This window comes from Trichomycterus rosablanca, chromosome 6, assembly GCF_030014385.1.
Source record: "Trichomycterus rosablanca isolate fTriRos1 chromosome 6, fTriRos1.hap1, whole genome shotgun sequence".
NCBI classification, from domain to species: domain Eukaryota; kingdom Metazoa; phylum Chordata; class Actinopteri; order Siluriformes; family Trichomycteridae; genus Trichomycterus; species Trichomycterus rosablanca.
The window spans coordinates 48,881,929-49,026,107 of NC_085993.1; the positions used below are offsets into that span (position 1 = coordinate 48,881,929).

At 40.9% G+C, this 144,179-nt stretch overlaps 5 protein-coding genes across 5 annotated transcripts; 3 read left to right on the forward strand and 2 right to left on the reverse strand.

The window, feature by feature from the left end:
- Nucleotides 1–8,844: 8,844 nt before the first annotated feature.
- Nucleotides 8,845–21,165, forward strand: mpl (MPL proto-oncogene, thrombopoietin receptor). The gene is made up of 12 exons (XM_062998165.1): nucleotides 8,845–8,926; nucleotides 9,210–9,330; nucleotides 11,777–11,955; nucleotides 12,385–12,539; nucleotides 12,625–12,775; nucleotides 14,316–14,421; nucleotides 16,690–16,853; nucleotides 17,464–17,606; nucleotides 19,001–19,160; nucleotides 19,247–19,328; nucleotides 19,447–19,534; nucleotides 20,743–21,165. The coding sequence occupies exons 1-12, from the start codon at nucleotides 8,845–8,847 to the stop codon at nucleotides 21,163–21,165; spliced, it is 1,854 nt and encodes a 617-aa protein (XP_062854235.1).
- A 5,042-nt stretch (nucleotides 21,166–26,207) lies between these two features.
- Nucleotides 26,208–50,067, reverse strand: orc1 (origin recognition complex, subunit 1). Its single transcript, XM_062997089.1, has 19 exons — nucleotides 50,026–50,067; nucleotides 44,412–44,518; nucleotides 44,139–44,266; nucleotides 43,844–44,016; nucleotides 41,652–42,030; nucleotides 40,289–40,535; nucleotides 38,418–38,546; nucleotides 38,115–38,177; nucleotides 36,576–36,677; nucleotides 36,240–36,474; nucleotides 35,494–35,600; nucleotides 33,286–33,387; nucleotides 33,011–33,182; nucleotides 32,809–32,916; nucleotides 31,649–31,798; nucleotides 28,724–28,843; nucleotides 27,696–27,862; nucleotides 27,504–27,591; nucleotides 26,208–26,934 (listed from the first exon to the last, which is right to left on the reverse strand). The coding sequence occupies exons 2-19, from the start codon at nucleotides 44,507–44,509 to the stop codon at nucleotides 26,740–26,742; spliced, it is 2,763 nt and encodes a 920-aa protein (XP_062853159.1). The 5' UTR covers nucleotides 44,510–44,518; nucleotides 50,026–50,067; the 3' UTR covers nucleotides 26,208–26,739.
- Nucleotides 50,068–51,285: 1,218 nt separating this feature from the next.
- Nucleotides 51,286–59,664, forward strand: prpf38a (pre-mRNA processing factor 38A). Its single transcript, XM_062997090.1, has 10 exons — nucleotides 51,286–51,474; nucleotides 53,571–53,730; nucleotides 54,412–54,533; nucleotides 54,661–54,746; nucleotides 55,884–55,994; nucleotides 56,084–56,181; nucleotides 57,707–57,733; nucleotides 57,823–57,950; nucleotides 58,217–58,265; nucleotides 59,370–59,664. Exons 1-10 carry the CDS (start codon nucleotides 51,345–51,347, stop codon nucleotides 59,410–59,412), a joined length of 954 nt encoding a protein of 317 aa, XP_062853160.1. The 5' UTR covers nucleotides 51,286–51,344; the 3' UTR covers nucleotides 59,413–59,664.
- Nucleotides 59,665–61,445: 1,781 nt separating this feature from the next.
- pomgnt1 (protein O-linked mannose N-acetylglucosaminyltransferase 1 (beta 1,2-)) lies at nucleotides 61,446–84,144 on the forward strand. The gene is made up of 22 exons (XM_062997091.1): nucleotides 61,446–61,570; nucleotides 65,017–65,160; nucleotides 66,170–66,272; nucleotides 67,035–67,150; nucleotides 67,287–67,352; nucleotides 67,819–67,932; nucleotides 68,024–68,141; nucleotides 69,100–69,198; nucleotides 70,096–70,223; nucleotides 71,739–71,809; nucleotides 71,906–71,981; nucleotides 74,145–74,228; nucleotides 74,324–74,365; nucleotides 74,818–74,876; nucleotides 75,051–75,123; nucleotides 76,653–76,781; nucleotides 76,911–77,036; nucleotides 78,501–78,565; nucleotides 78,661–78,705; nucleotides 81,390–81,525; nucleotides 82,972–83,081; nucleotides 83,164–84,144. Exons 2-22 carry the CDS (start codon nucleotides 65,041–65,043, stop codon nucleotides 83,243–83,245), a joined length of 1,962 nt encoding a protein of 653 aa, XP_062853161.1. The 5' UTR covers nucleotides 61,446–61,570; nucleotides 65,017–65,040; the 3' UTR covers nucleotides 83,246–84,144.
- Nucleotides 84,145–93,017: 8,873 nt separating this feature from the next.
- LOC134317353 (tetraspanin-1) lies at nucleotides 93,018–131,557 on the reverse strand. The gene is made up of 7 exons (XM_062998166.1): nucleotides 131,465–131,557; nucleotides 114,146–114,202; nucleotides 105,502–105,708; nucleotides 104,036–104,110; nucleotides 95,720–95,827; nucleotides 93,897–94,064; nucleotides 93,018–93,077 (listed from the first exon to the last, which is right to left on the reverse strand). The coding sequence occupies exons 1-7, from the start codon at nucleotides 131,555–131,557 to the stop codon at nucleotides 93,018–93,020; spliced, it is 768 nt and encodes a 255-aa protein (XP_062854236.1).
- Nucleotides 131,558–144,179: the final 12,622 nt, after the last annotated feature.

Below are 144,179 nucleotides of genomic sequence, written 5' to 3' on the forward strand. Positions count from 1 at the left end.
CCAGAGCTGGGATCTCGAATACATTGTACCGAGTCTCAGCTCTGCCTGCCGGCTGGGCCAGGAGATTAGGGTGTGTCTTTCCATACACAGGGCTGATCCGCATTAGCACTCGACTAGTGCAGGTTGCTGCCCACGTTTTGGAGGGGGCGTGAGTTAGCTTAGTTCTCCTCAAATTAGAGTGGGGATCAGCATTAGTGGAGAGGAAGCGTGACGCAATCAGGCAGTTGGAAGCGCTAAAAGTCGGGAGATAAAGGGGAGAAAATGCATAAACTAAATAAAAAATAAAAAAAAAAATTCAGTAGTAACCACACAGAGTCATAAATTATGCTAAGATATAAAGGATATAAAGGCATAAATATAAATCTGGGATATTTACAATTATGTTTTAGGTATCCCACATTATTTACATTGTTTGACTTGCTAATAATACTCTTTGTATCTTTGTTACACAACACATTACTTAAAGCTACCAAAAGCATCTGGCAAGTAGAGCTATGCGGTTCCTGAATCACCCGGGTTAATGATTCGAATCTTCGTACTGAATCAAGAATCACGAGTCCGAGGTCTCCATCAACCCGGATCCTATGAGTCCTCTGACTGGCTACTGCTAAGTACACAAGGTGATCAGTAGTAGTGGTATAAATTAGTAAATTTATGCATTTTCATGCAGTAAATCAATCGCAATCAAGATGTCAGTACAAGTGACTCAAGTGAACCGGATGACATTACTGATAACCCTTTTCCACCGACGCGGTTCCGGTTCCGTTCCGGGTCCCGAACTTGATTTTGAACCGGTTCCGCGTGTTTCCACCAAAAAAAAAAAGGTTTCAGACAGCGAACTTGCGTTCTAATCTGGCACCACAGAATACTCGGTTTTTCACCGTGAACCGTGACGTCATATGTGGGCGTGTCACAGTGTAGAGGTTTGAGAAACTGCAAAACCGCGTTTGCACTTTCATCTTTTAAAGTTCACCTGATTACATTTTGATCCAGTTTGCTGCTGATATTCGCTGATATTTTCAAAGCTGTGTGATATGACGTGGTAAAAGCAACCCGGACAATATGAACAACGCTTAACATGAAAAATAAAGCGTAACATGGCTTGTTGTACTAAAACAACGACCGATGAATTTGGGCAGTACAGAGCGCTTATAACCAGTAATAACAGAGAGAAGTTTAGTGTTTCTGTGTGGTACTTTTAGTACATTCAGCCACGTTACGCTTTATTTAGGTGAAGCTTTTTGCAGATTTAGAACCCCGAGCTGCATAAACACCACACGTGAAGTTAATATGCCTAAACACAGATACATGTGGAGCTTTTAGACTGGATTTGAGGGTTATTTCACACAGATGGATGTTCGTATCGTGGAACTTTAGTGATGTTTTATCGCTCAAGCCGAGCGCTGAGCATTGCCGAGGGTCGCGATGAAAGCAAAGCGCAAAACGCTTCTCACGTCAGTGAACTAAAGAAAACAACAACTGCGACAAACACGTCTACGTCTTCTTATCACCGATGGCTGATTGATGCTTTTTGTATAAAAACGAACATCTGTAACAGCAGCACAAATGCTCACAGATAATCTACACACTACACCATCATGTTACTACTCTTTACTTTTGTTGTGTAACGCCCACCGTTGATGACGCAGGCTCGGTTCCCAAAAACTGGTAGAAGAAAGAAACCAAGGTTCGAAGAAACCTGAACAGAACCGGTTCAAGAACCAGAGTTCTTTTGGTGCAAAAGCGCTATGAGTGACTCAGATTAACCCGAGTCCATAAAACGAACTGAATTTACCATCACTACTGGCAAGTACTAATGAATTACAATAAACCTGGCTATAAGCAAATTCTATAAAAAAAAGACTGATATAGCATTTAAAAAAATGCTAAGAGGCTAAGTTTGTCAACAGCAGGTCAGACAGGTAAAGCAAAATGTGTAAACATTTGTGAACATACAGTACTAGAATGAGTTCCCTTCAAATTTAGGAAACTAATTTACATGTATGATACTTTTTTTGTAAGCACCGTGATACTGTCTCACTGTCTGTCAGTAGACGACTTGAGGTTAGGCTATTTAGCAGCTGCAGCTTAGTGATCTGTCAGAGGATTTCCTTCTTTGGCAAGCCACAGTCACTGGACCTGTCAAGCTAAGGACACTCAGCTTCCTTCCAGCTCACACATTCACACCAGCGTTTGCTAACGCATCAACTGTTAGATTCATACAGTCGAGGTGTAAAGTCATCACTTTGTTTGCACGAGTGTTGTGTGCGTACTTTTCTTGTGTTTTTAGAGTGCATTAGAACAAACAGTTCTAATCTGAGGATTAATGATTGAAGTGGTCTTGTAAACATAGTCTGATAAACTGTAATATAATAATTATATAATTAAAACGGGAGAAACACCTCTCACAGTTGGCACATGTCTAACAAAGTCATTATACAACATACACCGACCAGGCACAACATTATGACCACTGACAGGTGAAGTAAATAACACTGATAATCACTTCATCACGGCACCTGTTAGTGGGGGGGATATATCAGGCAGCAAGTGAACATTTTATCCTCAAAGCTGATGTTAGAAGCAGGAAAAATGGGCGAGCGTGAGGATTTCAGCTTGAGCTTCAGTTTGACGAGGGCCAGATTGTGATGGCTAGACGACCGGGTCAGAGCATCTTCTAAACTGTGGGGTGTTCCCGGTCTGCAGTGGTCAGTATCTATCAAAAGTGGTCAAAGGAAGGAACAGTGGTAAACCAGCGACAGGGTCATGGGTGGCCAAGGCTCATTGATGCACTTTGTGGTCCGATCCAACAGACGAGCTACTGTAGCTCAAATTGCTTAAGAACAGAATACACAGTGCATCACGGTTGCAGGGCTGTTTTGGCAGCAAAAGGGGGACAAACACATTATTAGAAAGGTAGTCATAATGTTATGCCAGATCGGTGTACACGGCATGTTAAAAAGTAACATAACCAATGCTGACATAGATATACTGTAAGTGCACTGATATAGGGATTAAAATCCTCACTCAATAAAACCTCAAAGCAATTACACTATTGTAACTAAAAAAGTTAATTAATTAGAAGCTAAGCGACAAGCAAGAAACCCATAACATCAAGCTAATCACATTGAGATAATCGGACTTGGCATAACTGAATGAATCAGTAATTAAAATAGGTTGAAATACTTGTCGGCTCATTGATTAAAAAATTACAGTGAGTGATGATGCCACCTCGCTATTTAAAAAAGGTGATTAAAAGATCAACTTTACTATATACAGTTATGCTGCCAATTGACTACTAAGTAAACCATGTAGACATTTGGGACAACTAACCAAGATACAGACTGGCAAAGGGCGAAAATGACCAACAACTGTCCAGGATAACTGCCAACTCACTGTCAATTCATTTAAATGTCACACAACGACTGTAGGATGACCAACAAAACCAAAGAACAAACAGCAGCTGGGGTGCATTCACATGAGAAAAGGCAAGACCGCAAACCTCCGTGCAAAATGCCGCTTTGCTCAGCGCTTGGCTTGAACAGTGCGGTAAAACCAGTGACTTGCACAACCGTCAAATCCAGTCTGAAAGCTCCACATGTATCTGTGTTTATCTGGATTTTCCTCAGTGTTACACTTTTAAACTTGTGTTACAGCTTGAGGTTCTGAGAAATTGTGAGAATCAGCTTTTCTTAGAGTCTAAAACACTTATCGTAAAAAAAAAAAAAAAAGCTTAAGTGACTTAATGTAAACTTCTCTTAATTATTACTGCTTATAAGTCTCTCCACTAATGAAATACCTCGCTTGTTGTTTTAGTACAATAAGTCACGTTACGTTTTGTTCACGTTGAGCATTGTTCATACGGCCTGAGTCGCTTTTACTGCGTCATATCAAACAGTTTGTCTCATTAGAGGAGCTTTGAAAAGGTCAGCGGCAAACTGGGTCAAAGTTCAATCAGGTGAACTTTTAGCGCTGCGGCAAGCGCAAAAATCGAGAGCGCAGCGCGTCAAAAGTAAGCAGCAAAAGAGGTTTTGCTGCTTCTCGTGAATGCACCCTAAGTGGCAAGGCTGAAGCTAAAAGGCTAGAAAAAACCCTTAATCGCCAGGCTGAGGTTTGGAAAAGTCTACAAAGATTAGATGGTAGAGGACTGGAGTAAGCTCATCTTCTATTCTCTGATGAATGAAATCCACTTTTCAGCTTGGCCCAACATCTGATCCTCTGATGATTAAACAGTGAAGGATGCATCAATCAAGCCACAAATACACTGATCAGCCATAACAATAAAATCACCTCCTTGTTTCTACACTCACTGTCCATTTTATCAGCTCCACTTACCATATAGAAGCACTTTGTAGTTCTACAATTACAGACTGTAGTCCATCTGTTTCTCTGCATGCTTTGTTATCCCCCTTTCATGCTGTTCTTCCATTGTCAGGACCCCCACAAGACCACCACAGAGCAGGTATTATTTGGGTGGTGGATCATTCTCAGCACTGCAGTGACACTAACATGGTGGTTAGTGTTTTAAAATGCTGTGTCCACTCACTGTCCACTCTACCTAGTTTGTCCACCTCATCTATTGCTGCTGTTTGAGTTGGTCATCTTCTAGACCTTCATGTTATAAAGTAACATCACCAATGTTGACATAGATACAGGTGCTGGTCATAAAATTAGAATATCATGAAAAAGTTGATTTATTTCAGTAATTCCATTCAAAAAGTGAAACTTGTATATTATATTCATTCATTACACACAGACTGATATATTTCAAATGTTTATTTCTTTTAATGTTGATGATTATAACTGACAACTAATGAAAACCCCAAATTCAGTATCTCAGAAAATTAGAATATTGTGACAAGGTACATTATTGAAGACACCTGGTGCCACACGCTAATCAGCTAATTAACTCAAAACACCTGCAAACGCCTTTAAATGGTCTCTCAGTCTAGTTCTGTAGGCTACACAATCATGGGGAAGACTGCTGACTTGACAGTTGTCCAAAAGACGACCATTGACACCTTGCACAAGGAGGGCAAGACACAAAAGGTCATTGCTAAAGAGGCTGGCTGTTCACAGAGCTCTGTGTCCAAGCACATTAATAGAGAGGCAAAGGGAAGGAAAAGATGTGTAGAAAAAAGTGTACAAGCAATAGGGATAACCGCACCCTGGAGAGGATTGTGAAACAAAACCCATTCAAAAATTCGGGGGAGATTCACAAAGAGTGGACTGCAGCTGGAGTCAGTGCTTCAAGAACCACCACGCACAGACGTATGCAAGACATGGGTTTCAGCTGTCGCATTCCTTGTGCCAAGCCACTCTTGAACAAGAGACAGCGTCAGAAGCATCTCACCTGGGCTAAAGACAAAAAGGACTGCACTGCTGCTGAGTGGTCCAAAGTTATGTTCTCTGATGAAAGTAAATTTTGCATTACCTTTGGAAATCAAGGTCCCAGAGTCTGGAGGAAGAGAGGAGAGGCACAGAATCCACGTTGCTTGAGGTCCAGTGTAAAGTTTCCACAGTCAGTGATGGTTTGGAGAGCCATGTCATCTGCTGGTGTTGGTCCACTGTGTTTTCTGAGGTCCAAGGTCAACGCAGCCGTCTACAAGGAAGTTTTAGAGCACTTCATGCTTCCTGCTGCTGACCAACTTTATGGAGATGCAGATTTCATTTTCCAACAGGACTTGGCACCTGCACACAGTGCCAAAGCTACCAGTACCTGGTTTAAGGACCATGGTATCCCTGTTCTTAATTGGCCAGCAAACTCGCCTGACCTTAACCCCATAGAAAATCTATGGGGTATTGTGAAGAGGAAGATGCGATACGCCAGACCCAACAATTCAGAAGAGCTGAAGGCCACTATCAGAGCAACCTGGGCTCTCATAACACCTGAGCAGTGCCACAGACTGATGGACTCCATGCCACGCCGCATTGCTGCAGTAATCCAGGCAAAAGGAGCCCCAACTAAGTATTGAGTGCTGTACATGCTCATACTTTTCATGTTCATACTTTTTAGTTGGCCAACATTTCTAAAAATCCTTTTTTTGTATTGGTCTTAAGTAATATTCTAATTTTCTGAGATACTGAATTTGGGGGTTTCATTAGTTGTCAGTTATAATCATCAACATTAAAAGAAATAAACATTTGAAATATATCAGTCTGTGTGTAATGAATGAATATAATATACAAGTTTCACTTTTTGAATGGAATTACTGAAATGAATCAACTTTTTCATGATATTCTAGTTTTATGACCAGCACCTGTATACTGTAAGTGCACTGATATAGGGATTACAATCCTCACTCAATTAAACCTCAAAGCAATTACACTATTGTAACTAAAAAAGTTAATTAAGCTAAGCGACAAGCAAGAAACCCATAACATCAAGCTAATCACATTGAGATAATAGGACTTGGCATAACTTAATGACACAGTAATTAAAATAGGTTGAAATACTTGTCGGCTCATTGATTAAAAAATTACAATGACTGATGAATCCACTTTCCTATTTAACAAAGTGTTCAAAATATCAACTTTACTATATACAGTTATGCTGCCAACTGACTACTAAGTAAACCATGTAGACATTTGGGACAACTAACCAAGATACAGACTGGCAAAGGGCGAAAATGACCAACAACTGTCCAGGATAACTGCCAACTCACTGTCAATTCATTTAAATGTCACACAACGACTGTAGGATGACCAACAAAACCAAAGAACAAACAGCAGCTGGGGTGCATTCACATGAGAAACAGCAAGACTGTAAGCCTCCGTGCAAAATGCCGCTTTGCTCAGCGCTTGCTCAGCGCATGGTCATCAGGGACAGTGAGGTGTTTAAAAACTCCAGCAGCGCTGCTGTGTCTGATCCACTCATAGCAGCACAACACACACTAACACACCACCACCATGTCAGTGTCACTGCAGCGCTGAGAATGATCCAGCACCTAAATAATACCTGCTCTGTGGTGGTCCTGACCATTAAAGAACAGCATGAAATGGGGCTAACAAAGCATGCAAAGAGAATCAGATGGACTACAGTCAGTAATTGTAGAACTACAAAGTGCTTCTATATGGTAAGTGGAGCTGATGAAATGGACAGTGAGTGTAGGAACAAGGAGGTGGTTTTAATGTTATGGCTGATCAGTGTCAGTATGTTACTCTATAAGAAAACTTGACTCCTTCTGCTTCTGCTCTGCAAAGGGCAGTTGTAGCTCAGTGGTTAAGGTACTGGACTAGTAATGGAAAGGTCGCTGGTTCAAGGCCCTTAAGCCTTATTGCTTAGACAGTATACTGTCACAGTACTGTAAGTCGTTTTCGATAAAAAAATGATATTGTTCCCCAGCTCTAATGATTGTTCCATCAAAGTGTGGATGGAGTTCAATACCCACAAGACCCACTCATGGATAGCCCAGTATCCAGAATAAACTTTGCTTAAAACCATTTAAATGTGATTAAGAGGAAGATGGATGCTTTTAGCCATTAAACAAAGCCGAGCTGCTTGAATTTTTGCACCAGAAGTGGCATAATGTCACTTAATAGTTGTGTGAAAGACCGTTGGAGAGCACGCCACGAGCATAAAAGCTCTAATCCAAAACCAGGGTTATTCCACCAAATACTGATTTTTAATTGTTTTTTAAATAATGAATATGAGCTTTGCATTATTCAGGGTCTGAAAACTGTGTTTTTCTTATTTTAACCAGTTGTAATTGTATTTTTTTATAAATGCTCTTAATGTGTCACTGCCTTGGTGAAGCCTAGGATAACCAGCTGACCTTCTCTCCTTAAATAGCCCACATGACAAGATGGTGTCGGTTTCTCCTGTACAACATCAGGAAGATTCATCCATTTCTCTCCAGGGAAGCTACCCAGATTCTGGTCCAATCACTTGTAATCTCACGTTTGGACTACTGCAACTCCCTCCTGGCAGGAGCTCCTATGTCCACTATTAAACCCTTGCAGCTCATCCAAAATGCAGCTGCCCGTCTGGTTTTTAACCAACCCAAACACTGCCACATCACCCCACTGCTGCGTTCTCTTCACTGGCTTCCTGTAGCTGCACGCATTCAGTTTAAAACACTGACGCTCGCCTACAAAGCCAAAAATGGACCAGCCCCAAGCTACCTTCGAGGCCTAATCAAACCCCGCTCTGTACCACGCAACCTCCGAACCACTAGTCTCGCTCGACTTGAGCCTCCACCCAGGACTAAAGGAAGACAAGCATCAAGGCTCTTCTCTGTTCTATCACCCAAGTGGTGGAATGAACTTCCTCTGTCTGTCCGAACATCTGAGTCTCTTGCTGTTGTTAAAAAACGATTAAAAACCTTCATCACCTTTTTTACTAAACACTTAAGCTGACTTGTACCTATTTATTTCCCAAAAAAAAAAAAAAAGAAAAAGAAAAAAAAAAAAAAACACTTTGGTTCTAACAGGTTCAGCAGATTCATGTTTGACTGTTGTTTACTAAAACTTGAGAAATGAAATGTTTACTATGGAAGCACTTCTGTAAGTCGCTCTGGATAAGAGCGTCTGCTAAATGCAGAAAATGTAAATGTAAAATCTTAATGTCAATATTTGAACTATAATTTAACCTCTTTTAATGTGTTTCTGAATATTAGCTAAAAAAAAGAGGCCCACTATAACTGGCTGGTGAAATCCACCACACACGCACACACACACTCGCACACACACACACTTCCTACTGAAGGATTTACCCAACAGAACCTCCCACACTTCATATATCACTCAACACCCTGAGCAAAATCTCTCATTAGTTATTCAGCACAAATAGCAGCACAAACACATCCAGTTCTGAACAGTCATGAGTTAGTGACCACCTACAGCATGGATCTAAAACTCACCTGGGCATCCCTGCTCTTCTGTCTGATTACACAGATGAATTGTTTGTCTTACCTGACAAAACAAGGTAGGAAAAGTGAGAACGATGCTTTAATTGTTGCTATTATTAATCATTATCAATGATGCATATTATTAATAATGCATAATTATAATTGCATTTTTACTAAATGTGTTTATTGTATTGTTAGATTACTGTGAGATCACATCACATAATCCTGTAACAAGTATACCACCCAATCATAGCATCACTGTATTATCTAACATGCTCAGTTTACAGTCCAGCACAGTCCAGAATTGTAATTGTGATTTGTCTTGCTAATGCGTAATATGAAATTTTATTGCCGTTTCAGATCAAGCTTTGCTGTCTGATCAGCCGGATCCAAAATGTTTTACTACAGATTTAACAGACTTTACTTGCTTCTGGGAGTCACTTGGAGACAAATCATATGATTTCGTTTATACCATAGATAAGTAAGTAATGCATATCAAGACTTTGCTTCTTTATTGTATATGTGGCAAAATTGCCAGAGAAACACGGCAAACATGATCAAACTAATCAGTGTTGTGTCTACACATACTGTAAATATGTACTTGATTTAAAGTGAGATTTAAGATATTTTATATAGAGTACATTTATACCATTTTTATTTAAAGAAACATGCGATTGTTACTTAATATAATTTAAGCAACTTAGAGTTAAGGACCTTGCTTAGGAACCCAAAAGTTCCAACTTGGTAGTGGTGGGGTTTGAACCATCACCCCTCTGAGAACTAGACCAGCCATCGAGCTACCACTGCCATACTGGCATGATGTAAATGGTACTATATAACCATGACACAATAATGTATTGTATATTTTCCTAATTCCTAATTACTCTTAGCCTTGCACATTAAAACCACCTCCTTGTTTCTGCACTCACTGTCCATTTTATCAGCTCCACTTATAGAAGCATATAGAAGCACTTTGTAGTTCTACAATTACTGACTGTAGTCCATCTGTTTCTCTGCATGCTTTGTTAGCCCCATTTCATCATGTTCTTCAGTGGTCAGGACCCCCACAGAGCAGGTATTATTTAGGTGGTGGATCATTCTCAGCACTGCAGTGACACTGACATGGTGGTGGTGTGTTAGTGTGTATTGTGCTGGTATGAGTGGATCAGACACAGCAGCACTGATGGAGTTTTTAAACACCTCACTGTCCTTGCTGGACTGAGAATAGTCCACCAACCAAATATATCCAGCCAACAGCGCCCCGTGGGCAACGTCCTGTGACCACTGATGAAGGTCTAGAAGATGACCAACTCAAACAGCAGCAATAGATGAGCAATTGTCTCTGACTTTACATCTACAAGGTGGACCAACTAGGTAGGAGTGTCTAATAGAGTGGACAGTGAGTGGACATGGTATTTAAAAACTCCAGCAGTGCTGCTGTGTCTGATCCACTCATACTAACACACCACCACCACCATGTCAGTGTCACTGCAGTGCTGAGAATGATCCACCACCTAAATAATACCTGCTCTGTGGTGGTCCTGGGAGAGTCCTGACCATTGAAGAACAGCGTGAAAGCAGGTAAAAAAAAGTGCGTAGAGAAACAGATGGACTACAGTCAGTAATTGTAGAACTACAAAGTGCTGCTATATGGTAAGTGGAGCTGATAAACTGGACAGTGAGTGTAAAAACAAGCAGGTGGTTTTAATGTTATGGCTGATCAGTGTGTGTATATATATATATATATATATATATATATATATATATATATATATATATATTATTTTTAATTATGCATTTTCTCCCGACTTTGTGTCATGCTTCCTCTCCACTAATGCCGATCCCCATTCTGATCGAGGAGAACAAACTAACCCATGCCTCCTCCGACACGTGGGCAGCCACAGTATGCATTTTGTCACCTACACTTTGACGAGTGCTAATGCGGATCAGCACTGTGTACGGAGAAACACACCCTGACAGCACTCTTTTCCCGTCTCTGTGCAGGCACCATCAATCAGCCAGCAGAGGTCGTAGTTGCATTTGTTATTAAAGAGTCCCTATCCGGCTTAATATCCTACCCCTATATGAACAACAGGCCAATCGTTGTTCATGTGGTTGCTCAGCCCAGACGGCAGGCAGAGTTGAAACTCGATACGATGTATTCGAGATCCCAGATCTGGTGTTTTATCGCTGAGCCACCTGAGTGGCCTGGTAACTGATTTTTGACCTTTTCTCTTTTATCTACTTTGTCCTACTTGGTGAGGTTGTACGTTCTGCTTGGGGCATATCATCAATGACCCTATGGGGAAAGTGCATGGTCACCTAAGCTTTGTGATGTTTGCTGGGACAGTGTAGGCTTATGTGCCTGTGGGGCAACCATCATCCTTTTCTTTTGTTAGTGTGTGGTATAACTGGCTTCATATACTACAACCTTGCAGATGCTGGGGTTGTCCTGGAGCGTGAACTGCCATTTTATATCCTTATGATGCTTGGGAATCCACATTGTGCCACTGCTTGTCCATGAAACCTATATTAATGAAGCTCTTAATGAGCAGTTTTTGCATGATGTTGCTTCACGATACAATTCGCAACTTTGATGCAATAAAAAACTACACAATTATTCAACTTTTTTCATTCTTTGGCATTTTATCCTCTTTTAGGATAAATCTTGTCCACTACAAGCTCTTGTGCAACATTAGTTTCTGACCTTACAAATGCCCTTTTGGCTGAATAGGCACAAGTCCCACAGAAACACTCCAAATGTTGTTTTTCCTAGAAGAGTGGACGCTGTGATGGCACATGGGGGTTTAACACCATAATAATGCCCATGGTTTTGCAATAAAAAGTTCAAGTGTCCACTTACTTTCAGTCATATAGCATATGAAAATGCTGGTGGTGTTTTGATCAGATTTCTTTCTTTGTTACAGTGATGAGACCAGTTCTACATGTAATATAAGTCAGCAAGAAACAGAGGAGGGTGAAGTCCTCCACATCTGCTTCTTTCTGCCTGCTGATGTTTACATGTTTGTCCCCGTGGACATCAAAGTGAAGGACAAAGACACAAACACAACCATCTACAACAGCACTCTTCATGTGGAGGACCAGGGTAAGTGTACATAAATACTGTAAGTGTCAGGCAGGAAGTCAATAGTGTCAAGACTGTCCACAGTCAAGTGAGCTTACATTACCATAGGGTTGAAAGCTGCTGTGTGAAAAAGTTCCCCCTGTTCTTGCTTTTTTTCCTGTGCAATCAGCAACAGATTTCAATTGAGCTTTAAAGTGCCAAGTTTGGCCGCTCGGGTGGCGCAGCGGTAAAATACGCTAGCACACCAGAGCTGAGATTTCAAACACATCCTTTCGAATCTCAGCTCTGCCATCCGGCTGGGCTGGGCAGCTACATGAACAACGACTGGCTGTAATTCATACAGGGTCAAAAAATAATAATAATATATAAAATATCAGGAATAATCCTGATTAAAACTGATTATTTATAGTGTTTTGTCCAACATTTAAAAACAACCTTTTGTCTTTTTAGTGTTACCAAATCCTCCATCAAATGTATCTCTGCATCCTACTGGAGCTGCAGGAGAAATGCTGGTTAGGTGTCATGTAACAAATCCATTAAACACAAAGAAAATACTTTACGAGCTTCGATACTCCTCAAACGAATCACCAGACGAAGTGGTTCAGGTGAGTCAAAAACAAATCCCACTTGAAATTGCAGAAATATTTAATACTGTTTACTGACTGCACTGGTATTATTGCCTCTGTGTAGCTGTCAAGCTCCAAGTGTGAACATAAGCTGCCCTCCTTGGTGCCAGGACAGATGTGCACTTTACAAATGAGAATTAAACTTGGCCTGCATTCTGACGGACACTGGAGTGACTGGTCAGCTCCGGTTTCAGCCATGGTTGCTCAGTCAGCAGGTAAGAGAACTGGTGTAACACTGTAGGGGTCATATTCAGACTGGTGACTTAATTTGGCAACTAAAGTGATAAAGGTGTCAATAGATAAGTAATGAAAGTTACTTTTGCCCACATGTCCTATAAATAAATAACTATTCTATTTACACAACCAGCTACACTGATCAGCCATAACATTAAAACCAACTTCTACACACACTGTCCATTTTATCAGCTCCACTTACCATATAGAAGCACTGTGTAGTTCTACAATTACTGACTGTAGTCCAATTACTTCTCTACATACCCTTTTGACCTGCTTTCACACTGTTCTTCAATGGTCAGGACCCCCACAGAACCACCACAGAGTAGGTATTATTTAGGTGGTGGATCATTCTCAGCACTGCAGTGACACTGACATGGTGGTGGTGTGTTAGTGTGTGTTGTGCTGGTATGAGTGGATCAGACACAGCAGCACTGCTGGAGTTTTTAAATACCGTGTCCACTCACTGTCCACTCTATTAGACACTCCTACCTAGTTGGTCCACCTTGTAGATGTAAAGTCAGAAACGATCGCTCATCTATTGCTGCTGTTTGAGTCGGTCATCTTCAAGACCTTCATCGGTGGTTACAGGATGCTGCCCACGAGGCGCTGTTGGCTGGATATATTTGGTTGGTGGACTATTCTCAGTCCAGCAGTGACAGTGAGGTGTTTAAAAACCCCATCAGCATTGCTGTGTCTGACTCACTCTTACCAGCACAACACACACTAACACACCACCACCATGTCAGTGTCACTGCAGTGCTGAGAATAATCCACCACCTAAATAATACCTGCTCTGTGGTGGTCCTGAAAGCAGGCTTAAAAGAGTATGTAAAGAAATAGATGGGACTACAGTCTGTAATTGTAGAACTACAAAGTGCTTCTATATGGTAAGTGGAGCTGATAAAATGGACAGTGAGTGTAGAAACAAGGAGGTGGTTTTGATGTTATGCCTGATCGGTGTAGATGTGTTTTATCAGTATAAGTTTTCGTATATTTTATGAGTATATTTTATATTTTATATTACGGGTTCCATACACTGACAGTGGTGCTATTTTAATATTGCACATTGCTAGAGTGAATAATGGAGTAAACTACTGTAGTTCTGCTTAATTCTACCCATTATCCCTTTCATTCCTCCTTGATGAATTTTTGCACCCACCTCCTCTTTATTCCTTCCACAGCTATTTATGTACTTGTTTCTAAAAAAATAATAAATAAAAAGGAAGGGGTGGTCGGCTGCCTGATACAAAGAGCGAGCCATCCCTGAACCCCAGCCCAACATTCCTACCCCAGCACCCCCGCTTTCCTTAGTGTCTCATAATCACTTGTTTTCCAAATGCTTTCAGCTGGTTAAAGTGAGCTAAGTCCTTAATTTGTCCGCTTCTTTGGTTGGTTAGTTGTTACATTTTTTATGCATTTTTTATGCATGCAGTGGAGGAATGACAATAGGGTATTATTTTAAAAAAGTACAACCTTTTATAGGATCAGTTTAACACTACTCTTATGTTTATTTTGTAGATGATATTGAATTACAGTGCCACACATCAGATCTGCACCAAGTCCAGTGTCACTGGAAAGAAGGACTTTATGGAGAAACCAGCTTTTATTACAAACAAAAAAACAGGTAGCACGATATCTGTTCTTCATTTTTATGCATTCTCTATACACCCTGTCCATTCACATCTGTGGAAACCCCAGTTCAATTGTCAGTAGTGCAATCAACCCTGCCTGACAGGAGGGAAGTCTGCAAGGGTAGTCACCCACAGCAACTTCTGCTGTCTGTTCAAGGTGCACAAGCAGTAGAGGAATACAAAGGACTTGTTAGTCATTTACCTGTGGACCTGTCTATCTGCTTGCCTGTGGGCCTCCTCTGCTAGCAATTATATTGTGTAAACAGCACCAAAACACAGTGGGAATTTGTCCTGGTCAGGGTTGCAGTGGGACCGAATTATTGGGTGAAAGGCAGGAAACACCACGGACAAGTCACACACACTCATATACAGTGTATCACAAAAGTGAGTACACCCCTCACATTTCTGCAGATATTTAAGTATATCTTTTCATGGGACAACACTGACAAAATGACACTTTGACACAATGAAAAGTAGTCTGTGTGCAGCTTATATAACAGTGTAAATTATTTCTTCCCTCAAAATAACTCAATATACAGCCATTAATGTCTAAACCACCGGCAACAAAAGTGAGTACACCCCTTAGTGAAAGTTCCTGAAGTGTCAATATTTTGTGTGGCCACCATTATTTCCCAGAACTGCCTTAACTCTCCTGGGCATGGAGTTTACCAGAGCTTCACAGGTTGCCACTGGAATGCTTTTCCACTCCTCCATGACGACATCACGGAGCTGGCGGATATTCGAGACTTCGCGCTCCTCCACCTTCCGCTTGAGGATGCCCCAAAGATGTTCTATTGGGTTTAGGTCTGGAGACATGCTTGGCCAGTCCATCACCTTTACCCTCAGCCTCTTCAATAAAGCAGTGGTCGTCTTAGAGGTGTGTTTGGGGTCATTATCATGCTGGAACACTGCCCTGCGACCCAGTTTCCGGAGGGAGGGGATCATGCTCTGCTTCAGTATTTCACAGTACATATTGGAGTTCATGTGTCCCTCAATGAAATGTAACTCCCCAACACCTGCTGCACTCATGCAGCCCCAGACCATGGCATTCCCACCACCATGCTTGACTGTAGGCATGACACACTTATCTTTGTACTCCTCACCTGATTGCCGCCACACATGCTTGAGACCATCTGAACCAAACAAATTATTCTTGGTCTCATCAGACCATAGGACATGGTTCCAGTAATCCATGTCCTTTGTTGACATGTCTTCAGCAAACTGTTTGCGGGCTTTCTTGTGTAGAGACTTCAGAAGAGGCTTCCTTCTGGGGTGACAGCCATGCAGACCAATTTGATGTAGTGTGCGGCGTATGGTCTGAGCACTGACAGGCTGACCCCCCACCTTTTCAATCTCTGCAGCAATGCTGACAGCACTCCTGCGCCTAGCTTTCAAAGACAGCAGTTGGATGTGACGCTGAGCACGTGCACTCAGCTTCTTTGGACGACCAACGCGAGGTCTGTTCTGAGTGGACCCTGCACTTTTAAAACGCTGGATAATCTTGGCCACTGTGCTGCAGCTCATTTTCAGGGTGTTGGCAATCTTCTTGTAGCCTTGGCCATCTTCATGTAGCGCAACAATTCGTCTTTTAAGATCCTCAGAGAGTTCTTTGCCATGAGGTGCCATGTTGGAACTTTCAGTGACCAGTATGAGAGAGTGTGAGAGCTGTACTACTAAATTGAACACACCTGCTCCCTATGCACACCTGAGACCTAGTAACACTAACAAATCACATGACATTTTGGAGGGAAAATGATAAGCAGTGCTCAATTTGGACATTTAGGGGTGTAGTCTCTTAGGGGTGTACTCACTTTTGTTGCCGGTGGTTTAGACATTAATGGCTGTATATTGAGTTATTTTGAGGGAAGAATAAATTTACACTGTTATATAAGCTGCACACAGACTACTTTTCATTGTGTCAAAGTGTCATTTTGTCAGTGTTGTCCCATGAAAAGATATACTTAAATATCTGCAGAAATGTGAGGGGTGTACTCACTTTTGTGATACACTGTATGTACACACTTAAACTTAACCAGTGCACGCAAAGGAAACCCATGTGGACACAGGGAGAACATGCAAACTCCACACAGAAAGGACCTTGGTGACCCTAGCTGCCCAAACCCAGGTCTTTCATGCTATCAGGCAACAGTGCTCCCCACATTCCTGCTCATAGTAAAAACTGGATGCACCCATATTGGGACAACGTAAAAGAGGTCAAACAAAACAAATCCACTGGTTGAAAATAGTATCTTGTGTTTCAGAGATGATTGGGATAATTGGAAGATTTGTGGACAGAGAAGCACCTCTGGAATCCAGTGTGTCCTCTATGGGGAGGAGCAGACCATCTTTGAAGTTTATGTCACTGCACAGTCTGAGCACTATAACCGAACCTTTTACATGAACCCGTTCACGATGAACAAAAGCAGTAAGTTACCCAGCCACCCTGTCACACACCGTCAACTTTAATATGCTTCTCAGATTTGTATGCTTTATATACACTGACCAGCCATAACATTAAAACCACCTCCTTGTTTCTACACTCACTGTCCATTTTACATACATACTTTTTAAACCTGCTTTCACCCTGTTCTTCAATGGTCAGGACCCCCACAGGACCACCACAGAGCAGGTATTATTTAGGTGGTGGATCACCACCATGTCAGTGTCACTGCAGTGCTGAGAATGATCCACCACCTAAATAAGACCTGCTCTGTGGTGGTCCTGTGGGGGTCCTGACCATTGAAGAACAGCATGAAAGGGAGCTAACAAAGCATGCAGAGAAACAGATGGACTACAGTCAGTAATTGTAGAACTACAAAGTGCTTCTATATGGTAAGTGGTGCTAATAAAATGGACAGTGTGTGTAGAAACAAGGAGGTGGTTTTAATGTTATGGCTTATCGGTGTATGTTAACAAAAGAAATAAAGTTGACCAGACAATTATTTGCATTTTCCAAACTGTACATGCAATATTTTATGCATGTGTTTAGGGTAATACTCCTACTAATTTGTTTTATTATTTGTTCCTGTTATTAGTCAAGACAGACGCTCCACAAGGTCTAAAAGAGGAAATGGATGGAGGGAGGCTTTGTCTGAGCTGGATCTCTCCTCTCCAGCAAATATCCCAGCACTTGATGTATCAAGTCCGATATCAGCTCCAAGGAGAGACTGAGTGGAAGGTGATGAATTAGTATATGCATGGTTTTTTTTTTTTTTTTTTTTTTTGCAAAAGTAATGCAACCAAGGAACCCATTTAAAGATCGTTAATAGAAAAGAAGGGAAGTAAAGAAAATAAAATAAAAGGCTAGAATAGGAAAGAGCAGGACAGGGAGGAAAAAGTTACTTCAGGTCAGGTCAGGAAAGGAATAAATGGATAGTAGCACAGTAGAGTAAATAAAAAGGCAGTCAAAATGATGAATGCGAGGAAATGGAAAATAAATGTGTACATAAGACACAAAAAAGGAAATGAAAGAAAAGAACTCATCAGACCACAGCACGTGTCTCAACCTTGCATGATTCCATCTTAATATGAGCTTGAGCCCAGAAAAATGTGCTGCATTTCTGGATGTTGTTGACAGTGAAATATGGCTTTTGCTTTGCATAGTGTAAAGTCTTACGTGAACCTTTTGTTAATTAGCCAGAGCCATAATCTTAAGCAGGAAACACCCTGAACAGGTTGCCAGTCCATCACAGGGCAAACACACTCATACACATTCACACACACACATCTAAGGTCATCTACATTTTTTTTCTCTTTTTTTCAGAATTTTCCCCTCAAATTTCTTCCCTAATCTAGTCGTATCCAATTACCCTGATTGCATTAGGCTTCACCTCCATTGATACAACCCTCCACTGCTGACTGAGGAGCTTTGCAACCGACATACGCCCCCTCCGACACGTGTGCAGTAGCCGACTGCATCTTTTTACCTGCACAAGGCGAGTCTATATGCCGACCAGCCTTGTGCACGGAGAGCCACACCTGATCAGCATTATTCCCCAACTTTGCACAGGCAGCATCAATCAGCAAGCAGAGGTCGTAATTGCATCAGTTATGAGGAACCCTGGTCCGGCTTACCCACCCTGTGAACAACAGCCAATCGTTGTGGCCGCCCAGCCCAGCCGGATGGCAGAACTGAGATTCGATACAATGTATTCGAAATCCCGGCTCTGGTGCGCTAGCGTGTTTTATCGCTGCGCCACCTGAGCGGCCCTAAGCAATTTAGTATCTCCAGTTCACCTCACTTGCATGTCTTTGGACTGTGTGAGGAAACCGGCGCTCCCGGAGGAACCCCACACAGATACAGGAGAACATGCCCAATTCCACACAGAAAGAACCCGGACTGCCCCGCCTTAGAATCAAACTCCTGACCTTTTTAATTTGAGGTGACAGTGCTACTCACTGAGCCACTGCCCTAGGTATTAACATACAGTATATGGTATTTACAAAAATAATAAAGATTAAGTCCTAACTTTTTTGAATCTGGGGTTGTAGGATATTAAATGAGATGAAAAGACATGCAAGAAATATTATCTGAAAAAAAAAAACACTGTCTAAACAAAATCTTCCTGTCAGCTTTTTACAGTGGAAAGTCCGAAGACCAAGGCTTGCCTAGACGTGCAGGTGAGTGGACAATATGCCATCCAAGTAAAGGCGATGCCCAACGGATCGTTCTACAGCGGGCACTGGAGTGCTTGGTCTAAAGCTCTTATGGTACAGTTGCCCTCAAACACAGGTACTCATGCTTCCCCGTACACAATCCATTAAACGTGGTTATATGCATGTGATAAGATGCTCACCAGCATTTCTTCTTCCATACAGGGCTGCTGTTCATTGCAATTATTCCATTTTTCCTGCTCATCGGTTCCATCGCGCTCATCACCACCTTCCCAAGATACGTTGGGTGGGTTAAACTAAAGAACAGACTTATAAACTACAGTATATAAAATTAAGATGTTCCAAAGAAGCAGACAGACATTCACTGTTTGACTCATGTTGTGTTTTTAATCTGTGTTCATTAGTAAGCTAAAGCAGTTTCTGTGGCCACCAGTTCCAGACCTTAACGACATGCTGGAGAGCTTCCTGAAAGATATCAGTGGGCGAGACTGGGTAACGTCTTTGTATATTAAAATACTGCAATGGATAGTTTGATTCATTAGATTCACTCCTGGGTAAAAAGGGCCAAACCCAAAATGTATTTTAATGATTCTAACAGCAAATTGTTGGTCAGAAAATGATCAAGAACCTACATTTGCCGCTCAGGTGGCGCAGCGGTAAAAACACACGCTGTTCACCAGAGCTGAGATCTCGAATACATCGTATTGAATCTCGGCTCTGCCTGCCGGCTGAGGCTGAGCGGCCACACGAACAACGATTGGCCTGTTGTTCAGATAGGGGCGGGGTTAAGCCGGATGGGGACTCTCTCTCAGATTAGTGCGATTACGACCTCTGCTTGCTGGTTGGTGGCGCCTGCACGGAGATGGGAAGGGAGTGCGGTAGAGGGTGTGGCTCTCCGTACACAGCGCTGTACTGCACTGCACTCGTCAAGTGTAGGTGATAAGATGTTCCATTGCTGTGCACGTGTCGGAGGGGGCGTGGAGCAGCCTCGTCCTCCCCAATCAGGAGCAGGGACCAGCATTAGTGAGAGGATGATTGACGGGCAGAAATTGGATGCGCTAAAGTAGGAGAAAAGGGGAAGAAAAAAAACAAAAAAAAACATTTGCCTCAAAAATTTACTCAAAAATAAATGTATGTGCGCCCAGGTGGCACAGCAGGATATTCCACTAGCACACCAGTGCCGAGATTCTGAACTTCTCGGTTCGAAACTCGGCGTTTCCACCAGTCGGCTGGGTGCCATCTAGCGGGCATTATTGGCAGTGCCTGCAGTAGATACGTCTCTGCTAGAGCGGAATGATCAGACTATGTGAGTGGGGTCTTCAAACGCTGTGTAAGAACCCTAATTAGCAGATAGAGAGGCACTTGTGCAGAATGCATAGGTGAAAAAGGGTTCCACTAAGGGGAGCACGTGGGTCGGAGGAGGTGTGAGCAGCAATATACCCACCTCGACTGCAATTAGGAACCTCCAGCAGCAGAAGACAAATTGACTATGCTAAATTGGGAGAAAAAGGGGGGATAAGCATAAATAAAATAGAAAAAATAAAATAAAATAATAGAATAATAGAGTTTGCATATTCAGTTTGCATACTTGCATACAAAATGTTAAAAGTGAACTAAAGGTTCATGTTATATTAATAAAAAAAATTAATTACTTTTCATGTTATATTAATAAAAAAAATTAATAACTGTTATTATTTTAGGAGCCCAAGATCAGCAACAAGCTGTGTGATGATGACATACCAGCATCTGTGGTGGAGATAATGCCATCAAAGGAGTTCCAGATCATGAGCAAACCATCCAACTGCCCTTATTACCCAGTAGGATGTACCTTGGCTGATCTTGGTACTGGAGAACATTCTGCAGACAGGATGGAGATGAACCGGGAGTATGTGACTATAAAAATAAACAACGCCCTAATATACCCGACCGGGAACGACTACGTGTACACAGTGAACGACCAGCTCGAGGATCGACTGTGCTGTTGCTCTTCATGCTGCTCTGTCGCTTTACCAGCGTCCACCAACCTCCTGAACCAGTCGTATCTTCAGGCTGAGCTGGGAGGCATCCACACTCCGACCGGCTACACCAACCTGGAAAACACAGGAACGATTAAGGCCGAGTGAGGACGCAGGTTCAGGGTTGATTTAGTGGGCATGCTTATAGTAAAAGCATAGTAAAACTACGGTGGCCGAGAAGTGCAAAACAAATTAACATTTTAGAAAACAAAATCACAAAAAACAAAAACAAAATTACAAAAAAAACAAAATTACAAAAAACAAAAACAAATTTACAAGAGCTGAAACACTTTTACCAATGCCGAAACAAATTTACAAACGGCAGATCTGATGGAAAGGGTAGGTACAATACACAGGAAGTGCTTGTTGCTGTCAATCAAACTGTTTCTCAGGGGTGAAATGAACGGAGTTTGTGATGGTAACACTTAACAATAGTGATGTGCAGATGAAGCCTCATTAAATCATTTCCTGATTGTGCTGACAATACCTGGGGGGGGGGGGGGGGTCGTGGGGTGATTAGGGTTGCACCTATAAATAAATATAACGGGTCTTACACCGTCATGAGAACATTATCAAAATGTTTTATTAAGGGTGTTTAACATTTATTATTTTCATTCTTTATAATAATAAGTCAGAACCATATTTTAGGCAGAACAACACACTCTGCCCACTGCGCTACTCATACAGCGGTGTATTAAACAGGTTATGCTGATATATATAACAACTTAACACTTTCTAATTCCCACGGGAGCAGCAGTTTCCTTATGTTTCATACACATCACCCTGTCTCCCATTGATACAAATATGGAACAAAGCGTCCTGTATCAGTTCAATACGGAACGCGGCGTTTAGTCTCCAAATAAAGAACAATTCTGTATTTTACGGGACAGTTGGTAACTCTAGTTCGACTGTCTCTTATATAGTCAGTGAGATAAAACACAGCACCAAAGCTTTGAATCAGTCCCGCACATTCCTGCTGGTTTAATACAAGCTCCGATACACTGAGTCGAGTGTTACAAAAGGGAAACAAGCTTCAGAGCCACGGTATGAAATGTTCCGTCCCTAATAAACAATGTTTTGTCCATTTTGTGTTAATTATTTCAGCCAGTTGGCCTCTTTTGTTTTTCTTGTGGGAATACTTTAGATGTTTAGAAGAGCGGACGGTAGATAGAGATGCACAGGTGACGTCTAAACGTCTGCACAAACAATCCAAAAACTTCCCACAAGAAAAACAAAAGCGGATCAACTGGATAAAATGATTTCCACAAACTAGACAAAACATTGTTTAGTGTTACCATCACAAACTCCGTTCACTTCACCCCAGAGAAACAGTTTGATTGACAGCAGGTAAGCAACAAGCACTTCCTGTGTATTGTACCTACCCTTTCCGTCAGATCCGCCGTTTGTAAATTTGTTTTGGCTTCGGTAAAAGTGTTTCAGCTCTTGTAAATTTGTTTTTGTTTTTTTGTAATTTTGTTTTCTAAAATGTTAATTTGTTTTGCACTTCTCGGCCACCGTATAAAACCCATGAGTGTGGTGTTAAATTAGAAGGAAGGTGGCCAGCACAGAGTTAAACCTCAAAGTTCCTGTGTATCACTGAGAGAAGTGTAAATATGCTTAGTTGTTTACTCACTTTTGTGGTTTACCAGTAACTGAACACGATCTACGGTCTTATTATAGTGCAAAGGCTGAATGCCTGCCATGCCAAACATATTTTATTGTTATTTTGAAATATTTAAATAATTAATAAAAATAGAAAAATGAATTATTATGGAAAAAAAAATTCCTGGAAAATTTCCATTTTTTTGTATTTTATTGATGCATTTTCTCCCAATTTATCATAGTCAGTTTGTCCTCCGCTGCTGGGGGATCCCTGATTGCAGTCAAGGTGGGTATATTTCTGCTCACGCTTCCTCCAACCCGTGCAGCTCTTTGTGGAACCCTTATTCACCTATGTACTCTGCACAGGCGCCTCTCTATCTGCTAATCAGGGTCCTTACACAACGTTTGAAGACCCCACCCACATAGTCCGGTCATCCTGCCCTAGCAAAACCGTGTCTGCTGCAGGCACTGTCAATTATGCCTGCTAGATGGCACCCAGCCGACCGGTGGCAACGCCGAGTTTCAAACCGAGGAGTTCAGAATCTCGGCTCTGGTGTGCTAGTGGAATATCCCTCTGCGCCACCTGGACGCCCATATCACAGTCATTACATTCATATTGTATGCAATATATATTAAAAAAAGAATAAACGTAAGTACAGTAATTAATAGGGATGTAACAATACTCTACCCACGATGCGATGCGATTCACGACACTGGGTTCACGATACGATTTTTCCCGATTTTTTAAGACAAATTATGACAAAGTTTCCTTTTATTATTTTTCTTAAAATAAAATAAAATAAAATACTGTATTTGTGCTTATCTTTTATTTATCTAAATAAGGAGTGTCCTTTTATTTCTGAGATAGGTACAAACTATGCAAAACAATGCTACACATTTCCCTTTTTGTGTAAAAAAAACTTAAATTAAATTTTAAAACAAATCCCACATTAAATAAATAAATGAATAATACAAATAAAGAAAGTATCCTTACATAGATAAATAAATTTGGCTGGAAAATGCCAAACCTGGCAACCCTGTAGTGACGTCAACCAGGCGAGATAAATAGCGCCAATGCCCTCTGCTGTTTAAAGTGAATATTGATTCATTATACATGTAAACCGATTTGAATCGTTACACATGTGAATCGATTCTTATCTGTCTTGTGGTGCATCGTTACATCCCTATTAATCAATATACTTTTCATAAATGAGCTTAAGGTGCAGCGTATATTTGAATGTTATTAGCCTATAATAATCAGTACATGTTTGTTTATTTATTTATAGGTATAAGGTCATGTTTTACACTTTGGTTCCAATCATAACAGGACATGTAGTTACTGGTTACCCATGATTCATTAGTTCGAGTTCAATGTCAAAAGCCATCACAGCCAACTTTGTATCTTCAGTTCTCCTCACTTGCATGTCTTTGTACTGTGAGAGGAAACTGGAACTCCTGGAGGAAACCCACACAGAAAGGACTACCCACCGAACCACACTAATCAGTACCTGTATTACTTTTTTAACTGACCCTCCAACCAATTATGTGTAGATAAAAATGTTCAGAGCAACAACTTGATTATCTATTTCCTCGGCTGCTCCCATTAGGGGTCGCTGGGGGATCGTGAGCACAGTTTATACGCCGGATGCCCTTCCTGACACGACCCTCCCTATTTATCTGGGCTTGCGACCGGCACTACAATGCACTGATTTATGCATCCTGGCGGCTCGGTACCTATAGGACAATTCAGTGTCTCCAATTAGCCTGGCTGCATGGTTTTGGACTGTGGGAGGAAACCGGAGCACCCGGAGGAAACCCACACAGACACGGGAAGAACATGCAAACTCTGCACAGAAAGGACCCGGATCAACCCACCTGGGGATCGAACCCAGAACCTTCTTGCTGTGAGGCGACAGTGCTACCCACTTAGCCCGAGCAATCTATCGAACTAGATTCAAATACAGTTATTTGCCAACCCTAACATTCACACATGTACAGTATAGTAATAAATATTTACATTTACAGCATTTAGCAGATGCTTTTATCCAAAGCGACTTGATATTGTGATTGACACAATACAAGCAAGAAGGTTAAGAGCTTTGTTACCACTGGCACCACTGTATACAAAAGTGTAGTTTCTAACTTTTGTGTGAAACGTTAAAGTAGTTTTACTTAGCACTAAACACTCAAACTGTGTATTGTGGAACACTTAAAAAGCCTAATCATAACAATAGTTCAACAGCACAAAATGTCTAATTATTTAGATGTAACCATTAAAACATTTAACTACCTTAATAACCTACTTCTAATCTTGAAAATACTGTAGGTCATGTGTGTATATATATTTTAAAAGCCCATCCTTTTTAATCCCCTGTACAGGTATATTTCCACATGCCCTACTTCTGAACTGCAAACCAACCAGTTTTTTTTAAATACCCAATGATTGTATATTGCAGCTTTCAATATAATTCAAATGTAATATTTACTTATGAAAATACCATTTACATACAGCCGTATTTAAACTAACTTAAGTGCATGTACAGTTTCATTATCAACACTTTGTAAACTATTTTAAAGTTTAATAAAGTTTTCAGAACAACTGTCATCTGATTTATTTTTTATGTACACTGATCAGTCATAACATTAAAACCACCTTCTTGTTTCTGCACTCACTGTCCATGTTATCAGCTCCACTTACCATATATAAGTACTTTGTAGTTCTACAATTACTGACTGTAGTCCATCTGTTTCTCTGCATGCTTTGTTAGCCCCCTTTCACCCTGTTCTTCAATGGTCAGGACCCCCACAGAGCAGGTATTATTTGGGTGGTGGATCATTCTCAGCACTGCAGTGGCACTGACATGGTGGTGGTGTGTTAGTGTGTGTTGTGCTGGTATGAGTGGATCAGACACAGCAGCGCTGCTGGAGTTTTTAAATATCGTGTCCACTCACTGTCCACTCTATTAGACACTCCTACCTAGTTGGTCCACCTTGTAGATGTAAAGTCAGAGACGGTCGCTCATCTATTGCTGCTGTTTGAGTCGGTCATCTTCTAGACCTTCATCAGCGGTCACAGGACACTGCCCACAGGGTGCTGTTGGCTGGATGTTTTTGGTTTGTTGGACTATTCTCAGTCCAGCAGTGACAGTGAGGTGTTTAAAAACTCCAGCAGCACCAGCACCATGTCAGTGTCACTGCAGTGCTGATATGGACTACTGTCAGTAATTGTAGAACTACAAAGTGCTTCTATATGGTAAGTGGAGCTGATAAAATGGACAGTGAGTGTAGAAGAGTGTACAAGGTTTTGTAGTTACACACAGTGCAGTAAGTAATATAATAATCACTTTGTTCAAATTTAATCCTGAATGCAATAGTGTTGTATAATCCATTATGTATCCAGACCATGTACTGATACTGTTCCAACTTGCTTCAACTTGTCATGTTCATACCAGTACTAAACAAGGCTAAACTGGCTGTACTGGGGCCAGGAAGACATTCAAATGTGCAGGAAGGCAGTACTCAAATACCCAAACTGAGGGGGGAAATGATTGGTTTTAGCAGCTTTATTGGGTTACAATTAAATGAACATTGAAAATAATGAAATAAAATGTTGCTCATGAAACACATGACCAATTTAATCCACACACACGTACATTCAGACAGACGTTAGAACAGTAAACAAGGGGAGGCTTGCTCTCCAAAGCTAAAAACATAATCTTTTTAATTATAAGTCCATGTGTGTTGTACTGACTGGCCCAAATACGTGAAATCTGAGTGACAGACACGATTTAACACACGAATACTGTTATTTAAATGTATTCACAGCATCAAGTGCTTACTGCCAGTGGTATGACTGAGACGGACCCTAAAACACTGCTGTCCTGTAACTGCATATGGTTCAGCTTGGATACCACATGCACATTGTGTTAACACGTTCTGTTCACAGGAGCAGATATCTGATAGTTTAACCAAGCTGTTGGACTTCAGCAGAACAGCCCTATAAGAACCTTCCCCATTGAACCCAGTCAAACGGACCAGCTTGTGTAAGCTTCAATCTGGTTCTTGGGCACAGCTCCGGTCTCAGTCAGACTTTAAAGCATAAAGCACATCGTCCTGGCTGACGTTTAAACGAACACGGAGCAGCAGATCCAGGCGGCTGGGTTCGAGCAGGAGCAGACGGTAAGCTCCTAACCTCTGACACACAGCCAAGCTCTCAGATACACTGACCGGCTGAAGACCTTCCACACGACACAGAGCCTGGTGCTGTACAAACACCTGAAAGAAAGTTTGTTTGTTTATTAGGATTTTAACTTCATGTTTTACATTTTGGTTCCATTCATGACAGGAACGGTAGTTACTCATTACACAAGATTCATCAGTTCACGAGGTTATATCAAACAGTCATGGACAATTTAGTATCTCCAATTCACCACACTTGCATGTCTTTGGACTGTGGGAGGAAACCGGAGCACCCGGAGTAAACCCACACAGACACGGGGAGAACATGCAAACTCCGCACAGAAAGGACCCGGACCGCCCCACCTGGGGATCGAACCCGGGACCTTCTTGCTGTGAGGCGACAGTGCTACCCAACGAACCCCTGTGCCGCCCTATTCAGTCTTAATATACAGCTCAATAGATCAACTACACATTTTCTGACCCAATAAAGTTTACCCTTGTATAGCGTAATATTGATATTATATTTATAGTTATGCCACTGAAAACTTATTCACCTCATTTTGCTTAAAATATTAACAGAAACATTGAACTACCTAAACTTTTACATTAGGCTGTATTAAACAGGTATAAATCTGGCCTTAGATTTCACAATTCTCTTCATGTACCTGCTGAAAAGTGGCCTCTTCAAGACCAAGCCTGCGAAACTCTGCAATCACAGCCCTCAGGAAGAGCTGCTCCTGCAAAGAACACGCCCTGAAATACAGAACATCCAGAAACTAACATTTTACACCCACAAAAACATGGGTGTTTTCTATGTGAATTATTCCATCTTATCATTACACAGTGATAGAACACACCTAATGGCAGTGATATACGAAGAAGAGAACATCTCATCCAAAGCTTCCATCACGTGACTCATTCCAGTCAACCCAGTGGCACCCTGCTGACTGGAGTATTCACAGATCTCTGTGGCACGTCTGCAAATGTCTAGGCACCGGCGGGCATCACCCGACAGAGCTGCTACCTGGAAGTAAAACAGATTCAGACTCCAAAGCAGATCCAAATACCCTGCATTAATGAAACATATAATTTAGTCCAGGGTTTTTCTTCTTTCATGATTTTTACGTGACCCAGGCAACACAAACAACGCATCTTACTCACTCCGCACAATCTGGTCCCACTTTTTGATTTACAAGATGTAACAGTAACGGAGTTTATCTAATTATTATTATTATTATTTTGATCTGTGACCCATATGTTTTCAGCTTGCGACTCATAAGTTTGAAAAACCCTGATCTAGTCACTGTATTAGCAATGGTAGTTACACACTAATACATTAAGGAATATAAATATACATTACTTATGGAAACACTAAATCACACATTTAAGATTCAAGGAATAAAATCACACTAAAAATCAAAGTAAAAAACTTTGAAACCACAGGCTGAGCCAACGTGACTTTACATATGATCATCACGTGCCTATATGCACTCCTGACCACATCTGGGCATGCTCCTGATGACATGGCGGATAGTGTTCTGGCGGGGGGTGGGGGGAATCTCCTCCAAGACCTGGATTAGATCATCGGTGTTTAAAACTACTTGGTGGTGGTTGTTTACTTCTTAATGTCATGTCAGCTGCTATGGCTATTATCATAGCTGGCTAATAGATTCAGTCTTTATTGTCAGAGTGGTGTTTCGATTTGCTTTATTTACTTGTGCATATGATGGTTAGAGTGATTGTGCAACAATAAAGATGTAAGGGGAGGGGGTTCTGGGTACTGAGGTGAAGATTTCCTTGATGGGTTGAAAAATCCTGCTCTAGATGTTTATGGTTTATTTTCAGGGCTTCCATGGACCTGTGATATGAATATCTGTGCCATTACCTTTCTTGAGACCAGCTGAAGAGCGTCTTCCTCAAACGCTTTAACTTTATTCAGCCTGGATGTGATGATCTGCTGCAGCTGCTTAAAAGTGTAAGGTTGGAAGGACATGCGAGTCAGACCCTGCAAAGTGAAACAAAGATATTTATTATTTAATTATGTCCAGAATGGTTTTGATAAAAAAAAAAACAACTACTATTTATTTATTTATTAAGATTTTAACATCGTTTTACACACTTTGGTTACATTCATGACAGAAATGATAATTAATGGTTACAAGATTCATCAGTTAAAGATTTAAAAAAAAAAATTTTAATTATGGATTTTCTCCCCTTTTAGCGCATCCAAATTTCGCACAATTGCATCGTGCTTCCTCTCCACCAATGCCGATCCCTGCTCTGACCGAGGAGATCGAAGCTAACCCACGTCCCCCTCAGACACGTGGGCAGCAGCCGTATGCATCTCATCACCCACACATTGACGAGTGTTGTGCCACCTAGCGTTGTGTGCGGAGAGACACACCCTAAGAGCACTCCTTCCTCATCTCTGTGTAGGCGCCTCTAATCAGCCAGCAGAGGTCGTAACCGCACCATTCTGACAGAGAGAGACCCTATCTGGCTTAGTCCCGCCCACCTGAAGAACCGGCCAATCGTTGTTCATGTGGCCGCTCAGCCTTCAGCCGGCAAGGCAGAGCCGAGATTCGATACGATGCATTCGAGATCCCAGCTCTGGTTCCAGCGTGTGTTTTTACCGCTGCGCCACCTGAGCGGCAGTTAAAGATTTTTTTAAATGTCAAACACAGTCCTGGACAATTAAGCATCTCCAATTCACCTCACTTGCACGTCTTTGAAATGTGGGAGGAAACATGGACACTGGGAGAACATGGAAACTCCACACAGAAAGAGCCTAGACTGCTCCACCTGGGAATCAAACCCAGGACCTTCTTGCTGTAAGGCGACAGTGCTACCCACCGTGCCACCCGCAACCACTATCAAAATATCAAAAACATCAAAATTAGGGCTGTCACGCGGCTAAAAATTTTAATCGAGATTAATCGCGATTAAAGAACAAATTAATCGCAAACCAATAATTAAGAAAAATTTGAACAGTTATGCACATTTTTATTGCAAGAACATGTTTACCAATAAAAACATTCATAAAATATGATACAATTATTCAGTCTAAATTCATTTTAGAAAGCACATTATCTGACAAAAGTGAGGATCTTTTCCTGTTCATAACCCTGACACTTTACGCCCCTGTGCATCTCGTATAACATCATGTAGACCCACATCGTTAACTGTGTTAAAGCGTTTATACCAGTGGTGTCCAAACTTTTTTCGAGGAGGGCCAGATTTAATAATGTGAAAGTGCCTGAGGGCCAGCAGTCCCTGATGACATTATTTTAAACAATAAAATATGCATGGCTACCTTTGGAGTATTTCCTGGCATACAGAACCATAAGACAAAAGAGAAAAAAGAAATTCATATTAAACAATACTTGACTCTGAGCTTAAGCTTTCTGGTTAACTCAGAAATCATGTTTTTATTTATTTATTTTTTTTACCCCTTTTTCTCCCCTTTTTAGCGCATCCAATTGTTCAATTAGCATCGTGCTTCCTCTCTGTCTATGCCGAACCCTGCCCTGACGGAGGTGATTGAAGCTAACCCGTATCCCCTCCGAAACACGAGCAGCAGCCAGATGCATCTTTGCCACCCACACTTTGACGAGTTTGGCGCCACCTAGCGTTGCATGCGGAGAGACACACCCTAAGGGCACCCTCTCCCATCTCTGTGTAAGCGCCTCCAATCAGCCGGCAGAGAACGCAATCGCATTCTGACAGAGAGAGACCCACATCCGGTTCTTTGTCCCACCCCCCACATGAGCAACCGGCCAATCGTTGCTCATATAGCCACTCGGCTTCGAACCGGTAAAGCAAGGCTGGATTCGATACCACGCTTCTCAGAATCCAGCCCTGGTTGCAGCGCGTTTCTTTTTACCGCTGCGCCACCCGAGCGGCTAGAAATCATGCTTTTTAAAATATTTTGATCTAATATTAGGCATCAATAAAGCATCAAAACACAGATATGATTATTTCATAGATCTATTAAGAAAACCTTTTAATACTGTAATGTGCAGAAAGAATACTGGGAGATACTGTTCTACATTACCATTTAAACATCTATAAATACCTGAAACAGTCAAGTTAGCAAACATTATCTATAAGTTATTGACTGTAGCTATATAAAAAAAGTGTTAATTAAAACAGTCCATGTAAACGCTTAGTCCATTTAAATATCAGATACAAATGTGTTTTTAAAAAACTACGAACATCACAAATATAAATCATTTTTATAACCATGTGATAGAATAACCTGAATAAACTGTAGAGATGAAACATCACACAGAGCTTCACTTCTTACCGGTGGGGGAGGAGGAGGAGATATGCGGTTTTGACGGACAGCTCTAGCAGCCAATGGAGATACTCGTTACAAAGATTGCGTGATTTCATTCATCTTTTCATCAACACACGTAAAAATAGTGAAACCCGCTACAAGTAGTTTTTCATCGGACAGCGACTATAATTGATGACTTTTTCTGTTTGAACAATTTAGGACAGAAGATGCGAGCCGTATAAAACCCGATCGCGGACCTGCCTGCTTTATACAGTCCATTGTGATCCGCAGTGTTTGTAAAGTTCCGTGTACAGTTCATGAGCTTTACATCCTAATTCATCTGAAATACAGTTAATTACCACGGAGACACACATGCATGCGGCACAAACAGCCAAATAAAAATAGTTAGATTAAAAATTTTAATCTCGATTAATTTTTTTAATCGCGATAAAAAATTTAACACGTTAATTAACGCGATTAACGACAGCCCTAATCAAAATACAAAAACCTTCATATTGTGGAAGATCTTACAAGCCGACTGGCCACACGGTTGATCATTATCCTCTCAGGCAAATCCATGGTGTTTGCGATGGTCAGCACAACCAGGCGAGCGTGGCGTCTCGTTGGCCAGTCGAACAGATTATACATGACGTTCTGTTTCCTGGTCCACAGAAGATCCAGCTGGAAAATAAGAGATGGTGACATTATTTATTGTACATCATCTACAATACTTTAGACACAAGTTGCTCCTGATTCCCCCAGTTAACCCTTTAATTGACTCACCAAGAAAACAATGTTTAAAGAATCATTTCTTTGCATTTCTTAGTTTCTTGGTACTAAACTAACGACAGACAATTAATATTTGTTTACTAGTGCACACAGTATTTTTAATGAGCCTCTACCAAACACTTAAGATGATTCTGAAACCTTATAGATGACTTTTCAGCAGAATCTTATATTATTTACCAAGTACCAGATGTACATGTTTGTGTTTGTTTATTAGGATTTTGGTTACTTTCATGACTGGAACGGTAGTTACTCATTACACAAGATTCATCAGTTCACAAGGTTATATCAAACAACAGTCATGGACAATTTTGTATCTCCAGTTCACCTCACTTGCACGTCTTTGGACTGTGGGAGGAAACCGGAGCCTCCGGAGGAAACCCACACAGACACGGGGAGAACATGCTAACTCCACACAGAAAGGACCTGGGCCACAGGACCTTCTTGCTGTGAGGTGACAGTGCTACCCACTTAGCCACCCCAGTACCAAACGTACAAGGAATTTCTCTTGGTGCAGGTGTCAACATATATACTGCACATCTAATTAAAAAATAGTAAAAGGAACACTGTATATAAACATAGAACAAACAATACAACAGCAACATAAACAGTACAGTGTTTAGAAATATATGTTAGAAAGGCTGTTTTTAAAACCATCTACCAATATTTTTCATTTGAGCACGTCAACCAAGGAGTAGATACGGCCCAAACAAGATTATTTAAATATAGCTTATTTTTACCCAAGTATTTAGACTCAAAGTAAGCTCGACCAAATGGTTGAGAAGACAATTAAAGGGTTAAAGTTGATTAGCAGCACATTTAGCCGGATTAATTACAGGACAGATGGCCTTCATGACATAATGCAAGACCCTGACTGGTGTACATTAACCATTTCTGAGACTCACCTCATCCACCAGCAGAACTGTGGTCTCTTTCTTTGGAGCAGGAGTACTGAAGCGTTTCTCCAGTAGAGAAGCAGCATGGTCAGTGGTGGCTTTCTGACCAGTCAGTTTCTACCAAACATGTCACCTTAACAGCATTAGTACACAAACCAAGAAAAGCAAAGAACTACAGAGAATATTAAGAGCACGGAGCCGTTTCGGACACCTGAAGGATTTGGACATAAGCCTGATGCGGGTCAGTCATCTTCATGCCGTTGATCTCTACGAAGTGGAACGGTGGGATCTCGTCTTGCTCGGACGCCTGTTGCAAGGATCTGATCACCTCGTGTACCGTGGCAGTTTTCCCTGTACCAGGAACGCCCGAGATATACATACACCTGCAGAAATATACCACAAAAAAAAAAAAAACACACATCAGGCAAAAAAAAAAAATCATCCAAATCATCCAAGCATGTGTTAGATAGACCATGACGTCCTTACCCTCCAGTACCATCCATGATCTTGCTCTCTACAAAGTTGTAGATGTCTTGGAACTCCTGCTCTCGACATGGCAGAGACTCGGGGACCGACGATACGTGCAACCTTGAGGGGAAAAAAATAATTCATAATTAATACACAAGAATATGTGGTTCACAGATGCTTCTGCTACAGTATAACAACAGAACTGAATAAAGTGTAAATGATTGCATTTAACTTCTTCAATTCCATAAAGCTGCCAGTATGTCCAATATTTCCATATACCATCATATCTGGAGAGTTATACATCAATCAGGCACAACATTCCTTCCTGATATTGTGTTGGTCCCCCTTTTGCTGCCCCATACACAACAAACTGTGCTGCTCTGTGTATTCTGACACCTTTCTATCAGAACCAGCATTAACTTCTTCAGCAATTTGAGCTACAGTAGCTCGTCAGTAGCTTCGCTCCCTACGTGCATCAATGAGCCTTGGCCGCCCATGACCCTGTCGCCGGTTTACCACTGTTCCTACCTTGGACCACTTTTGATAGCCCCACTGCTGCCAAGTAGCCACTGTTGGACCCCTGAGCAAGAACCTTAATCCTCAATTGGTCAAACTGTATTGTCATAATTGTAAGTCGCTTTAAATAAAAGCGTCTGCTAAATGCCACTGATGCAACTGTTTAAGGGCAGTTGTAGCCTGGTTTATAATTGGAAAGTCACTGGTTCAAGCCCCAGCATTGCCAGGTTGCCACTGTTGGGCCCTTGAGCAAGGCCCTTAATCCTTAATTGCTTAGATAATATACCATAACAGCACTGGATGAAAGTCACTTTGGATGAAAGTGTCTCCTAAATGCTGATAATGTAAATGTATTTAGGTGTAATGGACATTTATGAGCGTTTTATGCATTATTAACACACTTCTAACATCCCGTCTAGGGCTGCCACGATTGGTCGACCTAGTCAATGACGTCGACGCATTTTTAGCGTCAATATTTTAAGTTGATGCATCGTTTTTAAAACTATTCTTATAAATGATTCTTTTTAATTTCTACATTGACTCCATTCATATAAGCGTTCATATGATTCCCTCAGCACTACTTGCTGTGTGCATGACCTATGTCGTATTCGGTCCAGTCACTGGTTGGCGGTGTTAAGCTCAGTCTTAAAAAATGCCGTCTGCAGCAGTCAGAGTCGATTGTAGAGCTTTCAAAGAAAACCTAAAAATTTCCAAGACCAAAATCATCAAAGGTTTGGTGATACTTAAAACTGGCAAAAAACAAAAAGGTGGTTTTGTTCACAGTGCAACGCTTTAATGGTACCACAGCAGCACCAGTGCCATGTTGCACGTCTATATCGTTTCAACATCTTAATCGTGGAGATCTTGGAATACTGTATTTCTAGCGAGTTCAGTTAGGGCGCATATTTACTTCTATATTGTTTCATTAAGCTTCTTAATCGTGGAGATCTTGGAACACTGTATTTCTTAGCGAGTTCAGTTACACCGCCGCGCACTTTGCTGCGTCAGGCTCGTGATTTTTGTGGTTGCTGCGGCACTCAAAGCACAAAAAGCTTCTCATGTGAAACACTCACCGCTTTGTTTACATGGCTTAGAATGTGAAGTAAGTGTTGAGTGAATGTGGAGGTTAGAATCTGGGCTCATTCTGTCGTTACTGTACGTTGGACTTAATGAGACGTGTCCACCTCTCACTATTTTATTGCTGCTATAAGTTTAAGCACTTTGCTTTGTGTACGGAACGCCATAAACACGTGCTGCACTGCGTTTAATATGGAGCACGTCAGAATTTGATATTATGGACAAACCCTGTTTACATTTAGTTTCGTGTTATATTATTATGCCGTACAGTTTGTTGTTAAAATAAAAGAAGCTTAAATGAGATTCTGAATTACATTTTTTTAAAGGAAAATGTATCGTTTAGATTAATCAATTAATCGATAAAATAGTCTATAGATTAATGGATAGAAAAATAGTCGTTAGTGGCAGCCCTAATCCTGTCCTGATGCATTTCTTTTGGAAAGCTTTTAAACAACCAGAAATTCAATATTGAAAAAGCTAAATGTAAACAAACAAGCTGCTCCTATACTTAAAAATAAATCAAAGTAGTAAACATTATTGTTATATAGCACACGTATCTAATATAATAAGGAACACAGTAGATTCACTAAACAACAGAGTTGATTCATGTTTATACTTTTGCTGTTTTCTCACCTTGCTCTGGCCTCTTCCAAAACGTTCCCCGGTTTTCTGGCTGGCAAACTTCTGCTAGGGATGCTGGGAGTGGCATGTCGAGGTGTTCGGGGAGTGGTAGGAGCAGCCTTTATGAAAGAGAGGGTGAAGGACAAACAAGGAGTTTACAATCAAAGTTTCTAATTAAACATACTGACGAGGCATAACATTATGACCACTGAGAGGTGAAGTGAATAACACTGATTATCTCTTCATCACGGCACCTGTTAGTGGGGGGGATATATTAGGCAGCAAGTGAACATTTTATCCTCAGAGTTGATGTTAGAAGCAGGAAAAATGGGCGAGCGTGAGGATTTGATCGAGTTTGACGAGGGCCAGATTGTGATGGCTGGACGACTGGGTCAGAGCATCTCCAAAACTGCAGCTCTTGTGGGGTGTTCCCGGTCTGCAGTGGTCAGTATCTATCAAAAGTGGTCCAAGGAAGGAACAGTGGTAAACCGGCGACAGGGTCATGGGCAGCCAAGGCTCATTGATGCCCATGTGGTCCGATCCAACAGACGAGCTACTGTGGCTCAAACTGCTGAAGAAGTTAATGCTGGTTCTGATAGAAAGGTGTCAGAATACACAGAGCATCGCAAAAGGGGGACCAACACAATATTAGGAAGGTGGTCATAATGTTATGCCTAATCGGTGTATTCTACTAGTCATAAATAACTAACAAAATAAAACAAATAAATCTGATAATAACTTCGTCACCACCAAACTACCTTTTTGCTCGGAGTTTTGCAGGGGGTTCGAGCAGAAGCGCGAGTCTTCTCTTTCGATGGCGTTCTCGCGCCTGTCGCACGCCTGCCTCTGTTCACCACAAGCTCATCTTCGCTGTCCATTTTTCCCTCTTCTTCATCACTGCTGCTCTCCAGGTCCTTGGTGGGCATGAAACAGCCGTCGTCGTCAGCATCTTCTCCATCTGACTGCAGCTCATCACAGCCAGTCAGCAGCTTTCTACAATACAATTAAACACGACACCGAACACTTGCTCAACTCTGAGGGAACATCTCAGGCGACATATAAATAATAAACTGAGCAGGTTTTTGGAAGCTTACAGCTGCTTTCTGATACGGGACGACACAAGCTGGGCTGATTTCCTCTTGGAGCGTGGAGTAGCAGCAGTGTGGACAGGTGAGTCTTCATGCTCCTCCTCAGCCCTAACAGTAACAAAACCAGTCAGTGAAGTATTAGAAAGTCTAATGCATGCCGATAGTGCTTTTTTTAATAAATCGGACCTGCACAATGACACTTATCAGCAGGCTAAAGTGGGTTTATCATGACCCCTTACAAGAGCAGATCACATTATTTTACATAAAAGCACGACCTTTACTTGTTTTACATACAAAGCAGACATAAATACAGGGTACTCATGATGCTAGCAGGGTTACAGTACAATTTTGATAAATGTTTTCACAGCTACTGATAACTGAAATGTCAGACCTGAATTATTCAAAAGAAATATCATATTTAATAATTTTTTACTCAATATACACCGATCAGCCACAACATTAAAACCACCTCCTTGTTTCTACACTCACTGTCCATGTTATCAGCTCCACTTACCATATAGAAGCACTTTGTAGTTCTACAATTACTGACTGTAGTCCATCTGTTTCTCTGCATGCTTTGTTAGCCCCCTTTCACCCTGTTCTTCAATGGTCAGGACCCCCACAGGACCACCACAGAGCAGGTATTATTTAGGTGGTGGATCATTCTCAGTGTGTTGTGCTGGTATGAGTGGATCAGACACAGCAGCGCTGCTGGAGTTTTTAAACACCTCACTGTCACTGCTGGACTGAGAATAGTCCACCAACCAAAAATATCCAGCCAACAGCGCCCCGTGGGCAGCGTCCTGTGGCCACTGATGGTCTAGAAGATGACCGACTCAAACAGCAGCAATAGATGAGCGATCGTCTCTGACTTTACATCTACAAGTTGGACCGACTAGGTAGGAGTGTCTAATAGAGTGGACAGTGAGTGGACACGGTGTTTAAAAACTCCAGCAGCGCTGCTGTGTCTGATCCACTCATACCAGCACAACACACACTAACACACCACCACCATGTCAGTGTCACTGCAGTGCTGAGAATGATCCACCACCTAAATAATACCTGCTCTGTGGTGGTCCTGTGGGGGTCCTGACCATTGAAGAACAGGGTGAAAGCAGGTTAAAAAAGTATGTAGAGAAACAAATGGACTACAGTCAGTAATTGTAGAACTAGATGATAAAATGGACAGCGAGTGTAGAAACAAGGAGTAAGTATATGATGTATACATAAAATAACCCTTTGTGTTTTGCTGATCTTGACATAATTGCTTTAATTTTGGTCCATTTATCCAATAATTGTATGACCAATAATGCACATAACGACAGTCTGGCTCCAGTGGCCAGATCTTAAACATATGAAACACCTTAAAGATAAATGAACATCAATTCTGGGTCAAAACTTTTCCCAGGACATAAATGCCTGATCTTTACAATTTATTAATTAATTTACTTATTTTTGACTTGGTCACAAATTTCCAGAGTGTGGTACGACATGTCCAACAAGCTCATGACCAGATGGCATCATAGTGTATGTGTAGATACTTACAATACATCGAGGGCCGGCTCTCGGGCCCTAGCAGACTCTCTCCTTCCGGACGGAGTTCTTGAACTGCTAAAAGATAAATGCACCAGGGTTTCTTACATTTTTTTCTTGACTCTGATATCTCCTTTAATGCTGAAGTGAATAACGGTATTAATCGGTTGAAAGAAGGTGAGAAAGCTGAAAAATAATAAAGTAAAAAAATCCCAGAAGCAGAAGTGTTTGTGATCTACAACAGCACACCTTTAACTCCATCACCAGCAGTGAACTTCCCCATCATGTTAACATACCGTTAGGGGATAAACTTACTCGTTCCCCCTGAGGCTAGCTCTCCTAGGAGTGGCCTCTCTCTTACGGGGAGTTCTGCTTTTGCGCACGAGTGCTGGATCTACCTCAAATACATCGTCATCATCCGAGGGTACCACGCCGAGAGCGTCCCTAAGAGGGCAGGGGTAAACCGATCATTTCATAATGTGTCATTTGAAGTATGTTTTAGTGTATGTAGCAATTTATCTGCCTATGACCTGCTGTAACATTGCAGAAAAATGAAGGTAAATGTGACAGTACACAGTACTGGATGTATAAAGATGACACACACACACAAAATATGGAGAAAATCATAAGGACGCACTTCTTAATCTTTGAAATGGTGTTTTATTCTGTTATATTGTCAGAGCTGTATAAAGTCAAGCACCCCGCCATGAAGTCTGCCTTACGGGTCTGTATATTGTTTATTTATTAGGATTTTAACGTCATGTTTTACACTTCGGTTACATTCATGACAGGAACGGTAGTTACTCATTACACAAGGTTCATCAGTTCACAAGGTTATATATCGAACACTCATGGACAATTAGTGTCTCCAATTGACCTCACTTGCACGTCTTTGGACTGTGGGAGGAAACCCACGTAGACACGGGGAGAACATGCAAACTCCACACAGAAAGGACCCGGAACCGCCCCACCTGGGGATCGAACCCAGGACCTTCTTGCAGTGAGGCGACAGTGTTACACACTTAGCCACCGTGCCGCCCAACGGGTCTGTATAAATGTAATAGGATGTCATGATGCTAGATATCCCACCATCAACCGAGTGGCATTATTGATACCCAACATAGCCACAAAGTGGCAGAGCAATTAAAGTTAGAGCAGGGTTGCCCATGTGCCGAGAGACACAGTGCATAAAAGATGCTGACGCGTTTGAATCAGTGGATGTGTCCCAAATCGCATACTTAAACAGTACGTACTAGCTTTGAGGCAGAATGCTCGCGACACCATTATGTAACTTTAAAATCAGACAAAATTTATTCCGTCATCCTCCACAAAGCTCATAACGTTATTCAGGGTTGTACTAAATCAGAACATTTTTAATGTTATCGTTACTCTTACTCCGCTTGCTTTCTTCTTCGCTACGAACGCTCTTGCAGCTCCAGCGAAATTATGGGATAGATTTTCGGACCGTAAGTGTGCATCGCTTGCATACTCAAAAATAGCTGCACAGGCAGTAGGTCATCCGGGTACTTTTCAAGTACTGTTTAATGAATACTAGTTATTCAGACACGCTAACCGCTCTCGCATACTGCTTTCGCATACATACTCTGGCAACAACATCGGCAAAACCTGAGCTGGAAGCTTCATGGCGCGGGTTTCCATGTAAGCAGCTGTTTGCAAGCTTTACATCACCAAGCACAATGCCAAGCCCTGGATAAAGTTGTGTAAAGCACGATGTCACTGGACTCCGGAGCATGTTCTGTGGACAAATCTGATGAATGAATCTGGGTTTGGTGAGTTCCAGGTGAACATTTCCTGTCCAACTTTATGTGGGTCAGTGAAGATCTTCCACACTAAACTCAACCAACCGTACCTTTATGGACCACTTGGGCACAGTCATGCTGGTACAAAAAAGGGCCTTCCCCAAACTGTGTCCACAGAGCCCTGACTTCAACCTCATCAAACACCTTTGGAATGAACGAGAACCTCATGAATGTTCTTATGGCTGAATGGGCAAACATTCCCACAGACTCACTCCGACATCTTGTAGAAAACCATCCCAGAAGCTGTTATAGCTTTATAATTTTATATCAATGACTATGAATTTACATTTTGATGTCATTACAGCTCCTGTAGGTGTAACATGTAGGTGTCCCAATACTTTTGTCAACTGTGTGTTAACACCTCACCTGGCAGAATCCTGATTATCCCGTGCAGACCGAGTTGGTTTATCAGGGCTCTGCAAAGGCCGAATGGTCAGTTTCTCCTCCTCGGTGAAACATTTAGTCCGAACCGTGAGTGGGGTGAGGCGGATGGAGATGGAGATGCGCCGAGGTGGAGACGTGCCCAGTTCGGTGGCCAGATCGTCCTGCGTCTCCCGATCGTCACCCAGTATCTCTCCAAGAACATCATCTCTGGTTAGTGTCTTTGGCGGACCTGAGAAAATAGAAAATAAATGCGTAATGCTTTAAATTTATTGAACCATTTACAGACAAAACAAACGACATGTTGATACTACAGTGGAACGTCAAAGTCAATCAGTTCTGGGAGTGGCGTAGTTTCGAATGTGTTCGGTTTTAAGGTATTTTTCCTCACAAGGATGTATGGATAACACAAATATAATATATAATACAATTGAAAACCAGTTAAAAATCAATAAAAAAATACAATAAAAAAAAATACATCAGCCTTGTTTATTATTTCCTTAAGCTTCTTAATCCTGGAGATGATTGATCTTGGAATACCGTATTCCTTGGTGTGTTCAGTATCGCTAACCCCACTCATGTTTCCATTATCTCCTCCTTCACTTTTACTGTAGCGCGAGATATTGCCGTTTTGCTCAGCACTATCACTTTTCACCGTCTTAGGAGTCATAATTAAGATTAAGGGCAGTGCTATGCTAAAGAAGAATTGCACTGGGACATTCACTGGGCGAGAGGTAACGCGCGACAAACGATCACCGCTTTGTTTTGCTGCACAGCGCGACCTACACGAGCCAAACAAGTTCTTGCATGTGTGTTGAGTTTAAGGGTACAAATTTCTCAACAAAGGGCATCGAGTTTCAAAGATTTCGAGTTTAGGGGATGTCGGGTTACAAAGGTATGACTGTACTGATATTCAACACGCAAAAATGCAACAAGATCGGTGAATACGTGTAGGTACGTGTAGCTGTTGTCTCTCTCTGGTGTATTTGGAGCATTCGATCAGGATTAACAGTTGTGTGCATTTAGTAGTTTTCAATCATGTTTTCTAGATGCATGTTTGTTTGTTTGTATAACGCCACATTATTATATTTTGTATAATATGTGTTTTCAGTTTTATATCAACCAAATTGTGTTTTATAGATACTTATTGGAGAAAGATGCTAGTATACAACTCTCCTCAGCCAGTGCAGTGGTGGTACAGGCAGAGAAACTGCAAAAGGAAACTGTAGATGACTAAATTGTAAGAAAAAGGGGTTTAAATGCAAAGGAAGACAGGGGACAGAACTTAAACGTAACTGCAGCGATCCATCAACAAAACTTATTACGCCCCACGTCTAACCGCACTTACTGCAGAGCTCCAGCTTCTTGCGGATAGTTGGGTTGGACGAGACCCTGCCTCGCCTCTTCACGTTCAGGCTTTTAGCAGCAGACAGTTTGGAGGCGGAGTGGGCCGACTCCGCCTCAGTGTAGGTCATCTTGCCCGTGCTCATGCTGCCACGAGCGTTCACGCCGGATACGGCCCGCTTCATCACGGATGGGTCCGGCGTCGGAAGGGCACGGAGCCGAGGTGCATTCTGGGATGGCGGTGGGGATTCAGGGCTCCGAGGTGGCCGAATTAACTCGGGATCCATGGCCCGAAAAGCCTTAGTGTCCCATGTGAGCTTAACAAACAGGGTGTGTTTGTTCTCATCGTCTGGGAAAGGAAGATCGGCAGGAATGTGCTTCACCTGGTGGGGAAGAAGAATCAAACACTTCAGATATTACAATACAAACAGATTATTATTATTATTATTATTATTATCTAACCAGAAAGTTCAATATTTCTTTACATATAGTAGTGTGAAGTGACTATGATTTCTTGAATCGTTTAATGATATTACGCACTGTAGAGAGAAAATTAAGCAAATCATTTCCAATTTTTGTTTAGGAAACAATTATTTTTTCACACATTTGTTGACAAACTGGAGATCCTCTGCCTCTATACGCTTCTCAAAGATTCAGCCTTTCATGGATACCGCTTTTGTTCCAAATCATGATTGATTCTTTGTTTCCATCTTTAAAAAGTCAAATAAAGGGTCGATATGTTTCATTATAGGAATTAATCTAAACCTTAATTTATAAATATTTAGTTCGAGTAACCGTAAAGGTGTGGAGTTTAAAAAAAAAAAAAGAATTTTTAAAATCTTTTATGCCTTTTTATGTCCTATTGCTTCTAAGAATTTAGCAGGTTTTTTTTGGGGGGGGGGGGCAGAGGTGAAGATTAGATTAAACTTTAGTGTCATTGTGCAGAGTACAAGTACAGAGCCAATGGAAAGCAGTAGCATCTAACCAGAAGTGCAAGATAGAGATTATTTACATATAATAAAGTGCAGCAGTGACCAGATAAGTGCAATAAAGAGACATATATTAATTTTACAGTTAATTACAAATTAATTTTACAATTACAATATTACAGTTTAGATTAGCATATAATTACTGAGTTATAAAGGGTAACTACAGTGGCTAAATGAATGAGAATAGGGTATATAAGTATAGCAGATATATACAATATATACATTATTGTTGTGCTGGTTGAAATAGTGCAATAGTGACGTGTGCAAATTTGCAAATACTTATGGTATGTACACAGATGAGATGGTACACCAGAGTGCAGTGATACTTTTTTTTTTTTAATGCAGTTTCTCCTTGTTTTCCTCCCGACTTAATTTTGTCTTCCGCCACTGAGGGATACCAGATTTTATCCGAGGAGAGCACGTCGCTGTACACGCCTCTTCAGACACGTGCACAGCCCTCCTCTTCTTGCCCCTGCATTCTGCACAGGCGTCTCTTCCGCCAATCAGGGTTCTTACACAGCGTATGAAGACCCACCCACCCTCACATAGTCCGGTCCCCACCCTGCAGATAGTATCTGCTGCAGGTACTGCCAGTTATGCCTGCTAGATCGCTCCTCGAACTTTTTAAAGTGATACTTTTAAAGTGGTGTGGTAGAGTTTAGCAGGGTTACAGCCTCTGGAAAAAGCTCTTCCTGAGTCTGCTGGTACGAGAGAGGAGGCTCCTGTAACGCCTGCCAGACGGAATCAGGGATGAGAAACGCCCGTCATAATGTTCCTCGCTCTGCCCTTGCACTGTTCGTAATAAATGTCCTGTATGGTGGGTAACTGGGTGCCGGTTATGAGTGAGTTTGGCGTGTTTCTAAATTATGATAATCGCCTGTTCAAAATCACATCATTTTTTAGTTTTTTTATACATCATTACTAGCCGTACCAATTTTTTGGGGGGTTGCAGGTCTGAAATACAGGGTCTGTGACTGGGTCTATATTAACAAATGAAATGAAGCTGACCATTTGATAAAATGAACTTGATGGTCCTTAAATGTTACATCACTTACTGCAAAGGACCAGCTTCTTGTAGATATAAATCACCAATTTCAAGTCATACAACATTTATTTATTTATTTTTCACCAGTTAAAACCCAGTTAGACTCAGTGTCTTTTGGCTGAAAGGTGTTCCACCTGCCATGTCTTTTATACACACACATACCTGTACTGCTGCCAGGATAGTCTCGGCAGAAATCTCATTATCACAGGAGCAATCCTGGTAGTAGAAGATCTCCTGTGGATGAGGGTCTCTGCCCAGCAGCTTCTTCTTGTTGTGAGGTATTTCACACATACGCACAAACCACTGCACCACCGCTTTCTTCTGCTTGCCCGTATCTACAGACAGTCGGGTGTTAGGTATGTCAAATATGCAGAACGCAAACCGACATCATTAAAGCGACCGGGAGACCAAGAACGAAGACGCAGTGATGAAACGAGGACAAGGAGGAGCTTCTTACCGTCTGAGAAAAGCTTGAGGAGCTGTGCGACGTAGGGGTTGTCGTCATCATCGCCTTCGATTAAAATGCACTGACCTACAGACACGACGACGACGCCCGGTCTTCCTTCCACAGCGATTCTCAATGTACTGTGCAATTAATAAAAGTACTTAATTATTATTATTATAGTATTATATTATATTATATTAGCTCACATTTATAATAAAAATACATTGTCATTAAGCACATACTCACAATACTGCACTTAGTGTACAAATCAAACATTAGACTTACTCGTGATACAGCCTCTTCAGCTTTCTGTCCTCCCTTACTGGTCTTCCAGGCCATGTGTAGGTTCTTCGCACTGTTAGTCTGGTGTAGTAGCGGCTCATTTTGCTGAACTGATGGCCAAAAAAATAACAGCATTGTAGCATTAAGTGATGTATTAAATATGCTAGAAATAAAAGCGTGAGGATCTGAGCGAGTTTGACGAGGACCAAGACGTGACGGCTGTACGACCGGGTCAGAGCATCTCCAAAACTGCAGCTCTTGTGGGGTGTTCCCGGTCTGCAGTGGTCAGTATCTATCAAAAGTGGTCCAAGGAAGGAACAGTGGTAAACCGGCGACAGGGTCACGGGCAGCCAAGGCTCATTGAGGCACTTGGGGAGAGAAGGCTGGCCCGTGTGGTCCGATCCAACAGACGAGCTACTGTAGCTCAAATTGCTGAAGAAGTTAAAGCTGGTTCTGATAGAAGGTGTCAGAATACACAGAGCATCACAGTTGCAGGGCTGTTTTGGCAGCAAAAGGGGGACCAACACAATATTAGCTAAGTGGTCATAATAATATGCCTGTTCGGTGTATTTGGTACTGTTATTTGTAGGCAGATGTAACCCAACGGTTAAGGTACTGGACTAGTAATCAAAACGTAGCTGGTTCAAACCCCACCACTGCCAATTGAGCAAGGTCCCCAACCCTCAATTGCTTAGACTTTTTACTATCCCAGTACTGTAAGTCACTTTGGATAAAGGCGTCTGCTAAATGCTGAAAATTTTAATGTAAAATAGTATTTAGGATGTGTGTCAACATCTGACATAACCAATAATGCATCAAATCCAGTCAGAATATAGCTTTTAAACTAGTATTAGGTTTGATAACAATACTGGGCACACGAATGAATCCACATACAAGTTGTGTCACAATGATCGTCACAAATCCTTACTTTAGCTGTGGTAAGTGCTTTATCCAGTTAGGGTCTGAGTAGGTCATGGGCCTAAGCAAAACACAAAGTTGAGTACAGGGCAGGAACAGATTCTGGACAGGGTAGTGATAAACCAATCACACTTATGATCTATAAGGAATAGACAATTTATCTACTTCATGTTCTTGGCAAACGGGGAAGGTTTAACGTGACATGTGGATAACATGGACATGGGCCAGGTTCAAACCCAGGTCCACCAATGTCAAATTTAAATGTAAATAAAGTAATAGATTTTTAAAGCCATCATTATCTATAGCTGATGATTATGTAGCTGCATGTTAGTAGTGTATTCTGGGGTGTGAACCAAGTACATAAATACTACAAAAATCTCAAACCAGGCTTGTTAATGTACTTTTCTAGTCTTAAAAAGTTTAAAAAAACTGCAACAAGTGCCCATAAACTTCACTTGTGTCTGTGTTCAACCCAAACAGGTTTATTATTTTCTTTTCAGTACAGAAAGGTGTCGGACGTTGTACATATACGTACATACACTAACACATTTATGCTTACTCATACACACACGCATATATACACATGCTCTTTTTTATTTATATATAATAAATATATAGATATGTGTTGAAATTCAGGGAACAAGACTGTTGGTTGTGTGTGCATACATACTGTATATATATACAGTGTATCACAAAAGTGAGTACACCCCTCACATTTCTGCAAATATTTTATTATATCTTTTCATGGGACGACACTATAGACATGAAACTTGGATATAATTTAGAGTAGTCAGTGTACAGCTTGTATAGCAGTGTAGATTTACTGTCTTCTGAAAATAACTCAACACACAGCCATTAATGTCTAAATGGCTGGCAACATAAGTGAGTACACCCCACAGTGAACATGTCCAAATTGTGCCCAAAGTGTCAATATTTTGTGTGACCACCATTATTATCCAGCACTGCCTTAACCCTCCTGGGCATGGAATTCACCAGAGCTGCACAGGTTGCTACTGGAATCCTCTTCCACTCCTCCATGATGACATCACGGAGCTGGTGGATGTTAGACACCTTGAACTCCTCCACCTTCCACTTGAGGATGTGCCACAGGTGCTCAATTGGGTTTAGTCCATCACCTTTACCTTCAGCTTCCTCAGCAAGGCAGTTGTCATCTTGGAGGTTGTGTTTGGGGTCGTTATCCTGTTGGAAAACTGCCATGAGGCCCAGTTTTCGAAGGGAGGGGATCATGCTCTGTTTCAGAATGTCACAGTACATGTTGGAATTCATGTTTCCCTCAATGAACCGCAGCTCCCCAGGGCCAGCAACACTCATGCAGCCCAAGACCATGATGCTACCACCACCATGCTTGACTGTAGGCAAGATACAGTTGTCTTGGTACTTCTCACCAGGGCACCGCCACACATGCTGGACACCATCTGAGCCAAACAAGTTTATCTTGGTCTCGTCAGACCACAGGGCATTCCAGTAATCCATGTTCTTGGACTGCTTGTCTTCAGCAAACTGTTTGCTGGCTTTCTTGTGCGTCAGCTTCCTTCTGGGATGACGACCATGCAGACCAAGTTGATGCAGTGTGCGGCGTATGGTCTGAGCACTGACAGGCTGACCTCCCACGTCTTCAACCTCTGCAGCAATGCTGGCAGCACTCATGTGTCTATTTTTTAAAGCCAACCTCTGGATATGACGCCAAACACGTGGACTCAACTTCTTTGGTCGACCCTGGCGAAGCCTGTTCCGAGTGGAACCTGTCCTGGAAAACTGCTGTATGACCTTGGCCACCATGCTGTAGCTCAGTTTCAGGGTGTTAGCAATCTTCTTAAAGCCCAGGCCATCTTTGTGGAGAGCAACAATTCTATTTCTCACATCCTCAGAGAGTTCTTAGCCATGAGGTGCCATGTTGAATATCCAGTGGCCAGTATGAGAGAATTGTACCCAAAACACCAAATTTAACAGCCCTGCTCCCCATTTACACCTGGGATTTTGACACATGACACCAGGGAGGGACAACGACACATTTGGGCACAATTTGGACATGTTCACTGTGGGGTGTACTCACTTATGTTGCAGCTATTTAGACATTAATGGCTGTGTGTTGAGTTATTTTCAGAAGACAGTAAATCTACACTGCTATACAAGCTGTACACTGACTACTCTAAGTTATATCCAAGTTTCATGTCTATAGTGTTGTCCCATGAAAAGATATAATGAAATATTTGCAGAAATGTGAGGGGTGTATTCACTTTTGTGATACACTGTATATATATATACACACACACACACCTATATATACATATACTCTCTCACACACACACATACAGTGTATCACAAAAGTGAGTACACCCCTCACATTTCTGCAGATATTTAAGTATATCTTTTCATGGGACAACACTGACAAAATGACAATTTGACACAATGAAAAGTAGTCTGTGTGCAGCTTATATAACAGTGTAAATTTATTCTTCCCTCAAAATAACTCAATATACAGCCATTAATGTCTAAACCACCAGCAACAAAAGTGAGTACACCCCTTAGTGAAAGTTCCTGAAGTGTCAATATTTTGTGTGGCCACCATTATTTCCCAGAACTGCCTTAACTCTCCTGGGCATGGAGTTTACCAGAGCTTCACAGGTTGCCACTGGAATGCTTTTCCACTCCTCCATGACGACATCACGGAGCTGGCGGATATTCGAGACTTTGCGCTCCTCCACCTTCCGCTTGAGGATGCCCCAAAGATGTTCTATTGGGTTTAGGTCTGGAGACATGCTTGGCCAGTCCATCACCTTTACCCTCAGCCTCTTCAATAAAGCAGTGGTCGTCTTAGAGGTGTGTTTGGGGTCATTATCATGCTGGAACACTGCCCTGCGACCCAGTTTCCGGAGGGAGGGGATCATGCTCTGCTTCAGTATTTCACAGTACATATTGGAGTTCATGTGTCCCTCAATGAAATGTAACTCCCCAACACCTGCTGCACTCATGCAGCCCCAGACCATGGCATTCCCACCACCATGCTTGACTGTAGGCATGACACACTTATCTTTGTACTCCTCACCTGATTGCCACCACACATGCTTGAGACCATCTGAACCAAACAAATTAATCTTGGTCTCATCAGACCATAGGACATGGTTCCAGTAATCCATGTCCTTTGTTGACATGTCTTCAGCAAACCGTTTGCAGGCTTTCTTGTGTAGAGACTTCAGAAGAGGCTTCCTTCTGGGGTGACAGCCATGCAGACCAATTTGATGTAGTGTGCGGCGTATGGTCTGAGCACTGACAGGCTGACCCCCCACCTTTTCAATCTCTGCAGCAATGCTGACAGCACTCCTGCGCCTATCTTTCAAAGACAGCAGTTGGATGTGACGCTGAGCACGTGCACTCAGCTTCTTTGGACGACCAACGCGAGGTCTGTTCTGAGTGGACCCTGCTCTTTTAAAACGCTGGATGATCTTGGCCACTGTGCTGCAGCTCAGTTTCAGGGTGTTGGCAATCTTCTTGTAGCCTTGGCCGTCTTCATGTAGCGCAAAAATTCGTCTTTTAAGATCCTCAGAGAGTTCTTTGCCATGAGGTGCCATGTTGGAACTTTCAGTGACCAGTATGAGAGAGTGTGAGAGCTGTACTACTAAATTGAACACACCTGCTCCCTATGCACACCTGAGACCTAGTAACACTAACAAATCACATGACATTTTGGAGGGAAAATGACAAGCAGTGCTCAATTTGGACATTTAGGGGTGTAGTCTCTTAGGGGTGTACTCACTTTTGTTGCCGGTGGTTTAGACATTAATGGCTGTATATTGAGTTATTTTGAGGGAAGAATAAATTTACACTGTTATATAAGCTGCACACAGACTACTTTTCATTGTGTCAAAGTGTCATTTTGTCAGTGTTGTCCCATGAAAAGATATACTTAAATATCTGCAGAAATGTGAGGGGTGTACTCACTTTTGTGATACACTGTACATATATATACACACACACATACATACATACACACTCATACATACACACTCAAACTTGCATGCACCTACACACACACAACCAACAGTCTTGTTGCCTGAACTTCAACACATACAACTACTTAATGACTGTATTACTTGCATCTTTGCACAATATTGAATTATTTTGCACCTTTATATTTTTATATCTTTGCTGCTATATAAACCTACACTGCTTAGTGTATATCAGAATTTTTTTTTTTTTTACCTCACCTATTATTTACTCAGTATCATGTACTGGCCAACACCACTACTGTCTCCTTTAATTACTTTTTTAGATTAGGCTAGTAGTCTTCTGTATTTATTGTACTGTTGTTTATCTGCACTATGTACTGTATTGCACCCTGGTCCAGGTCCTGGAGGAACGTTGTTTAGTTCCAATATGTTCTTGTATAGAGCTGAAATGACAATAAAGCCTCTCCTGAACTCCTGAAAGTCATGCCTGATGTTCTGGCCTATAACCTAAACATGAGCTATAAAACGATTCGGTAGATTTTAATGTAAATGTTTGTTTGTTAGATTATAACCACATTCATATCTGTGTGCATATATCTGCAATATATAAGCTGTAATGATGTTATTTAATGCAGATCTGGTTCACTTATTGACTTATTGAAATGACTTGGATGTAATTCGGCCTTTAAATCCATCAGCTCACACCGACCAGCATGCAAATCAGTTCTTACCTTTAACTCTTCCTCAGAACTCTATTAAAACTCCTCGATCAGTTTGTTTGCATGTAAAATAAGCATATACAAACAATCCGACTGGCTTATTACACAATATAAAAGCTAAAAACAACAAAAGTAATACAACTCTTAACTAACAAACACCCCCTGCAGCTGAAACACACCGGGCTGCTTTTTCGCGGGTAAATGACGTAGCTGCTGACGTCATAGACATTGCGGTCGCTTTGAACCAGATGATTCAAAATAAAAGTCAATAAATATTAATGAATCAACAAACTTGAGAGATACATTAATAAGTAGTAGAATTAGTTACTATTACTACTACTAGTACTACAACTATTACTATTACTACTACTACTACTACTACTACTACTAGTACTACTAGTACTACAACTATTACTACTATTACTATTACAACTATTACTACTACTAGTACTACAACTATTACTATTACTACTACTAGTACTACAACTATTACTATTACAACTATTACTACTACTAGTACTACAACTATTACTACTACTACTAGTACTACAACTATTACTATTACTACTATTACTACTACTAGTAGTAGTACTACAACTATTACTACTACTAGTACTACAACTATTACTATTACTACTATTACTACTAGTACTACAACTATTACTACTTGTACTACTACTACTACTACTACTACTACAACTATTACTACTACTACTACTACTACTAATAATAATAATATACAAAAATTTAACATAAGAAAAATTGAGGTGAGGGTGTTAAAAGTGGGGCTAGGATTTGAGAATTGAAGAGAAATCCAAATTCCTCCCACAGAGCGTGGAACTTTCTGTAAATTCTTTATTTTACTATAAAATGGCTTAAAATAAATAAAATAAATATATAAGACACTACTTGCTTCAGGACTGACCAAACAACAGCAACTACAATACTCAAACAAACAAATAAGTACGTGGATGTATCTAAAAATACAACATTAAACAATATGTAATGATTATTTAAGAGTTCATTTAAATTGTTGTTGATAAATAAACACATTAGAATATGTTTTATTATAAGAGGAACCCTACATAATCTATACATTTTACCGGGGGAAGATGTTGCCCACAGGGACAATTGACAATCGGCAGAATCTTAAAAAACACCACACCTGCTTTGTGAGTGCACTACATAGGGTGTGAGGAAACAGCGTATACGCCCTATGTAGCACACTTCCTTTCTATCGGGTAGCCATTTGCAACTCGGCCATCGGTTTAGCTTCTGCAGGACTAAATGAACGTGTTTCATTGACGAGTTTCATAGCTTGTTTGTAGGTAATGGCGAACAGAACAGTTAAAGATGCGAACAGTATACACGGGACTAACCCACAATACCTGGTGGAGAAAATTATACGAACCAGAATCTACGAGTGTAAATACTGGAAAGAAGAATGCTTCGGTCTTACAGGTGAGGAAATCCGCTAAGCTATGCTAACGATGCTAGGCATATTGTTAGCCATGTTAGCTACAGTTAGGGCTAGTTTATATGTGGTGTGTGTTGTGTTTATGTGTAAAGGCTGCATGGGATAAGTGCAGTTTTAGATACAATTGCTATAAATACAGGTAAAAACTGCACAATTCCTCCTTATTGGTTTAATGAAACATGGAGCGATCATACTGAAGCTAAAGGATCTTCCAAGGTTCTGTTTATATGGGAAAAGTCATAGAAGCATCACAAATACCATAAAACTTAATCATCCACAATCTTAAAGTGTATAAAATCACAGGCTACTGATGCAGAATGATCCAAAAGCAGCAGAAACAACAGTCAGAGAGTTATAAAGGACTTTGAACCACCAAAGCTTCTCTCACAAGATCAGGAAATTAAATACAGTATGCCAAAACATAAATCAAAATTAAACCACAATGCATTACTGTGCAGGTCTTTATTCTGTACCTCTGGGTAGCCTGTTGTGTACAGCTTTGGGTTGTAAATCTAGGGGTTTTCCCCCCCCACTATTGGACCCCTGAGCAAGGCCATTAAACCTGCCTGCGCCAGGGGCCCAGCTTCCAAACAAGCTGTGATATGTCCACCGATCAGCCTTAACATTAAAACCACCTCCTTGTTTCTACACTCACTGTCCATTTTATCAGCTCCACTTACCATATAGAAGCACTTTGTAGTTCTACAATTACTGTACATGCTTTGTTAGCCCCCTTTCATGCTGTTCTTCAATGGTCAGGACCACCACAGGACCACCACAGAGCAGGTATTATTTGGGTGGTGGATGATTCTCAGCACTGCAGTGACACTGACATGTTGCTGGTGTGTTAGTGTGTGTTGTGCTGGTATGAGTGGATCAGACACAGCAGCGCTGCTGGAGTTTTCAAATACCGTGTCCACTCGCTGTCCACTCTGTTAGACACTCCTACCTAGTCGGTCCACCTTGTAGATGTAAAGTAAGAGACGATCGCTCATCTATTGCTGCTGTTTGAGTCATTCATCTTCTAGACCTTCATCAGCGGTCACAGGACGCTGCCCACGGGGCGCAGTGGGCTGGATATTGTTGGTTGGTGGACTATTCTCAGTCCAGCAGTGACAGTGTCCAGCATTACTGTGTCTGATCCACTCATACCAGCACAACACACACTAACACACCACCACCATGTCAGTGTCCCTGCAGTGCTGAGAATGATCCACCACCTAAAAAATACCCTCTCTGTGGGGGTCCTGGGAGAGTCCTGACCATTGAAGAACAGCATGAAAGGGGGGTACCAATAAGCATGTAGAGAAACAGATGGACTACAGTCAGTAATTGTAGAACTACAAAGAGCTTCTATATGGTAAGTGGAGCTGATAAAATGGACAGTGAGTGTAGAAACAAGGAGGTGGTTTTAATGTTATGGCTGATCAGTGTATATATAACAAATAAAGATATTCTCTAACAGCTAACATAAGTGTGCATAATTGTACTGTGGTATTATTATTCTGTGTTATTAATTACCATGATATGTACAGCAGTAAGTGACTTACAATTGTGAATGAATACAATGCAAGCAATTGAGGGTTAAAGGTCTTCCTCAGGTCTTCCACAAAGCTCTACCAAACAGGCTACCCAGTGGTACAGCAAAGACATCCACAGTGATGCATTGTGGTTTAATTTTGATTTGTTTTTGTATACTGTATTTAATTTCCTGATCCTGTGAAATTACATCTGGTGGTCATGCAGTTTTAAAATCCTTCATAACTCCCTGACCGTTGTTTCTGCTGCTTTTGGATCATTATGTATCACAAGTCTGTCATTTTATACACTTTAAGATATAAGCTTCCTTCTGATCAGTAGTCCAATACCGAGTTGATCAGAACAGAATAGTTATTTAAAAGAAGTGAATCGAGCCGTCTTAGATTATTATTATTAATAATGTACAATTATTTATGGTGTGTTACTCTAAGTCATTTCTGTAACCTCTCTCTCTCTCTCTCTCCTCTCTCTCTCTCTCTCTCTCTCCTCTCTCTCTCTCTCTCTCTCTCTCTCGAATGCTTACTGCATTTTCCGCCTGAAGCCGAGCTTGTGGTGGACAAAGCCATGGAGCTCAAGTACATCGGAGGAGTGTATGGAGGCAACATCAAGCCCACACCTTTCTTATGTCTGACCCTGAAGATGCTCCAGATTCAGCCTGAAAAAGACATCATTGTAGAGTTCATCAAGAATGAAGATTTTAAGTATGTTGTGGTTATCATGCTTTGTATGACCTGTCATTGATTCTGGACAGAAATCTGTGACGATGGCAAGACTTTTGATATTAAAAGCGATCCAATCAGCGGGTTAACATACACTTTAATAACTCCAAAATAATTAATAATGAATTTATAAGAAAAGCCTTTTAGGTGTGTCTAGATGAAACACTAGTTTGTTTTATCATCTTTAAATAGTGCTCCAAATTAATGTTTGGCAGATTTTGTGCGGTTATTGCTGCATATGTATCTTTTAATCTGATTTTCTGTTTCGAATCTCAGGCTGGGCTCTCAGATACAGAATACACATGGGGTTATGTGAACCTAGCCCTTGTTGAGACGCATATCAGTGCGCACTTAGTGCCGGTCCCAAGCCCAGATAAATAGGAGGGTTTTGTCAGGAATGTAAACTGTGCCAAATCAAATATGAGGACGAATGATCCACTGTAGTGACCCCTAACGGGAGCGTCTGACGGGAATCTTTCATTTTCATCATAAAGTAAAAAAAAGTCAGTCAGGAGCTTATGCACATTAAAAGGAGATTTATATAAAATGAAGTTTAAGCTGTAGCAGAATTGATAGTAAAACAGTGTTTAACAAAGACGTCTAAGTTGTTTATGAAAAGTACTTCACTATTTCTTTTGTACATGTTGTGCTCTTTCTATCCAGGTATGTGCGCCTGCTTGGAGCCACGTACATGCGCCTGACGGGCACTTCGGTGGATTGCTATAAGTATTTGGAACCGCTGTATAACGACTACAGAAAAATCAAAAGTCAGAATCGCAATGGAGGTAACATTTGGAGCATGTAATTAGTAAAACTTTAAAGCTTTAATATTTAAATATACGTATATATCTTGCTAACTAAAAAAAAACCCCAGCATATTAGAAAAGTTGAACTCGTCTCTGTCTTCTTCAGAGTTTGAAGTGGTCCATGTGGATGAATTCATAGACGAGCTGCTTCATGCGGAGCGTGTGTGTGACGTTATTCTCCCGAGGCTTCAGGTTTGTCGGATTGCAGTTTTATGTGCATACATACTGTACCTGAAATTAATGTGATGTTATGCGATAACGGATTAGGCACATAAACCTAATTTTTTGTAAAACGAGTGATCTTCAAAAAGTTTCTGCACTTTTATATTTTGGTTATAAACCGTGAGGGTGGGAGGAAGAGTAATTGGTCTGAGAGACGCTTATAGTCTGGATTTAGCTCCATCTGATTTCCACCTTTTTGGACGCTCGAAGAAGCTTTGCTTTGGGGGGGCAGCGGTAAAGACACACGCTGGAACCAGAGCTGGGATCTCGAATACATCGTATCGTATCTCAGCTCTGCCCGCCAGCTGAGGCTGAGCGCTCACATGAACAACGATTGGCCTGTTGTTCAGATATGGGCGGGACTAAGCCGGATGGGGTCTCTCTCTCATGACTGGTGCAATTACGACCTCTGCTGGCTGATTGGTGGCGCCTGCACAGAGATGAGAAAAGAGTGCTGTAGGGGTGTGTCTCTCTGTACACAACGCTGAGCTGCACTGCACTCGTCAAAGTGTAGGTGATAAGATGCATACGGCTGCTGCCCACGTGTCAGAGGGGGGCGTGGGTTAGCTTCGTTCTCCTCAATCAGAGCGGGGATCGGCATTGGTGGAGAGGAAGCATGATGCAATGGGGCAATTGGATGTGATAAAAGGGAGGAAAAAGGGGAGAAAATGCATAAAAAATTTTTTAAAAAGTGTGGAAACGTTTTGAAGGACGTATTTTCATAATTTTTTTTTAAAAGAAAGTTGAGAAGCAATAAAACAATTGAGTAAATGAATAAACAATTGAATTACACTGTGTGGGCGTGACTGTCAGTCAGTCAGTAGCTGAAATAAGTCAATTATGATCAATTTAGATCAATTTTATTAATATTGCCTATCGTCACCCATTGTATGGATAAAATTATTTCATGATTTGCTTCTTATTTAAGCAGCCTGAGAAAAAATATAAAATGCTTCTCCCAGTTTAGCCCACATTCTGGTCTGGCAAAACCTTAGGAAAAACGATACAATAACAAATGTTTAAATATTAAAATGAGTTTAAATGAGATGTTCAGTGGAGTCTGAACGCTTGATCCTGTAATATTGAGTACTGGGTGTGACTTTGTAGAAGAGGCTAGTTCTAGAGGAGGCTGAGCTGCTGGATCCACGTATCAGCGCCCTCGAGGAAGACCTGGATGAGGTGGAGTCCAGTGAAGAAGAGGACGAAGAGGAGGAGAAGGTTACTATGTAGATTTAAAAAGTTTATAGCCTCAGCTTTGTGAGAAATGAAAGATTCATTATTAAAAACTCTCCCTCTTTTAACCATAGCTGGAGCGGCCACCAGCTCCGGAACCACACAGACGTTACAGAGATTTGGATCGGCCTCGCAGGTCTCCCTCTCCTCGCTACAGACGGTCACCCAGACGGTCAGGATTTCTCACTTACTTCAGTTTTGCTGTATTTAGAACAGAAATGTCTCATTGATGGCTCATGAAAAGCTGTTTAGCTAAAACGAACTTGTAAAAGGTACTGAACTTTACATGGATTATATTTATTTATTGCTATTTATAACCCCACAACATGTGAAAGATGCCAAACAAAGCTCACAATAAAGCATACAGTATAATGATCAAATGTCCCAAATACACCAAAGAGAGACAGCAGCTACACATACCTAAAACTGTTAAAGAAACCCTCAAACAAGAAGCAATCCTAAACCTCCTGACAGGAACAAAAAAGAAACAAGGAAAAAATGACTTAAACACAACACAGATCAGGCTATAAATAACACAAGTATGTGTATCAAGTGATGTTATTTCTATAGCGCTATTTAGAATGGGGGAGGCACGGTGGCTAAGTGGTCCTGGGTTCGATACCCAGGCGGGGTGGTCCGGGTCCTTTCTGTGTGGAGTTTGCATGTTCTTCCCGTGTCTGCGTGGGTTTCCTCCGGGAGCTCTGGTTTCCTCCCATAGTCCATAAATATGCAGTCATGTTAATTGGAGACACTGAATTGCCCTATAGGTGAGTGTGTGTGTGTGTGTGTGTGTCTGCCCTGCGATGGACTGGCGCCCCATCCAGGGTATTACTATGTGCCTTGCACCCATTGAAAAGCTGGGATAGACTCCAGCACCCCCTGCTACAGTGAGTGAGTGAGTGAGTGAGTGAGTCAAGTCAAGTCAACTTTATTTATATAGCGCTTTTTACAATAGACATTGTCTCAAAGCAACTTTACAAAATCCAGGACCAACAGATACAAAAACCCCTGTTGAGCAAGCCGAGGGCGACTGTGGCAAGGAAAAACTCCCTGAAAATTACAGGAAGAAACCTTGAGAGGAACCAGACTCAGCAGGGCCCATCCTTCTTGGGTGGCCTGGAGGATACTTTGAGTGAGTGAGTGAGTGAGTGAGTGAGTGAGTGAGTGAGTGAGTGAGTGAGTGAGTGAGTGAGTGAGTGAGTGAGTGAGTGAGTGAGTGAGTGAGTGAGTGAGTGAGTGAGTGAGTGAGTGAGTGAGTGAGTGAGTGAGTGAGTGAGTGAGTGAGTATGTATTTATTTAGAATGGACTTTATTACTTTATAGATTCCAGAACCAAAACCCCCCTAATGATCAAGCTAAGGGCAACAGTGGCAAGGAAAAACTTCCTAAATATTACAAGGAAGAAACTTTAAGGATCATTTTGATGAATTTGAGTTAGATATGTAAGAACACAATTATTTTTAACGAAAGTTATAACCAGTGAAAAGCATAAAGAATTGAAATAGAGTTCATCATTATTTGATTAAACTCTTGATGTGAACTCTTCTTGTTTTCCCTTACTGACATGAATGAATAAGTTTCATTAAAAGTTAAAAGTTCAAACCCTGTGAACGATTGTGTGAATAATTAAACGTTTTTCAGTTGAGCACCCGATAAACTAACCACCAGTTCAATTCCTTTTCTTTTACCTTTACACAGGCGAAGCAGATCACCGAAGAGACGGAGGTAAAAATCTGCACCAACAGCAAAAGATTTTCTTCATTTTTAGTTAACTTTTCTAAATGGTGTTAAGCTGGCTCTTTCTGCTCCTGTAGTCCGTCTCCCAGACGTGAGCGAGACCGTGAGCGCGAGCGCGACCGTGAGCGTAATCGCCAACGTAGTAAGAGTCCCCGCAGACACCGCAGCAGATCCAGAGAGAGAAGGCATCGATCCAAATCCCCAGGTATATTACACTCTCCGGTCTTTATGTCAACACAGCAGGTCTCACTACTGTCTTGTAAACTTTCCTTTTCACTGTGGCAGATACCCTTTTGCCACTTTACACCCCCCATTCACCCTGCCTGCTTTCTCTTCTTATCTAGAGCCAAAGAGAAGACAGGATGTTCTGGACAAACACTATCCATATGTCTTTTTGCCAGGGAGAACTGACTTGATGGCAATCATAATAATAGTAATAATAATAATAATATCTGTATTGTTTTATTTCAGGTCACCACAGAAGCCACAGGCATCGAAGCCACTCCAAATCACCAGAAAGGTAAAAAAGAAAAACATTACCACAAAATTTACGACGCTTTTATCCAAAGTGACTTACATTACAGTTACAGTATACAGTGTGAGCAATTATTAGGTTAGGTTAAGGGCCTTGTTCAAGGGCCCAACAGCAGCAACCTGGCATTGGTGGTGCTTGAACCAGCGACCTTCTGTTTACTAGTCCAGTACCTTAACCACTAGGCTACTGCTTGCCCCAACATGACTTGGTACTTGGCATACAACCAGATTGGATCACTTTTTCAGTATAAACATCTTAAAACCACATAGATTCTAACTTCTGGATTCAAGTTACATTGGTTTGTGGTTTGAACTCCATTATGAATTAGACTTCTAGACCTCAGAATGAATTTCATGTGGCTTTAACATCATTCGGTACACAGCAACTCTGGGAGTCTGAGGTTTGCTTTATTAAAGACAACCGCACAGATTAAAACTAGCAAGTTAAGATAGGATAGTTCACCTACCTAGAGCACTGACTGAGACGTGGTGATTCAGTCAGAACTAAGAATAATGCAATTTTTAAAGAAATGTCCAACATACAGCACGAAAGTGGGTTAGTCTGCACCAGATATGTTCATAACCCAAACATGCTTTAATTTTTTTGCATTGCTGTGTATTGTTTGGTTCTTTTGTGTTATTTTATGAGAGAAAAATGTTAATTTACACTAGACGTATTAATACATAATCAATTACTACTTAGAAAATGTAGATATGCTTAGGGCATTTTTGCCTGTAGTCATATTCCAAGAATCAGAAGAAAAAGATCTAAGTCTAATTTATCAGTTGTTATTGCATACACGGAGCCTCGGTGTGAGACTCTGTCGATGTGATCCTTCTCTGCAGAAAAGATTAAAACTTTTATACTCACAATCCAGTTTTTGAGGTATTTTATTAAGGGTTTTTTCTACGACAACTTCTTAGCAGACTTGGCAAATTCCATCCTTAAAAGTTCCATCATAACCAGTGACTACAATATTTGATTTTATGCTCGTTATCTTTGTTGTGTGTGTTTTTTAAATTTATTCAAGCTTCTCGTAATGAATTGTTTTAAATGAATGTATTTTTTTTGTTATTCTTTTCATTGCAGTCGGTCAAAGAAGAGTCACAAAAGGGAGTCAAAGAGGAAATGATTTTTTTAAATGTTTTTTTGTTCCTTGCTTTTATTAGTAATGTAAAAACTGTACATCATGATGATAAATTTCACACACCAGGTTAAGTCCACGAATGTTTTGATGCTGTCTGACGTTTTATACTTTTTATTTTAAGTGAAAATATTTCCTAACATTCAGTTTTTGTAAAAGTATATTTCAGCAGCTTAAGATCAGCTTGTTTTCCCACCTGTCAGTTATGAAACGACTTAAATAAAATGTTGTTGAAATGTTGTCATTCCTAAATTTTTTATATATATTTTTTTTTAAATAATTTTGTCTCTTTACACCAAATGTCCAGAGTAGAACCATCACTAGTAAAACTCTAGACCCTCAAAGGGGGACCAAGATATTAAAAAGTGTGTGTGTTAAGGCACATTTTAATAAGTGATCATTTATAATTTTATTTTATCTACTTATAATTTGACAGTCAACTTTAAAACAATTACAAATCTAAGCAAATAAATCCTTCAGTCTTGCCCATTCAATTTGTGTTAGAATGTGAAGGGTTAGATTAAAGACGCTCACCCTCTGCTGGTGATGAAAAGAATGTCAGGCCACCTTTTTTATTTTCAGAGGGGGTTGATGGTAGTTCTTCTATTAGAGTCCAATTTTAAATGACAAAATTTTAAATTAAAATTGAGGCTTCAGAGGGCCGAGGTTTAGGAGTCGCTACAGCAAATGTTATTCACGTGAAAACATTACAAAAATGTCCATACGTCAATTAAAAAAAAAACATATGGATATCTCTAATAAATATTGAGTACAAGTGTCACATTTCTAACATTTCTGAGGGTTTGGGCACTTGGGTGGCACAGAGAAAAATTTCAACATGATAGTGGCTTTAGGGCGCGTCTTTGAATGTCTCTAAGTGACCCAGCCGAAGCCCAAACCTAAATTCCATCAAACATCTGTGGAGAGACCTGAAGATGACAGTTTACAGACACTCACCATTTGATTTAACAGAGCTTGAGTGGATCTACTATGATGACTGGAATAAACAGCCCAAATCCAATTGCAAATATTTTAGAGACGTATCAGCTGTATACTTTTGTTTTGTCATTGTGGCAATTAAATCACAAATATTCAGGCTTTTTAAAAATCTAATAAAGAAATTACTTGGCTGACACACTGGAATATGCACTTACATTTACACAATAACACACTGAAATTAAAGGTTGTGCAGGGGGTCAAGTTTTGGTGGGGTCACTTGCTTAAAAAGTTAAGAACCCATATGGTACTTTCTCATACCTAAGGGCTATTTAAAGCAGCCAAACCACCTTCTGCATGTTTTGGGGAGTTGGGACAAACTAGAAGTACCCAAGGAAAACCCACTTGGACATGGTGGGGCATCTCAAGCTTCTCACAATGACTGAAAGTGATGATGGAACCCAGGCCCTCAAAACCCATGCAGCCAACACTAACACTGTCCATAATGCCTCTCAGTTTAAAAAATGAGTTTTAAACTCTTAGTGATTTCATTAGAAAATCAAGATAATCAAGAATGTAACTCGGTAAGTTGATTATTTCAAAAACTATTTGGACTTTTATTATAAAAACAAAACCATGCTGCAGACAAATGGACAAACACTTGTTCCCTTCGCTCCTACGTTGGGCTATTCGATTCCTGGAATCTTTGAGTCGACTCCAATTGATTCCTGATAATCCAGAATCAATAAAAGCGATTTCGCAAGTTTTTTTTATTATCATCTTATTAAATACAACATTAAATCCTTAATATAAACAACAATAAATCCTGAGACGTATGTCAGTCTTTCTTCGCTATTTAAAAATGATTTTCTTGACTAGTGAATTGCATACATATAAAATGTTAGTGTTTTTACGTTTTCTTAGGTAGAACACCAATATAATAGTTACTGTTCAGGTACAAAAAGCATTCTTTTGTAAGTAAACAGACACGTTTAATGTGTGGAATCGATTTAAAAGCGTGTCTGGAATGTCTGGATTGGAAATACAAAATATAACAGAATCGACTCCTCTTGGAATCGACTCCGTTCGGAATCGACTCTAGTCTTCGACTCAGAATTTACATGCTAACTGCTAGCCTCGCAATGGCTTGTTTTAATTTAAAAACAGCTCCGTAAACATGGGTGTTATTAATACATGAACGGCGGTAACGGTAAGTGGTGCAGTATGAGATGCAGAAATGATTGTATTGTTTATTAAACTCAGCTAGCGTTAAGTGGTACACGATAACTAGCAGTTACAGTTAGCTTAGCTGCTACCTGGCTAACGACTTTCTCAGAGCAGCTACAGTTACTGCTGTTCTACACTGTTATTACTGTATACTGTTAAAACAGGGCAGGATTTTACATTATTTGTAATTTGTTACTCATTAGGGTACATTAATGTCCACCAACACGTATTGTGACTTATTATTTGCTGGAATTTTTTGCAAAACCACTGATCTAGACAGTTGTATTTATTTTAAGAAAACCTGGTTGGACTTCATGTTATTTCATGTGCATTTATGAGGTCAAGAAGAGAAATACTAAACCTTTCGAGATCTGAGTGGAACACGAAGGTTAATTGTGACGAAGGCCATATAATTAGGTACACTTACCTTGTATTGACACTCATTGACCAGTTTTGTAAGGTTCACTCACTTATTTGCACTAACATTGTGTATGTGGTGCAGGAACAGCATTGCAGGGGTTTCCAGATAGCTCAGTTTCAACTTCTGAATTGAGAATTATCCACCAGCAACAAATAATCAAGTCGAAAGCATCCTGTGGTCAGAAACTAGCCATATTGACCAAGTATTAGGGCTTTATTGCTGAAACTGGGGTTTGTGTGTGGCAGGCCTATACAAAGTGTAACACTAGATAGATAGATAGATAGATAGATAGATAGATAGATAGATAGATAGACAGATAGACAGATAGACAGACAGACAGACACGTTGGTATGTAGATAGATAGGTTGGTAGATAGATAGATAGATAGATAGACAGATAGACTGATATACTAGATAGATAGATAGATAGATAGATAGATAGATAGATAGATAGATAGATAGATAGACTGATATACTGTAGAGATAGATAGATAGATAGATAGATAGATAGATAGATAGACAGATAGACAGATAGACAGACAGACAGACACGTTGGTATGTAGATAGATAGATAGATAGATAGATAGATAGATAGATAGACAGATAGACTGATATACTAGATAGATAGATAGATAGATAGATAGATAGATAGATAGATAGATAGATAGACTGATATACTGTAGAGATAGATAGATAGATAGATAGATAGATAGGACAGACAGACAGACAGAACAGACAGATAGATAGATCAGACAGACAGACAGACAGACAGACAGACAGACAGACAGACAGATAGATAGATAGATAGATAAGACAGACAGATAGAACAGACAGATAGATAGATAGATAGGACAGACAGACAGACAGACAGGACAGACAGACAGATAGATAGATAGATAGATACTTTATTAATCCTGGAGGAAATTAATAATCTATCTATCTGTCTATACAAAGTCGAACACACGGGTTAAATACGGTCTCTGAACACATTTCAAATGGCTTTAAAGAACTGCTGTAGGTCCAGACTTGTGGATTATCATCATCATATATGTGACATCCTACACATCACGACAAAATGTCACGCTGGCTAAGTGGGTAGCACTGTCGCCTCACAGCAAGAAGGTCCTGGGTTCGATCCCCAGGTGAGGCGGTCCTGGTCCTTTCTGTGTGGAGTTTGCATGTTCTCCCCGTGTCTGCGTGGGTTTTCTCCGGGAGCTCCGGTTTCCTCCCACAGTCCAAAGACGTGCAAGTGAGGTGAATTGGAGAGACTAAGTTGTCCATGACTGTGTTCGATATAACCTTGTGAACTGATGAACCATGTGTAATGAGTAACTACCGTTCCTGTCGTGAATGTATCCAACGTGTAAAACATGACGTTATAATCCTAATAAACAAACACAGCAAAATGTGGATCATCATTATATGAGACAGTTTTCTTTCAATGGTACTGGGGCATTGCATGCAATTGAAAAAGAGGCATAGGCCATATATTTGAGGAGAATTTAAGCAAATTAGCCAGTTAACAAAATGTTTTATCCTGGAGCTTGTCTTGAGTTTGGTTTAGATCAGCCCATGTGCTTTTCTGTTCAAGTTATTTAATTGTAAAGGAGATTAATGCTACCTGATTCTTTTCGATAGAGTGATGTGATGGTGTTTGCCTTACTCTTGGTTAAGCAAGTCTTCTGGGTGTCGTAGTAGGAATTTTTTGCTGTTCAGCATTTTCTTAGTTTTTCTTAACTGGAACGGGAAAATCGAAGTCCCAGAGCTTTACTTAAACCCAGCTAGTGTACACAGTGTTTAGAATTGCCAGAATTACTGCTGCCCTTCTGTTACACTCATAACAAAGTCACTGCTGTAAGCTGGTTCAGTGGTAGCTCAGTAATTTAGGTATTGGACCAGTTATCAGAAGGTCCCTGATTCAAGCCACCACCACTAATTTGACACTGTTGGCCCCCAAGTCACTTTGGAATCCTATATGCTGAAGAACTAGTGAAAGGTTGCTGACAGATTTTGCAAAGCAACGATTGGTTTACATTTAGTTTGTTTATTAGGATTTTAACGTCATGTTCATGACAGGAAAGGTAGCCACACAAGGTTCATCACTTCTCAAGGTTATATCGAACACAGTCATGGACAATTTACTATCTCCAGTTTACCTCACTTGCACGTCTTTTACTGTGGGAGGAAACCGGAGCACCCGGAGGAAACCCACGCAGACACAGGGAGAACATGCAAACCTCACACAGAAAGGACCCGGACCGCCCCACCTGGGGATCGAACCCAGGACCTTCTTGCTGTGAGGCGACAGTGCTACACACTTAGCCACCGTGCCGCCGGGTTACATATAGTTCAAGTCAAGTCAAGTCAAATTTATTTATATAGCCCTTTTTACAATAGACATCGTCTCAAAGCAACTTTACAAAATCCAGGACCAACAGATACAAAAACCCCTGTCGAGCAAACCGAGGGTGACAGTGGCAAGGAAAAACTCCCTTAAAATTACAGGAAGAAACCTTAAGAGGAACCGGACTCAGCAGGAACCCCCATCCTTCTTGGGTGGTCTGGAGGATACTTTAAATGAATAGTATTTACACAAATCATACAAACACAGAATTAGAATGAACTAAAACTTATAACTAGAAATAAATAATAATAGAGTTATTATTCAGTCCAGTAATAAAGTCTGTAGTGAGTTCTTGACATTCTTGGTTCCCGCTCACAAAAGGAGCAGCATTGTTGGCACGGCAGTCTCTCATTACACAAGATTCATCAGTTCACAAGTTTATATTGAACACAGTCATGGTCAATTTACCTCACTTGCATGTCTTTGGACTGTGGGAGGAAACCGGAGCAACCGGAGGAAACCCACACGGACACGGGGCGAACATGCAAACTCCACACAGAAAAGACCTCGGGGTAAAAGTGCAGCTATTTGGAATGTATACCTGACTAGTGTACCAAGCTAGTAAGTGTATGTGAATATTAACAACCAGTTTCTTCTCCTTCTAGCAGCAGGAGTGAGCTTTAAGGATAATGGACTCCTGGACCCCGAACCCTCGGGCCAAACCGTTCATCCCCCGACAGCAGCGCAGCCTCTATCTTACTTGGAAATACAAACTCACCAACAAACGGGCCCTGCGTCGGCTTTGTCAGGTAACGGTTTCTTCATCCATTTTCAACACTATCTCAAGACCATCCAACGATAAATAAAATTTTAGATCAAACCCAAAGACTGACCAAAGAAGTTACATTTGGCTGGATCCCAGGCCACATTGGCATCCGAGGAAATGAAGAGGCCGACAGGCTAGCACGTAAACCTCCAACCATACAACAACCAAAAAATAAGCTATTAATATTGGACACCAAACCACAGATCATGAAATACATCAGAAACAAATGGCAACTTGAATGGGAATCACAACACAACAATAAACTTCATAAAATATACCCCAATATCAACACACACCACAAACCTACGCCAACAAACAGAATGGAGCAATCTGTATGGACTAGATGCCGCATCGGACACGCCCAATTGACTCATTCACACCTATTGAGAAGGGGACCCCCACCAACATGTGAAATATGCCATACCATCGTAACAACAAAACACATCGTTATCGAATGTCACAAATACAGTACAATAAGGAATCGGTTAGGAATCCCAAATAATATAATAGAAGTTTTCAACCCTAAACACTATAAAAAAAGTATTAACATAATAACATTTCTTGCAAATACTGGACTAATCACACACATGGGAAAACAGACAACATCAAAAATCTAACGAATCTCTTCTCAGCCACGATTATTAATTTCATGTAGACATGGTGTTAAACCCCTCAATCAACCAATCATTCACGAATATAAAACTGAGAACTCGCATATGAAGATCAATACAACAAAAACGAAACAAGAAAGACTATGACTTGGAAAAATAAACAAAAAACTTCAACGATCCTGCCATGAATGTAACCAATGTGTTAACATGGCGTTAAACCATAAAACAAACAAACAGTTCTCCATTTTCACCTTGTTCCATGGCAGTAATGCAAACCACAGTGTCATGTAATATAAATGCATGATCCAGGATGATTGCAGTATCTGCAGTAGTGATTTTGAGACAGTCGTAACACTTGTTTTGTGAAATGTGTGTCTGCAGGGAGGTGCAGTCCTGTTCTTGTTGGTTACAGTGATTGTAAACATTAAACTTATCCTGGAAACCAGGAGAGTCGCGAATGAAGTGGATGCCACACCAGATTACGGTATGATTGGGAATTGTTATTAATTAGTGTGAAATAATGAATGCCTTGTTTTTTCTTTTTTTTTTTGTTGTGTTTAACAATCCTGAACTTCCTGGCAGAAACAAAAATGAAAACAAAAATAGAAATGGACAAATAGAAATAAATAAATAAAAAGACTTAAGCATGACACTGATCATGCCATAAATAACACAGTCAAGTGTATAAAGTTGCATCAAAATCAAATAAATAACATTTTTGTTTAAAATGGCCTACTGCTTACTGGAGCGGTAGGATGGCACGGTGGCTCGGTGGGTAGCACTGTCGCCTTACAGCAGGGAGGTCCTGGCTCCAGTTCCCAGTTTGAGCAGCCCGGGTCCTTTCTGTGTGGAGTTCTCATGTTGTCTCTGTGTCTGTGTGGTTTCCTCCAGGAGCTCCGGTTTCCTCCCACAGTACAAAGACACACAGTCAGGTGAATTGGAGATACAAAATTGTCCATGACTGTGTTTCACATTAAACTTGAACTGATGAATCATGTATAAATAAATGAATAAAATAAAAGACTGGAGCAGTATGCAACAAAGTATGTTCAATTGTTCAATCAGTTGTACACATGTTTGTGCTGGATTAGTACCTGGATTATGGATTGTAACTGATCATCATATCTGTTACTGCAAATGCCAATATTTCTCTAACTATTAACTAATGACTTCTTAACAGTGAATTATATTTTTATTAGATGCTTATTTCATTTATATCATTTCTTATCACTACACATTTACTCAGATGATGCTTTGACCAACATGGAGACAGCACGAAAACCATCCAGTGGCCGCAAGATGCTGGACATCGAGGTGTACTCCAGTCGCTCCAAGGTCTACGTGGCAGTGGATGGTACAACAGTGAGTTCTTAGTTGTGTAAATAAATCACTGTTTTCAATATACAGTCAGAGATGCATTCTCAGTGCCAATATGGGACTTATATTATATATAATAATGGTATAAGTTTGATGATCATATGCCTTAATGTTTGTGTAGGTATTGGAGGACGAGATGCGTGAGCAGGGGAGGGGAATACACGTCATAGTGCTTAATCAGGCCACTGTAAGTAGGGCATATTTGTGCTAATTCACTGTGATTTTGTTTTTTATAATATGTTTAAACATAATGTTTTAGTACAATTTATTACTCTGCAATGTCTGTTTCACTGAAATCAACACTGCACCCTGCTATTCACTTGTTCTTTTTTAGATGTGATCATTCAGTTCTGACCTTATGGAATCTGTTTATCATTGCCCGGCCTATTCTGCTGCTCAAACAGCCTTTGATCACACCCCAACCTGTTTTCTATTTCTATATATTAATGCCTAGATTCGTAAAAAGAACACTTTACATGGAGAAGTTCAAAAATTAGGCGTATCATTTTCTATGTAAAGAGCATTTTAGAGATGCTGTTATAGGTATTGATGCCTGAAATAGTATCTACATTTCAGGTTGGTCCTACATTTGTGTTTGTACCTCTAGCGTATGTTGTGAAATGACTCTGCGATGTCTTGTCCTGTCTGCACAGGGTCACGTCATGGCAAAGAGAGTGTTCGACACCTACTCGCCTCATGAAGATGAAGCCATGATCCTCTTCCTCAACATGGTCACACGTGGACGAGTCCTTATCTTCACCATCAAGGTTAAAGAACATCGCTTCCTCAGACTTCGGCACTTTCCGTAGCAGTTGTGTTTGGACCGTGTTAATAAAGTATTTCGTTTGTCGTACTCAGGATGAAGGAACCTTCCATCTGAAGGATGCAGCCAAGAACCTACTGAAGGGTCTGGGCAGTCAGGTGGCCGCCACGCTCAGCTGGAGAGACATGTGGACTCTGGTTGTCAAGAAAGGAGGTAGGACGCTTGTACTCTAAAGATCATAGAGGCAAGCTTTGACTGGTCAGGTGTATCATGCTACCCTCAGCATGAAAACACTGGAAAGCCAGATTAAGCATCACCTAACTGGTGCTGCAGCAGTGTTACATACTGTTTGGTCGAGGTGCTGGTACAAAATACAGAATTTCTGTGTATGTGTTACAGCTCTTTGTGAGAATTAATTACTGTCAGAGTAAAGAAAAGCAGTTGTGGCACTCAGGAGACGCATCGGTATAGCTAGCGTGCAAGTATAGCAAGTTTAAATCTCAACAGAGCCACCAGCCTGGCCAGGCATTAATACAAACACAATGGCTGTGTTTGAGAGAGGAAAGGTCGGACTCGGCATTTTTTAATGCAGAAACTAAACTTGATTAACTTTGCTGAATTTACTATTTCTGATTAAATGGGTTGGGATTCGAATTGCAAACTTAGCATGTAGTTTGTTACTCATTTAAAGCAGAGTCTTCCAGCATTTTAGTAAAAACTCAGGAGATTCGGAAATCTCACAAAATGAGATCAGCTGCTTAAAGGGACAGTGGTGGCGTAGTGTGTAGGGGTTTGGGATATCAACTGAAAGGTTGAGAGTTCAAATCTCAGCTCTGCAATGCAGCCACTGTTGGGTCCTTGAGCAAGGCCCTTAACCCTGTCTGCTCCAGGGGCGCCGTACGATGGCTGAACCTGCGCTCTGACCCCAGCTTCCAAACCAGCTGGGATATGCGAAGTAAGAATTTCATTGTACTGTACATCTGTGTATGTATATATGACAAATAAAGGCGTTCTATTCTATTAAAGCGATGATGTACCAATGTACAAAATATTAAAGGATGATGTATGAACATCTGTGTAGGCTTCAGACCCACCACAACTTTTGATCTGAAGATAAATAAAAGAAATAATATACTGTAAGGTTTCATAATCCTGTTTTGTGTTCTCTTAGGTCAGGTTTATGGGGAGAAGCATTCGAAGTCTGCTGCTCTCTCAACCTGGGGAGACCCTGTGCTGCTGAAAACTGAGGTTCAGCTCACTGCTGCTGAAGGTACGAATTCGTCAATGGATTTAAATCACCTGAATACTCGTGTCCAAAAGTCTGTCTATGTCCTCGCCTGCTCCCGCCAGGGGTCGCCGGCGGATCGTGATCCGCATTATTGATTTGGCACAGTTTTTATGCCGGATGCCCTTCCTGACTTAACTATGGGGAGAACATGCAAGATCCACACAGAAAGGACCCGGACCGTCCCACCTGGGGATCGAACCCAGGACCTTCTTGCTGTGAGGCGAAAGTGCTACCCACTTAGCCACCGTGCCGCCCCAATTGTGTCCAAAAGTATGTGTATAAATAACCAAGACATCCCCTTTCAAACTATGGCCATTATTATGTCGTTCCCCCTTTCCTCAGCTTAGGCAGTAATGTTGGACCCGAATGCCTGGCCTCCAATACATATGCCGATATGTGTTGATTGGGGCTGAATTCAGGACTTTCTTCACACCACTGGAGGAGGTCCTGAACACCAGTCCTGTCAAACACAGGGGCACAGTCATCCTTGAATTAATATTCTGTATGTGAACTTCTGACTGTGAGCTTTTTGGACATTCCATTCCAAAACCAATACCAAGATTGTGGCTATAAAAGCCTTTTTCTACTGGGAGATTTTGAACTGTGTCTATGGAAATTTGCACATATTAAGACAAAACAGGATTTTTAAGGTCAGGCTGGACAAGAATGCCTGACTTGCGTGGCAGAGCAATGATTCAAACCCACAACCTTTTGTTTGATAGCCAATGGTTTTACCTATACTTCTGGGGCCACCCATTGCCCCCTAAATGTATTGACCTCTAACATCATGTCAGCTGGAAGATGGTTATTAAAAGTTGTCCAGTTCCTGAGTCTAACCCAGTAGCTTAATGAGACCTCTCTCTGTGTGGTATCGTGTAGAGGCCGAGTGCCACTGGGCCGATACAGAGCTGAATCGACGGAGGAAGCTCTTCTGCAGTAAGGTCGAGGGCTACGGAAGCATCTGCAGCTGTAAGGATCCGGCACCTATCGAGTTCAACCCAGAACCAGTAAGCCTGAAGTTTTTTTTTAATGAAATGTCCAGTTTCTAAGATCATAGCATGTTTTTTAAACTCCGTTTCTGCCAAGCATGGGTACGAACATATTGTCTCGTTGGCAACACTTTGAACCTTAACTGTCTAAAATATTTTACCTGCGCTGTCCCTCTAATACAGTGGACCTTAATTTAACGGACTAAAATCGGGGAGCACTGGTCCGTTAAATGTGATTGTCTGAAACAGCGAGGTTTTTTTCCACGGCGTGTGGAAACATAAACGAAAACACAGAACTAAGGTCCACAAAAATGCTAAACATGCACTATGATAAACAGTAAAATGAACAATGTTAATAGATATGTTCATATGTAAAGTAAAACCTGTAAATAAATATTAAAATTGCTGTACTGTACTACTGGGGACAAATTTCATTTGTTTGTTTATTAGGATTTTAACGTCATGTTTTACACTTTTGGTTACATTCATGACAGGAACGGTAGTAAGTCTTGGACAATTTAGTGTCTCTATTTCACCTCACTTGCATGTCTTTGGACTGTGGGAGGAAACCGGAGCACCCGGAGGAAACCCACGCGGACATGGGGAAAATATGCAAACCTCACACAGAAAGAACCCTGACCACCCCACTTGGGGATCAAACCCAGGACCTTCTTGCTGTGAGGTGCCGCCTGAAATTTCATTTACCTTGTGTGGTAAATTAATTTACCTAGACGCTTACCACTTCTGTTGTCTTTTAAAGCCATAACGAAGCTCTAGAACTTGCAAAAATGAAGCATAAAACACAGAGAAAAAGGCGAGAACAAAGCGAGCCTCCTGGCAAAACAAAACCTATCACTCGTGTAAAAAGAGAGACGTGCACCGTCTAGTGGACGATTACTGAACTACTGATCTTCTTGGTACACTTCTTGCAGGAATTTTGAACAATCGGACCAGACATTCAGTTCTCCAGATTTTGTCTGTTAAATCTGAAATCATTTATTATAATAAATAATTAGAGAACGCTACATCAGCAATGAGAAAACTGCTTCCATTTCCAACACACGGGTGTTTATCGTCTCATATCACCCCCAGGTGGAAGCAGCATCTCGTTGCAGCGAAACAAGCTCATTTGTGAGCAGTGTAGGTATTCTATTTTAAATCCTCCCGCCCCCGCCGGTCCGTGGAATTATATTTTATATGAAACCGGTCCGTGATGCAAAAAAGGTTGGGGAGCGCTGGCTTAGACTGTATGCTGTAAGTCGCTTTGGATAAAATGCCGAAAATGTAAGTGTACACTCGTTCCTGATCTTGTCCATCCTCGTCACTCCCGACGGGAGTCTCTGCCACCTCCAGCTCCCAGTGCCTCCGCCTCCGAGCCGTACAACACAGCAGGCCTCGTTACTGTCTTGTAATAAATTGATGAAAATATTAACAGTATGTCCATGTTTTAGTGCGTGTGCTGTGTACACAGTGATGAGTTAACCTTGCCCATGTGTCAGGCTTTTAACACAGGTCATTTTGTATCTCATTCAGCTTCCTAACAATAACGTCTACAACGTACCAGTCGCTGTCATTGCAGGAAACCGACCGAATTATCTATACAGGTGAGAATGATTTAGTAATATTCGATGTTTAATATACAGTGTAGATAATGTGTTCAGTTAAACGGCAAAACAATAAAGGATAATAATCTGTTTTAGAATGCTGCGATCTCTGCTCTCCTCCCATGGCGTGAACCCACAGATGATCACTGTTTTCATCGATGGATACTATGAGGTACGCATTCTCCTGACCCTATAGCTTAATATGTGGCTGCTTTTAATTATATTAACACCATTCTAAAAAAAAAACATTCTTCTATTACAATCCAAACATTTTACAGCTTTCTGAATGTTATGTACAAGTTTAGTTTGCCATTTCACATAAGTGGTCTAAACCCGTTTAGAATATAAGTGGTTTGAACCCGTATGTTCTAAAAGGACCTAACAAATGGAAACGTTCAGCTACACAACTTGCTGGCAAAAGCTAAATATTTCTTCTAATTTTAACTAACTGAACATTTATGTGGTGCAAAATGTTTTACTGAATAAAATCTGTTCTCCATACTCACACATACACCGAATAGGCATAACATTATGACCACTGACGGCACCTGTTAGTGGGGGGGGGGGGGGGGGGGGGGGGGGGGATGTATTAGGCAGCAAGTGAACATTTTATCCTCAAAGTTGATGTTAGAAGCAGGAAAAATGGACAAGCGTGAGGAGCAGTGGTCCAGTATCTATCAAAAGTGGTCCAAGGAAGGAACAGTGGTAAACCGGCGACAGGGTCATGCGCAGCCAAGGCTCATTGATGCACGTGGAGAGCGAAGGCTGGCCCTTGTGGTCCGATACAACAGACGAGCTACTGTAGCTCAAATTGCTGAAGAAGTTCATGCTGGTTCTGATAGAAAGGTGTCAGCCTATGCCTCGACGGGTCAGGGCTGTTTTGGCAGCAAAAGGAGGACCAACACAATATTAGAAAGGTGGTCATAATGTTATTCCTGATCGGTGTAAATGACGTTAGCTTGTTTTTATGACAGGCAAACACACAGCAGAAGTGACTAAGTGCACTATTTAGACTTACTATTTTGTGTTATTTGGAACACAACCTATTTTAGTACCTCAGTTTTTAGCTTTAGAATTTGTCCAGCCCTATGAAGCCTTCAATTTTACAGCGGTACCTTAAAACTTAATGTCAATTTTTTTCTATAAGGATGTGTAGGAAACTTGTTAATGTGTTCCATGGTCCTGTAAAACTGCATATATTTTAGGCTAGTTGTTTTTGACACGTAAAAATAGCACAAATATAACATTAAAACACTAAAATACAATAAAAACTGGAAATAAAAAAAATACAATAAAATCTGCACTTTACCTTTACTTCTTTATTGTTTCCTTATGCTTCCTAATCATAGAGATGCTTGATCTTGGAATATTGTATTCCGTTCGGTATCAGCGCATTCACAAAAGAAGCGGCACAATAGCTTTTGCTCTGCTGTGCCGTTATTTCCTATGAAGTGTGGCAGCGGTGCACAAAACCTAACGTGACTTATTGTACTAAAACGAGCAAGGAATTTCATTAGTGGAGAAATTTATGAGTAGTAGTAATTCAGAGAAGTTTAGGGTTCCTGTGTCGTTCTTTTAAAACATTAAGTGACATTAAGCTTTTTTTTTTTAATGATAAGCGTTTTAGACTCTCGGAAAAGCTGATTCTCACCATTTCTCAGAACCTCGAGCTGTAACACAAGTTTAAAAGTGAAACAGTGAGGAAAATCCAGATAAACACAGATACATGTGAAGCTTTCAGATGGTTATTCCACACAAATGCAGATTCGTCTCATATGAAAAAAGTTTCAAAGAGTTTAAGGGTACAGATTTCTTGACGAAGGGCGTCGAGTTTCCAAGATTTTGCGTTTAGGGGACGTCGAGTTACAAGGTACCGCTGTACTCATCTTCAAGCCAAGACCCGTCACAGATTACGCTAGATGTTTAGTCTTGTTAAATCTAAAGTCGGTCCACACAAGGAAAAATAAGAGTTAATAGCTGAACATTGTACCACTGAAGTACAACACAGATAACAAGCATAAACAAGCATATCCACAGTAGTGGAGATCAGGCTGGTATAAAAAGAAGATGTTTTTAATTTGCATATTCATGTATATTTAAAGGGCCTTGCATTGTTTATGAGGGCGAAGGTCTAAAGATGTTTGTAGGCTGTTTTAATATTCTCTCTGGATTAAAAAAGCATATTAAACACACTTATTAAACATGGATTAATTTTTTAACCGGTTCTTGGTTTACATAAAATTCACCAGGGTCAAATCAATAAACATTTATGGTGGTGGTGTTTTATTTGATAGATATTTTACAGTATTATTTCCCCATGTTGGTGTTTTCATAGGAACCAATGGATGTGGTGGAGCTGTTTGGTCTGAAAGGAGTTCAGCACACGCCCATAAGTATTAAAAACGCCCGTGTGTCCCAGGTGATTTTTCTGATCTGTTCCGTCTATCATTTATGATTTAGGTTATATAAAAAGATGTGATTTACTTACATGGATTTATTGTATATTTCTTTTAGCACTACAAAGCCAGTTTGACTGCAACTTTTAATCTTCATCCGGTGAGTTTTCTTTAAATATGGCAACAATATGGCATGTACAGGGTGTCCCCAAAGTCTGGACACATAGGAACTATAACTAACTATATGTTTACTAAAATACACGCATACATATTGTATCACAAATAGTGGAAAACACATTGAATGAAATAAAATGTTGAAAAATGTCATTTACTGAAACTATGCATTTTGCCTACGTGTTCAGACTTTAGGGACACTGTATAAAGTCTTAAGCTTAGTCATGTGCTATCCATGTCGGTCTTATTGGAGGACAAAAAATACAGTTTAGCTGCCAGTTAGTTAAAGAATCTTTTGTGGTGGTGAGATGCTCGATGTTGCAAATAGATGCTTTAATGCTTTAATGTTAATGTTTCTATATTATAAATAGAAAGATTCATTATTCTTGTTTTTTCAGTTTAACATGTTTGTGATACTGACTCCTGTTATTATTTTAGGATGCAAACTTTGCCATTGTCCTGGAGGAAGATTTGGATATATCCATCGATTTTTACAGGTATGAAAGAACACAGTACATTAATAACAGTGTGCAGTTCTGCTCACTAGAGGTCAGCAAGCTCCGTCAGGTAAACACACAAACGTCTTCTGGAGGTAGACGGCTATTTACCGTGTAGGTGGTTGAAAGTGTTATAAGCTGGTTAACTGTCTCTCACTTTCTGGTTCTTTTTAGTTTTCTCAGTCAGACCATTCATTTACTCAATGAAGATGAGAGTCTTTATTGCATCTCGGCTTGGAATGACCAGGTAAGTAATAGAAAGACGTACAGTATATTGTACAACATGTATTCAGAATCCATTTCCCATTTTCCTTTTCTACATGGATGAAATGTATTTTGTTTACACAACAAGATAAGGCTTGTGTCTTACTTAAGTTTTGAATTAGTGCACTGTAAGGCTCTTGAGTTGGGCAGAGTAGAGTAAATGTTAATTAATACAACAAATATTTTCAGTCAAAGCCACATTTAATGCTGGTCAGTTAAATAGTTCAGTTACAAATATAAAGCGTTTCTTGATTTAATACGTTTATTGAAAAGTAAGCAGCTTTATTACAGGTTGTCAGGGCAGCACAGTGGGTCTTCTCACTGCAAGACGGTCCTGGGTTTGATCCCCAGGTGGGGCGGTGCGGGTCTATTCTGTGTGGAGTTCCCATGTTCTCCCTGTGCCTGCGTGGGTTTCATCTGGGAGATCCGATAAATTATTACAGGTCGTCACATTTAGAAATCGGAAATGTCCGACTGGCCATAAGGGTTTCTCATAATCGGATACCCTGAACCCAGTAGTTTGTTTGTCACAATCTGCTTTAATGCATTTATGTGCATGTAAACACACTGTCATGATGGTCCCCAGTTGGAGTAGTCCGGGTCCTTTCTGTGTGGAGTTTGCATGTTCTCCCCGTGTCTGTGTGGGTTTCCTCCGGGTGCTCCGGTTTCCTCCCACAGTCCAAAGACATGCAAGTGAGGTGAACTGAAAATACAAAATTGTCCATGACTGTGTTTGACATTAAACTTGTGAACTGATGAATCTTGTATAATGAGTAACTAGCATTTCTGTCATGAATGTAACCAAAGTGTAAAACGTGACGTTAAAATCCTGATAAATAAATAAATGTTTACAGGCACGTTGCCCACAATGGATGAGGGTTTTGCCATCATGACAGTGTGTTTACATGTACATAAATGCATGAAAGCAGATTATGACAAACAAACTACTGGGTCTGGGTATCCAATTATGAGAAACCTTCAGGTTTACATGACCAGTCGGACATTTCTGATTTCTAAATGTGACAACCTGTAATAATGTATTTATTTATTTATTAGGATTTTAACGTCATGTTTTACACTTTGGTTACATTCATGACAGGAACGGTAGTTACTCATTACACAAGATTCATCAGTTCAGGTTTTTATAATCAAACACAGTCGTGGACAATTTTGTATCTCCAATTCACCTCACTGAATGTTTTTGGACTGTGGGAGGAAACCGGAGCACCCGGAGGAAACCCACACAGACACGGGAAGAACATGCAAACTCCACACAGAAAGGACCCGGACCGCCCCACCTGGGACTCGAACCCAGGACCTTCTTGCTGTGAGGCGAGCCGCTGTGCCGCCCGCCTGTGAACAAACCTCATTTAACTGAATACACACTGCCGCTTACCATTTGCTTTAGTTCTTGTATTACCTCAATGATTCGTATCTAATCACATGTTTAACTGTAACTTGGTTTTTTTTTTTTAATACCATACTATGCTTTGTTTATCACTTCGATTGTAGGGTTATGAGCACACGGCAGAGGACCCTTCACTGCTTTACAGGGTGGAGAGCATGCCCGGCTTGGGCTGGGTGCTCAAAAAAAGCCTCTACAAAGATGAGCTAGAACCCAAGTGGCCTACACCTGAAAAGGTCAGATGAATCCCACAATACAGTTCACCTACCAAAAGTAGTGCTCTTTTCACACAGGCGTGTATGATGCTTGTACACATTAAACAATAATAATGTTCTGTGCTTATTTCTTTTTTGATTTTGTGGTAGCTGTGGGACTGGGACATGTGGATGCGAATGCCAGAGCAGAGAAAGGGGAGAGAATGCATCATTCCTGATGTCTCGCGCTCCTATCACTTTGGCATAGTTGGCCTGAACATGAATGGTTACTTCCATGTAAGTGAAAATATCCTTTTATTTTCTTTTTTTCTTCATTTCGGGTGTTTCTGTGTTTAGGACACACCACAGTGGATCGTTCCAGTTTTTATGCTTAATTTGGCACAGTGTTTACACCGGATGCCCTTCCTGGCACAACCCTCCTCCTTTTTTTCTATTTATTTATGCAATTTATTTATTTATGTTCCCAGTATTTAGCGGAACTTTTTCTTATTACATTTACATTACATTTACATTTTCTGCATTTAGCAGACGCTTTTATCCAGAGCAACTTACAGTACTGTGACAGTATATTGTGTAAGCAATTTAGGGTTAAGGGCCTTGCTCAAGGGCCCAACAGTGGCAACCTGGCAGTGGTAGGGCTTGAACCAGCAACCTTTCGATTATTAGTCCAGTACCTTAACCATGAGGCTACAACGGCCCTTATTCACCCATGCTTCTGCACAGGCGCCTCTATCTACTAATCAGGGTCCTTGCACAGCGTTAGAAGATCCCGTCCACATAGTCCGGTCATCCCGCCCTAGCAGACACGGTAGCCAATTAGAGTCTGATACAGGCACTGCCAATTATGCCCGCTAGATGCTGCCCAGACGACCGGAGTTTCGAACAGAGGAGGTCAGAATATCTCGGCTCTGGTGTGCTAGCGGAATATCCCGCTGTGCCAACTGGGTGCCCCACAACCCTCCTTTTTTTATTTTGAGTTGGGATTGACACAGAGAATGCACAGACGGTCTTTTCTGGCTGACGGCACAGTGGGCTGGCATGATTTTACCGCTGCAACACCCAATATCCTAAAATCACAATATGAACTCAAACCTCAAACTTTGAATTATGCCTGGGTGGCACAGTTGTCTAATATGCCAGCCCACTTGGGTTTGATGTGTTGGCGAAGTGAGGATGTCCAAATTGGGTGGAAAAGGGCAGGAAATTAATAAAATGCTTATATAGTCGTACCTCGTAAATCAATGTTGCTGAAACTCGGAATCTTTGAAACTCGATGCCTGTCAGCGAGAAATTTGTACCCTTAAACTCGACGTGAGTGGGATGTAAACAAAGGGGTAAGCGTTAGGGCACAGTCACATGAGAAGCAGCAAAACTGCTGAGTGTGGCACTTGCCGCGTTAAGCTTGTGATTTTTTGCAAGGTTTTATTCTATTTTTTATTGATTTTTAAACTGTTTTTTAATTGTATTTCAGTGTTTTTATATTATATTTGTGTTATTTTCAGTGTATAACTGTCAAAAACAACCTCATTATTTTACCTTAGACTAAAATAAATGCAGTTTCATGGGACCATGGAACGCATTAACAGGTTTCCCTTACATTCTAATGGGAAATAATACCTTAAAACTCAACGCCTTTTAAACTCAACCCCACCACCAGAATCAATTGACGTCGAGTTTCAAGGTACCACTGTAATCTAAATACTTATTTTTATTCTTTTAATGTCCTCATTTCTTGTGCAGGAAGTGTACTTTAAGAAGCACAAGTTTAACACGGTTCCAAACGTCCAATTAAAAAACGTTGGCGGGTACGTAAACGATTAGAAACACCTCCTGTCTCTTTAATTTTGCAATCATGCAATTTACAGTGTCATTTACAGTGTATCATGTTCTCTGTCCACAGTTTAAAGAAAGATGCTTATGAGGTGGAGATCCAGAATCTATTACGGTAAATACTATGGTATTTTCTTTCATTTATAGGTGACACTTGACAGTCAGAGCAAATTGACAGAATTTAAGTAATAAAATAATTAAGGACTTATAATGTTACTTCAGGCATTCAGCATTCACATGTTGCATTTCCCTCCAGCTGAAACCCTATGCATTTCACATCTGATATGCCTTCAATGCATTCATTATGCCCGGAATGCTGGGAAACCATTAGTCTTGCCAGGCCAGTCCTGATCTCTAACACGATTATGTCTGGCGAAAGCAAAAGTTGGCTCCAAAGTACAAAGCACGGAAATTGATCACATGCTTGGCCTACAGACTTTACTTTACCTGTATCACGCTGTAAGCACTGTTGTTTGCTTACTGTACAGAGGAACCTCGATTTAACGGACTAAAAGAGGAGAGCATGAAAATGCGAATGCCCGAAACAGCGAGGTTTTTTTCCATGGGGTCGAAAATATACGAAAACACAGAACTAAGGTCCACAAAAGTGCTAAACATGCATTTGTGATAAAGAGTAAAATGAACAATGTAGGCCCCCAGGTGGCGCTGCAGGATATTCTGCTAGCACACTCCTTGGTTCAAAACTCGATGTTGCCACCGGTCGGCTGGGCGCCATCTAGCAGGCATAATCGGCAGTGCCTGCAGGGAGGGATGATCGGAATATGTGGGCGGGGTCTTCAAAAACGCTGTGTAAGGACCCTGATTGGTGGGTAGAGGCGCCTGTGCAGAGTGCATGGGTGGAAAAGGGTTCCGTTATGGGCTGCGTGCGGGTCGTAGAAGGCGTGAGCAGCAATATACCCACCTTGACTGCAAAAAATCGGGGATCCCTAGCAGCGGGAAGACAAATTGACTACGCTAAATTGGGAGAAAAAGGGAGAAAATGCAGAAATATACTGTATATACATAAAAAAAAATTAACAATGTAAATAGATATGTAAATACGTCATGTAAAACCGGTAAATAAATATTAAGATTTGTGTACTGTACTACTGAGGAGAAATGACATCTACCTTGTGTGATGGATAGTTTCTATCATTCTGAGTCTGAAGCACCTCTGGTGGCTACTGGAGCAGCGCTGGTGCAGAACTAAACACCAGAACACTAGAACTAGGAGCGAGCCTCCCGACAAAACAAAGCCTATAACTCATGTAAACAGAGAGACGTGCGCCGGCTAGCGGACAATTACTGAACTGCTGGTCTTGGTACGCTTCTCGCGGGAAGTTCAAACAATCGGACCGGACATTCAGTTTTCCAGATTGTTCCACTGTATTTATTTTGTATGTTGTTGCCTTCTGTACAGTGATTTTTTTTCAAGCTACAGCAAATGAACAGTTTATGCATTACAAAAATTGTTTTACTGCATTTAATGTGCTCTCCACACTTGTGAGACATGGGTTCACAGTTAATTTACAGTTTATCTGGGTTTCCTATTGTTTTCAATCCCCACCAGTATGGGTCCCCTGAGTAAGACCCATAAACCTCAGTCGCTTGGATTGTACTTGGTCACAGTTGTAAGTCACTTTTGAATAAAAGCGTCTGTTAATTGCCATAAATGTACCTGCTTACTCAGCATACAAATGATTCCCGGGTAAAACACATCCTGTGTGCTCCGTAGCATTTAACTATACTGTTGGGAAGCTCTAATAAGACGTATTAAGCACAGCAGGTTATGGCTTCAAGTGCAGCCCATATTAATCATTAATGTAGGTAAGGTATAGATTTGCATATTTAGTTTAACCCACCTTCAAGCCAAGATCCCTCAGATGTGTTTTCCCCTCTCACAAGACTTACACCGATCAGCCATAACATTAAAACCACCTCCTGTTTTCTACACTCACTGTCCATTTTATCAGCTCCACTTACCATATAGAAGCACTTTGTAGTTCTACAATTACTGACTGTCGTCCATCTGTTTCTCTGCATGATTTGTTAGCCCCCTTTCATGCTGTTCTTCAATGGTCAGGACTGCAGTGACACTGACATGGTGGTGGTGTGTTAGTGTGTGTTGTGCTGGTATAAATGGATCAGACACAGCAGCGCTGCTGGAGTTTTTAAACACCTCACTGTCACTGCTGGACTGAGAATAGTCCACCAACCAAAAATATCCAACCAACAGCGCCCCATGGGCAGCGTCCTGTGACCACTGATGAAGGTCTAGAAGATGACCGACTCAAACAGCAGCAATAGATGAACAATCGTCTCTGACTTTACATCTACAAGGTGGACCAAATTGGTAGGAGTGTCTAATAGAGTGGACAGTGAGTGGACACGGTATTTAAAAACTCCAGCAGCGCCGCTGTGTCTGATCCACTCATACCAGCACAACACACACTAACACACCACCACCATGTCAGTGTCACTGCAGTGCTGAGAATGATCCACCACCCAAATAATACCTGCTCTGTGGGGTCCTGACCATTGAAGAACAGCATGAAAGGGGGCTAAAAGGTATACAGAGAAACAGATGGACTACAGTCAGTAATTGTAGAACTACAAAGTGCTTCTATATGGTAAGTGGAGCTGATAAAATGGACTGTGAGTGTAGAAACAATGTTATGGCTGATCAGTGTATTTTAAAGATGACGACGACATTAGAGCAAAGCTAAATGTACATGATGTATCAGCGATGTCACTATGCTAATTAACATTTTATTTTTTACTGTCTGTTTGTGCTTGAAGTGAGGCAGAAGTTCTGGACCACAGCAAAAACCCCTGTGAGGACTCCTTCATTCCAGACACCGAAGGAAAGACCTACATCATGTTCATCAAAATGGAGCAAGAAACAGACACCAGCACTTGGACCGAATTGGCGAAGGTAAAACTAACTCGTGGTAAAAGCACAGACTGCTTATTATGTGCTGCCCTACATTTAGGGTCTGTCTGAAAACCTAGTGAGCTGCCTTGCTGCCTACTGCCTACCTGATCAGCTGCCTCAGTCAAGAGGATTCTAATAAAACTTTAAACTTATAAGGCAGATTATTTCGATGCACTACTTAGACATAGATTATGGCGATTACATCACTGCAGTTTTTGCTTACTAAGCTAACACGGTTAGCCTCAGGTCATTCAAACCAGTAGGCTGAGACGGCACAACCCGCTAGCATGCCAGCTAACGTCTCCCTCCGTGTACCGAAAACTGTTAAACTGTCCCTGACGAGCCTGAATTTACAATTAAATGACACTTGTGCACCTTTAGACAGATTAAACATCAGTAAGAGCTTTTAAACTGAAACAGTCGAGGCTTTCTTGACCGGTGTCAATGCCCAGCCATACCGCTGCGCTAGACAGAAAGTCTTGTGAGAAACCTTCTGTTACAGCTGAAAAGATCACGCTATTTTAATATCATTTGTTTTTTTAAAATGGGATGTCCAACAAGTTCATGGTCAGGTGTCCAAATACTTTTGGCCATACATGGTGCAGTAGTGTAGGTTCAATAAGGCTTGAAACTGTTTCACTGACCCTTAGTGGCAGGTCTGTGAAGTTACCCAGTGTTTCACTCTCACCGCGACCCTCGGCTCGAATAGCCGATTTGCTCAGCGCAAATTTTAATAACCATTTTAATAACCATTAAATCCAGTCCAAAAGCTCCACATACATCTGTGTTTAGCTGGATTAACTTCTTGTGTGGTGGTTCTGCAGCTCGGGGTTCTGAAAATCGGATTCTCTGCTAAAAGTACCACACAGGGACACTAAATTCCTCTCCGTTATTACTGGTTATAAGTGTCTCTGTACTGGTTATAAGTGCTCTGTTCTGCCCAAATTCATGTACATTGTTTTAGTACAATAAGTCATGTTAAGCTTTATTTTTCACGTTAAGCGTTGTTCGTACTGTCTAGAGCACTTTTACCGCCTCATATCACACAGTTCATCGCTTTGAAAATATCAAAATTTAATCAGATGAACTTTTAAAATATGAAAGAACAGCGCAATAGCGGTTTCACAGCCTCTACACTGATGCCCACAGATGACGTCACGGTCCGCGCTGATTGCTTATGCAAAGCTGATTGCTTATGCACATACTGCCTAATGAATGGAGCCTGCTTAGACTCTAAGCTTTAAAACAGTGCTGTCAAGGCTAATGTGTTCATTTTTAACACGGACTTTTATTGAATTAATTTTGCGCTGCACCGGATGGGGGCCGTGGGTGTGTGGGGGGTTGAGGGTGCCTGCCACCGCTGCTAAAAAAAATTCTAGAGGAAACACTGTTACTGGTACAAAACAAAAGGCTGGACAGTGATCCCTGTGTTTTCTCTCCCTGTAGTGCCTGCATGTGTGGGACCTAGACGTTCGAGGCTATCACAAAGGCCTTTGGAGGCTCTTCAGAAAGAAAAACCACGTCCTCGTCATGGCTGTTCCAATCTCGCCGTACTCGTAAGAAATAAATCCTCATTCTGCTTCTATGTTCATCACTACACTGTTTCTCTTACTAGCCCATCATGTTCATGTTCTTCAGCACTAGGAAGCCTGCGCAAGTTACCCCTATTCATCTGGAGCCTCCACCTAAAGAGGAGGGAGCCCCGGTGGAACAGATATAAACTGGTCGCAGTTACCGGTCTCTTCAAAACCGAAGTCTCGCTCGCACCAGCTACGATAGGTGCTGCAGCGTCTGCCTTTTAACTGGAGCCTGTGATAGGTGCTGCAGTCCTGGTGAGTAGAGCTCTTCCTTCCACTGGGAGGAGCTCGGTATGCGAATGTGTGGCGTCTAAGCTGGTCAGCATGGTACGCTTGATATGAGTCTACAAGGAGCAGCTGAATCCAACCAACTATGGAAACTGCAAAAAAAGGGGGAACTGAGTTTTAATACTGTTTTTAAACTACTGAATGCTTTACTTTTGGCATTTTAAATTAAGTCTATTTATTTTTGCTAGTATCCAAGCTCTTGTATTAGTGTGTTTTCTCTTTAGTGAGCTCAGTTGTATGAAAGGATTGTGCACATAAAGGCCTAACATTGTTTACAAATATGAAATACTACAGGCATATATTTTTGAAACAAACACCATTTGTATCGTACTTTTCTTTCATGAGATGAGATGTGCTTTTATTCTAACTGTTTTTGTTTAATAAATCAGAACAAATGATAAAAAAAAAAAAAAAAAAAGGTTCATTTTTACCAATTGCTTCATCCTGGTCAGGGTCACGGCAGGTCCGGTTCTAGGTCCTGGGCACAAGGCAGGAATACCCATCACACGGATTTGGCCATCCTCTCCCTTAAGCCAATCACGTCTGTGCACCGCTAAGTTTCTAACCCAGGTCACAGCAGAAGTGGGCTAGCTTAATAGACCACTGTACCACCCAAGCACCCCAAGCAGTTTAATCCAAAAACCGTCATGAATAAAGGTGTAAAACTGGATTAATTATGCCTGTATCAAACAAAAGAAGAACCATATGCACCTGACTGCTTATTTACTAATACAATATGCAACTTCTACAACCCCAGAGTTTCTTACATTTACTTTGACTTTTATTTGATTGCGGACAGGATGAACCTGAGATATTTCATGTTTTATCTGCTCAACTTCATTTCATTTATTAATAAATATTCATTCCTGCATTTCAGGTCTGCAACACATTAAAAAAAAAAGGTTGGGACAGTAAAGCATTTACCACTTTGTAATGTTGCCGTTCCTTTTCACCACACTTAAAGGATGTTTGGGCACCGAGGAGACCAAGTGATTTAGTGTTTCAGCTTTTATTTCGTCCCGTTCTTCCTGCAAACACGTCTTAAGATGTGCAACAGTACGGGGGGTCGTCGTCGTCACAAAATTCTCCTCACATTCTCTATTGGGGACAGGTCGGGACTGCAGGCGGGCCAGTCCAGTACCCGTACCCTCTTCTTCCTCAGCCATGCCTTTGTAATGTGTGCAGCAGGTGGTTTTGCATCGTCTTGAGCAGATAAAACATGAAATGTCTCGGGTTCAAACTGTCTGCAATTAAATTAAAGTTAAAATATACGTACGTAAGGAACTCTGTGTTTTTATTTTATTTGCGTTTTCCATACTGTCCCAACTTTTTCTGATTTGGGATTGTATATTATGTCTCCGTATTGACTTTCAGAAGTCGAGTCCAACCCCTGCATGTCAGTGGTCCAGTTTCTTCTAACTTGGTTTTAATCAAAGAAACATGCTCAAGCATTACTCAGCGTTTACTGCTATTAAAAATGGGCAAACCTGGCTGCTCAGGTGGCGCAGCGGTAAAAACACACACTGGGACACCAGAGCTGGGATCTCAAATACATCGTATCGAGTCTCCGCTCTGCCTGCTGGCTGGGCTGAGCAATCACATGAAAAACGATTGGCCTGTTGTTCAGATAGGGGTGGGAAATTAAGCCGGATAGGGTCTCATAACTAATGCAACTACGACCTCTGCTGGCTGATTGATGGCGCCTGCACAGAGACGGGGAAAAAAGTGCTGTCAGGGTGTGTCTCTCCGTACACAGTGTTGATCCGCATTGCACTCGTCAAAGTGTAGGTGACAAAAATGCATACGGCTGCTGCCCACATGTCGGAGGGGGTGTGGGTTAGCTCGTTCTCCTCAATCAGCCAGGGGGTCGGCATCGGTGGAGAGGAAGCATGACGCAATCGGGCAATTGGACACACTAAAAGGGAAGAAAATGCATAAACATTATTGCTCCTTTTTGTTCTGAGACCAGTTTGCATTGCATGTGGTACTCCTGTCCAAAAATACACTATTTGTCAGGTCATATTTTTCCATTTAAGGATATACCAGGATTTATTCTTAGCTGGGAAACATTACATCTACCTGTTCTTGACTTCCACATCTTGGCACAAGAGGCAGTGGATAATCCAAATTGTGTTATGGTCCAAAAAGTCGACCTGTAGGTTTTTAAAGTTAAGAGTAAAGAGTGTCATTTAGAGAGGATACATTTCCTATTATCACAGCCACGAGTATTACATTTGTATTTGTATTTTACTCCACTACTGAATGTTTTATACACCAAAATGTGCAATAGTTAAGCAAATTTTTCTTTTTCTACATGACCGAGACTTGGAATATTATGGGAAACACTACTAGCCAGCAAATCCACATATTTTTACTGGTGATTTTTATTTTCTTTATTTATTTTGCTTAAGTTGTTATTGTAGTTGTAAATACGTTTGACCTGTTTAATAAAATGAAACACTGTTCCATGGAGTTTGGACCTGTTTTATTACTTCACTAAACCTAATTTCTAATTTCTGGTTTATTATCTGAACTCCTGTGCTGTAGGTTCGGCAAACTTAATAACTATTTTGAATTTTCTAACCCCATGTTATTTAAATAAATTAGTTGATTAAATTCTGTATAATTAATCATTCATCTTTACTAATCACTTTATCTTAATCATAGTGGCAGACTCTGAGTGCCAGGGAGAAAGAAACCCTGGACAGTGTGCCAATCCATCACTTTGAATTAAGTCAGTCATCCATCCTCTCGCTCACTGGGAAGTAGAAGGATGCTCACTCACTCACTCACTCTCTTAACCGCTTATCCCAGCTTTTCAATGGGCGCAAGGCACACAGTAACACCCTGGACGGGGCGCCAGTCCATCGCAGGGCAGACACACACATACACACCTATAGGGCAATTCAGTGTCTGCAATGAACCTGACTGCATGTTTTTGGACTGTGGGAGAAAACCGGAGCTCCTAGAGGAAAACCACGCAGACACGGGGAGAACATGCAAACTCTGCACAGAAGGACCCGGACCGCCCCGCCTGGGAATCGAACCCAGGACCTTCTTGCTGTGAGGCGACAGTGCTACCCACCGTGCCGTAGAAGGAAGCTGGATTACCAAAACAAAAACCCACGTTAGGAAGAGGGACAACATGCAAAACTCAAAGAATGTAAATCGAACAGCTTATCCAGGGCCCTAGTGCTGTGTGGCATCCACATTACTTGCACCGTAGTGCCACAAAGTAAAGATTTACTAAATCTAATTAAATTCTAAATAAAAATTGAATAAAAAAGGTTTATGAAATGAACACTGCCTTTTGAAAGCAGCTTCTTCAACAAATATTTGATGCACAAGCTAAGCAAACCCCTTCTAATGCACAACATGGGTGGAAAATGACAGATGCACATTAGTCAGATATTCATGTATTTACTGTCTTAGCTAATAAAAGCTATCTATACTACAGTAGAATATGTAAACAACTAGCAAGCAAATAGTATTGGACATATTCAAGATTCAAGAGCCTAATCTTTGGTTGTCTTTCAAAAGATCAGTAAATATGTTTTTGACTACAAACACTTACAAATGTCAGTAGTTCCTGTCAAATTCCATAGTAAATACATACGGGTAATTTTTGACCCATGTTGTGCATTAGAAGGGTAGTGATACAAAAATGATTTTGATTAAAAAAGTACAAAATATAAAACTGAAATAAGGATTTGTGATGATCAAAAACAAGTTAATTGAGGAATTCATGGAAGCTTGAATGACGAAATTAATTTATTGCAAAGATATAGAAAATAAAAACTCAGTCGGGTCACTTTTGACCCAGGTTGTGCATCAAAGGGTTAACAGGGTCATGGTTGGTTTGGAGCCTACCTGCAACATTTGATGCCAGGTATGACTAAATGCTAAACCAGGCACCAGTGTGTCACAGTGCATCAATTACTCACCTATCCACTTTCTCACACCTGGAGACAAATTAGAACACATGCTGGCATATTTTTTGGGGGTAAAAGAAAACCAGAGTACCCAAATAAAGCCTAAATTGAAAGGGGAAACATGCCAAACTCCTCACAGACAGTATAGCAGGTGAGAACTGTTGTATTATGAGGAGTCCTCTAACTACAGACATTATTTGCTGAATTGTGATATTGTGATAAATGTGTGTATTGTTTATAGGAACTGTGTGTCAACAGAGACAACGTGACTGCTGTAAGATATTCATAAAGCACCACAAGCATTCGCATCCTGAACAGGAAATGATGTGGGTAGTGAAATCCAGGCAAATTTGTTCCCAGCTTGGTTTCTAATGTAAATGTTGTTGGTGCGGCAGCTTTATGTGCCTAAAGGTTTTATGATTCACTGATTTTATTTTTATATTCTGGTTTTGTAGAAATAAAACTATTATAACTCAATAAAAATAATGACTATCACTTGGGATTTAAACAGATATGGGTTTAATACATTGTTCAATAAAATATTTGCATTTGATCAGTGAGGTGGTACATTATACGTACGACTTTTTAAAGTCATCATAGGTACATAATACACTGTTGTTTATTTTAAATTCTATGTTTTATCACCATTTTATCCTTGTCAGAGTGATTTCTTCAGAATCACCAGACGCAATGCAATAACACACCGGACACTTCATCCTCAGACTTTATTAATCATGTCTATGACTATTTTGATCCCTAGCATAATTTATAGAACTTATATGGGTAGCACTGTTGCCTCACAGCAAGAAGGTCCTGGGTTTGAGTCCCAGGTATAGCGGTCTGGGTCTTTTCTGTGTGGAGTTTGCATGTTCTCCCCGTGTCTGTGTGCATTTCCTCCAGGAGCTCCAGTTTCATCCCACAGTCCAAAGACAGGTGAGGTTCATTTGAGATACAAAATTGTCCATGTGTTTGACATTGAACTTGTGAACTGATGAACCTCGTGTAACGAAGAACTACCTCTCCTGTCATAAATATAACCAAAGTGTAAAACATGACGTTAAAATCCTAATAAATAAATAGATTCATCCCATCAACAAAAAGGTACATTTTAATATTTCTTATTTATTAGAAGATTTCAGGGCTAAGTCTAAATGCCCTCCTAATGAGCCACAGCATCCAATGTATCATTACACACACCTGAGTCCAATAACCTACTTACCTGGATGACTTTACCAGCAGTTGCTGGAATCGTACTTGTTTTTACGTCTCCTAAATTCCAGACATATACTCACTAAGTTGAAATGTCACCATTACAGTCCAATTCTTGTACAAGGAGCACATATGGAGCACTATACACATCTAACTGGCAGTTGTGGATTCATACAGCACCTACTGTCTCAAGATTGTGTGAATAACTTCCCCACTTTATGGTTGTCATCATACCAGGTAAGACCTTTATGCTTTCTGCATCTTGTTGCATTTTAGGCTAAATTAAGGCCTCATCAAGTGGCTATAGTGCTTTGGCATTAAAGCATTAAATTGAATAAGAACGTAAGTCTGCTAGTCAGCTAATGCTAATTTAGCTCTTTCCAACTGTAGCTATTATTATTATTTTGGACCAGTCTGATGAGCGATGGCACTGGGATGATACTGGCTAGGATTACTGTTAAACTTTGTTGGTGTGGTCTGTGGTTTGTAGGACCTTTTGTTGTCCGCACTATAAATCAAGCTTTACCACCTTGTGGGCTTTATTCTGAAGGTTGCTGGTTTAAGCCCTACCACAACCAATTTGCCACTGTTAAACCCCTGAATAAGGTGATTAACCCTCAGCTGCTTGCACTGTATTTAGATACTTTGGATAAAAGCATCTGTTAAATCCCACAACAGTACATACAGTGGGGGGCAAAAGTGAGACCACTAGTGAACGTGCTTTTTACTATTTTCTCTCTTTAAATACAGTGTTTTTCAGTACAAATCATATCACATTAACAATTTGAGTAAAAAGTCTTAAGATTTTATACCCTGCCAACACATGAGCTGAACTGCAAACAGGCATCTTTTAGCATCTTTTATCTTAATTTAATTAACTTAACACAACTTAAACTTAACATACTTAAAGTGCATAGAAGGGTCTGTGTTTTAAACTAGACATTGTGATGTTTTTTTACATCCTTATCTACTATCACTACTACACACACACACACACACACACATATATACAGTATATACATACATATATATATACATATATATTAGGACTGTCGAAGTTAACGCGATAATAACGCATTAACGCGATCTCAATTTAACGCGATTAAAAAAAATAGTGCCGTTAACGCAAATTACATTACGACGTTACGAGATTTTTTCACTTCTAAAACTAAAGCAATTCATTTTTCACCCACGGGAGACAGATTTAATTATTCTCACTGACCACGCTCACATGAACGTTTAATGTTATTTAGTTCCGTTTGACAAAAAAACCCTTCAAAATAGAGCTAACAGTGAAGATAACCGGTTACAAAAGCAGCGACCGCTGTTATAGGACGTGTGTGTGTTCAATACTCTGTTCAGTGTCGATACAAGTGATTCAGGAATCGATTCATTGTAAGCGCAGCGTAAGTTTCTTTTCTCAGTCATCTCTCCGTGTTTACTGTTATAATGAATGATGCGGTTGTAAATAAACACCAAATACTACAGAACATTGTGTGTGACTCGCTTACCTTATAAAGCTCAGGCTTAATTATACTGGTTATTACCACAGAGCGGGAGCCGACTCAGAGTCGTTTACGATTTACCGAGGTGAACCACGAACGTGCTGATAGAATCGGCTCAGATGGGATCGGACTGTATTATCTTTTTAAAGTAAATATTTCAATCAGCAGAATCGCATCGCATGTATGATGTGCACAACGTTAATTACGTGCGTTTATTAATGAACGTTTACGTTAGCTTGTCAGAAGCTTTCTCAATGATGTCTGTGCGGTGGTTGTTTTTTTTACAATTAGTGATGGCAAGCAACTGTTCCACTGCACTATTTTACACTAAAAACTAAACTATTCCATAATGCTCCAGATTGCATCATTCTAAATAGGAATCAGTATCGGCGAGTACAAAAATACATGTACTTGTACTCGGTTGGGAAAAAATGGTATCGATGCATCCCTAGTGAAAACACACTCACTTCGTGTAGAAACGTCCATCAAACCATTGTCACGATACAACCACAGAAAAGTCTCTTACAATAACTGCGCATCTGACATATATACGAAGTCAAGGGTCTCTGCTGGATAGTATTACTGCCTAGTATGTGAGTGAATAAAACTCCCTGACAGTTTTCTCTTGTCCCAGCAGATTTTAACATAAGTACATTTAGCATAAAATGTGTTCACCATTTTAATTGTAACATTTCACTTAAAAAACCTTGTTTTCTATAACATTTACACAGATCTTTTTTTAATGCGATTAATCGCGATTAACTATATAAAATTCTGAGATTAATCGCGATTAAAATTTTGAATCGTTTGACAGCCCTAATATATATACATACACACATACAGTATACGTTCCATTTACAGTTTCATAGTACATACAAATAATTAGTTTTAGCATTATTCTCCCTTACTCACACTTGTGATGAAAATCAACTAGTGAACCCATTTGTGATGATTCAGTTCTGGTGTTTTAGTCAAAGCCACAGTAAACAGGTGGAAACAATCAATTATATAAAATAAATAACATGCTTTCAACTTTGTAACAGCAGCTTGGGGAAGGCCCTTTGTGCCCAAGCGTGACTGTGCTCCTGGGTTTCGCAACAAGCTCTTTATTTTGGCTGTATACTGTATATACACTAATCAGCCATAACATTAAAACCACCTCCTTCTACACTTCTAGTTCTTCTAGAGTTCTTCTACACTCATAGATTCTTTAATGGTCATGATCCACCACCTAAATAATACCTGCTCTGTGGTGGTCCTGTGAGGGTCCTGACCATTGAAGAACAGGGTGAAAGGGGGCTAACAAAGCATGTAGAGAAACAGATGGACTACAGTCAGTAATTGTAGAACTACAAAGTGCTTCTATATGGTAAGTGGAGCTGATAAAAAGGACAGTGAGTGTAGAAACAAGGAGGTGGTTTTACTGTTATGGCCGATCAGTGTATATATATGGTGGTCTTTCAAAATTTCAATAATTTCTGCAACTTTTTGTGAGTAAATCATAAGGATACATACTTCTGTGCTGTGAAAATGTTCACAAATTAAATTTTGTAAGTACATCGTGGGTTTCCCTAAACGCTGCAGGTTCAGTTATAGTTAAACATGATCACCACTGCTGAAGAATTACAAGGGATGCTATTAAATTGGATGATGATCTAAAACTGTCTTCACCAACCTGGGCTGGCTCTCAGGCAGGGCAGAACAATCAATTGGCCAGAATTGACAGTTTAAGTGGTGGCTAATTTTGAAGAAATTAGGTTTTCCCTGCTGAAACATTTCCATATGTTTTAAAAGTGACAGGTCACTTCCAGTGTAGGTTTAATTTTCTTTTTTATTTACCTCTTTAATTGGTGATATAAACTTTCCACTGAGTGATTGATGCTTGACTGAAATTCCCTTTTTCCTCATTCAGCTACATTTTGCTTGATTTATTTATTACTACACACTGGACATATTATTTATTATTTTTCATTTGCACCTACACTTACAGAACTGTCATACATACATACATACATACTGTATATATATATATATATGTGTGTGTGTGTGTGTGTGTGTATGTATTATTATTATATATGTTATTATATTATGTTATTATTATAAAAAATACCTAACATCCTATTTCTATCATCTATTTCCTAATTAACCATATCCTTATTATTATTATTATTATTATTACTACTATTATGTATGTAGTACTATGTGCATAAACATAATACCATATATGTAAATAGTTATAGTTATAATTATATATTAATCATAGATATACTGTATATGTTTACTTTTATTTTCTGTTTTTATTTGCACTTGTGGTAAAAGCTAACTGCATTTTGTTTCCTTGTACCTGTACTGAGTAATGACAGTAACTGTCTGTCTGTGTCTGTCTGTCTGTCTGTCTGTCTGTCTGTCTGTCTGTCTATTTTTTCTTTTATAGAAGATGACACGTGCCGTGAATTACATATTGCTTACAAGTGATTGTAAACTTAATAAATGCAGATTATAAATGACAAATTTGCTAGTTGGTATAACAAATGCACTTGGTTTTGTTTGAGTCTGCATGTAAAACTACAATAAGTGCGTTTGGTTTATCAGGAATGTTTGCACTTAATAATCGATGCAGAGTCTTTGCACAAAGACGTTTAAGTTTTAAAACCATGATCAGCCAGTCAGTGTGGAATAATGAGAAATTACTGCACAAAAACATAACAAAACTGCAACTGTTCCAGATGTTATTAACATCCACAGCAGATAATAGAGGCAGAAATTAGTAAATAAATGTGCATATCATGGAAATGCTGTTAATTTGGTAATCCAGATATGATAAATGGGCCGCTGGTCAAATAATGATGATCTACAAAACCTGTTGTTACAATCCTCAGCTTCCGGTTATTAGGAATATTTGTGGACTATACACAAAATACAATGTGATAACTGTCGTCATTTTTGGTGCTTTTTACACATCAAAACTTGGCATCAGACTCTTATGTGGCATCTTTGTCCAGGTAACAGTAGAGATACAAGGACATGAACATCGCTACCATCTAAAACGACAAGAAGTAGAAACAGGATCAGGCTTTGCAACTCGTCTTGTGACACTTAAGCAAATATATTACACACACACACACACACACACACAAGAGATCTTCAAAAAGTCTCCACACTTTATTATTTTCATTGGAAATGGTGAGGGTGGAGGAGTAGTAATCGGTCGTGTCTGAGAGACGCTTATATTCCGGATTTAGCTCCATCTGATTTCCACCCTTTTGGACGCTCAAAGAAGCTTTAAGGGGAAGAAGATTTTCATGTGATGATGTGAAAGCAGCGCTGCATCTGTGGTTACGAGCTTAACCGAAACCATTTTTTGCTGAAGGTGTTAATAAGTTGGTTCGATGTACGATGTAGAAAAGTGATGGAGTTTGATTTTTTTATTTTTTAATAAATAGAGCTTAAAAAGGTGCTAACTTGAAGAATGCTCGTATGTGTGTGTGTGTGTGTGTGTGTGTGTGTGTGTGTGTTTATTCTTATATAAATACAATTTCATAAATAAATGAATTTACCTCAAGTCCACCAACACCTGCTGCTATCGCTCCCATAAAGTAGGTTTTCGTCCAAAGGGTCACTTTAAGCCATTGGTAACAGCCCTGGAGAAAGAAAGACCAGCTCTGTAAATCTAATCTCAGACCAGAAATAACAGCAGTTATTAAAAATAAATGATTTTATGTTGGAGTTACTCTATCCTGGTGCTCCACAGAGCCTCCTGTGGTTTAATATACTATTATACAGTAGAAGACTGGGTAAAGCCTACAGGGCTACAGGTAAAATCACTAGTGTCAAAACACATTGTGTCCTAACATTCTTACAGGTTCTGTAGTGTGATTCCTTACGTCTATGGTGCTGTTTCGTGCGTTGGCAGAATCACAGTTGACATTGTTATTGGTGCAGCAGCTGGGAGGGTACGAGCCGTTGTTCGCCTGAGCATAATAGGAGCCGTTGAAGTCGGTGTAGTTGTTATAGCCGCAGCACTGCAACTATCAAGAAACATTGGGTTACAGATACAAGATGTGTTGGAATAAATCTGGTTCGGTTTGGACTGTTGTCATGGTTTCATGGCCGAGTATTGATCCCAAACCACCGAGTAGGTTTTTGTTACACTTATCATAAATTCCCTTTGGCAGTTTATTTAGCAATCCAATTTTTTACATCTATCCTCACCCACATTACACTGGCCTTCAGGGGTTATAAAAGTGCTCTGGTGTGAAAATACTGCATGAATGATAGATTTGCCACGTCTCAAGAGTACCACAGGCGTGATTCAGTGTACCAGAGCTTATTTGGTGCCTGTTCTGTAGCAATGAACTTTGATTTACCAATATTTAGAGTACACTGTCACCAAATGCTGTTCACCTTACACCTAAACATAGTAAAATTATAGGCAAGTCCAAAACTGTGGGTTCATTCCATGGGCTGATGGAATGCCTTTGTCATATACACTGATCAGCCATAACATTAAAACCACCTCCTACTAATTACTGTAGTCCATCTGTTTCTCTACATGCTTTGTTAGCCCCCTTTCATGCTGTTCTTCAATAGTCAGGACCCCCACAGGACCACCACAGAGCAGGTATTATTTAGGTGGTGGATCATTCTCAACACTGCAGTGACACTGACATGTTGGTGGTGTGTTAGTGTGTGTTGTTCTGGTATGAGTGGATCAGACACAGCAGCGCTGCTGGAGTTTTTAAATATCGTGTTCACTCACTGTCCAGTCTATTAGACACTCCTACCCAGTTGGTCCACCTTGTAGATGTAAAGTCAGAGACGATCGCTCATCTATTGCTGCTGTTTGAGTCGGTCATCTTCTAGACTTTCATCAGTGGTCACAGGACGCTGCCCACGGGGCACTGCTGGCTGGATATAATTTTGGTTGGTGGACTATTCTCAGTCCAGCAGTGACGATGAGGTGTTTAAAAACTTCATCAGCGCTGGTGTATCTGATCCACTCATACCAGCACAACACACACTAACACACCACCACCATGTCAGTGTCACTGCAATGCTGAGAATGATCCACCACCTAAATAATACCTGCTCTGTGGGGGTCCTAAACATTGAAGAACAGGGTGAAAGCAGGCTTAAAGGGTATGTAGAGAAATAGATTGACTACAGTCGGTAATTGTAGAATTTTAAAGCGGACAGTGAGTGTATAAACAAGGAGGTCAGTGATCAGTGTATGTCTTTATGGACTTTGAGGTGTGCACAAAGACAGAACGAGAAAATGCTTTCTTATACAGCTACCACAAATAAAGCATAACGAGAATTTAATACTTTAACAAATGTGACTGAAATACCTAAACTCAAATATTAGTAGTCGTGCCTGAATATCTTTGGCCATAAAAAAAATCCTTTTTGTTGGATCTAATCAGACTACCATAGAAAGAAGCATTTAAAACTCAAAAACAAGTGTTTACTGCTTAACACCATTTCATCCAACCCTCAGAATGGCCAGTGTTTTTCCACAAAGATAAAGATTATATAGCATGTTTTATATTAAATAATAAAGCAAGTGTTATTTATTTGTGTGATGATGCATTTCAAGACTCTAGTTACAGCAGTACAGTATAAATGCATTACTGTTATTATATGGTTCATATCCAGAACTGTAAATAACATTTGTTAAATGAGCCTGACTTACGTTTATCATGGTCTTGTTCCACATGTTTGTAATGTAGTATTCTTTTCCAAACTGTTTCTGTAAAACTGGCTTGCCCCGTGCTCTTAGGGTACTCTCGAGCTAAACAGAAAACAGAGTTAAATGTAAATGTACATGCATATCAGTTTTGTAAATCATGCTGATCTATTTTCCTAGTCACACTAAAATCCAGAGACCTGCTGATGTTAGAAGCAAGAAAAATGAGCGTGAGGATTTAAGTGAGTTTGACGAGGGCCAGATTGTGATGGCTAGACGACCGGGTCAGAGCATCTCCAAAACTGCAGCTCTTGTGGGGTGTTCCCGGTCTGCAGTGGTCAGTATCTATCAAAAGTGGTCCAAGGAAGGAACAGTGGTAAACCGGCAACACGGTCATGGGTGGCCAAGGCACACTGATGCACGTGGGGAGACTATTATGTAGGTTGCGAATGTACAGGGAATTTTATGATTCTAATCTTTGAGTGGGGTTATTTATTACACCTATAAAGCTTTTAATTATCACCAGCAGGAATGATAAGCACTAAAATGATTATCCTTGGTCTCAGTAACACGTGTGGATGTATTAATGAAGAAGCTTCTGACCACAATTTGTTCACTCTCTGTATCAATTCACTCGGGTCATCATTTTATTTAGCGTCCAGATGCGCTGATGGGACACGTGCGATTCTTCTATAGTGTACACTGATCAGCCATAACATTAAAACCACCTCCTTGTTTCTACACTCACTGTCCATTTTATCAGCTCCACTTATGTGTCTGATCCACTCATACCAGCACAACACACACTAACACACCACCACCATGTCAGTGTCACTGCAGTGCTGAGGATGATCCACCACCTAAATAATACCTGCTCTGTGGTGGTCCTGTGGGGGTCCTGACCATTGAAGAACAGGGTAAAAGCAGGTTTAAAAGGTATGTAGAGAATCAGATGGACTACAGTCAGTAATTGTAGAACTATGGTAAGTGGAGCTGATAAAATGGACAGTGAGTGTAGAAACAAGGAGGTGGTTTTAATGTTATGGCTGATCGGTGTATATTTTTGTTCTCTTTTGGCTGAGGCGACAAAACCATAAAAAATGTACGTGTCATTTGGTGGAGAAGATGGATGTATTGTGGGAGCACAAAAACTGGGGGGGTCAGAGCTAGTAGCCCTATACACGCCTGAGGCAGGAGGACATTCAGACAAGCAGCAATTAAAAGACCCCCCCCCCCCCCCAACCCGCCGTCCCCCAAGAAGTAGTCGGAGGACAGATCAGTAGGGTTATTATGCACTAGCTAGGCTAATCCATCACCGTCTAGGATGACAGGACAAAGCACTGAAGGGAAAGTGAGCTTGCTAAAAGCAGCGTGCGTTAATCACCAGAACTATAAAGTGCAGAGTAGAACTCAATCATTAGAGACCCTGAATTTGCTGAGGGAAGCAAGTTTCATGACATAAATGGCAGAATTACAATGCGCTCTACTGTACCCTGAAACACTACATTACTTAAATGTGGCATTTTTTATTTGAAAAGAGCTGCATTTATTTGTTTAATTATCGAGTCCCTTCAGCAATATGTTTTATGTGAATTCATCCAGTATTTGCCAGGCTCGCAATTTTGCCCAATTACCACATTTAATGCTAACGATAAAGTTGCTCGGGGATGCTAATTACATTTCCCAATAACAATTTAAAGAAAGCAGCAAGAGTGAACTTTTTGTTGTGCATACAACACTTTATGGTGGGAAAGTGGGAGTCGTTTGCTGATTTTCAATCGTCCACAACAATGTCAATTTGTCTTCCGCTGCTGGGGGATCCATAATTGCAGTCGAGGTGGGTATATTGCTGCTCATGCCTCCTGTGACCCGCGCGCAGCCCTTAGCGGAACCCTTTTTCACCTATGCACTCTGCACAGGCGCCTCTTTATCTGCCAATCAGGGTCCTTATACAGCGTTTGAAGACCCCACCCATATAGTCCAGTCATCCCGTCCTAGCAGAAACGTGTTTGTTGCAGGCACTGCCAATTATGCCCGCTAGATGGCGCCCAGCTGACCGGTGGCAACACAGAGTTTCAAACCAAGGAGTTCAGAATCTTGGCGCTGGTGTGCTAGCGGAATATCCTGCTGCACCACCTGGGCGCCTTCTTTTTACTTTTTGCACTGTTTACTGTTGACCATGTCTGTACTTGTAGCCAATTCATACAGAGAGGACCACGCTACTCTTATCATATTCTTTTCCTCCCTCAAATACATCCAACTGTGTTTAAGTGCCCAGCCAGACCAGTGGCACCACCAAGACTCAAACTAAAGAGCTGAGCCTCAATTTTCCATTTATTAAATATCAAAAAAGCCCCATTGGCAGAACTTCAGCTGCATGTCTTCTTAAATACATCTCTACAAGTTTTGCTCTGGTTTTTCAGTAATTTCAGAATCAGAATCAGAATCTTTTTATTCGCCAAGTAGCAGATGTACAAGGAATTTCTTTAGGTGCAGGTGTCAACATACATACAAGTTAAATAGTAAAAGGTACACTATATCTAAACGTATAATAATGTATTTACCTTCCGTCTTCAAGTATCTCCACAGGTATTTGATGGGGGTTTAGGTCAGGGCTTCGACTAGTTCCCTCAAGGTCTTTTAAAGACTTGCCCCAAAGCCCCTCCAGTGTAGTTTTGCCTGTTATAAGCTGAACTGTTGCCCCAGTCTTAGTTTGTGTGTATCCTGAATGAGTTTTTCTTCACAAATGTTTCTTTATTTGGCTGCATTCAGTTGATTCAGTCTCCCTGTCCCTGCTGCTGAGTAGTGCCTAGTAGCATGCTGCTGCCACCATCATATTTCACAGTAGGAATGGTATTAAGCTATGTGGAAGTACATCCAACAGGTTCTCCCACCTCTGCACAGGACGTTGGAAGCTCTTTAGAGGCCCTTTTTGCCCAGATGTCTAATTTGGCCAGGCATCCAACTCTATGAAGGTTCAAAAGTGCGCCAGGATTCATTTATTTGTAAATTAAGGCCACTGTGGTTGTATATTGTTTTACATTCTTGCCTTGCCACAGTTTGATCGTGGACCTCCACAGATAATTCTTTGGACTTGTTTTTGTCCTGAAAAAGCAGTATAAATTGTGGGCTTAAAGCATTAAAATCACCTCCTTGTTTCTACACTCACTGTCCATTTTATCAGCTTTACTTATAAACATAAAGGAGCACTTTGTAGTTCTACAATTACTGACTGTAATCCATCTGTTTCTCTGCATGCTTTGTTAGCCCCCTTTCCTACCTAGTTGGTCCACCTTGTAGATGTAAAGTCAGAGACGATCGCTCATCTATTGCTGCCGTTTGAGTCGGTCATCATCTAGACCTTCAACAGTGTTCACAGGACGCTGCCCACGGGACGCTGTTGGCTGAATGTTTTTGGTTGGTGGACTATTCTCAGTCCAGCAGTGACAGTGAGGTGTTTAAAAACTCCATCAGCATTGCTGCGTCTTATCCACTCATACCAGCACAACACACACTAACACACCACCACCATGTCAGTGTCACTGCAGTGCTGAGAATGATCCACCCAAATAATACCTGCTCTGTGGTGGTCCTGGGAGAGTCCTGATCATTGAAGAAACAGATGGACTACAGTCAGTAATTGTAGAACTACAAAGTGCTTCTATATGGTAAGTGGAGCTGATCAAATGGACAGTGAGTGTAGAAACAAGGAGGTGGTTTTAATGTTATGGCTGATCAGTGTAAGTACAGACACAAAATGATTTACCTACACCCAAGTTTTACCTATTTTGCAAACTGAATATAGTCATTTAAATATGTAATGCAATGCCAAAATAGTCGATTCTATTGCTTAAACACATTTTCTATTTAATTCCATGGAGACGTCTCCCCAGGGGGCAAAATATTCTCCACAAGTTATTGCACCCTTGTTATCTGTGCCTATAGATATTTGGAGCTGGGATTGCTTTCCATGCAGTCGGACTGCAGCCGGGAACAGCAGCTTCACCGCAACACATTTAAAACTGTCACGACTTATCACACCTATTCACAGATTATTTAGATAAATTCCTGCACTGTTCCAGTTCTCATTACTGCGTTATTGTAATGCCCGCGTGCCCCTTATTTATCTAAACCACCGCAGTGGCATCTGCTCAGAGACCAGCGTATATGTTACTATAATGACGATTTCTTTTGGCACGAAAATGAATAAATGGACACCTGGGTGGGACTGATGGTGACAAACAGCACATTAAATGAGCTTGTGCATGCCTAATGCCCCCCTAACAGCTTAGCCTGTCCAATTTAAACACATGTCCATCTTTCTTTTGCCAACCGAATAGCCTGATCGCTGATTAACTTCAGTCTCATTCAGGATGCTGTGCAGAGGTCCGATTTCCTGTTTGCAGAACTGCCATAAAATACTTTTAATATAATGGGGCGTTCGGGTGGTGCAGATGTTTATTATGCTAACCTACTACTTCCGAAATCGGGGTTCTGACCTCAGCGGTGCTATGGGCTGGCTGGCCATCTACAAGGACGTGAGTGGCTGTATCTCAGGAGGGAGATGGTCGAAGTGTTCCTCAGTGAATAAAGCTTGAACATGCATTTATTACTCAAAATACGTTGTTTTAATACTGTAGATACATTAACAATTACTGAGCTACTGACCAAGGTCACAGTTACATCCCCTTCAGGAATAAGCTTTTGCAAATTCATACATGGGGTGGCAAGGTGCCATGGGAGGTAGAGTGGGTGCTGCACAGTACCAATATCCTAAAAACCTGTATTTCATTCAAACGACTGATCACTTTCTAAGGTTGTTCATACTGTGTTCTCTCCAAAAGAACTCTGGTTCTTGAACCAGTTCTGTTCAGGTTTCTTTGAACCTTGTTGTTTTGTAGAGGACCGACCTGCCTTTCCACCAGTTTTGGGAACCATCAACGGTGGGCAATACGCAACAAAAGTAAAGAGTAGTGATGTGATGGAGGAGCGTGTAGAATATGTGCGAGCGTTTGTGCTGTTGTTACAGATGTTCGTTTTTATGCTAAAAGCATTGATTAACTATTGGTAGACGTGTTTGTCGCAGTTGTTGTTTTCTTTAGCTCATTGACGTGAGAAGCGTTTTGCGCTTCGCTCTCACCACGACCCTCGGTGCAAATAGCCGATTTATTCAGCGCTCACCGTGAGAGATAAAACATCACTAAAGGAACAAACATTAGTGTAAAATAACCATCAAATCCAGTCTAAAAGCTCCACATGTATCTGTGTTTAGCCGTATTTACTTCATGTGTGGTGTTTATGCAGCTCGGGGTTCTGAATCCACTTCTCGGGAGAGTCGAAAAAGCTTCACGTAAAAAAACGTGACGTGGCTGAATGTACTAAAAGTACGACACAGAAACACTAAATTTCTCTCTGTTATTACTGGTTATAAACACTCTGTACTGGTTATAAGTGCTCTGTACTGGTTATAAGTGCTCTACTGGTTAAAAGCGCTCTGTACTGGTTATAAGTGCTCTGTACTGGTTATAAGCGCTCTGTACTGGTTATAAGCGCTCTGTACTGGTTATAAGTGCTCTGTACTGGTTATAAACGCTCTGTGCTCTGTACTGGTTATAAGTGCTCTACTGGTTATAAGCGCTCTCTACTGGTTATAAGTGCTCTACTGGTTATAAGTGCTCTGTACTGGTTATAAGTGCTATGTACTGGTTATAAGCGCTCTGTACTGGTTATAAGTGCTCTGTACTGCCCAAATTCATTGCTCATAGTCACTTTTACCACGTCATATCACACAGTTAATCTCTATGAAAATATCAGAGAATATCAGCGGCAAACTGGCTCAAAATGTAATCAGGTGAACTTTAAAACATAAGTTTAGCGCCAAAGCTGTTTAGCACGCCCACTGATGGGCGCCCACTGATGACACGCCCACTGATGACGTCACGGTTCATGCTGAAAAACCCAGTATTCTGTGGTGCCAGATTAGACACTAGTTCGCTGTCTGGAACCTCTTTTTTTTTCGGTGGAAACACACGGAACCGGTATAAATCAAGTTCGCGAACCGGAACGGAGCCGGATCCGCGTCGGTGGAAAAAGGGTAACTGTGTTCAGGAGCTTCTCCACCTCTTGAAAACACCCCAATAAGTCAATTGGCTATTTTAGCTCTAGGTGTGAATGAATAGTTAAATGGGTGAGTGATGTCTAGAAATACATCTTGGACAGGGTTCCAATTTATTCCTGCCTTGCACCCAGTGTTTTTATTAGTAAGTGCTTCATCCTGTTCAGTGTCCTGTGGGTTTACGACTGACAATGAATGAATAAAATAGTTTGCTAAGCTTGCGTTCACTAGGTTAACCTATTCCACAGATTCCACATTTGGTCCCATTATGCCAAAGTCTTCATGTTTTACACCAGCAGGTTATCCCATCTCTGCACAGGACGTTTGGAGCTTTTTAGAGGCCCTTTTTGCCCTGATGTCCAATTTGGCCAGGCATCCAACTCTATAAAGGTTCAAGGGTGTGCTGAGATTCATTTATTTGTAAATTAAGGCCAGTTAGAAATTGTTTTATATTCTTGCCTTGCAACATGTTGATCATGGACCTTCCCAGATGATTCCTTGGACTTGCTTTTTGTCACAATAGGTCAGTTGGCTATGCTGCCCCTAGATGTGAATGATTGGGTAAATGGGTGAGTGATGTATTGTAACTATGTTCTATGTTCCTGCCTCGACACATGTTGATTGTGGATCGTCCCAGATGATTTCTTGGACTTGTGTTTTGCTTTGACCTCTTGAAACCGTCGCAATAGGTCATTTGGCTATGCTGCCCCTAGATGTGAATTGGGTAAATAGGTGAGTGATGTCTTGTAATACACCTTGAACAGGGTTTCAGTTTATTCCTGTCATGCACCCAGCATTTTCACTAGTAAATGCTCCATCCTGCGTTCCATAGGTTAACCTCTTCATCCTGCGTTCCATAGGTTAACCTCTTCATCCTGCGTTCCATAGGTTAACCTAATCTACATATTCCACATTTGGTCCCATTATGTCAAAGTCTTCAACAGGTTCTCCCATCTCTGAACAGGATATTTGAAGACACCCTTTTGCCCTGATGTCCAATTTGGCCAGGCATCCAACTGTATGAAGGTTTAAGGGTGTGCCCAGATTTATGTCTTTGTAAATTAAGGCCACTGTGGTTCTAGGAACATTTTAAACCTTAGATATAGTTCTTGCCTTGCCACAATTTGATTGTGGACCTGAATTGTTAAATGAATGGTTAAATGGGTGAGTGATGTCTTGTAATACACCAGGAATGAAGCAGGTCTCCTACTCACTAACTTTGCTTATGGCTTTACTAATGCTTTTGTAGCCGAATGGCATTGAATGACTGGGAGACCTTCCAAAATCTAGTGGAAAGCCTTTCCATAGAGTAGAGGTATTTAATAAAAGACTGACTCTTGTTGTGGATGTGACATTTAGTTATTTATGAACCTTTGGTTATACACCAACGAGGCATAACATTATGACCACTGTCCTAATATTGTGTTGGTCCCCCATCAGAACCAGCATTAACTTCTTCAGCAATTTGAGCTACAGTAGCTCGTCGTCTGCCTTCGCTCCCCACGTGCATCAATGATCCTTGGACCACTTTTGATAGATACTGACCACTGCAGACCGGGAACACCCCACAAGAGCTGCAGTTTTGGAGATGCTCTAACCCAGTCGTCTAGCCACCACAATCTGGTCCTTGTCAAACTCGCTCAAATTCTCATGCTCGCCCATTTTTTTAGATAATCAAAGATAATCAGTATTATTTAATTCACCTGTCAGTGGTCATAATGTTATGCCTGGTCGGTGGATAGTGCAAGTCACAAATCCATCCACAGACGTATTTCAGTATTTCAACTCTATTTAATACTTGACATTCACGTTTGAAGACTACAACCCCCTCCACAATTAAAACAAAAAGGTATTATTTCTTTCATAAAAATGCATTATTCTCTTAAACCGTCTGTCAGGACTCACTTATTTATTATACGTTTTACTAAACTGCTACTTAAGTCTATGCAAATGGCCTGTTTTGCATATAAATGCTTGAACTTTAAGTCAGAAGCCGGATAAATTGCTCAGAATGCGAGAGATGCCACGCAGCTTAGATCAATCAGTGATTCATTAGAAGGCGAAAAGCACTGAAACTACTTCCAGCTCCCTGTATTTAATAATGACCAGATAATGATAGAAAGAAAACATGGAAATAGAACCATCAGTAACTGGAGAAGTCAGGAGGCAGAGAGAAGGGAGGCAGGAACCTCACTTACCAGTGAAGAATAGGCCATAACAAATATTCCAATTGACAGCACGGCGATGAATATGATAATGACGACGGAGAAGTACTGCATGGAGAAAAAAAACAGGAAATTTATAATGAGCATGACTTTAGAAAAGACTGAAAAAATCCCATAAAGGTGATGGGATGTCCAACCATCCTAGGTGGTCAGGTGTTCAAATACTTTTGGCCATATGAATATAAATGACCACACCAACTGCTAGTGAGCACTGCGCTACTGTTCTCTGACTGAACAGTGTTTATACGTACACTGATCAGCCATAACATTAAAACCATCTCCTGGTTTCTACACTCACTGTTCATTTTATCAGCTCCACTTACCATATAGAAGCACTTTGTAGTTCTACAATTACTGACTGTAGTCCATCTGTTTCTCTGCATGCGTTGTTAGCCCCCTTTCATGCTGTTCTTCAATGGTCAGGACCCTCACAGGACCACTACAGAGCAGGTATTATTTAGGTGGTGGATCATTCTCAGCACTGCAGTGACACTGACATGGTGGTGGTGTGTTAGTGTGTGTTGTGCTGGTATGAGTGGATAAGACACAGCAGCGCTGTCACTGCTGGACTGAGAATAGTCCACCAAACAAAAATATCCAGCCAACGAAGGTCTAGAAGATGACCGACTCAAACAGCAGCAATAGATGAGCGATCGCCTCTGACTTTACATCTACAAGGTGGACCAACTAGGTAGGAGTGTCTAATAGAGTGGACAGTGAGTGGACACGGTATTTAAAAACTCCAGCAGCGCTGCTGTGTCTGATCCACTCATACCAGCACAACACACACTAACACACCACCACCATGTCAGTGTCACTGCAGTGCTGAGAATGATCCACCACCTAAATAATACCTGCTCTGTGGTGGTCCTGTGGGGGTCCTGACCATTTAAGAACAGGGTAAAAGCAGGCTAAAAAGGTATGTAGAGAAACAGATGGACTACAGTCAGTAATTGTAGAACTACAAAGTGCTTCTATATGGTAAGTGGAGCTGATAAAATGGACAGTGAGTGTAGAAACAAGGAGGTGGTTTTAATGTTATGGCTGATATATACTGCGGCCTCAGTGACACCACAGTGTTTAGCTTTGGTTTTTGGTTGTTCCTGGATTATTTCTGACCATATGGAACATTTTCTATTGGTGACAGTTTGTGTTCTGGTCCCAACATTGAAAAACTCCACTGTTCCATGTGTTTTGTGTGTATTGACAGTTGTTTGTTCAGATTATAGTTAATTGTAAACATGAGGTTCCATGTGACATCTTTGATCTGACTAGGTTTACCTAGGTAAAACTGGGAAAAACACACTGATGGAATCCCTACCCAACAGGACTGGTGCTATTGCAAATGTGATGAAAAGCATTAAAAAATTACACGTGACTACATTTTTGTCCAGGATGCTAATTATGTGCTGCAAGAAAACGTGGCTCTTTGTACTTACCGTTACTAAGAGACATTTGCTCTCTTTTTTCGCTCCACATAGTCCCAGAAGTCCAAGCAGGACCATCACAAATCCAACAGAAATGAAGTAATAGTCCACTTTGATGGAGTAGATTGCGTTCATGGAGAAAACCCCCAGTACCTGCATGATTGCATCTCCATTTCTATCCATCCAAATTCCTAAAGCTGCCAGACCTCCACCGGCCATCTGCCAAAAAACATTTACAGAGACGGGTGACATTAGAATTATAGAATTACAAATTATGGTGATTATATGATCTGTAATGAACTATATTGTGTACATTTACAAGCAGTTGTAGCCTAGTGGTTAAGGTACTGGACTGGTACTCCGAAGGATGCTGGTTCAAGCCCCACCACTGCCAGGTTGCTGCTGTTGGGCCCTTGAGCAAGGTCCTTAACCCTCAATTGCTCAGACTGTACACCGATCAAGCATAACATTATGACCACCTTCCTAATATTGTGTTGGTCCCCCTTTTGCTGCCCCTTACACAACAAACTGTGATGCTCTGTGTATTCTGACACCTTTCTATCAGAACCAGCATTAACTTCTTCAGCAGTTTGATTTACAGCAGCTCGTCTGTTGGATTTCACCACACGTGCATCAATAAGCCTTGGCTGCCCATGACTCTGTCGCCGGGGTATCACTGTCCTTCCTTGGACCACTTTTGATAGATACTGACCACTGCACACTGGGAACACCCCACAAGAGCGGCAGTTTTGAAGATGCTCTGACCCAGTCGTCTAGCCATCACAACTTGGCCCTCGTCAGACTCGCTCAAATCCTCACGCTCGCCCATTTTTCCTGCTTCTAACATCAACTTTGAGAATAAAAAGTTCACTTGCTGCCTAATATATCCCCCCCACTAACAGGTGCCGTGATGGAGATAATCAGTGTTATTCACCTCACCTTTCAGTGGTCATAATGTTATGCCTGATTGGTGTATACTGTCACTGTACTGTAAGTCGTTTTGGATAAAGGTGTCTGCTAAATGCTGAAAATGTAAATGTATATGCTCTATATATAGTATTTGGACACCTGACTATGAGCTTATTGGACACCCCATTTAAAAAACAAGTGACCTCTATGTGATCTTTTCAGCTTCTTACAAGGCATTGAAGTATGTCTGTGGGAATTGGCACCCTTTCAGTCAAAGTATTGACTGAGTATTCATTTGTATGTCTGATGTTGGTCAAGAAAGCCTCAAATTATGTTCCAGTTAATTCCAAGGCTGTTTAGTGAGGCTGAGGTCAGGGCTCTGTGCTAGCCACTTAGTGCACAGGGGCAAAATCATGCTGGAACAGGAACTTAACTAGAACTAACTAATTTTCTTTATATTATTAATTTATTACACCTGTTAGCAATTGTTAAGGCTGAAACGGATGAATTCAATAATAAGAAGGGGTGTCCCAATACTTTATGCATACACTATATGGACACATGGATGCACAATATCAAATGAAAAGACGATGAATTTGTTTACTGAAGTTTTAACGTCATGTTTTACACTTTCATGAATCTTGTGTGATTAGTAACTACCGTTTCTGTCATTAATGTAACCAGTTTAATATCAAACACCGTCCTGGACAATTTTGTATCTCCAAGGACCCTGACCGCTGTACCTGGGGATCGAACCCAGGACCTTCTTGCTGTGAAGCGACAGTGCTACCCACTTAGCCACTGTGCCGCCTTTCAACTGGTAATACGTCATGACCGTGAGCCTAGTAATCCAGGAATAGGTGTGGACTTACAGTTTGTGTACATTAAATGTAAATTAATAAACAGGTTAAAGTCAGTGGCACATAAGATCTGACAGTCTTGAGCAGGTAGTCATGCCTTCAGTTCTCTCTGATTCAGTTGGATATCAAATAAGACACATGACTCCATGTCCATCAACACCAGTACTTTGCAGCCATGCTCCCTTAAAATCACTTATTTAAGCCCGTGCTTGAATTATGGCATTTTTCCACCCACTTCTGATAAGCAGCACATTTCATAGATAATCAGATACGACAAGCATAAGACTCCCAACTTCATATCTCCAAACGCATCCCGCTGCCTGTCATCATCAGTCCCGGCTTCCCATATTTTACTGGCAGACTGGGCCTGTAATGAAATGCTGGGTGTGTGGTGAGTGTCGTGTGACGAGAAGATGCAAAAAGAGACGATATGTAAATGAGTTTATGGCTGGAGTTCTCTGAAACATGAAAATGAACACTGCAGCGAACAGAAATATTTCAGCCGCCGGAGGAACGGACTGAGCTTTGCCTTTGCAGAACATGAAAAGCCACAATGGAGATTTCTGAACTGTAGCATTCTGATAAAGTTACATATAGGGTATATCTGAAAACCTAGTGATCTCTCTACATAGTAGGGGTACTCTCTGCTAACAATGCTGCTCCTACTAGATGGGATGGAAACCTGGTGTGTTTGCACCAAAAACTTACAACGGACTTCATCACAGACTGGACTGAACAATGAAGAACTCCAATTAATTAATTAATTATTTATTTATTTATTTATTTATTTATTTGTTAGTTAGTTATAACTTTCAGTTCAGTTTAATTTTGTGTTGTACGATTTGTGTAAACCGTATTTATTTAAAGTATCCTCCAGGCCACCCAAAAAGGATTGAGGTTCCTGCTGAGTCTGGTTCCTCTCAAGGTTTCTTCCTGTAATTTTAAGGGAGTTTTTCCTTGCCACAGTCGCCCTCGGCTTGCTCAACAGGGGTTTTTGGTCTGTTGGTCCTGGATTCTGTAAAGTTGCTTTGAGACAATGTCCATTGTAAAAAGCGCTATATAAATAAATTTGACTTGACTTGACATAGACGCATTTTACGTCATCCTACACTCCTGAGAATAAGGCATGTCTAAATTCTTAGATACCCTAAATGCTGCCTACTAAGGTGCCTTATTTCTAAACGATAATCTGACTGAATGACAAGGGAGCATCTGATGCTTCCTTTGCGATGAAGGCAATCCCAGCTTAGTTCATTTCAAATGTAAATAAATTCTTGTTGATTTTTAATCTGTATAAAGGTGCACAAGTGTCATTTATTGGCAAATTCTGTCTCGTCAGTGACCGTTTAACTGCCTTCGGTACATGGCATGCTAGCGGATGCTGCCTCAGCCCATTGGTTTGAATTGCCTGGGGCTAACTGTGTTAGCTTAGTAAGCCAACATTGCAGTGACGTAATCTGTCTAGGTAGTGCGTCTAAATAATCTGCCTTATGAGATCGATGCCTTATTAGAATCCTCTCTACTGAGGCAGCTGATCAGGTAGGCAGTAGGCAGCAAGGCAGTGCTAGAGACGTTAGCTGGTGTGCTAGCGGGTTGTGCTGCCTCATCCCATTGGTATGAATAGTCTGAAGCTAACTGTGTTAGCTTAGTAAGCCAAAATTGCAGTGAGGTAGTCGCTGTCTAAGTAGTGCGTATGAGATCTATGTCTTATTAGAATCCTCTCTACTGAGGCGGCTGATTAGGTAGGCAGCAAGGCAGTGCTAGAGACGTTAGCTGGCGTGCTACTTGGGTGGTGCTGGGTTGTGCTGCCTCAGCCCATTGGTTTGAATTGCCTGAGGCTATCTGTGTTAGCTTAGTAAGCCAACATTGCAGTGAGTAATCTGTTTAGTGTGTAAATAATCTGCCTTATGAGATCGATGCCTTATTAGAATCCTTTCTACTGAGGCAGCTGCCCAGGTAGGCAGTAGGCAGCAAGGCAGTGCTAGAGACATTAGCTGGCATGTTAGCGCGTTGTGCCGCCTCAGTCCGTTGGTTTGAATGGCCTGAGGCTAACTGTATTAGCTTAGTAAGCCAAAATTGCAGTGACGTAATCACGTCTAAGTAGTGCATCTAAATAATCTGCCTTATGAGATCGATGTCTTATTAGAATCCTCTCTACTGAGGCAGATGATCAGGTAGGCAGTAAACAGCAAGGCAGCTCACTAGGTTTTCAGACAGACTGAAGGGCAGTTGTAGCCTAGTGGTTAAGGTACTGGACTAGAAATCAAAATGTCGCTGGTTCAAGCTCACAACTGCCAGGTTGCCACTGCTGGGCCTTTGAGCAAGGCCCTTAACCCACAATTGCTCAGACAATATACTGTCACTGTACTGTAAGTCGCTTTGGATAAAAGCGTCTGCTAAATGCCGTAAATGTAAAATGTAAATGTGTCTTCTATGCTTGAATGAGCTTATATACTGGATAGACTGGAAATGGCATCAATAAATAGGGGCGTTTGTAACTGAGATCTCTCAAAGTATGAATGAAACATGACATTTCAGCTAGATTTTGCCCTTATATTAAATTTCTGAGCAAAAGAAAGAAATGGAAGGGTTTGTCGTATTGAATTGTATTTGATTGCATTTGGAAAGGACTGGTGTGGAAACCAGAAGTAACCAAACAGCTTGCTTCCTGCTGCCTGGGTTTTATTAGTTTTATACAATTTGCTTTCATATCGTTCATAAACAAGCCAGAATTGAAAGCACCAAACCAATGTGCCAGATCACAGAGCTCAATACATTTGGGAATGTGTGTGGTTAGTTTTCTTAGCCCTAGTTTGTGGTCCTCCTGAAAACATGGGTTAAAACGAGGGTTATTTTCATTGAGCTTAAATGCTTGAATGCTGACTGTGCTGTGTGTAAATGTAATAAGCATCCAAGACCAGGTATCAGGTACTACAATTGATTAAACAGGTATCATAACTATACAGGTTTAAAACTGACTGAAATCATGAATATCATATTTAATAGACCAGGATGTGGATTAATGAAGGAATTTCCACAAGTACAGTTTATACAATCACTGAATCAATTATGCTGGTATAAAATCGTGCCGCTTTAACCCCAAGGCTTCACCCGAGCAGTTAATCAGTGGCAGGCAAAGACGAATAACTAATTAAACATGCTATGCAATAATTAAATTATTAAATAATGTGAATAAAACAAGTGTAATCTTTAATTTCTCTCATTTGCAGTCATTTTCTTGTGAAATCAAGCCAAGGTCAAGGAGAACGTCACTAGACAAACACGATCCTGCGCTAATGAGGCTCGAGAACCGAGAAGTGTAAAACTAATCCAAGAGAGTTTGACAGAAACCATGCTTTACAAGCAGACGATTATAGTACAGGCTGATTCTGATCTAGATTCAGTGGATTGATTGTTGTTTAGGTTAAACTCGACATCATCATGACTACTATGGTAGGCACAGAAGTGGTATTTCATGTAATCTTCAAAATAATATCAATATTTTAAATCTTAATTTTTACATTTACATTTTCAACATTTAGCAGACGCTCTTATCCAGAGCGACGTACAGAAGACTTTCCACAGTGAGCATTACCTTACCCTAGTTTAAGTACACCAGTCCAAGAACACAAATCTGCTAAAACCCTGTTTTTCGTTTTTTTGCAAGAAATTAATTAGTATTAGTGAGTGTTAGTAAGTAAGTACAAGTTAGCTTAAGTGTTTAGTGAAGAGGTGATGAAGGTTTTTAATCGTTTTTTAAAAACAGCAAGAGACTCAGATGTTCAGACAGACAGAGGAAGTTTGTTTGAGATGATGAGCTGACATCCACTGTGAGATATCTCGCAGACATGCTGAGATGCGAGCTAAGACTTGTGTGTCTGAAGGAGGCCATAGCTGTAGCCATAGCTATGATATCATTGATGTGGAGCTTTATTCTGCTCCTTCTTTTACCCCGTGTATTCTGACATTGTCACATCGCGAACGTCCCTTCAAATCAGTCAGTTTAGCCTCCATTTGTCCCTGCAGCTTTACCAACTCCGACAACACATCCTTCGATAACTGGATTTGATTCTCGGCAGTAACCCTAACCCTAACCCTAAACCCTAACCCTAACCCGCAAAAATACCCGCAAAAAATAGGTTAATCCGCTCCTCTGCTTCATCTACTTTTTTGTATATCTTGTTTATATCGTCTCTTAAGCCACTTAATCGCTTTGAGTCCTTTCTGAATTCTTGAAGCTCCTTCAAAATTGTGCTCAAGTTGGCTTCACACGTTGGCTCTGAGTCAGTGTTTAACTGTTCGTCCTTCATGTCGCTATAAGTTTGTAGCAGCTGGCGTTTCTCTTCTTCGTCGTGTTTTTTACTCTGTACAAGAATTTTCGTCCCATTTTTGGGCATTATTGTTCACCCGCTGTATCTATAAGTCCATTATCAGCTCTCGAGCAGTATTCGAGTTATATCTGGCGATATTTTTATTATTGTTGTCGGGAGCATACCGTTCTATGCTGCCATCACCTCACCGGTTAGACCGGAAGTGCCGCCATAGCTATGAATTGAACATTAGGTGGGACCACCTCTACTGGTTTTGAGGGGGGGGAAGGAGTTTTGAGGAGTTTTAAACTGTATTTCAGTGTTTTTTATATTATATTTGTGTAATTTTCAGTGTTTACATGTTTCACACTAGCCTAAAATATAAGCAGTTCCACAGGACCATGGAACGCATTACAGGTTTCCCAAACATCCTTATGGAAAAATATACCTTGAAACTCAACGTCTTTTAAACTCGACGCCAGTCCCAGAACCAATTAATGTTGAGTTTCAAGGTACCACTGTATCCAAAAATTTACCTACGCATGAGATGAAGTAGCAAAGTGATGTTAATGTTACCTTTTCATGTCAAAGTTAAAGACTTTCAAATTATAAATTGACGGATTATAAGTAGGGATATAACGATTCACCACAAAACAGTTAATAACCGATTAAAAAATTTCACGGTTCAAATCAATTTGACATGTAAAATGAATCGATATTCACTGTAAACAGCAGAGGGCGCTGGCGCTATTCACCTCGCCTGCTTCACGTCACTGGCGCTATATGCCTTGTTGCCAAATTCGGGTTTTTTTTAAATAGTTTTGCATAGTTTGTACCTACCTCAGAAATAAAAGGGCATTCATTATTTATATAAATAAAAGATAATCACAAATACAGTATTTTATTTTATTTTTTTAAGAGAAATAATAAAAGGAAACTTTGTCATAATTTGTTTTCAATTTCAGTAAAAAAAAAATCGGGAAAAAATCATCTTGTGAACCCAGTATTGTGAATCGCATTGCATCGTGGGTACACTGTATCGTTTACATCCCTAATTATAACATAATGCAATGATAGTGAGAGGAATATGTTTGCTTTTATTTATTCTTCAATATATATTGCGATTACACTTTTGCTTTATTTGTTTTATAATGTTTATTATGATATGTTCTCCCATCAGATCCACTGAGGTATAGTTAAATGTGTTGAACATGCCTGTGGTTGTGGTCACTTTCCTTCGTATGCAAAGTCAAGTAGCTTGGTTAGGATCATCATTTCCATTGTAAGTACATAATACACTATAAGAATGATAAACAAATCTCTCATATAGTGCTACAGCTATTATTCATTTTAATATTTAAGGTCAGTTATGGCTAAATATGAAGTATTGGTCAATTATTTAGAGTTATGTTGGTTGTATCGTGTGGAGAAATTGGTAAATGTACCAATTGTAGAAAAGTAAAGACAACCCACAATGAAAAATCATAATTTGTAATTACTGAAGTAAAAAGGTGAGTATTAAATTGATTAAATTGCACATAAATGTGCTGAAATTATACTGAAAATTAATCTAGGGTCACTCAAATGATACAACCACTTGAATCAATGTAATAGTAAAGCTTTTTATTAAAGTACTATTGCTTTTTAAAAACCTACTTTTTAATTATACTGTTAAATCACCCCAACCACAAAGGCATACATGACCAGAAAGAGATCAGATACAACTGTCCTAAAAAAAAAAAGTGAAATTTCACCATCATTAACTAACAAACCACGTTGGCAAAATGATGTGCTTTAAACTTAATGAGATGGAAATTGCTGCATGTTAGGAAATGTAATTGCTTTGTTGGTGGTACAGACGCTGGCACACGACTATGGCACGGAGATTGGACGCTGTTTTGTTATACACTGACTAGGCGTAACATTATGACCACTGACAGGTGAAGTAAATAACACTGATTATCTCTTCATCACGGCACCTGTTAGTGGGGGGGGATATATTAGGCAGCGAGTGAACATTTTATCCTCAAAGTTGATGTTAGAAGCAGGAAAAATGGGCGAGCGTGAGGATCTGAGCGAGTTTGACGAGGGCAAAATTGTGATGGCTAGACGACCAGGTCAGAGCATCTCCAAAACTGCAGCTCTTGTGGGGTGTTCCCGGTCTGCAGTGGTCAGTATCTATCAAAAGTGGTCCAAGGAAGGAACAGTGGTAAATCGGTGACAGGGTCATGGGCAGCCAAGGCTCACTGATGCGCGTGGGGAGCGAAGGCTGGCCCGTGTGGTCCGATCCGACAGACGAACTACTCAAATAGCAAGTAGCAAAAGGGGGACTAACACAATATTAGGAAGGTGGTCATAATGTTATGCCTGATCGGTGTATGTTTGCATTATGAGGAGTGTAAATCGCTTTCTGCATATTTAGATAAACCCAGTATCTCTTTAATACTGTACCTGCCACATAAAAATCCCAGCTATAAATACAGAAATGTAATTAATGTTTTAAATGCCAGCGCTCCTCCTCCTGGCTTACGCTTACACACAACGAAAATGATATGGAATGGAAAAACACATCCTTACCAGGACTAGCAGGTTGCACAAAACCATCATAGCTTTGGCATAGGTGCACATTCTGATCTGTAAAGCAAAAAGAGGCAAAAAAGTTAGATTCTGTGCAAATATAAAGTAAAACACTGTAGAGCAAATACATATAAACTGAAAAAGCGACCGACCTGTTTATGAAGACGGCTCGTGTGTGATGGTCTGAATGATGAAAATGCTGAGGTGAGGAAAGGTCAGGCTGAAAGACAGAGAGAGGTGGAGATGTATAGGCAGGTACGATGGTGAGATGGGTGTGGTATAATTGATGGGCCTAAAGTGGTTAGTGGGTGTTGTGAGTGTTGGCTGTCTGGTTTCCACTGACATGCAAAAACAAATGGCCACAAAGATCACCACCCTTTATGTCTTATTCTTTGATGGAACCACTTATTGAGTCCTTGTTTCAACATTTAGTCACATTTCAAGTTACTGATATGAGAAATATGAGCGATAGAATAAATAAATATTGATATTTAAAGCAGGGTACATAAGCAACCAGTGATGTTGCTCATTATCAGTGTAACTAAGTGGTTATTAAGTGTTTTTATTTGTCTGGTCAGAACACAACAAATAAAAATAATAAGAATTAAGATTCTAAACTCCTTGCGTCTAAACTTGGCATTGCCATCGGTCGGCTGGGCGCCATCTAACAGGCATAACACGTTTCTGCTAGGGGCGGGATGACCAGACTATGTGTGTGGCGCCTGTGCAGAATGCATGGGTGAAAAAGGGTTCCGCAAAGGGCTGTGCGGGGGTCGGAGGAGGCGTGAGCAACAGTATACCCTCCTCAACTGTAATCAGGGATCCCCCAGCAGTGGAATACAAATTGACACCCTAAATTGGGAGAAAATGCATAAGTAATATAGAAAAAGAAATTTAGCAACACTCTAGGCTCTTGGGAGGTGCAGTGGGCTTGCAAGTTCAAATCTATAGGCAGAGCCACCAACCTGGATGGGCATCCACAATGACACAGCCGTGTTTAAGGGAGGGAAGGTTGGACGGGGTCTGCTGCCACTGTGATATGTGATATCCAGTATTGCAGGACTGGCCCGGGTGCTTAAGTGAATGTTTGTGTGGGTGTGTATTGGTGGGAGAGTCACACAGAGCATAGCATGGCTTTCCATACACCATACATCTCTGTGTGGGAACCCAAGAGTGGCATGTGATAAAAAGTGGCTGCAAAGAAGGTGTGAGAGGCGTGAGAATCCAGAAAAATATATATTTTCTTTATTATATCTATGATGAACTTAATTAGCTCAGATTCTAGGGGCAGTCCGGGCCCATTCTGTATGGAGTTTGCATGTTCTCTACAGATCTGTTTGTTTTCAGGGTGCTTCGAATTCCTCCCACAGTACAAAGACGTGTAAGTGAGGTCAATTGGAGATACTTAAATTGCTTCTAGGTGTGAATGTGTGTGTGTGTGTGTGTGTGTGTTTGCCCTATGACGGACCTGTCCAAGGTGTGTTGCCTGGTGAATCCACCACAACCATGAATAAGATAAATCAGTGGTAAAACAGACAATAACTAAATGAATAAATTAATTTCCAAACGTGTTGCATCCATTAAAGTTAAAATGACCTCAAAAAGTTGATGTTGACCAGTTACACTGATCAGCCATAACATTAAAACCACCTTCCACTTACCATATAAAAGCACTTTGGAGTTCTACAATTACTGACTGTAGTCTTGACTGTAGCTTTCACCCTGTTCTTCAATGGTCAGGACCACCACAGAGCAGGTATTATTTAGGTGGTGGATCATTCTCAGCACTGCAGTGACACTGACATGGTGGTGGTGTGTTAGTGTGTGTTGTGCTGGTATGAGTGGATCAGACACAGCAGCGCTGCTGGAGTTTTTAAATACTCTGTCCACTCACTGTACACTCCTACCTAGTTGGTCCACCTTGTAGATGTAAAGTCAGAGACGATCGCTCATCTATTGCTGCTGTTTGAGTTGATCATCTTCTAGACCTTCATCAGTGGTCACAGGACGCTGCCCACGGGGCGCTGTTGGCTGGATATTTTTGCATGGCGGACTATTCTCAGTCCAGCAGTGACAGTAAGGTGTTAAAAAACTCCAGCAGCGCTGCTGTGTCTGATCCACTCATACCAGCACAACACACACTAACACACCACCACCATGTCAGTGTCACTGCAGTGCTGAGAATGATCCACCACCCAAATAATACCTGCTCTGTGGGGGTCCTGTGGGGGTCCTGACCATTGAAGAACAGCATAAAAGCAGGTTAAAAAAGTATGTAGAGAAACAGATGGACTACAGTCAGTAATTGTAGAACTACAAAGTGCTTCTATATGGTAAGTGAAGCTGATAACATGGACAGTGAGTGTAGAAACAAGGAGATGGTTTTAATGTTATGGCTGATCAGTGTAAAATAGTACAAAAATCAGATATTTATTGTTGTGAGTTGAATACAAGGTTCAAAGTCAGAAGTATTAGTAAATTATTGCTCTTTTTTTATTTAAATTTTCTATTGTCCCTAATATTTTCTGGTATGGTTTTTGTATTATTACTATGGTACACATTTGATAAATAGAAGGGAATATTAACAACACACAAGGAGCCACTTATGATGCTCATTATTACTATATTTCTACCCTATTATTATTATTATTATTATTGTTATTATTGTTACACATTTGATAAATGGAAGGGAATAATAACAATACACGAGGAGCTACTTATGTTGCTCATTATTACTGTATTATTACCCTGTTATTATTATTATTGTTACTGTTACACATTTAATAAATAGAGGGGAATATTAACAACACACAAGGAGACACTTATGTTGCTCATTATTACTGTATTATTACCCTGTTATTATTATTATTGTTACTGTTACACATTTAATAAATAGAGGGGAATATTAACAACACACAAGGAGACACTTATGTTGCTCATTATTACTGTATTATTACCCTGTTATTATTATTATTGTTACTGTTACACATTTAATAAATAGAGGGGAATATTAACAACACACAAAGAGACACTTATGTTGCTCATTATTACTGTATTATTACCCTGTTATTATTATTATTATTATTATTGATGCCAACACAATGTGTGCATTTAATTCTTAATAGGTCACATTTATTTACTGCCCCACATTCACATAGTAGAAGTATTTTCCCTCAGTTCCTTTGTCTTCTCCCCTTCGGGTCTCCTTTGTTCTTTTGTCCACAGCTCTGTGTGTTTTTGGTTTCCACTGTGGAGGGCAGTGTTGCAGCATCAGATGGAAGCTTGGGTTCATTCATAAGCTTGCTGCGGTTGTGTGCAGGGCTGGCGGAGCTGATTGATGCTCTCTCAGTGGAGGACACACTTTCTTTGTTCAGGCTCCTCTATGAAAAATGCTCGACACTAAACAAAGAGATAATCAGATTGGAGTGGTGACCTACTCTAGAAGGTCTTCTGGACCTGGCTTGCTTTTTCATCTGGATAATACATACAGAAAAAAAAACGTCTCAAAAATGTTCGTAAACCTTTTGGAACATTATTTGTACTTTTGCACTAATCAAATCTGGTCTGACCTTCAGTGACACATGAATGACACTGATGTGACTGTATAGTGTGTGCCACAAAGCATCATGGTTCTGAGGACCTGGGTTCCAGCCTCACCTCCAGTCACTATCTTTAAATGTCACTGGTGTTTGAAATGTTGCCTTTATGTAGGTACTTCTAGTACTCTTCTAGATTATCTGCAACCTTTAAAAACACACAGAACATGGATTGGCTGCAGTAAATTCTTGTGAGTTGTGAGGACGTTAATGAATGTGTAATAAATGTGTGATGCCCTGCGATGACCTGCTGACCTGTCAAGTGTTTCCATTTCCATTTCCATTTTCAGCATTTAGCAGACGCTTTTATCCAAAGCGACTTACACAATAAGCAGAACACGATGAGCAATTGAGGGTTAAGGGCCTTGCTCAGGGACCCAACAGTGGCAACTTGGTGGTGGCGGGGCTTGAACCGGCAACCTTCTGTTTACTAGTCCAATACCTTAACCACTGAGCTATCATGGGCTGTTTCCAAGTGTATTTTTTTACATATTGTAAAACATTGGTCGATTTTTGATAGTAGTATGAAATAAATACACCAATCAGCCATAACATTAAAACCACCTCCTTGTTTCTACACACATTGTACATTTTATCAGCTCCACTTACCATATAGAAGCACTTTGTAGCTCTACAATTACTGACTGTAGTCCATCTGTTTCTCTGCATGCTTTGGTAGCCCCCTTTCATGCTGTTCCTCAATGGTCAGGACCCCCACAGGACCACCACAGAGCAGGTATTATTTAGGTGGTGGATCATTCTCAGCACTGCAGTGACACTGACATGGTGGTGGTGTGTTTGTGTGTGTTGTGCTGGTATGAGTGGATCAGACACAGAGTTTTTAAACACCTCACTGTCACTGCTGGACTGAGAATAGTCCACCAAGCAAAAATATCCGGCCAACAGCGCCCCGTGGGCAGCATCCTGTGACCACTGATGAAGGTCTAGAAGATGACCGACTCAAACAGCAGCAATAGATGAGCGATCGTCTCTGACTTTACATCTACAAGGTGGACCAACTAGGTAGGAGTGTCTAATAGAGTGGACAGTGAGTGGACACGGTATTTAAAAACTCCAGCAGCACTGCTGTGTCTGATCCACTCATACCAGCACAACACACACTAACACACCACCACCATGTCAGTGTCACTGCAGTGCTGAGAATGATCCACCACCCAAATAATACCTGCTCTGTAGTGGTCCTGGGAGAGTCCTGATCATTGAAGAACAGGGTGAAAGCAGGTAAAAAAAGCATGTAGAGAAACAGATGGACTACTGTCAGTAATTGTAGAACTACAAAGTGCTTCTATATGGTAAGTGGAGCTGATAAAATGGACAGTAAGTGTAATGTTTAATGTTATGGCTGATTGGTGTATGTACATATTGCATTAATTGCATTTAGCAAAATACTTTTGCCAAAGTGGCCTTGCATTATATAAATAGGTAGGTAGAGAGAGAGAGGGAGAGTAAAAATATGCATATTTAGCTTTCATAGACAATTTTAATCAGTTTAATTATGATTCAAGGACAATATTGTATGAATAGATGAGACAAATATGTAAAAAAAAATGCTGGGGTTGGTTCCTACCCCCAACTCCCACCTACCCACCAAAATGTAAACCAAAAGTGCATCAAGTGGTCACTCCTTACATGCCTCATTCTACCTCCCCATCATCTCCAATCAGCATTTCAGCACTCCAGTCTCTTCCCTTCCTCCTTTAACTTATTTTCCCTTGTTGTAATGGTCTGTAATTGACATGACTTGCGCATCTCGGCGAGGCCCCACAGGCAGGAGAAAGAAGCGGGAGAAAATCGATAGATTACTTGTTGCCACCGTGGTGAAGTTGAAGCCATAAAAGCACCAGCCTTCCCTGTAATAACCTTTTAATGGCCCCATTATGAGTTATGACAATCTCAGCAACACCATCATTAAATTTCCAGTACTTAATCTCAGTGCGAAGAAGATCTGTCAGGCATTGCAAGGTACCAGCTCATAATGGTCATGAATTCATAGTAAGCCATTATCAGTTAGTTATTTTTCATCATCTTGATAACAAGCGCTGGAGAACCGGTGGTGCCGGTGGTGCCCGGGAACATCATCACCATAACAAGGTCGGCTAGTTTCTCTATTACCTGCTTGCTCTAGGGCACATAGATACAGTAGGTGATCCATCTCATGTCCCCGGCCTTGACTCCAGTATTTCTGCTGCTCATGAAACTCCTCTTACTGCGGCTCTTTATAGGCCGGCGAGATGATATGAACCCTAAACTGGTGCAGCAACCCGTTAGGCTCTAATGAAGAAGAAAGCAGTCTGAACAAGGCAGATAAACAAAGTGCTCTGATCCTGCTGTCACAGGGAAAAATAACCTGTAAAAGCCAGAGAAAATCCAAAGTTACGATGTCGTAAACATGGAAGCACTTTTAAGTGCGTGCTTTAAATCACCGCTCAAGCCCACCATCCGGCTCATTATTACACATTATCCATGGCCGTAAAAAAGTAGCCGTAGGGGAAAAGACGCATCAACCATCGCGCAGTGCCAGTGCGTGAACCCTATAATGTTTGTGCCGTGGAAAGAATCGGTATAAAAGCTCTGTTTGTAAACATGTAGATCCATACATCAGGCTTCTGGTCCCATTAAGGTGAGCAATTGCAACAATAGTACCACACAAATGTTAGATACTGAGACTAGGCTTAATCACCAGTGTCCCATGCGACTTCTATTGTTTCTGGGAGTCCTAATTAATCACTCGCAGCTATAAGCAAATACATATTAATTTTATCTGCTCCTTTTTCCAATAGGTGAGTGGGGCAATAATTCAGAACAGCGCTTGGACCTAATTGACTTCACATTATATATGGTAGAGACAAAGACCATGAGAGATAATACTGGGCTTAGTGCCCACCGACCTTTTCCTTTGTTCTGTGTATTGTTCTTTATTCTGGTTAGCTACAGGGGAGCTAGAGATGCAGGAAAAAGTTTGTGAACCCTTAGGAATTCCCTGGATTTTTGCATCGGTTACACCAGCGCTCCCCAACCTTTTTTGCACTACGGACCGGTTTCATATAAGATAATTTCATTCACCGGCGAGGGCGGGAGGATTTAAAATAAAATTATACAACAAGCATAATAAAAAACACAAATTGCATAATGGTGCTACTCACCAATGATGGAAAATAAGTGGGAACCCTGAGCTATTTTTGCTGTAATGAGATGCTCCCACCTAGGGGTGATAGCAACCAAAACAAAATTACGTTATTGTCTCCTGTCACTGCAGAAAATCCCGTTTCACGAAGATAGGATGTTTAGAAATGGCAATCTCTAATTAGAACCTGTTAGAACCCAAGGTGTCAATTGAGGGCAGAGCTAAGCTTAGTATAAATTGATTGTGTAGACATTATACCAATCAGTGCTTGTGTCTTCCATTGTGTACACTTTTACTCTTGGTTAAGGTAGGCTTCTTGTTTAAGTATACTCTTTGTTTTAACCTGTATTAGAATCTATCTTTGTAACTTGTAACTTTTTTTGACTTGTGCTAGAATTTAACTTTGTAAGATACTAAAGCTCTAGTCTTAAGTTAGGCCTCTTGCTGTATTAATTTGTGTGGTTTGCGGATTAGTTGGTTTCAGGTGTCTATTGTTAGAACCCAAGCTGTCAATAGGGGAAAAATAATTTTGTTGTACTGTACACGTGTATACACCGATAAGTCAAGTCACCTTTATTTTTTATAGCACATTTAAAAGACAACGTGTGTCAATCAAAGTGCTGTACATTAAAATCAAGTATAAATACCACTCAACTATGCAACATTTAGCAGATCATTAACATACATACAAAATAACATACATATGCACCAACATATAAATCAAATAAAACCACTAAAACAAAGATGGCCATGACAACCTAACAAATATTAAAAACCTGTTCATTAAGAGGACTCAAATGCCAAAGAAAACAAATACGTTTTTAAACTAGATTTAAAGGCATCTATTGTGTGGGACTCCTTTATGGAAAGTGGAAGACTATTCCAGAGTCTTGGGGCAGCTACAGAAAAGGCCCCGTCACCCTTGAACCTCATCTGAGAGCGTGGAATAGCTAAAAGCAGCTGGTTAGAAGATCGTGGAGTGGAGTGAACACAGAGAAGGTCAGCGATATAGCTCGGAGCCAAGCCATGTAAAACTTTAAAAACAAATAATAGAACTTTAAATTCTATCCTATACTTTACTGGTAACCAATGCAATGATGCAAGTATGGGGGTAATGCTCTCCCTTTTCTTGGTATCGGTCAGGAGCCTCGCGGCTGCATTTTGGACGAGCTGTAGACGTGACAAGCTTGACTGACCGATTCCCAAGTGCAATGAATTGCAAAAATATATACGCGAGGAAACAAAAGCATGAATTACTGTTTCCAAATCATTAAAAGAAAGGATACTTTTCATTTTAGCAATGTTCCTAAGTTGAAAGAAACCAGCTCTCACAACAGCATTCACTTGTTTCTCAAACTTAAGAGTGGGATCAAAAATGACACCCAGGTTTTTTACATTGTTATTTACATATGATGTTAATGGCCCCAGATCGTTAGCTATGGCCCTTCCCGAATTAGGATTTCCAAAAATAATAATATCGGTTTTGTCTTGGCTTAAATTAAGAAAGTTCCTAGACATCCAATTGTTTATATCTCTCAAGCAATCAAAAATGAGACTCAGAGAACCATTATCTCCTGGTTTTAGTGGGAGATAAAACTGGGTGTCATCTGCATAAGTGATAAGGAATTTTATACTTCTGAAAGATGGACCCCAGGGGGAGCATATATAATGAAAACAAAACAGGACCCAAAATAGAGCCCTGGGGTACTCCACATGTAACAGGCGCTGAAGGGGAGGAAAACTGACCCATCTTAACAGAGAGGGTTCTGCTTTGCAGATAGGAAGCAAACCACCTCAGTGCAGTACCCTTAATGCCAACGACATACTGTAGGCGATCTAACAAGATAGTATGGTCGACAGTGTCAAAGGCTGCACTAAGGTCTAAAAGAATTAAAACAGCACATTTTCCAGAATCAACAGCTAAAAGTAGATCATTGGACACCTTCAGAAGAGCAGACTCAACACCATGGCACGTTCTAAACCCTGATTGGAATGTATCTTGAATATTATGTATGCTTAAAAATGAAGAAAGTTGAAGAAAAACAACCTTCTCCAAAAACTTTCGATAAAAATGGTAATTTAGAAATTGGTCTAAAATGACTCAGGACTGATGGGTCTAAGCCAGGCTTTTTTAATTGTGGCTGAATAACAGCATGTTTAAAGCAAGAAGGAACTACACCATATGTGAGACTGCTATTGACTATAGACAAAAACATGTAATAAGTTACATGTAGAGTTAAAGCATAACATTATGACCACCATCCTAACTGACTGGTCTGCGGCTATGCTGCCCCATACACAACAAACTGTGATGCACTGTGTATTCTGACACCTTTCTATCAGAACCAGCATTAACTTCTTCAGCAATTTGAACTACAGTAGCTCGTCTGTTGGATCGGACCACACAGGCCAGCTTTCGCTCCCCACGGGCATTGGTAAACCTTGACCGCTCATGACCCTGTCGCTGGTTTACCACTGTTCCTTCCTTGGACCACTTTTGATAGATACTGACCACTGCAGACCGAGAACACCCCACAAGAGCTGCAGTTTTGGAGATGCTCAGACCCAGTCGTCTAGCCATCACAATCTGGCCCTCGTGAAACTCGCACAAATCATCACGCTCGCCCATTTTTCCTGCTTCTAACATCAACTTTGAGGATAAAATGTTCACTTGCTGCCTAATATATCGCACCCACTAACAGGTGCCTTGATGAAGAGATAATCATCAATTAGCTGGAGCCTATCCCAGCTTTTCAATGGGCGCAAGGAACACACTAACACCCTGGATGCGGCGCCAGTCCATCGCAGGGCAGACACACACGCCCATTCACCTATAGGGCAATTCAGTGTCTCCAATTAACTTGACTGCATGTTTTTGGACTGTGAGAAGAAACTGGAGCTCCCGGAGGAAACCCACACAGACACAGGGAGAACATGCAAACTCCAGACAGAAGGGACCTGGACCTCCTCACCTTGAGATCAAACCCAGGACCTTCTTGCTGTGAGGTGACAGTGCTACCCACCGAGCCACGATACCGCCCTAGGCTAATTTCAATAAAGCTGTAAACTGATAAATGAATAAACAAAAAATGGCTTCATTTATTTGGTTACTGGTTTTATGGTACATTGGCACATTTATTTGGTTACTGGTTTTATGGTACATTGGCACATTTATTTGGTTACTGGTTTTATGGTACATTGGCACTGACACTCATCGAGCCATCTTCATAAACCCTACACAAACACGCATGTAAATATGATGGATACTGAATGGATGCTGCGTTTGAAATGCTACCATAGATGCTCATTTAACACGTATATAAAATTATTCCCATATTCTAAAAGACACAGAAATAATCATTTGCATGCACATATGCCCGTGGTTTGCTATATTTGGTGGCTGAAGAAGTTGCAGGGGTTGTAATTTTCTCAAGTGTCTCTGAGGTAAACGCAGAAGCAAAAGAATGAGCCATAAAACTAGATCACTGCATTAAAAAATTCATTCATTCAGCACATTTTATTTTGCCCATGTGTTACCTAATGATGTCAGTGTGAGGGCCAGGAAGAAGATAATATTTTATATTAGTTCTACTTCTACATGCAAATAGTGCTTTAGGAGCACAATAGCCAGAGGTTAACAGAGCGAGGGTATCTCAGGAAACATGCAGTCGCCAAGCAAATTAACTTAAGGTGGCCCACTAACCTGACTGCCCTCAGCGTTCTGGGTTTTTCTTTTTTGCAGCAGCAGCAGCTGTGGCTTAAATCTCAGCGCTAAAGCAAATCTTTATGTGTAATGGTCAGTTTATGTCCATAGTGTCACCTATGGGGCTTAGTGGGTAGCACTGTCACATCACAGCAAGAAGGTCCTGGGTTCGATCCCCAGGCGGTGCGGCCCGGGTCCTTTCTGTATGGAGTTTGCATGTTCTGCCCGGTTTCCTCCCACAGTCCAAAAACATGCAGTCAGGTTAATTGGAGACACTGAATTGCCCTATAGGTGAATGGGTGTGTGTATGTGTGTCTGCCCTGCGATGGACTGGCGTCCCATCCAGGGTGTAACTGTGTTCCTTGCGCCCATTGAAAAAGCTGGGATAGGCTCCATCACCCAACGAGACCCTAATTGGATAAGCAGATAAGAAAATGAATAAATGAATGAATGAATGAATGTCACCTATGGTCATCAGCTAAGTGAAATCACTGGGATAATTATGTTACAAGCACAATAAGGCTGACTCGATACCACTTTTTTATGTCTGATAACGATACTGCAAATTGAGTATCTGCCGATACCGATACCAATCCGATCCCGTCATTTCTCCTCTCAAACGACTAAGCAGTAATAATACACGTCCCAATGCACCATGGTTAAACTAGCTATCTAAATAACAATGCCACAGATGTCCTCTTCAAACTCCAGAAGGGTTTTTATTAAGCGTGCTTTTTTTTAATGCATTTTCTCCCCCTTTATTGTGTCCAGTTGCCCCATTGCGTCATGCTTCCTTTTCGCCTATGCCGATCCCTGCTCTGACCGAGGAGATCGAAGCTAACCCACGCCCCCTCCGACACGTGGGCAGCAAGTCGTATGCATCTTATCACCCACACATTGACGAGTGTTGTGCCATCTAGCGTTGTGTACGGAGAGACACACCCTAAGAGCACTCTTTCCTCATCTCTGTGGTCAGGTAGCAGAGATCTGACAGAGAGAGACCCATATCCGGCTTAGTCCCGCCCATCTGAACGACAGGCCAATCGTTGTTCATGTGACCACTCAGCCGGCAAGGCAGAGTCGAGATTTGATGCGATGTATTTGAGATCCCAGCTCTGGTTGCAGCGTGTGTTTTTACCGCTGCGCCACCTGAGCGTTAATCATCTAAACACGTGACAGAACTTTAATGGAAAATCTCAACCAAACTCTGCATCAATTCTAATTGGTCTATCGCGTTCGATTGACATTCACATCTTCCGATTGTAGACACTTTGGACCACACGCCATAAATCAGTGTTTTTAGATGTGGCAGTAGTAGATGATTATTTAAAATGCTAAAAGTTTAAGTAGATCAGTGTTTTAAATTTCTGAATGGCCTTATTTACATTAGGTGTTATTTACATTGTGTTATTTACATTACGCATGTTTTACATTAAGTGTTATTTACATTAAGCAAGCGTATTAGATCAGATTACACGTTTTTTTCCTTCCGATATCCAATCCAGTGATTTGGGCCAAAATTGGATCGATACCGATAAAGAATATCGGATCGGTGCCAGCCCTAAGCACAACCATCAAAATTTATTTGGCCCTGTTAGGGGCTCGCTCTCTGTGGTACAGCTAGAAAATCAACCAATTAAAAGGAGTCAACTGAAGTGGTTTGGACATCTATGAAAGATTTCCCCTGGTCACCTCCTGCTGGAGCCGTTTCAGGCGCATCCCACCGCGCAGGCACCACGGGGCAGAACCAGGACGTCCTGAAGAGATTATTATACAGTTGGCCTGAAAACGCCTGACAATTCCCCAGGAGCTTCTGAAATATGTGGCTGGGGATGGAGAAGTCTGGGCTGATGTGTTCAGCCTGCTGTCACTGAGAACCTCACATGGAGAAGCTGATAGAAGATAAGATTAATTACCTCCAGTAACAGCATTAATATGATCAGGGTAGAGGTGGGCCCAGGGACTATTCTGGAAACTCCGGCTGCATGGAAGGAAAGCTCCCCGAACAGACTGTCAGTACATCTCATAACAAAACACCTATTTAAACAACCACACTAATCGGCAACTGACCTACTGGCACTGACCTGTGTGAGCGTCCCAAACTCCACATACACAAAAAACAAAAGAACATATTATCAGATTTGGTTTTTTATGATAAAAGATACTCAAATTAGACACAATATACAGTGGATTCAGAAAGAATTCAGACCCCTTGACATTTTGTACACTTTTGTGTTGTGGATTTAATTTTGAATGAATATTTGCCATCTTTACCCATCAGTTCAAACTGAAATACCCATAATGACAAAGTAAAACCATTATGAGATTGTGGTAGGTTTGGGGGTAGAGCTTTGGGCTATTATCAGAAGATTGTCAGTTCAAATCCATAGCAGCAACTGTTGGGCCCTGTCTGCTCCAGGGGTGCTGCACAATGGCTGACTCTGCGCTCTGACCCCAGTTTCAAAAACAGATCCATAACAACATTAAAACCACCTCCTAGTTTCTACACTCACTGTCAATTTTATCAGCTCCACTTACCATATAGAAGCACTTTGTAGTTCTACAATTACTGACTGTAGTCCATCTGTTTCTCTGCATGCTTTGTTAGCCCCATTTCATGCTGTTCTTCAATGGTCAGGACCCCCACAGGACCACCACAGAGCAGGTATTATTTAGGTGGTGGATCATTCTCAGCACTGCAGTGACACTGACATGGTGGTGGTGTGTTAGTGTGTGTTGTGCTGGTATGAGTGGATCACACACAGCAGCGCTGATGGAGTTTTTAAATACCGTGTCCACTCACTGTCCACTCTTTTAGACACTCCTACCTAATTGGTCCACCTTGTAGATGTAAAGTCAGAGACGGTCGCTCATCTATTGCTGCTGTTTGAGTTGGTCATCTTCTAGACCTTCATCAGTGGTCACAGGACGCTGCCCACAGGGTGCTGTTGGCTGGATATTTTTGGTTGGTGGATTATTCTCAGTCCAGCAGTGACAGTGAGGTGTTTAAAAACTCCAGTAGCGCTGCTGTGTCTGATCCACTCATACCAGCACAACACACACTACCACACCACCACCATGTCAGTGTCACTGCAGTGCTGAGAATGTTTAACAGCGTAGCATTTAGCTTAGGTCGTGCCTTGTGTCCGTTTGTTTTGTCTTGCCTTTAGTTATTAATAAATCTTTGTATGCATCTCTGCATGTGTGTCCTCCCTCTCGTCTAGTCATAGTAAAGCATTACACCGTGACCCTGACCAAGATAAATGAATGGAAAAATGAAACGTTCTTATTAAACAGTTCAAATTCTGTCTGTTTTAGAAGTTAGAAAAAGGCAACTGAAGTACTTATTGGAGACCCATGGACTGGGAGAGTGTGCATCTCCAGACAGTAATCAGAGACAAGGGCTTTACAGTTGGGATTAGGTTTTGGTGTGGGTTTTCTATGCAGGACAGTTAAGCACCCCACATCATTCTCATCTCACTAATTGAAACATCTGATCTGAGTGTTTCTCCTAGGAAATTTACAGTCTGGACTGTGAGGGTGTAATCGATGTGTTTAATTAAGTCATGGACAGTACTATCATTAATTAGTTCAGGCAGAATGTGGCTGTCTCGCTTATGAACCTGCCACATATCAACAGTGGTGAGATCTGGCCATTCCAACACCTTGGTATCTATTTTTTTATTATTTAATTATTACATGTATTATACACTGATCAGCCATAACATTAAAACCAGCTCCTTGTTTCTACACTCACTGTCCATTTTATCAGCTCCACTTACCATACAGAAGCACTTTGTAGTTCTACAATTACTGACTGTAGTCCATCTGTTTCTCTACATACTTTTTTAACCTGCTTTCACCCTGTTCTTCGATGGTCAGGACTCCCACAGGACCACCACAGAGCAGGTATTATTTAGGTGGTGGATCATTCTCAGCACTGCAGTGACACTGACATGGTGGTGGTGTGTTAGTGTGTGTTGTGCTGATATGAGTGGATCAGACACAGCAGCGCTGCTGGAGTTTTTAAATACTGTGTCCACTCACTGTCCACTCTATTAGACACTCCTACCTAGTTGGTCCAAAGTCAGAAACGATCGCTCAACTATTGCTGCCGTTTGAGTTGGTCGTCTTCTAGACCTTCATCAGTGGTCACAGGACGCTGCCCACGGGTGAATATTTTTGGTTGGTGGACTATTCTCAGTCCAGCAGTGACAGTGAGGTGTTTAAAAATTCCAGCAGCGCTGCTGTCTGATCCACTCATACCAGCACAACACACACTAACACACCACCACCATGTCAGTGTCACTGCAGTGCTGAGAATGATCCACCACCTAAATAATACCTGCTCTGTGGTGGTCCTGTGGGGGTCCTGACCATTGAAGAACAGCATGAAAGGGGCTAACAAAGCATGCAGAGTAACAGATGGATTACAGTCAGTAATTGTAGAACTGCAAAGTGCTTCTATATGATAAGTGGAGCTGATAAAATGGACAGTGTGTGTAGAAACTAGGAGGTGGTTTTAATGTTATGGCTGATCAGTGTATAATACATGTAATAATTAAATAATTAAAAAATAGATACCAAGGTGTTGGACTCAAACCCAAACTGTGCAGCACCCACACTACCAGCTGTGCTGCATCCTGGACCCTGGTACAGTGTAGCATATGCATGGTAATGTGGAGGTTTTCATGCAGTAAATGACTTCAGGCTGTGCAGAGATGAGTATCCCTGGAGTGAGGCTTTCTTTATAAATTCCTCCCCTTTCACCTGAGGAAATGTTAAGTACGTCCTCTGGAGCGCTGGAACGAAATGCCGGCCATCGGCTATTTTTCATACAGATCAGCGGGTTAAATATGCCAGCCAGGCATTCATTCCTGCCCCACTTTTCTTCCTCTTCTGCCTTAAATGTTTAAATTCCCCCCTTTGTGTTTTCCTCCTTGTCTGTAAAGCCCATTCCACATCCATTTTATCAAACATGTGGAGCATTGCATTCAGACACCATGAGCGATGGATCACTGAGACCTGAGAAAGGTTAATGTGTGGGATGAGTGTAAACTGTTCCTCTATTCCAGTGGACAGAGAAAGTGAAATTTGATTGCCTTTCCAATCAAGCTGTTTTTTTCCCTCGTTATATTTTCCTCGGACCGCTTGTCCCTCATTCTCTTTGTCTCTGTTAAACAGTGATCCAGGTACAGATCAAGGAAAATGTGTTAGAGAACACAAAAAGTGAGAAAAAAATCTGACCCTTGTGGTTACAGGGTCAAATATAGTTTACTGGCATTTACAAGGGTAGAGAATAATAATAATTAATAATAATAATAATAATAATAATAATAATAATAATATACGTAGTTTACTGACATTTACAAGAGTAGATAATAATAATAATAATAATAATAACAACAATATAGTTTACTGACATTTACAAAAGTAGATAATAATAATAATAATAATAACAATAACAATAATAATAACAATAACAATAATAATAACAATAACAATAATAATAACAATAACAATGATAATAATAATGATAATAATAATAATCATAATAATAATAATAATTATTATAATAATAATAACAATAATTATAATAGTAATAATATAATAATAATAAAAAAATAATAATAGTGACAATAATAATAATAATAAAATAAAATAAATATATATATAAAAATAATAATATAATAATAATAATAATTAAAAATAGTAATAACAATAATAATAATAATAATAATAATAATAAATAATAATAACAATAATAATAATTATAATAATAAAATAATAATAATAATGACAATAATAATAATAATAATAGCAATAATAATAATAATAATAGCAACAATAAAAATAATAGTATAATAATAATAATAATAATAATAATAATAATAATAATGTAGTTAACTGACATTTATGAGTGTGGAGAAAAATAAGACTTGTGCATAGTTTTTTTTTATTATTACTTTTAAAAAAGTGAACACTGACTACATATTCTTTGTAATGTTTATTTATTACATGTCCCGCCAAAGTCAGTTGTGTGTCTGTGTAGGTGCCCGACTCACTGATAGCAGAGCTGAGATCTCAGCACTGGCAAGCATTTAATTAGAAGAGAATTTTTGAGATCAGAGGGCTGGCTTATAACTGACGTTCCAATTCATCCCAAAGGTAGTAGGGGTTAGGGTGTGGTATACAGGAGAGGTTAGGGTCAATTCCAGGTCACTGGAGTTTCATAACAATAAACTCGTCAAACCAGGAGTTTGTGGATTTTACTTCTTGCCTAGGGTGCCTGGGCACTCTATGGGGTTGTCTGTATAATGTTACTGCTTTAAAATGCTGTATTTTCTTTTGTCTGGGTAACATATTCCAAAAACTGCACATAAGCTTCTGTATTAATGTCTGGTGTTTGGTTTTATACAGAATATCTTTGGTAATAAAGCTTCCTCTCTCTCACACACTTTATTAAATTCCCTCTGACATTTTTCCTCTGAACTTACTACTAGATTCTCACAAACCTACACACACACACACACACACACACTCACATTACAGCTCAAAGTTGGCCCCCAATACCCCCCTTTAAGCAGCCACAGTGGATTTAAAAGAGAGAGAGAGACGTCGACAGCTCCCGCTGGCGGAACTCCAGCACTGACCTGCTCCAATCACTATAATCTCAAATTAAATTTTAATCTGAGCCAGCGCACCGCGTGTGTATATCTGTAAAATGGAGATTTATTATTTATTGGACATACTGAGCCGAGCCGAGCTGGGCCTCATTAATCAAATGTCATATATACATCATCTTTATATAGAGCCATTTCACTGATATATGAAACTTGTAAAAATGCATGAGAATTGAACGGAGCTGGGCTCACGCGGACGGCGCTGCTTGCCTTTAGCTCTTTGTCTTCTCTCTTTTCCTGCGCCGTGTTGTTGAACCTCATCCCAAATGGCCGTCCTTGCTGCATTGTGAACGTACAATGATAATACCCTCGGCTTCTCCGCTCAACAGATGGACCGCTGGCTCATTAACTTTAATACATCCAACATCAATTAAGGAGGAGTTAATTGGGATGCTGAAAAGGTGACTGCCAGCCAGCGCGGCACATACGAAAGACCTCCGCTTAATAAATGAGACTCGTCAAGGTAAAATATGCCACCGGCGGCCTCAACGAGCCCCGGCAAGATTGACCGTTCTAGCAAGGGTTGGTGCTTCATGTACGTGAGGCGCCACCCTCGATGGGTCCCTGTAGCTTCATGCTACCTTTGTTGCGCTCTTGTTACACGTCTGGTGGTTTTGTAGCGTGTAAAATTTTAACTTTCCAGCTGATATCATTTTTTTTATTTTAATGTCAGACACCTCATATTTGACTAATAATTCTATAGAAAATGATCAGTAAAACCAAGGACAGCCAATTCATCGTACATTCTTAAACTTAGAAATGAATTGAACAGTACTGACCTTATTTAACGTATTTAAATTGTAAATCTAAGAGCAGATTTCATTTTATCATTATTATTATTTACTTTGCATTTTCCCCCGATTTTCCTTGCAGTCTTGTCAAATCCAGTTACCTGATATCGAACTCACAAGTACAAGATACACTGACCAGGCATAACATTATGACCACTGACAGGTGAAGTGAATTACACTGATTATCTCTTCATCACGGCACCTGTTAGTGGGTGGGGTATATTAGGCAGCAAGTAAAAAGGAAAAATGGACGAGCGAGAGGATTTGAGTGAGTTTGACTAGGGTCAAACTGTGACGACTGGGTCAGAGCATCTCCAAAACTGCAGCTCTTGTGGGGTGTTCCCGGTTTGCAGTGGTCAGTATCTATCAAAAGTGGTCCAAGGAAGGAACAGTGGTAAACCGGCGACAGGGTCATGGGCGGCCAAGGCTCATTGATGCACGTGGGGAGCGAAGGCTTGCCCGTGTGGTCCGATCCAACAGACGAGCTACTGTAGCTCAAACTGCTGAAGAAGTTAATGCTGGTTCTGATAGAAAGGTGTCAGAATACACAGAGCATCACAGTTGCAGGGCTGTTTTGGCAGCAAAAGAGGGACCAACACAATATTAGGAAGGTGGTCATAATGTTATGCCTCATCGATGTATCAGCTCTGGTGTGATTTAAGGAATATATTTAAGGAACTTCATTTTTTTTTTTTAAAGCAATGTTGTTAACGTTTTAGGCAAAGTATTTTAAAAAATGCATTTATTACATTACACTCACCCATTTACATACGAGGGATCTCTGCACTGTTATATTTTGGTTGGAAGCGGTGAGGGTGCGAGGAGCAGTAATCGGTCGTGTCTGAGACACTGAGAGACGCTTATAGTCTGGATTTAGCTCAATCTGATTTCCACCTTTTTAAATGCTCGAAGAAGCTTTAAGGTGAAGAAGATTTTGATGTGATGATGTGAAAGCAGCGCTGCATCAGTGGCATCAGTGGCTGAAGGCATTAAAAAGTTGGTACGCCCCTGGAAAAAATGCATTTGAAGGCGACTCGTGTAGAAAAGTGATGTTATTTATTTTTTTAAATTCTTAATAAATAGAGTTTTAAAAAGTGCTTCCAATTTGAGTACATTTCAGGTCAGTGTTGTTTAATTCATTTCTAACCTCAAGGACGAGTGATAAAGTGACTGTCCATGGTTTACTGCTCATTTTCTACAGAATTAGTGGTCAGATCAAGGCTTCTGCAACTAGCTGCAAGACAGAATAGATCAAAAGTACCTAGACATAAAAAATTGTCACATGAAAATACACCAGACTCCTCACAGACAGTGACCAGAGAGATGGTTTCAACCCCGGTGATGTGTGGTACCCAGTACGACTAAACCATATAAATCATCCTTTCAGAGACGAAGTGTCCAATTACTAACTGTAGCCCATCTGTTGCAGTCGCGGTAGAAAAGTAAACAACTCTGTAAAATGCCACTCATTATGCCTCTGATATGCACACAGGGAGGTAGTTTTAGGATATGAACATATGCAGTTATAAAACACCTACAGTAGATTGTGAATCATTTCTTTTTTTAATGAAATTTGAATCCCATTTTTTCATGATACAAATTTGCCCTAGGTGGGAATGTTTATGTGTGTGTTCTGTGATGAACTGGTGACCTGTGTTTCCTACTGTTTGCTGGTGAATTATACCCACTGCAACCCTGGATAGTAGGGCTGGCTTGATTCCACTTTTTCATGTCCGATACCGATACTGCAAAATGAGTATGTGCCGATACCAATCCGATACCGTCATTTCTCCTCTCAAACAACTAAGCAGTAATAATACACGTCTCAATGCACCATGGTTAAACTAGCTATCTAAATAACAACGCTCAGACTGTGTAACAAATATTAAAAAGGAATAAATACAGAAGCTACAACATCACACTTATACACAACTGCTGTTTTTATTTTAACTTTTACACACAGAACATTTAGCAGCATTTTTGGTTTCACTTACATTCGAGCTGTTGTTCACGTGACACATCTCGCTTTATGGTGTGTCGTCCAAAGTGTCGACAATTGGAAGACGTGGATGTCAATCAAATGTGATGGACCAATTAGAACTGATGCAGAGTTGAGATTTTCCATTAAAGTTCTGTCACGTTTTTAGATGATTCAAAACCAAAGCGCGCTTATTATTAAAATCTGCTGGATTTTGAAGAGGACGTCTGTGGCTAAACGGGAAACGGTGTAGTTTGTTTTATTTCATGACACTGATGGATTAATGGTTGAGGATGTGAGAGATCTCCAAGTCGGGACGAGACCGGGTTTTCTTTATCTCAGGTGAGCAATTTATCATTTATAAAGTGATTTTTATTGTGTTTAAACAGTGTTTTTACATGTGGCAGTAGTAGATGATTTTAGTAGATCAGTGTGTTTTAATTTCTGATTGGCTGTTGCGGATGAGTTGTAGATCAGTGGCACATGTTAATGATGTCATCAAGATGCACCTTGTTATGGCAGTTGCAGAGTGAGCTGGTAATAAACGGCGCTCTTTTGGAACGGATCTTTGTGTGTTATTTGCTTTACACACAAACAATGGCCTTATTTACATTAAGTGTTATTTACATTAAGTGTTATTTACATTAAGCAACAGTATCGGATCGGATCACGCATTTTTTTCTTCTGATATCCGATCCAGTGATTTAGGCCAATATCAGAGGATAAATCGGTGGTAAAACAGACCTTCGATGAATGTCGAACAAGTTTTCAGTGAGATGTGCACATATTTTTGGACATGTAGAGCTCAGCTCAAGGTTGAAAACTTTGCTGTTACACCTTTACTTTTGTTTTCTTCACTACTTTCTGGTTGTTAAAGATACATTCGCGTCTCCACTCAGTGTCAGCATGCTTCATGACATACATTAGTACATTTTGCGGTGCCAACCGAAGCCAGGACAGACTTCTCAGTCTGTCTCGGACCAGGCTGTAACTGTGAAAGATGAGGTGTGCTTTGGTGTTGTCGTCTGGCCACCGCGGACTCATGGGACGGCATTCTGGACAAGGACGCATGCCAGGCCTATTTGCTGACTCAGTGCCTTATGTGTCCTAGCATCTCCCAGAACAGGTGCTAAGGGAATGATGGGAGATCTGTGACTAGCACAACACACGCTTCATTAGGAAGATAAATGGTTTATTTAGGCCGCATAAATCATATAAACATAATATGTAAAGAAACCGAGAAGTCGCCAAAAATGAGGAGTCTTATCTCCATGGCTCACACAGTACAGACAGATAAAGCATGAAATATTTACTGGTACGTGCTTTATTTTCTCTCTGCATCTGAGGACCGCTGGAATGAAACAGGGTTTTAAAACGAGAGATGAGTGATGGCGTGTGGTTCATCTCGAAGGTCTCCTCCGGTTCCTCAGGGAGGCGACGTTCAGTAACGATAAAATTCTGTGTGGGCTGTAAGTGCACGGAGCGACCGGATGTTTAATTACATGTGAATTATCAAGCGTGAAATCTTTTCAAGTTCAAATCCCTTCATGGGACACTTCGTATAGAGAAAGCAAATTAAATGTCAGAGCCCTTGAGGTCAGAATATATTCACAGCATCCTGTCGATGAACCGTTCTGTAAGACAACTGATGAAAATTGTCACAGCTTTCTATAAGCATTCTATAATGACTGTTTCCTCTGAGAAGAGAGGATTCCTCAAGGGTCCTTTAGATGCTTTATGGTTGTGGATAGAACCATTTCTACTTAAAGAGCACTTTAAAAGATATAAACACTGGTTCTCTAAAGCGGTTTTACTGGGAACCTTTTTATTTTTACTCGTTTACAAAGAATCTTTAGTGCTACTTTGAACTTAATACCACAATTTTACCTCCTTTTGGACTGAATTCCAGTTAAACTACATTAAATTTATTTGGGTTAAGCCATACCATTAAAACCACCTCCTTGTTTCTACACTCACTGTCCATTTGATCAGCTCCACTTACCATATAGAAGCACTTTGTAGTTCTACAATTACTGACTGTACTGACCCCCACAGGACCACTATAGAGCAGGTATTATTTGGGTGGTGTGTTAGTGTGTGTTGTGCTGGTATGAGTGGATCAGACACAGCGGCGCTGCTGGAGTTTTTAAATATCGTGTCCACTCACTGTCCACTCTATTAGACATTCCTATCTAGTTGGTCCACCTTGTAGATGTAAAGTCAGAGACGATCGCTAATCTATTGCTGCTGTTTGAGTTGGTCATCTTCTAGACCTTTATCGGTGGTCACAGGACGCTTTGGTTGGTGGACTATTGTCAATCCAGCAGTGACAGTGAGGTGTTTAAAAACTCATACCAGCACAACACACACTAACACACCACCACCATGTCAGTGTCACTGCAGTGCTGAGAACGATCCACCACCTAAATAATACCTGCTCTGTGGTGGTCCTGGGAGAGTCCTGACCATTGAAGAACAGCATGAAAGGGGGTAACAAAGCATGCAGAGAAACAGATGGACTACAGACAGTAATTGTAGAACTACAAAGTGGTTCTATATGGTAATTCAAACCATGACCCTTTTTGCTGTGAGGTGACAGTGCTTTTTATGTACTAATATAAAGTGAAGAACTGGAGCAATAAAAAAGATTGTTATACATAACACCTTGAAATAGAACCATGAAATTATATTTATAGACAATCCATAAAACATAGTCATCATACGTCAATATAACTTACAAGGTTATTACACTCTCAATATGTTTTAAAACACCAGACACTCCAAAAGCCTCCCACAATGAGCTACTGTAGTGCTGATGAACAACACATTAAAGAAAATGACCTAACTCGAGAAAACCTAAACAGTTAGTAAACAGTGTCACCCATGAACGCATCCTCTGGATGAACGACTCATTAGACTTGTTTTTTTTTCCCTTCCTTGTTCTCACTTTACCCTTTGATAAATGTGGTGGACCACGCCGCTGAAGACGACCTCCTATCCTTTGCGCACCACGGGGAAATTTGCCTGTGCACTGAGTGTTAAATTGAGGGCTCCCACAGAACCGGGTCTTAATCAACCCGGCGTAATGATCTATTATCAGGATGATTCTTTTTGTTCCTTTGTTTGAATCTGCTTGCGTTTTTAATCAGTTATGGGTGGATAGTGAGAGTAAAATTTATTTAATTTAATAAGAATTTACCGTCATGTTTTACACACACTGGTTACATTCATCACAGGACAATTAGTTACTGGTAACGTTGTTTTTTAATGTCACACACAGTCACTAACAATTTTGTCTCCAATTTACCTCACTTGCACGTCTTTGGACTGTGTGCTCCCGAAGGAGACCCACACAGATACAGGGAGAACATGCAAACTTCGCACAGAGTGGACCCAGGATCTTCTTGCCGTGAGGTGACAGTGCCACCCACCGAGCCACCGTGCCACCCTGGTGAGGCTAAAAACACCGGAATCATTGCTTCAACTTACAAACCAAATATGGAACATCAGAGTCGTGCAACACTGACTCACTCACTATCTTAACCGCATATCCAATCAGGGCCACGAGGGTAAGGGGGTGCTGGATCCTATCCCAGCTTTTCAATAGGCGCAAGGCACACAGTAACACCCTGGATGGGGCGCCAGTCCATTGCAGGGCAGAGACATACACACACACACACACCCATTCACCTATAGGGCAATTCAGTGTCTCGAATTAACCTGACTGCATGTTTTTGGACTGTGGGAGGAATCCGGAGCTCCTGGAGGAAACCCACACAGACACGGGGAGAACATGCAAACTCCACACAGAGTGGACCCAGGATCTTCCTGCCGTGAGGCGACAGTGCTACCCACCGAGCCACCGTGCCACCCTGGTGAGGCTAAAAACACCAGAATCATTGCTTCAACTTACAAACCAAATATGGAACATCAGAGTCGTGCAACACTCACTCACTTTCTTAACCACATATCTAATTAGGGTCAGGGTCGGGGGGGGGGGGTGTTACTGGATCTTATCCCAGCTTTTCAATGGGCGCAAGGCACACAGTAACACCCTGGATGGGGCGCCAGTCCATCGCAGGGCACACGCACACACACTCATTCACCTATAGGGCAATTCAGTGTCTCCAATTAACCTACACAGACATGGGGAGAACATGCAAACTTCGCACAGAGGAGGAACCAGGATCTTCTTGCTGTGAGGCGACAGTGCTACCCACCGAGCCATCGTGCTGCAAGAGTCGTGCAACACTCAAAGGTTATTCAAAAAAAGTGTGCAGGTCAGTCTGAGTAAAACAATGGGTTATATTACACTAATTGGATATGATCAATGATCTTCATAATTTATATAGTATAAGTCACTTTTTTATCATAATATAATACAGAATTATATTTCCATAATAATTAATCACAGTTTTAGGAGACACAGTGTGAAGTGCATTGTAGTAAATACAGATAAAGCATGAATGATGAACAAAGAACGAACAAAGGAACTGCACCGGCTCACCTGCTTGTTTTTGTCTTTTTTGCAAATGGCCACACGGAGGCGCAGTGCATCACACTGAGGGAAATCAGTAATCTCACAGCTCTCAAACCACGCTGGAATGAAATGCATTAAAGTTCTCACACAATGGAAACATTCGGGATTACACTCAGGGGGGCAATTCAGAAAGGACGCAGAGGTTGGGCAGCAATAATATGCTGATTTTTAACTAAACTCCCAAGGTGATCCTAAGGTTGTTCTAAATGCTTTACCTCCAGGACTCCAGATCTAACACAGCAGTGTTGGTAGGGTGGCCGTCCGTCCGGCTTTAGGTCGGACAGTCCGGTTTTTCAGCTGCCAGTCCTACGCCCATGCAACGCTAGGACGGACACTTAAAAATCCTGCTTTTGGAATGAACTGGTTACATTTTTGATCAATATTATCTGTCATTGGCTCAGGTACATGTCAAAACAAAAGCTCGCCCACCACTGGCCAATCACAGAAGGTCCGCCCTCTAAATGCCAGTCTGTGATTGGGTGGTTGAATTTCGCCCGCTCGCTATGTTCTGCATACACCTCTACCTGAGTCAAATAGTAAACTTTTGGAGGCAGCGAGGAACAGACTTAAATATCAAAAGTAGACACAGCATGGTGAGTAAAACAATAATTTGTTATAGAATTCTTGCTTAAATTGGTCAAAAACTCTGTTATATGGGTTATGGTTATGTTCCTGGTATGACATCCACCTTTTGGAGTGTAATGTCCTCCTTTTTGTGACTATGAATGTGGCCACGCTAAGTGTTGGTGTTGCACAATGCCAGTGATCCCTTGATCCCTGCCTCCAGTTCTGTGTGAAGTTTGCTATGTTCGTCTTGAATGTGAGTTTCCTCCAGTTCCTCCCAATCCTATTCTGAAAAAAAAAAACACACACAAAAAAAACAATGCTGTAGAAGTACTGCCTAAATCAACCCTAATATTGAGAAATGGGTTCAAGTTTAAGAGAGGCTTTATTGTCATTTTAGCTATATACAAGAACATACTGGGACTAAACAACGTTCCTCCAGAACCAGGGTGCAACACAACAAAAAGTGCAAGACAAAACAATAAACATAGTGCAGATAAACAACAGTACATATTTGATATACAGTTAGCAGCGTAGGGTTTATACAGTGTATCACAAAAGTGAGTACACCCCTCACATTTCTGCAAATATTTCATTATATCTTTTCATGGGACAACACTATAGACATGAAACTTGGATATAACTTAGAGTAGTCAGTGTACAGCTTGTATAGCAGTGTAGATTTACTGTCTTCTGAAAATAACTCAACACACAGCCATTAATGTCTAAATAGCTGGCAACATAAGTGAGTACACCCCACAGTGAACATGTCCAAATTGTGCCCAAATGTGTCGTTGTCCCTCCCTGGTGTCATGTGTCAAGGTCCCAGGTGTAAATGGGGAGCAGGGCTGTTAAATTTGGTGTTTTGGGTACAATTCTCTCATACTGGCCACTGGATATTCAACATGGCACCTCATGGCAAAGAACTCTCTGAGGATGTGAGAAATAGAATTGTTGCTCTCCACAAAGATGGCCTGGGCTATAAGAAGATTGCTAACACCCTGAAACTGAGCTACAGCATGGTGGCCAAGGTTTTCCAGGACAGGTTCCACTCGGAGCAGGCTTCGCCAGGGTCGACCAAAGAAGTTGAGTCCTCGTGTTCGGCGTCATATCCAGAGGTTGGCTTTAAAAAATAGACACATGAGTGCTGCCAGCATTGCTGCAGAGGTTGAAGACGTGGGAGGTCAGCCTGTCAGTGCTCAGACCATACGCCGCTCACTGCATCAACTCGGTCTGCATGGTCGTTATCCCAGAAGGAAGCTGACGCACAGGAAAGCCAGCAAACAGTTTGCTGAAGACAAGCAGTCCAAGAACATGGATTACTGGAATGCCCTGTGGTCTGACGAGACCAAGATAAACTTGTTTGGCTCAAATGGTGTCCAGCATGTGTGGCGGCGCCCTGGTGAGAAGTACCAAGACAACTGTATCTTGCCTACAGTCAAGCATGGTGGTGGTAGCATCATGGTCTTGGGCTGCATGAGTGTTGCTGGCACTGGGGAGCTGCAGTTCATTGAGGGAAACATGAATTCCAACATGTACTGTGACATTCTGAAACAGAGCATGATCCCCTCCCTTCGAAAACTGGGCCTCATGGCAGTTTTCCAACAGGATAACGACCCCAAACACAACCTCCAAGATGACAACTGCCTTGCTGAGGAAGCTGAAGGTAAAGGTGATGGACTAAACCCAATTGAGTACCTGTGGCGCATCCTCAAGTGGAAGGTGGAGGAGTTCAAGGTGTCTAACATCCACCAGCTCCGTGATGTCATCATGGAGGAGTGGAAGAGGATTCCAGTAGCAACCTGTGCAGCTCTGGTGAATTCCATGCCCAGGAGGGTTAAGGCAGTGCTGGATAATAATGGTGGTCACACAAAATATTGACACATTTGGGCACAATTTGGACATGTTCACTGTGGGGTTTACTCACTTATGTTGCAGCTATTTAGACATTAATGGCTGTGTGTTGAGTTATTTTCAGAAGACAGTAAATCTACACTGCTATACAAGCTGTACACTGACTACTCTAACTTATATCCAAGTTTTAGTTCTATAGTGTTGTCCCATGAAAAGATATAATGAAATATTTGCAGAAATGTGAGGGGTGTACTCACTTTTGTGATACACTGTATATATTCTGGGTTCTGGGTTCGATTCCCAGGTGGAGCGGTCCGGATCCGATGGAAATGAACGTGGGTAAAATGCACTTTCACTGAGCCAGCACACTAAGCTTAAGAGAGCTGTTCCCTCCACTACACACACACACACACACACACACACACACACACACACAAACAAACAGACGCCCATAGGCACACACGCACACATTCCAATTCCACACACAATCATTTATACGGATACATACCACACAGACCCACACCATTTACCCCATACAAACACACACACACACACACACATTTGTACACACCAACTGTAGTGAAACTGAAACCCAGTTGTGAAATTGAATAAGATGATATTGATTAAAAGAGAAACAAGATGCTTTTACACAAAATCCAGCAGGCTGTTTCAAACAAACAAGGCTATTAGACTCAGCATTAATACTTGGGGGACCCAAGTACATCACACACACACACACACACACACACACACACACACACACACACACAAATACACACATTCCAATTCCACACACATTTACTGATACAGACACATACCGCATAGGCCCACACCATTTACCCCATGCAAACACACACACACACACACACACACACACACACACACACACACACACCAATTGGAGTGAAACTGAAACCAAGTTGTGAAATTGAATAAGATCTGATATTGATTCAGAGAGAAACAAGAGATGCTTTTACACTAAATTCAGCAGGTTGTAATCACACACACACACACACACACACACACACACACACACAGACAGACACACCAACTGGAGAGAAACTGAAACCCATTTGTGAAACCAAATTGAATAAGATCTGATATTGATTAAAAGAGAAACAAGAGATGCTTTTACACAAAATTCTGCAGGTTGTTTTAAACAAACAAGGCAATTAGACTCAGCATTAATACTTGGGGGACCCAGCACTGATACATCACACACACACCCACATAGACACACATTCCAATTCTACACACATTTACTTATACAGACACACAACACACAGACTCACACCATTTACCCCATACACACACACACACACACACACACACACTAACTGGAGAGAAACTGAAACCCAGTTGTGAAACCAAATTGAACAAGATCTGATATGGATTACAAAGAGAAACAAGAGATGCTTGTACAAGAAATTCATCAGGTTGTTTCAAACCGTACAAGGACAAACAAGCCAATTAGACTCAGCATTAATACTTGGGGACCCAGTGCTGATACATCACACACTCACACACACACACACAACCATTGGAGAGAAACTGAAACCCAGTTAGACTCAGCATTAATACTTATGCCAAGTTCACACTACACGACTTTCTGATTTGTCGGGTCACTGTACAGTTCACACCACACGACTGAATCTTTTGCACTCGGGAGTCTTTCAGTCGGTGTGTATTTCACACTACACGACTGATCGGCGATGGGGGGTTTCACACTACACCATCTATCACCAACTGGAATCACAGGCGAGCTTCTCTGGTCTCCCAAACTACGTTTTGTCACGAAAACAAACGCAAGAAGTGACGAGGGGTTTAATGATACCACGTCCAAACATGCACTTCAACAAGCAGTGAGCGATCAAAGTGTTTGTGCGCTGATGTGCAGTGTAAAATCAAGGAGGAAAAATAAATGAATCTGAGTGGATTTGGCAACACGTACAGTATGGATTGTTCTATAGTGAGTTGGAGGTTAATTAATATTGTTTGCAATGCAACGGTGGTTTTTTTTAGAGAACAATCAAGTCAGAAATACTGTAAAACGTGTGTGTGTGCTGATGTATTCTGATATAAACTATATTATCCCCCTGTCCTACCGGTTTACACTCCTCTCCTGCGTTTCCCCTCACCCCGTATCTTGCGTTCTCATTGGCTGTTCGACAGAGCACTCATTGCAGACGTGCAACTGAGATCAGATATCTGACGTGCTAGAAATCTCAATCCGGTCGCCGAGCGCTTGGCGAGCTGGTCGGATGGAGTTGTTGAATAGTTCACACATGGCGACTGAGTGCCGAGTTGCTCCCGAGCCGGCAAATCTAGCGCTAACCAGTCGTCGAGCGAAATCTGGCCAAAAATCGTGTAGTGTGAACTTGGCATTAGGGGACCCAGTGCTGATACATCACACACACATAGACACACACATGCACACGTTCCAATTCCACACACATTTACTGATACACGCACATACCGCATAGACCCACACCATTTACCCCATGCAAACACACACACACACACACACCAATTGGAGTGAAACTGAAACCCAGTTGTGAAATAACTAGAGATGCTTTTACACAAAACGTTGTTTCAAACAAACAAGGCTATTAGACTCAGCATTAATACTTGGGGGACCCAGCACTGATACATCACACACACACACACACATACACACACACATAGACACACACATGCACACATTCCAATTCCACACACATTTACTGATACAGACACATACCGCATAGACCCACACCACTTACCCAATGCAAACAAACACACACACACACACACACACACACACACCAACTTAAGAGAAACTGAAACCCATTTGTGAAACCAAATTGAATAAGATCTGATATTGATTAAAACAGAAACAGGAGATGCTTTTACACAAAACGTTGTTTTAAACAAACAAGGCAATTAGACTCAGCATTAATAGCATTAATACAGCACTGATACATCACAAACACACACACACACACACACACACGATAGATGAAAGGCTAGAAAACAAAGACATGAATGAGCAGTGGCAGGGCAGGTCAGAGACATCAAGTGGAAAGTAAAAGTCAGCTCATATCAGTAGCCATACTGTCTTTCACATGTGCTGCTATCTTCTACCTTCTCAATTTGATTAAATTTTGTATTTTTGTAGCTCTTCGGTATACTTACCAGCAT

Bases quoted from the DNA above. Each gene is read 5' to 3' on its own strand.
- mpl (XM_062998165.1), top strand. From the start codon at position 8,845: ATGGATCTAAAACTCACCTGGGCATCCCTGCTCTTCTGTCTGATTACA. The intron at 9,331-11,776 runs GTAAGTAATGCA...TCTTTGTTACAG, and splicing joins TTCGTTTATACCATAGATAA to TGATGAGACCAGTTCTACAT. The intron at 16,854-17,463 runs GTAAGTTACCCA...TCCTGTTATTAG, and splicing joins GTTCACGATGAACAAAAGCA to TCAAGACAGACGCTCCACAA.
- orc1 (XM_062997089.1), bottom strand. From the start codon at position 44,509: ATGAGCCGCTACTACACCAGACTAACAGTGCGAAGAACCTACACATGG. The intron at 40,536-41,651 runs GTAAGTGCGGTT...CTATTTTCTCAG, and splicing joins CAAGAAGCTGGAGCTCTGCA to GTCCGCCAAAGACACTAACC. The intron at 28,844-31,648 runs GTAAGATCTTCC...TTCACTTTGCAG, and splicing joins ACCGTGTGGCCAGTCGGCTT to GGTCTGACTCGCATGTCCTT.
- prpf38a (XM_062997090.1), top strand. From the start codon at position 51,345: ATGGCGAACAGAACAGTTAAAGATGCGAACAGTATACACGGGACTAAC. The intron at 53,731-54,411 runs GTATGTTGTGGT...CTTTCTATCCAG, and splicing joins ATCAAGAATGAAGATTTTAA to GTATGTGCGCCTGCTTGGAG. The intron at 54,747-55,883 runs GTTTGTCGGATT...GTGACTTTGTAG, and splicing joins TTATTCTCCCGAGGCTTCAG to AAGAGGCTAGTTCTAGAGGA.
- pomgnt1 (XM_062997091.1), top strand. From the start codon at position 65,041: ATGGACTCCTGGACCCCGAACCCTCGGGCCAAACCGTTCATCCCCCGA. The intron at 75,124-76,652 runs GTAAGTAATAGA...CTTCGATTGTAG, and splicing joins TCTCGGCTTGGAATGACCAG to GGTTATGAGCACACGGCAGA. The intron at 81,526-82,971 runs GTAAAACTAACT...CTCTCCCTGTAG, and splicing joins CTTGGACCGAATTGGCGAAG to TGCCTGCATGTGTGGGACCT.
- LOC134317353 (XM_062998166.1), bottom strand. From the start codon at position 131,557: ATGCAGCAAGGACGGCCATTTGGGATGAGGTTCAACAACACGGCGCAG. The intron at 104,111-105,501 runs GTAAGTACAAAG...TTCTCCATGCAG, and splicing joins GCAAATGTCTCTTAGTAACG to TACTTCTCCGTCGTCATTAT. The intron at 94,065-95,719 runs GCTCATTTAACA...GTTTCTTGATAG, and splicing joins CCATGATAAACGTAAGTCAG to TTGCAGTGCTGCGGCTATAA.